Source organism: Rhamphochromis longiceps, linkage group LG16 (assembly GCF_057381845.1).
Source record: "Rhamphochromis longiceps isolate RC_006_pf linkage group LG16, R_longiceps_female_GT1.1, whole genome shotgun sequence".
Lineage (NCBI taxonomy): Eukaryota > Metazoa > Chordata > Actinopteri > Cichliformes > Cichlidae > Rhamphochromis > Rhamphochromis longiceps.
The window spans coordinates 18,512,993-18,652,462 of NC_140572.1; the positions used below are offsets into that span (position 1 = coordinate 18,512,993).

A 139,470-nucleotide genomic window follows, 5' to 3' on the forward strand; every position below is an offset into this window, starting at 1 on the left:
TGTCAAACAGACAAATAATTACCAGACCTGAAAAGTATATAAAAGAGATAAACAGCATCTGAAAGTCATACCCTTAAGAAATAGGAAAGACCTGACATGGGAACTCATTTGCAAATCTGGACCTCGAGTCTACTTTTTATTGAAGCCTCAACAGAAACAGTCCCAGTCAAAGGGTGGCTGTCTAGAAGCCACCTTAAAGGAAGGGAAATGGGCTGGGCAACAACTGGACTGAAAATCAGTGGCAACAGGTCTTATGAAGTGATAAATCAAACAATGCTGGTTCAAATCAACTGATAGGTCAGGAGAGAGGTGCAATAGTGAGTTTTTACACCCAGCTGTAAAATACAGATTGAAACTCTGTCATCGTTTGGGCTGGACTGATAACATGCCAGTGCTGTGGATCTTGACAAAAATGATAGAAATCAACCATCTGTTTGAGTTTGTCTCACTGTACAGAACCATCTGGAGAACATCTGGCTTAATTTTTCAGCATGACAATGATCTCAAACACGCCGCAAATGCAGTAAAAGCATACCTCAATAGAAAAACACTATCAGTCATGGATTGGCATCCTCAGAAATCGAACCTCAACATTACTGAAGCAGTGTGGGATCACCTTGACAGAGAACAGAATAAAAGACAGCCAAAGAAGAAGAAGCTTTAGATGTCCTTCGAGAAGCCTGGAGAACGATTGCTGACGACTGCTTAAAGAAATGAAAAGAAAGTTTGTCTAAGAGAGTTCAGGCTGTGGTGAAGAAAAACGTTGTTGACTTTGGAGATTATAAAAATTGTACATACTCTGTTTTGTCATTTATGTTTGCACATTTCATTAAATCACTGCTCCTGTTTCCCATTTTTCCTAGCAATATATAAAGACAAGTTATTCATTATGTAAATAAACCAACCCCAACTCCAACTCCAATCCTTTGACCGGTTTAAATGAGTCAAAGTTCAACAGGATGCGCCAAAAATCTGATGTCAGTATTACAAACAGCAGTTTCCCTTTAAAATGATCAGACATACCTGTTGTGTTTCTGAAGACTTCGCCATTTTGGGTTGGGAGTGTTTTTTTCAGTATTCTCCGATATTTTACAGAGCAAAGACTAAACTGACTAACCAAAAGAAAGAGGAGACTATAGCAAAGTTTTCTTTATTTAAAAAGTTATTAAGCAGTGCAATTGCAATCTGTAGTACAAATTCAAGGCGCAGTATTTCCAGGAACACAGGTAACAACAGGCAAAGGCAAAAATACAAAGTGAACCTGAGCTGCAGAGTAGTAGAGAAGTATGGAGGCTGAAGGCTGCTTGGTTGCTGTTCAAAAAGTTTTGAATAACAAAAAAATAAAATACAAAATCTGTCCTTGGCACCAGTGTGAGTCCAGTTACATCATTGAAATACAAAGTAAGACAAATTAAAAAACAAACAAACAAATAAAATATGATATGCATGTACAAAAACACAAATATTAAATCCACTTTTTCCTCAGGATTCATTACTGACGTTTTTCAGTGATGTTATTTCAGTGAGATGAGCCTGACTTGCTGTGGTTGGAGCTGTAACAGTTAGCATCTCCTGCGCAGCTGCAGGACAGTTTTAATGCACAGGCTGGCAGCGCTGTGCTGGGTCCAGGCTGGAGACCCTGTCACACTATGAGTGAGTCCCTGCTCAGTGCAGTGCTCTGTTAGGGAAACATACCAAGAGCAACATATTAGGAACTTCACTTTCATGCTCATGCAGGGTTAGCACAGCCTGGGGACAGAGCTTTGTAACCATGCACAGAAATCATGCAATACTGCAGTGGTTGCCACCTTGCTCATAGAGGAAGAAAGACTTTGGGATATTTAGAAAGCCAGAAAGCCTGTGTGTAATGGTTGCATGCTAGGCTGTGTTATAGAGGAATAATGCGCTTTCATTCATTATCAAAAATTAGGTTAGAAAAGCCACTGCTACATAAAGTCGTGTAGAAACAACACAAAATGATTTAGTGTTGACACCACAAATCTAAAATCCACAATACATATTATGTACATAACACTGAGAGACATTATTAAAGATATATAAAAGATATTAAAGGACAAGGCAGATGTTTTTTTCTCTATATTTCTTACTGTCAACAAATCTCATGTAAAGCTCAAACCAGCAGTGTTAGTTTACGCACACAGTGCTTCTGTAAACGTTGAAACCAGCTTTAGCAGATTTTGGGAAAGCATAGCTTATAACATTTATCGGCTATTTTGTTTTATAAACCAGCTCAAAAGCTTGTTAACACAAATATATAATCACAGGGAAGCAACTCACTGATTTAAATGACTTTAAACATTGCGTGATAGTGTTTCTTGCTTTAACCTAATAGGAAGGTAACAGTAACTCATATAATGTTTGGTTACAACCAAGGTATGCAGAAGAGCCTTTCTGAAAACACTACACGTTGAACCTTGAAGCAGATCAACTGCAACAGCCACTCTTGTCAGCTAAGAACAGGAAACTGAGGCTACAAGTCACACGTGCTCACTAAAATTGGACGGAGAAAACGTTGTCTTGAATGATGAATCTTCATTTCTGATGCGACATTCAGATGGCAGAGATGGAATTTGTTGTAAACATAAAAAGACAGATCTATCCTGGTTTATATCAACAGTTCAGGACATGGTGATGGTGCAGTGGTGTGGGGAAAGTTTTCTTGGCACACTTGAAGAGCATTATTTAAATGCTACAGTCTACCTGACTGTGTATTGTTGCTGACCATGTCCATCTTTTTATGGCCACTTTGCACATCTTTTGATGGGTGCTTCAGAAGTGTATAGTGGAATATTGTTTTTAAATTTATATAAGAGATAAACAGCTGAATGCTTATTTATACAGCAGTCAGCCTTGAAGTTACATAATAGGTCAACCGGACAGTTGTTTCCAACCATGTGATAAAAGCAAGTGAGTTGCTCCCTTTTAGCTCAGTTTTGGTCTCCACCAAGTCTTGTAGGGATATACTTGGTTGTCTGTTTCATAACTGCTCCACTTACTATGAAAGAAAGTGTGCTAACTCTACTGCTTTAGTACTGAACATATAACAGTATGTGTGTGGACTATAAAATAATAAGAGTGATCTGAAAAACAATAAAACATTGACCTGATTGCAGAGCTGTGGGCTACTACAAAGCTACTGCTAATTAATTGGGGGTTTGTCCATGAATCCGTTTCAGTACGGAATAACCTGGAAACAAACAATAGGTCCCAACTCGACTCCAATTATATCGATATATAAAGTTCACCTGGAAACATTTTTACTTACTATTTTTTTTCATAGCATCATGATGATGAATGTGGGATTAAGTCAGGATGAACGATAGTTTTTAAACTACATAAACCTTTTGAGGACATTAATTGACAGAAAGAAATAATTCATGACTTGATTACACAGACAGTTGTTTCTAGACTGACACATTGCTGGTTTTATGCTTTTTACAGTATTTGCTGACAGTAAGACGAAAATAGGATATCACCAGATTTGTCCTGCAACAGTTTACAGGATTTCAAGGCTCTTTTTCCTGAAGAACAGAAGAGGAAGTCCTTGTTCCTGCTATAAGTAACTCACCAGATTTCTGCTCCTTTCTCTCTCCTCTCTGCCCCCTTGCAGTGTGTGGGACATTCCCTGGTTGGGGCGGGTGTAAGAGAAGGGCTTCATGGCTGCCTCTGTGGTCCTGTACCTCTCTGATCTGGGAGGTTCTGCTGTGCGGTACCGCTCTGTAGTTTGGTCAGCCCTGCGGTATCTCTCAGCCTCGAGCTCAGAGTACGGAGGCAAAGAGTCCTCATCTTCTGGGCGGTTGCTAGGTGAACGGCTGTAATAACTATCGCTGCCCTTTCCTCTGGAGCTGCCTTTAGAGGGAGTGTCACTGTCCTCGTCCATCCTCCCAGCACCTCTGTCCCTTCCCCGGCCCCTCGTTTTACTCTCAAGCATGCTGTTGAGCAAGGTGTCATCATAGGCTCTGCTTTGGGGCAGTCGAGACGGGCGATCACTGTCCCACGTGTCCCTTCTCTTTTGCAGTACTGGTGACGGGCTGCGGCGCCCCCAGCCATCATGTTCATTTCTATAGGAGCGCCTGGGAGGGCTGTAATCCCGCTCATAAGGCCGGTCTGATGGCGCACCCCGACGTCCATGTGTGCTATAAGACCGAGCGAATTCCTCCAGCTCATCCAGAGAGCCCGTGCGCCCTCTTCTGCCCAACGTCTTTCTCTGCAGGTTCTCCGATCGGCAGTTCCACCTACAGCGAGAAGCAGCCCACGCTATACATGTTAATAACAGAACAAACAAAACTGGAGAAAACATTTATCTCACCAAGCAGCAACCTCCAGGGCTGACAAATGAAGCCAATTTAGAAAACCCTTGTAGACTCCCATGTTAGCTACTTTTAGCTGATCCCTTATTCTCAATGGGTCACTACAGCGGGATGCTCTGCACGTTTGACAGAGGAATTTGTGTCTCCTCCCAGGATCAAACCAGGGATCTTTCATTTGTTGGGCAAAAGTGTAAACCACTACACTAAGAGCCATTACTGCAGACAATGTTTACATCCTGGTTTAATTTTGCTTTTTAACAGCTCTTTCAACAATTTTTTAAAATGGTAATTACCTGTATTAACGTTCTATTCATGAACAGTTTTGGTGAGAGAAAATAGTCGTAGAGTAACACGTCACTTTCAGGAGGTTTACATTTGGACTGCTTTTACTTACAAAGGGGGAAAAAACGTGCAGCCACGTTTGCTGCAGGTGATGCAGTGAAGTACATTGAATAGTGGATCAATTATAATTTATTGTTTCTACTGGCAAAATTACATTCCTTAGCAATAATTTGTGGTTGACAAAAAAGTATTTCAGCCATTTTTTATGGTGTTATTGTGTTTTGCCTATGAATATCTTTGGATTCACTTTGCTTCAAGCAACATAAAGACGTCACCGTGACACATCTACTGTCAAATGTTTTCTGGCATTAAACAGTAAACACAACAACCTGATAGAAACTCTTCAGAGGGAAGCATCTCTCCACCTTACCTGCGGTCCAGTTCATCATCTGAGTGGTTAATTCTGTCTTGTCTGAGTCTTCGGCTTTGTGTAGGTGGAGCTGCTCTCCGCACCGACAGGTCATCGAGGTCTGCGATAGGTGGAAGTGCTTTCATCTGGACCGCCTGAAAGGTGTTTCTGAAGTCTGTAGTCCCTCCATCATGAAGCGAGCTGAGCTCTGATATGCTCCTGGCTGCTGGGACAGACACATCACTAACATGATATTTGCTGTTTATACTAATAAAGTCATTTTGAATGAACAGCGGGTGGTATAAAGGTATGAATGCATTCAAGGAAGAATAGGATCAGACGATGTTTTTTATTTTTCTAATTAAAAAAAGAATCATTAGGGAACAAATTAATTAACATTAATATGACAAATGCACGATCTGTCTTTGTTATTACTATTATTATTATTATGAACACAGGAACTGCAGTGTATCCCAGACATTCCACAGTGATGCCATTAATGCTCCATACATGTGCTCATATTTCCAGCCTCTATGTGGGATTCAGCTGATCTATTTTGTACAATTGTGAAAAATAATCTACACCTTTAGATTATTAAGGTTATAAATTTCAGGACAATGTAAAAAAAACTAATCTGGTCCTTCTCAGGTTCTAAAATTACCTCAGATGAACAACAACACGTGACATATTACACTGTATTGTTATTTATTTAGCAAAAAACTAACCCATAAAGCAGAGCAGTTTGTGAGAAAAATATGTACACCCTTACTGCCTCCGTAGTCATTAACAGTGCATCGTTCCACCGTGAGAAAGATTATTTACAAATTTAATCTTCCCAAGTGGCCTTTCCAGCAAATTCACCCTAATTTCACACTGCTCAGACCCTCTCGCTCTACAGGCCCCAGTCAGCATGTTAAACGTTGGAAGTCCAGACTGTAGAATTAGAAACAGACTGAACAAGTGTGACATGCTTGGAAGGGCTGCCAGGTACAAGCATCTTCTCTCTAAAAGCAATATTCTTGTGGAAAGGTTTGGAAAATTGCTTCTAAATAAACCTCTAGACTTTTAGAACAATGTTCTTTGTACACATGATGCCATGGTACTGGGACTTTACCCAGCCTTTTTTTATTCTTTCCTTTATAATGATGATTTAAGTTCAAGTTTATACAGATTTAGTCTTGAGTTTTATTCATTTATGTTTATGTTTACTTGTATTTCCAGGTTTTGGTTTCTTATCTTTGAAACTCATCTTGCGTGTTTGTCTCATCGCTGTGTCTTGCGTGTGAGTCTGTTTGTGTCATTTGTGTTTACGTCTCCCTCGCTCAATGTGTGTCTCGCTCCCTCTGTTCCCTGTACCTAGTCAGTCTGCATCATAGTGTGTGTTTCTCGTACTTCCTGTTTTACTTTGATAGTCTCCAGTATTGTCTGCAACATGTTTTGTCCCCTGTCTCGTCAATTAGATTAGGTCCAGCTGTGTTCCCCAGGTGTTTCCTCTTCGCCCTGATTCCCTCTTGTGTGTATATATTGTCTGTGTCTCCCTCTGTCCAGTGTTGTGATCTCCCTTAATGCTGTGTGTTCTGCCTGTCAGTTTAGTTTCTAGTTTCTCCCAGTTTGGTTTCATGTCCTTTGTATTTCCAGCAATAGAGCTGAGTTTTGAGCTCAGTCCTGCTTGAGAGTCTGCATTTTGGCTTTTCAATCCTGCCTGCCTCATACAGCCTTTATGACAGATGGAACCAAAGCGGAGTTGTCTGGCTTTAAAGCGTCACGTTTGGAGAAAAGCAAATCAACATATATCAGCACAAACACCTCATAGCAGCTGTGAAGCACTCTGGTGGAGAGGTGGTGATTTTTCACTTGGTTGCAGTGACAATGATGGGAATATTACAAAGGAAATTCTACACAGACAGGCTTTTTTTTTTTTTTTTGGCTTTAGCTGAGTCGACAAAACCTAAATCCCACGTTGGAGATAACAGGTATCATGATGGTGGATTTCTCTGTAATGCCTCTGTGTGCACTCCCATAAAAAGGGGCGTTTCACAGATCATAAAACTCACTCCTACACAAAACAATCCCTGTGAGTGTCACTTACTCCAGACAGAGACATTATCAGATAATAATGACTACTCAACTCATCTGTTAAGTACGGCTTAACAAATTACATATTTCCCCAGAAGAGTCTTTATTCCACTTGAACCATGCAGCAAAATAAAAGAATCCGTTAAAATGACAATTTTAAGCCAAAACTCTGAACATAACCTGGTTCTAACCAGACTATATGTTCAGTATACGTTACCATGGTGATTTAGCAAGGTAGAAAAAGAGACACAGACAACTCTGACTTGACAAAGCTGAGAAAAGAAGATGTGCTTCACATATTTTCACATGACTGTGTGTTTTCAAACTCATGAAAAAGCATGACTCCACAAGTTAACCTTGCAATTTGTGAATGAGAAAAAAGGGACAGATGTTGTTTTTTTCAAATATGAAAGGATTAGACGGCAACTAGTAAGATTTAATTCCCACAAACCATGCACATAAAGCACATACATACATATAAACGCACACACTGCCACACAGATTAAAGAAACTAGCCTAATCTGTGCAGGCTTACATTTGAATGCTGCCATCTTGCTGCGCGGAAACTGAGCCAGCTCCTTCTCTATGTAGTACAGAACTTTTATTGAGTCCTGGGCTGGACTGGCTTTGAGCTGGTAACCACTGCGCACTGTGAATGTCAACACACACACACACACACACACACACACACACACACACACACACACACACACACACACACACACACACACACACACACACACCTATAGATAGATTGAGAAAAACAAAACCATGCAAGGACGCACACAAACACTCTTGAGTGTGCAAAGTATACGAGACAAAACAACCTTACGTGTTAATAACGGATTAAATTCAAAAAAAGGAAAAAGAGAAGAACATTTCTTCAGACATTTCAGACATTCAGACTTTTCACTGTAGAGACAAGGATGATGGATGAAATGAAGGTTAGTCGTGTCAGTGTTTGATGAAGAGAAAAAGGCAGCTGTCACTGACGTTTCTATGTAAGACTATAAATAACGTTAATTACACCACTTGTTCAAATAGTTCTCAGAGAAGGTTTTAGAGCTCAAAAGCAGTGATAAAGAAGAGTGAATACTGAGCTCATCAATATTGTTTTTGCCTCTCCAAAAGCGTTAAAAACAGTTATTGAACTTTCAACACTAGAACCGCTGATCCCAGTCATTTTGACCCCATCCTCCAACAGTACCAGCAAAGAAGTCATTTCCAAAGAAATCAGTTAAGTTGTTCATTTTCATCTATTTTTTGAATAATAATAATAATAATAATAATAATAATAATAATAATAATAGCAGTAAGATTTGACAAAGTATTTAATCGGTTTTGGGGTTTTAATAATTTTGATTATTTTATTACAAATCACAAAGGTGAAATTAGAATTTCCATCAATAAACTATGAGCACAATAAACAACACGTAACTACCATATGCAAATATTAAATATATTTTGCATACAGGCGGCCTATAACTTATTTTGAAATTTTACCTGTAAAATTACAAAATAATTCTCATCTTTCAGGAACCATTTGAATTCTTCCTCTACTACTCACCTCCAGACAGGTTATTCTCCACTGAGGGGATCGAGTTGATCTTTGTGTCCGTGTAAGAGGAAGAGGCCACAGGGACCACAGTAGGTATACCAGGAATGTAATAGGGATACACAGGGACCTGAGCAGCAGGCTGTCTGCTCTTTGCCATCTTCCCCGCTTCATACACTGCATAAACAACACACTTTCATTGTTGATGTTAAAGAATGGGGATATTCAATTAAAAAAAGGACATTCATTTTTTTTAAAGAGGATGCAGGACAGTCATTGGGTTGTTTGTGTTACTCACGGTGTCGTGGGCAGCAGCAGGTGTCAGGGCAGCAGCAGCAGCGGACGTAGCAGCAGCAGGAGTGAGGACAGCACTGGCACCAGCAGATCCCCAACAACAGCAGGAGCAAGATGCTGCCCAGGACTACAGATCCCACAAACGCCCATTCTGATTTACATACATACAAAAAAAAAAAAGGTAACAGTCAATGATTAAACACTCTGAACAGTGATTTAACATCACTACACCAAAGTGAGAAGTTCAACCAGTGGAGGTCAGCAAAACCAAGATTTTCACATAACAGTCATATCTAGTGGTAACTAGATGCAACTGAAATATGGCCACAACCATTAAAATAAGTCAGACTGGGCCAAACTCAAAAGGATTTGTGCAGTTTGTGACAAAAGCTCAATATCACTAACGTTACGTTAGTGATATTGGGATTTGTGCAGTTTGTGACAAAAGCTCAATATCACTAACGTTACGTTAAAGAAAAAAAATGAAGCTGAGTGAAGAAATTCAGCCAAAGGGCTGAAAATTGTTCTCCGAAGTTCACAGTCTTTTTTGAAATGTCTTTGTTTATTTCAGATCTCAGCATTTGAATTGCTGAAATGTTATAACTGACAAAGATTTTGGACAAAAAAATAAACCCAGTCTCTGTTTTTTCTATTAAAAAAAGCTGATGTTTGGCGCTCTCCTCCACTGATGTACCCGGACAACAGACCCCTACAAACAGGAAACTTTAGGGGATATCAAAGGAAATCAGAGTTACTTTTATCCGTTCTCACATCTTTGAACCATCCAAACCATAACAACAGACTTCCTCAGGGTGTGCCAAGAGTCAAAATCCACTCACTAACAACACATTTCCCCTGTGAAATTTGAAATCATAACTGGAGGTAAACAATAACAACTACAACTCTGTGAATTTGGCTTCATGTAGCTTCACTAACTGTGTTCATATCGGGCGTAGAAGCTCCAGCTACAAGGCTGTCATGTTTATTCAGTCAAATTTCTAACAAGTGAATGTACATTTGTTAGTCAAAGAGAGTTTTATCTGGTCAGTTGGAATTAGAAACATCAGGAGGCAATAGAAAAGCTGGAAAATGCCAGGCAGAGAGACAGACATGCAGCGTAGGGACCGTACCTGGCATAATCTCCAAATCAAACTCAGGGAGTAGATCTTGCTGCTCACCTGTCCTGCCTGCAGAGAGAGGGAGAGGACAGGTGAAGGCCGGCAGAGGAAGCGGGAAGCGGGAGTCAAAAGGTCAGGCAAATTAGCAAATTTGGCAGAAGGCAGATGATTAATGGTCATGCACTATTTGGGGAATGAAAGTTTAAGTATGAAAAAATGGGTCTGCATCTAGAAAATATCAAACTTATCAATGAAGACGTTTGTTGTTGACCATGCTGTCTGTGACAAACTGAAATCTCTATTAGATGGACTCCCGTGACATGTGGTTCACATGTTCACATCCCAAAAGTTTGACCCTTTTTGATCTGGAGGTCCATTTACTTCCCATTTGTACCACCAGGATGTTTTATATAGATAATAACTAGGGGTGCAACAATACATGTATCTGTATTGAACCGTTCGATACAGTGCTTTCGGTACGCATATGTATTGAACGATACAAAATTTTAAATTTATTTGGTCAACTTTTCTTCTGACGATGCCGTCTGTGTTGAGGGCTCAGTGGATCTGCGTTCAAGCGCAGATCCACTGAGCGCCACCCATATGCATTCACTCAAGTTAGCATGGCAACTGCCTCAACTCTACTGTATGAATGTGAGAGTGAATGAATAGTGGTATTGTAAAGCGCTTTGGGTGCCTTGAAAAGCGCTATATAAATCCAATCCGTTATTATTATTATTACCCGAAATTGAACCTCCTCCACCGTCATTCAGATCTGGAGTTTGGAACTATTTTGGTTTTCATGTGAAGAATGACCCTACTTAAGCACATCGTGGACAAAAGTACAACAGTATGTCGGATGTGCCACGCAATGCTCAATTAAATTGGTGGGAACACAACGAATATGACTGCACATTTACGCCGACATCACGCTAGTGCAAAGACAAGTGGAAGCAGACAAAAACAACAACAAGCACGCATGCTGCAAACCTTACCCGACTCAATTAGACAGCTGTTAGAACATGAAAGAGATAGAGAGGGCAATCGCTACTTTTATTGCTGTCGACAAAATAGCTTTTATTTTGGAAAGAGCCATATATCTGTAATAAACTCTCGTTTCCACATATGAGCGAGTTCTCCATCAGATACATTTTTTTTTGTTATTTTGTTGTTTCAGCAACATTTAATTTAAAAACTGTACTTTTGAGTTAAAAGAAATATTTATAATTTTAATAACTTGACATGAAAAAATTTTTTGTATCGAAAAAATATCGAACCGTGACACCAAAGTATCGAAACGAACTGAACCGTGAATTTTGTGTATCGTTGCACCCCTAATAATAACATAAAATTCATTGTTCCCAGAGATCCCTCTCTGATCTCTTGAACTACAATATGACCCACGTGCCAGACAGCAAGAGGTAGACTAACAAAAAGCAAGCCTTTATTAGCTGCTGGCAAATTAATAGGTATAGTTGAACTGAGACTAAAGGAAACACAAAATAGAAAGGGCCACAAGGAGGCTAAGCTAAGAGAAACTCCCAAACACCAACACAGAGTCTAAAAGGTGATTATAGCAAATACAAAGGAAGACAGGACTATTTATACACTGGGGGCTGATTGGAACAAGACAGGGGTAAAGACAATCAGGATAATCACAAAGGAGCCAGTAAAACCTGACATGAAAGAAAACCAACCTTCAAAGAAATCAGGAAAAAACACAAGAGACAATTACACTGCAACACAAAAACTAACACTAACAAGATGTCAGATGAAAGGGAGCACAGGAGGGCAAAGGCACTAACCAGAAAGATGAGACAGAGGGAGCAACAGATAGGGATCCCAAAAGGTTGATTCTCTTCATCTGCACAATAACAGTAAATTTGCACAATAACTGAAACAAGGCCCAGTTATTGTGCAAATGTACTGTTTATAAGGTTGGGGAAACCTGAAGTCAGCTGAGACGGAAGAAGTCACTTGGATGAGTGAGGAAACGTTTCTCCCACTGAAAACGCTACGTCCAGATGAACAGAATCAACCTTTTGGGATTTACTTACCTGGATGATTGAGCATGCATCAAGACAACAGATAGGGAAACACAGAGGGAACTAAACACACAAAAAAGCTAAATAAAATAAAGTAAAACTTAAAAAAACTATTAAAGCCTTTTTCTTTGATGCCATGCACAGTCGACGTGTCTCAGCATTAACATTAAAACTGCACACTGTTAACTGAATGCTGTTAATCATTTTACATGCATGCAGACACCCAAACACATGCAAGCAACTGAGACGTGAGAGGCAACAGACAGGGAGGTTTGGAAACTGGGACACTGATGGCACCAGGACAACAATTTACCGCGCAAGCTCGTCAAAACAAGGTCATGCAAGTCGCGCTGCTGTGAAACAATGTGCCTGTTGTGCTCAATATGTATGACATAAAGGTCAAAATCAGAACAAAAATTCAAGGAAATTACTCGCTGAATACAGAAAGGGATCAGCAACAGGTGTGCAGGAGTCAGCTACGGATGTTTTTAATGTGCTTATTATGAGGTCTGAAAACCCTGATTACAGTAAAGACTGGTTACTGTCTGACATGGCAACACTGGTAGACTAAACAACCCCTGGTACTGAGGCTGCAGAGTGTGCTGAGTAAGCGCTTATTAAGGAGTGGGGAAAAAAACAGCCTTGCTACCTTGGCCCTGCCTCACTTGACTGCATACCATCCGTAACCTGAGAGAGCTGAGGAGCTGTGCAGCTCCGAGAGGGAGGGGAGGTCGACGAGTAAGAAATGGACAGTGTTGGGGAGTAACGGAATACATGTACCGCCGTTACGTATTTAAAATACAAAATATGAGTAACTGTATTCCGTTACAGTTACCGTTTAAAAGGGTGGTATTCAGAATACAGTTACTTTGTTGAAATAAATGGATTACACTGCAGTACTTTCCTGTTTCATATTGTCGCGGGTCAGGACTGTTTGGGTTTTGTTTGACAGCTACGTTCTTTTGTTCCAGGCGGCAGCGTTACGGTTGCCATGGTTACAGGGAGACGCGCTCTCTCTCTCTCTGCGACTGTGTGTTTCTTGGGTGAGAGAGCGCATTTTCGTTGTTGTTGTGCTAAGCTAACAGGCAGAATGCTACAAGAATGTAGCATCATGGGCAGTGTAGTCCGTGTTGCAGGGAGAATGCACTGCCATACACGTTATGGGTCTGTGAGCGCAAGGAGGGAGAAAAAGGGGAGTGGAAAGGTACGAGTTGTCATCGAGGAAAAACGGGAGCTGGAAGCATGTAAATATAATAATAACCACTGCAGCCAAGAAGAGTGCCTGACGAGCCCAGTTGTAAGTAAGCTATTAAGACTCGACTGTACACCGTGTTCGTGTTTTCCTCCGAAAACAATAAGTTCCGTTGGAGCAGTCTTTCAACGCCTCTCTCTGTCTCTCGCAAGAAAGTTGACCCACACAACAAAGTAAAGCTATTTTTCGGCTACGAGCCGACAGGGACCCCGCCGTATTAGTCAGAGGTCCCTTTACTACAGTTCGGAGTCGCGGACCTTCAGTAATAGTAATAAATCACATAGCAATAGTACATTCACGTTGTTGTAAAAAGCATGATAATATATTAAGCAATCCAAAGTATTCAGAATACGTTACTGTCATTGAGTAACGTAACGGAATACGTTACAGAATACATTTTGGGGCATGTATTCTGTATTCTGTAATGGAATACATTTTAAAAGTAACCTTCCCAACACTGGAAATGGAGGAGTGCATGAGAAGATTTTGCAAGGCAAAAGGGAGGGAAGGGGAGTGAGTGTGAAAGAGAACTGAGTAAATGTTATCAGCGTTCAAGGTGCTGGTGAGCAAAAGAACACGCAAAGAATGTTTTTTTGATCATGTGCTTTCATATTTGAACTGTAGCCTAAATATGGAGTTAGAGCCAAGCAGCAGTTTTGTAGTAACGCTGGTGAAGAAAGTTGAATATAAGTACCAGAAACTTTTAAAAACAACCAGTTTGGCACAGAAAAAGTTTTACACACTTTCTAATTCTAACTTCAAAATTACAACATGCACAAGCTAAGAAGTTCAGCACTAAAGCCAAATGAGTCTTGTTATTCTCACACGTTTAAGCCCCTTCTTCTCTCCTGGGAGAAGACTGTAATCAGATTAGTGCTAAACTAAAGAGGGCTACATGAATAAGCAGACTTCATAAGCATCAGGCTGGCCTAACATAAAGGGAGAAAAGTAACTAACAGATCACACCATCAGTTATTTTTTTAAGTGTTTTAGTCGTATTTATTTCATATCACAAGCAAAACAAACAACCAAGTAGACTTTTTGATCCTGGAAGTGCAGCGCAACAGCAACATCGAAGCAGTATGCTGTGTTCCTGTATAAGTCAGAAGTTGGAATTCCAAAGTTACCAGTCGGAATTTGAATCTGGAACACCTCCTCACCTCAGAAAGTCGGAGCAGTCCCATCAACCCTGAGCTAACAATCCTGTTTTCCCTGGCTTTTTCTGGAACTTGCTAACTCAGGAGTGACATCACTCCCGACTTCCTGTATTCCAGTTCCAAGGTATCTGGAATGTTGCTTCAGATATATTCATTCACACAGTCAGGGTTCATAGGCAACAGACCAAAGAAACCAATCCTATCAACCAGGAAGAGTTGGCTAATCTCTCTGCTGTCACAGTTGGGAAGTTTATCCAACAAAAGAAGGATGCTATTATTAGTTGTTCGATAATATCCTCATATCTACATGTGCATGTCTACATGTGCACGACTTCTACTGCCATCATCTGCTCTATGTTTCACTCTGTGTGTTTGCCTTTTAGCTCCTTGTGTGTGATGGTGAAACAGACACATGCAGAGCAAAGGAGCAGAGAGACAGGATGAGTGAAGTTAACATTACTGTTACTATAAGCAGTAAAAGTGAGCGCTAATTCATCTGAATGATTTGTGTTGGCAGTTAGCACTTAGCTGTTGTCCCATGAGCACAACCTACTGTGGATTTTTTAAAGGGCTTTGAACGCTCCACCAAAACAGCAGCCTCCAGATATTTTGGCATTGTGTGTGAGAACTACTAAGTAAAGCTTGAAAAAGTAAAGGGATAGGAAGGGGAGGGACAGCAGGAAAGGGGAGGGATTAATTTACATATCCCACACTGTACATGCTAATTGAGGCAAAAGGCTCAGCTTTTGCTGATATGAAGGGAATATTTTCATCTAACTGTATTGAATACATCAATGCTTGGAGGGGGACCGTTAACAAGCTCTTGTTTGGTCTGAAAATACATATTACCAAGTTCAACATCTTATAGTCTGGGTTAAACAAAAAGACAATCTTACGTAGTGAAAATGCTACTTCAAGATTTACAGTAAGTCATGACTCTCTGATCTTAGTGCTGAAGTGTTGGCAGTTTAGTGAAGATTTGGGAGGTATGTATAATGATTAACCAGTGATACTCCCCAATGAGCAAACGCCACACAGACAAACACGCTCGCTGTTGTTCAGCTGAAGCTCCCCTGCAGTCTTTGAGCCTCCTGACATACTGTGTAACTGACCTGAGATGTAACGGCTCCACAGCGGCTCTCTAAAGCGTGCGACCGGCTAAAGAATAGAGTCCGTTACAGAGGATCGAGGGCATGTAAAGAGGGAAACACCATTTAGCTGTTTCCATGGAAACCGTAGTAAGGGCACTCGGGAATGCAGCACAATTAAGAGACCACTTCTAAAACCTTTACCAACAACGCGCAGGAAAAAACTCCCAAACAAACAAATAGAAAAATATAGGTTAACTTTCTCGCATGCTTACCAAGCACCAGTAATTCCACCTGATCCTCGTTCTTCCCCTCCAGATCATCAGCGATCACAACTTTGCAGAAATACACCCCGCTGTCGCCCCACTGCAGCTCCCCAATACGCAGGTCTGCTTCTGCACAGATTACAAAACAAGGACAAAGATTATATTTCTACATATTTACAAATATTAATATGTCAAATGGCACAACGTGTTCACAAAGCAAACTTTTTAATGCTGCATTTTTAAAATTCAAGCGGAATCATTTAACACTGACGCCACCCAATAAGACTGTGGCCCAAAATTTGAGGACTATGAACTGGAACTCTTTTAAGATCGATGACATGCTATTGATTGTTCAGTGGGAAGTGAGAGTATTTTCCCGGTTATGCTTGTCTCTTTGTTAGAATTATAAATCAAAAAGTCTGAATTCATCTAAAGATCCAAAATCTGTAATTCACGTTTGGACTCAATACTGAAAAAGGGGAGGGAGAATGTCATGTCTTGACAAAAACATGTTCAGTTGAAATGCGAGGAAATGTAAGTCATGTTCTTAACAAAACACCACAAACTATCTGGATGTGAAGAAAATTTGTTAAGGGTCCCGAAGTCAGTTGTTTGTTTTTAATGTCAGTAATGAAAAAAATACTGCCAAACATAAAGAAAGTCATTATCGGCCTACATGTATTTCCTTTGGCCTTTATTGTTATTGGATTTTGTGACAACAGGAGGCCGTTGTTGACACATTTAAATGGCAGACGTGTTTTGTCCTGATAAGAAGCCCACATATGAATGGGCGCGAGGGCGGGGGCCTCTGTGTGGTACCGCCATTCTTGTAGGACTGGAGCAGAAGAGATTTATTTATAAAAAACCCCGTCAGCTCTGACTCATGTGTGACGATCAAACAGTCTTTCACCTTATTTCACTGAGGATAAAAGTGGCGACATTACTGTTTATGATGCTGATGTCTCTGCCTTTGTAGTGCTCAGCCAGCGTCATGGAGGCTCCCTGGGACGATGCCACTACCCGAACTGTGCGGGTGTTGTCAGAGCACTCCAGGTGGGACTTGGGTCCCAGCGCTGAGGTCTTGATGCCCAGGGTCTCCGAAAGGGAGAAGGACTCCTGCATGTGGTCTCGACAGTAGGACTTGTACCACCACTGCACCACCGGGAGCTGGACGGAGGACGTCTGGTACTGACACGAGAGGACCACGGACTGGAAGAGGATTGCATACTGCTTTTCCTTCTGCACTGAGACATGCACACTGTCACACACGCACACTGATGGACACATACAAGCAAAAAGAATAAAGCACAGGTGCTTTTGTTAATCTACTAAAAATGGACATATCAGTTCAGTTTGACTATTAAGTCATGCAAATGGTAAATATGCACGATGCTAACTTAAGCAAGTCAGTTCCACCTATTCTGCAGAATGAAATACAGAGTTTACAGACTCATTTTTTAGTCCAACCAATATAAGCGCCAGATCTGAAAACACACTACAAGCATTAAAATCCGTCCCATTTAAACAAAATTAAACCTTTAACATATTTGTTAATCAATAAATTATGTAACAACAATGAGAGGAGCCAATATGTTTAATGTCAGAACTGATTTGCATCAATTTTACTTGGTTAGTAAGTCAAAGATCTGATTAGGCTTTACACCACTACTTAGTTGCGATTTTATTATTAACTTTTTAACTACAGCTAAACTACAGTCTTTAACAAAACTTACCTTTAAATCTTAATGAGCTATATTAGACAGCTTTACTGTCCACTACTTGGTCATTTTGAAGGCTGCAGCTTTGTTGGTGTTAAATGATAATGTGACCTTTGTGTTATTGGGGGTGGGGTCACTCTGCCCCCCTCAACTGACTTCTTTCTAGTCAGTTATTGCAGCTCAAGCTCAAGTTAATTATTCTCTGAACAGTCTCTGCTTTGGCAGCAATCTCAGTAAGTAGTACAGCTAAGGGTGCTGATTTTGGAGTGCATGGGTCTATGCAAGTGAAACTTTGGGAAGTGTCTTTGGAACGATCAGCACGTGAAGCTAGTTTGCTTGTAATCATGGATACTAGATCATGAAGAAGATGTGAGTGGGAGTGCAAATGGTCTGTCTCTGTGCTAGTCCTGTGATAAACTGGCAATTGCACCCCTCGCCCCATTGGAGCTGGGATAGGGTCCCACCCTCTTGTAAGCCTTAATTGGCTGAAAAAGATGGATGGATGGATGAATCATGATGAATAATGAATTAGCTTATCTATCCTTAAACTGTGTAGCCTGTCTAGGTTTTCAGAGGATGAGTTTATTGCCTCCTGTAGCACTCTTTTAAATACACATATAATGCATCTTACTGTGAATTTCAGTTTATAACCTGTGTTTTGTGGACACTGCACGTCAGCTGCCTGTCCATTTCACATGCTCTGAAGCCGACTCTGTAATAATTTGCTCTCTGTCATCAAACTTCAGGTGAAGGAAAAGACTGCATAACTAGCGGAAGGTGATAAACTAGCAGGTGAGTCTAGATAAGAAAAGTTTGAAAACAGTAAAATGATGAAAGTGGCAACTTTATGAGCAGAGCAGCAGCTGCATCTCATCTTTATCTGTACAGATGACTGATGATGACTCTGTACTTCAGAGAAACTGTCATTATCATCATATCAAAACCAAAAGAAAGACAGGAGGAGAGATTAAGTGTGTGGGGGTCCGCTATTGTTCGGTGCTGGGGTCAGGAAGGTTAAATTCCAGTGTGCGTGGGGGGCTGGGGAGATCTAGGGAGAGGCAGGGGGTTGTCATCATAGAAGGAGGGGGGTGGAGCAGTCTGATGGGGATTTTCTGGTAGTCATATTAGCTCTAGGTGGGGCAGGAACTCAACTCTAAACATGTCCCAGAAGACAGGAAATCAAAACAAAACCAAGTCCTCCAGCCTGCATCTCCCAGGGTCAGTAAGAGGAGAATACACACTGTGTTTAGACATTTATCTCAAATGAGCACCTCTACAGCATTCTTCTGAAAAGACATCAAGTTTCCCTATTTCCAGGCAACAGTTAGGACTGCGAATAACTATTCTTCCCCCAGAAGGGAGACCCAAGGTAGAGGAATGTCATCACTGCTGGGCTTTTATTTGTCTGTCTGTATGTCAGCGGGATTACGCAAAAACTACCAGGCTTAATTCCAGAAAAATTGGTGAGGTGGAGGAAAGAAAGAGCTCATTGCATTTGGGTGTGGATCTACACCACATTCTTTGAAAAGGATGTGTTATCCGAGTAATTGATTTTGTCTGTGAATCCCAGGAAAAGGGTTATAAAGTCAAGCTGCTGTGTTTTCTTTTTTTCTGACATGTCCAACAATCCAAAACTCAAAGAAATTCAATTAAGAATAAGAAGTAGTTGCTTTCAGTTGCTGCCTTGTTAATAAGGAGTTGCCACATATTTGATCTGGCACATTTCTTTTACACCAGATGCCTTTCCTTACACAATCCCAGAGGGATTTGGGTCACGGGATCTTTCAATTGTTGAGTAAATGTGTAAACGACTACACCATGAAGTAGGGCTGCACGATTAATCGTTAGAAAATCGCGATCTCGATTCATACTTAAAAAAAAAAAGAAAAAAAAAGACGACGACCACGATTGTACCGCATTTTGATCCGGGATGTAATCTGCATGAAAACAAGCGCTCACTCTTCCTGCTCAACAAATGACAAGGGCGGAGCCTTATACCACGTGATACAGAAGCTGTGCTGTGTGATGCTAAAATTAGCAGGGAAAAAACAACGGAGAACACGTCAGGGATGACGAGAAAGTGACAGGAGAAAATCCGTCCCGGTCAACCACCCAAACATCAATAACGGGAACCTTATACAGCGCTTCCCTATACACGTCGAACTCCCGCAGGCACAAAGAAATTACGGAGGCTATCACTTATGACCTGACCAAAGATATGGCTCCCATCAACACTGTGCAAAACAAGGGATTTAGGAAAATGATCAACACCCTAGACAAACGCTACACAGTGCCGTCCCGCAACTATTTTTCTATTGTTGCACTACCTGCTCTATACACGCAGTGTCGAGCAACGGTGGAGACGGAATTTCAAGCAGTACAACATTTTGCGGCAACAACAAAACGTGAGACATTTGTTGTTTTTATGTTTATTTATTGTTTTTATGTTCAGTTTCAACTGTTACGAAGTTGATGTGCAGTTAATAAGTGCAATAAATATTTATACTGGAAAAGAGAATCGTGATCTCAATTCTAAGCCAAAAAATCGTGATTCTCATTTTATGCAAAATCGTGCAGTCCTACCATGAAGCCAGAAAAATATTGGTATATAAGCAGCAAATCTTTCCATTTAGAAGCTTAAACCAGAATGAATAAATCAACAGAAAAAAAAAATCAACAATAATTTTAATAACTAATTTATTAGTTAGTCATAAATTTTCCTGGTTTTCTCCAAATGCACTAACATGGAGCTAAAAATAAACTGAAACAAAGAGTTACGGATATGACACTGATTACATCTTAGTCAACTTCTCCATTAAATGACTAATCAGCATGCTGAAGCTTTGTCAGCTTTGTGTTTTTAACATTAAGTTGAGGCCAGCTGGTCGACGTCATCAGCTTACTTCTTCCTCTGATACACTTTAACTGCACAAACAGGAGGAAGGGTCACCAAGCTCCTAAATTCCTGCCACAGAAAGCTGTGGTCTTCCCTGTATTTCTTTTTTTCATGGACCAGTCCATTGTTAGGGCTTCCCCTCTCCTGTCCCACTTGAGCAACTGAGAGGGGGAGGAGGTCGCAGACTCCCAGCCAATGGGAGTGTCAGGCCTTCCTCCAGCTGGATGTGAACAAACCAATTAAGCACAAGAGATTTAAATCAAACCGTTAGCCCATGAACTGGAATTCATGAATATCATGAGTTTGAGGTGAGAGGAGTGAGGACTGCTGTAACTGCTGACATGCATCATGATTACACCTGTTAACCAATGTTTACTGTCTGCCGTGACTCACTGTAGGTTAATGACTGGGTTTCAGAGGCAGCAGACAGTCACACCCTCACCACCTGCATACAGTGGAAAGGCCTCAACACATAAAGGAACATAAAGGCCTCAATTAAAGATTAGATGCCAGTTTAAACCGGGGTGAGCACAGTATGTGGTCGCAAATGTTTCCCAGGTCAAAGCCCTGCTCTTGGAAGCAGCACGTTTCCTGAGCAGTCAGACTTTTCCTCTCCAAAGCTGTCACATTTCCTGCCTTTACTTTGCAATACATTCCTTCACATTGACTCATTAGCCCAACAAAAAGTGATAAGGATGAATATAGCCACTGCAGTTTCACAAAACACTCACAATGTTCACAACAAGTGACGTGAAGAGCGCATTCTTCACAGATGCACCATCATCAGTACATTTCCAGCCTTCCTGTTTTTTTGGTACCCTTAAATATACACACTTATATATATAAATTATATAGTGGCCTTATATTTACATTTTGTATAACTAATCGGTCTGACTAATAAAGTGATAGTGAAACAGATCACTTGTGTTATTCTATAACTCAGATGAGTTTCTTAATATAAATAACAAAGACATGCATCATTTTCTTGTATTTTAGATTCCGAAAACAAACAGAAGTGCCTTTTTTCAAGCACATCTACCTGAAAATAGCTAAAATACATGTAGTATTTATTATTGTACTCCAAAAAAGTACTTTTATAAAAAACACCACAGCACAAAGAAGTGCCTGTAATAGCAAAGCTATAACCCACAAATCAGTAAAACATCTTAGGACCACAACATACGATCGAAACAGCATTAAATACCAGAAAATAATTACTTGGGTTGCTCTATAAATGTTAATGGAGCAAACCATCGCTGTAACTGAGAATCTATTTCTCTTTATTCACTCAAATAAAACAAAAAGAAGCCTTTACTGAGTCCCGTGTAGCCCCTGGGTCTGGGATAAGCACCGAGTTTACATGGGATCAACCTGCTGCGCTTTAGCCGTAAAGAAAACACATTTTAACGTTTTACTTTATAAGGTAAGACCTACCTGAGGCTCCCAAAAAAATAGCCAGCCGGTAAACGTTCATTATATTGTCCGTTTTTATACTAACGAGTAGTTTAACCGTTTGTTGGTCATGTCGTTTTCCGCTAACTGCGTCTGCTGCAGACCGGACTCGGACTGCGTCTAACGGGACTGTACCACTTCTCAGGGAGGTGAGGCTCAGCACAAACACTGCACCGCTCTCAGACAACTTCAGCCTAAAATTTCGGCACAAAAACAGCGTATGTCATAAGTGTCTCGGTTGCAGGATAATTTTGGCTCCTGCATTAGGTTGATTAGAAGTGTCTGCAGGGGCGATTCTAGGCTCAAACTTTTATGGTGGCTCAGCCCCAATCATAATACATGCAGTGCCCTACAATTAAGATTAATGGAATATGCTGCTTGCAAACATATTCAACCCTTTTCACCTTAGAGAATCTCAGTTCGATTATATACACATTACAATGGTACTTGCAAAAGCAAGTTTGTATCACCTATTTAACGTCAGATTTGACATCAGATTGACAGTTTTTCAATGCTTAAGTTATCAAACCTAAAGCAAAGGCTTAATCATGTTGATCAGAATTTACCAAAGCAAGTTGAAGAACTACTTTTAGTGCATAGTATTGGATGTTAATCACATTACTGTAATCGCGTTATATTTTTCAGTAATGCAATAATGTAACTGTTATTGTACTAAATTAAGTAATTACATTACAGTTACCATTATGTCTTTTTTCCATTTCAAAAGTTCTTTAGTTATCTGAACACTATGTGGATAGAAAGAAAAAAACATCAAACCTTTATGTTTCTTCTTCCTGCAAACTTCCACAACAGTCACCTGATTTCAGTTTGTGTGCCGCTGAAGGAAAACGGTGTGGTTTGGTGTGATCTGGTGTGGTCTGCAACATTTCTGGAGGGGAGATATGGATATTGTTTATTAATTTATTTGTTTATTTATTGATCAAAATACTGATCATGGCAGATGACGGCAAAATGCAAATGCATCCAGGACAGAAATAATCACAAAAAGTCCAAAGAATGAGAATTATGTCACTGGCAACACCGTTAGACCCACCATACAAATCACTTGGTTTCTTAAGCCCAACAAAGGCAGATGAAGCAATAAAATGACTCAACTTTGAATGTGTGAATACAATAGGGTCTAGAGAGTCACATTGATCTCCAGCATCACAGGATGCTGTAGCTGAAAGACCTGGTCAGTATTTTTGCTTTGGTTTAAAATAGCTTTTATAGCTATGAGCTATTATGTGTACACACAAAACCTTTTTTTTAACCAACTACTCGGCAGGGCCGGACATATGCGATAAGGAAGTACGGTACACAATATCAATGTTTTCTGTGTATACTTGATTTTATTTAGTGTTGCATAAACACATGTAATATTAAGATGCACAAGCTCAATTTGTGAACAAAAAAAGCCATCCCACAGTATATAGTTTGCTAATGATTTTATTTTCTGACACAATACAAGAGTTGAACAAAACAGTCGAATCACAATTTTTTGGTTTCGTATAACACCATAAAACAGCCTTTTTAGTTTAAAATAATGAACAAGAAGAAATAACAAATTAGTAATTTTTGTTAGAAAAATAGCTAACAGCATACACTTTCATCTCAAGCATAAAAAGGAGCTGAACTCAAAAATACAAAAAGAACACATTTTGCATTGTGAAAAGAAAGTAAAAAAATGCACGAACTGACCAATAATGGCAGTAAATGTATCAATAACAACAAACTAACATTTATGATAAATTTGAACATGGGATTCAAGGATTAATCAAACTTTTTGTGAAAATTAACACTAATACATTTGTTATATAGGCCATGTTCACAGCAAACCAATGTCCTTCAAGAAAATCTGATCATGTGATGGTGTATTACAGCAAAGTTGTGTAAAACAAACTTACTGAAATTTGTTCGGTCACGGAGTTAGCAGTAAGGTCTAAAGTTACAGTTAATACAGAAAACTAATGGAATCAAATTATGTTTTCTTTTTCTTTTCTTTCTTTTTTTTTTTTTACAGCCTGGTAGTAACAAAGTGCCCAAAGATGCAATTTCAAATTGGCTCTTTGCTAAGTTGCCTGCAGCCAACACACTGGGGCGGCTGTGGCTCAGATGATGGAATTAGTCATCTACTGATTAGAGGGACAATGGATCAATACCTGACTCTTCCCGACTCTTTCAGTTGCCTCTGATGTATCCATTGGAATTTGAGTAAATATGGGTAAATGTTAGAAATCGCTGTTTCTAACATTCATGAATGTGTGTTAATGAAACTTGTAGTAAAAAAGCACTTGCTCCGATGAGTAGAAAGGTGTTAAACAATCCATTTATAATTTTCCCTTTGGATTAATCTGTGAGTTAGGTGCTTTTTGTTGGCCTAGTATATTGTTGCGAAGTTTGAAGATGATCCATAAAAAAAAGATTATATCTTTACAACTTTGGCAATAGACTGCTAACAAGGAGACAAACAGACAAGCGAACTCGATTACATACTCTCTCCCTTCAGGTGGAGAACAAGGGGTCATTCAAGACTTTTGGGCAGTTTTGTAGCAATCAAAATTCAACTTAATGAGTTCCATCAGTGTAATGTATGTTGAGTTGGCTCAAATACCTATGGTGGTAGCACGCTCAAACTCCAAAGCACGTACAAACTTCAAAACACGTAAAAAACTCCAAAGCACGTACAAACTCCAAAACACGTACAAACTCCAAAACACGTGCAAACTCCAAAGCACGTACAAACTCCAAAACGCGTACAAACTCCAAAGCACGTATAAACTCCAAAGCACGTATAAACTCCAAAACACGTACAAACTCCAAAGCACGTACAAACTCCAAAAAGCACGTACAAACTCCAAAAAGCACGTAAAAACTCCCAAAGAAATGCAAACTCCCAAAGAAATGCAAACTCCTAAACACAACGGAAGTGCTCCAGGACGCTAGGGGCAGTGTTGAGCTTGATTTGCAAAATAAACGGCAAGTTTGTTGCAAACACATGGAGTTGGATAGGATAAACACACCTGCAAGAATAGAACAACCACGCTTTATAGGAAAGGTAATGTGCAAACTGTTGTTTGTTTGATTTCTTTTTAATTATGAATGCTTGGTTTATGGTGGAGTCAAATCTGACGTTAGCTAACAGTCAGTGTGCTTTGCTCATAGAGAAGCTTAACACTGCCCCTAGCGTCCTGGAGCACTTCCGTTGTGTTTTGGAGTTTGCATTTGTTTTGGAGTTTGTGCATGCTTTGGAGTTTCCACATTCTTCGGAATTTGTACGTGCTTTAGAATTTGTACGTGCTTCGGAGTTTGTACGTGTTTCGGAGTTTGTACATGTTTTGTGAGCTTTCCAGGTTGCTATTTCTATTTTCTCATGATGCATTCAATTCAGTTTTATTTTATTGAAATTTCGCCAAATCACAACAACAGTCTTCTCAAGGCGCTTAACATTGTAGGGTAAAGACCTTACAATAATACAGAGAAAATCCAACAATCAGATTACCCCCTATGAAAAAGGACTTTAGCGACAGTGGGAAGGAAAAACTCCCTTCTAATAGGAAGAAACCAGCTGGGGCTGAGGGGAGGGGGACAAGGCAAAAGACATTAATTCATTTTGCAGGTTTCACTTAAGCAGTAAAAGATTTTTACTGGTTTCTGTCACTGTAATCAAGTCGATCTCGGCTACCACCATAGCGATCACCGCGGTCATGTCGACTGTAATCGTCAAGGCGATCTCGGCTACCACGATAATTGTCACGGCGATCATCAAGGCGATCGCGACTTCCACCATAGCGTTCACGTTGATCATCAAGCCGATCACGACTTCCACCATAGCGTTCACGTTGATCATCAAGGCGATCCCGGCTACCACCGTAACGTTCGCGGTGATCATCAAGGCGATCCCGGCTACCACCGTAACGATCGCGCTGTTCATCGAGGCGATCTCGACTACCACCGTAACGATTACGTTGATCCTCGAGGCGATCTCTACTACCACCGTAACGTTCGCGTTGATCATCAAGACGATCCCGGTTACCACCATAATGGTCATGCTGGTCGTCCTGGTACCGGTGAGAGTCTATATCACTGCCCTTGCCTTCATACCTTTCTTTGCTGCTATTGTAACTGTACTGATCATCTGCAAACTTCTGCACAACTTCTTCGACTCTGGAAATATTTTGAGGTGCCACATCATTATCCTCATTCTGGCTGGCCTGTTTCTTCTCGCTGTTTGACTTGTTGTCTGAGTATGGTTCTTCACCTTCGGCAGCATCTTGGTCGTAATACCTCATTTCTTCAGGGGAACTAGGAGACAAACACATGAAGGAGCTGGATGGTTGATTGACTGAGATACTTTCAATAATTGTTTTAATCAAAAATTGTTTAAAACAATTTACAATGACAGAAAAATCCAGAACACACAGTACATACCCCTCAGGATATTTATTCTTCTTGCTCCTTCTCCGACAAAGACAGAAGATGAGAATCCCCACCACCAGGAGCCCTGCGAGGACTCCTCCTATTATAGCTGCTGTGGACCCAATTTTCATGCTGGCTGGAGAAAAAGTAAGTTAATATAGTTAAGTCAGGGTTAAACCTTTCATCCAGGGTTTAAAGCTTAACTTTGAGCTGTTGCTGGTTGTCAAGTTATGTTTTGGAGAAGGTGAATTTCAATTGCAATTATTTAAATTATTATGTCAGGCAATTTAAATCACATGGTCATGGTAAAATAATAAAATGCTGACCAATATGTCAATATGGCAGCAGTCCTCAGACAAGCTGCCTCTTTTTATAATGAAATGAGAACTCTGCACTCACTGTGATGGCTTGTCAACCACAACCTGTTAGCCAATGAACGTACCCCCAAAAAACTAAGACTCTTTGAAACTAAGACTGGACAAAGTTTACAAAATGGCTCAATGTTTTCTTTAATATGATCCAAAATGAGTGACCGAGACCATGAACACATCAGGAAAGTGTTTACAAAGGTCAAGCGAAAAGCTGCTTTCTCATAGACCTCAATAGGACCTGAAGATTTTTATTAACCACAGCTATTGCCCCCTGGTGGCCATTAAAAAGAATGCAGGCTTAAAGCGCTTCCATTTTGGTTTTGTTTATTTTGTCATATATCAGCATTTCGGGGTTAGTATCTCGCAATTTCAGCTAACTAGGTATCGTGAAATTCTGACTTATTTATTTCTGTTCGAATTATATGTGTCTGAATTTTGAGGTAATAACCAAAAATGTCAACTCAGCTCTACATAACAATCCCCAGCCCCCACACTCCCATATTTAGAAGGTAAATACTACATTTGCAACTAAGATGTCATCTTGGTATCTACAATGAGTTTGTAAGAAACATTGTTCCAAAACAGTCAACTGTTGCAGCTGGTGTAAATGAAGATAAGTGTAAACTGCAAAACTGAATTAAAAGAAGTTGGAATGCTCACCAGGCATCACAGCCAAAGTAAAGTTGCAGCTGGCAGAACCAATTCGATTTTGTGATGTGCAAATATAGTACCCAGATGTCTCCCTTGTTATATTGAAGAGAGATAGGACTCCATCCTCTGAAAAATAATGACAAAGATTAGCTGAAACAGTGCCGAGTAATGCCTTTTTTTCCAATCTGCTGTATTTACACAGAGCACTTGAAAGTGACATATTGCTAGTAGAAGAGCATACTTTGAGTTGCTTTAGGTGGAAATTGTCTGGGACTGTTGTCGACGCTAAAGCTCTTCCAGTCGTAGGTGGGTGCTGGGGATGCCTCCTCAGACAAACAGGTGAGTGTAACATTTTGAAAATATTCTGCACTTCCCTGAAGCTTGCAGATTGGTGGAGAGGGAGGGACTACAAGATAAAAACAGTTAGTATAAACAACAGTTTTGATTTTACGTCATTTCTGAGATTGTATTTTGGAGTGTAAGAGGCTAATCTATCAGTTTGCTAATTCTCACCCAGGACCACAAGGGAGGTGGTGGTACCAGTTGTTCCATCATCGTCACCATATATAAGGACACTGCACTGGAAATGGCGGTTTTCCTGCATGGTGAGCTGTGTTAAATGCAGTGTGCTCACTCGAGTGTTAGGGTCAACGTCCAAGGATGCTCTGCCTTCATAAGCTGGGGAAATTTCAACCGGTTTGCCATACCATGCAGTAGCCACACGTTTCTTGAGAAAAATAAAAACAAGCATAAGATATCTGCTTAGTTTAATTATGGAAGTAATATTTGTAAATATTACAAAACACAGTGGGTTGCATGCAGAACAGCCCGTAAAGCCCTTTACGGCATGCAAATGAGGCATATGTATGATTTTATTCTATACAGGTCAAACGCACTGTTTTAGGAACAACCTGGAACTAGAAACTACCAGCTTGGGCAAATAAAAGCTGTATGTAGACTTAATCCTGTTTCTGGGTTATCTGATAGGTGAAGGAGTAGTTTATACACATGAAACCATACATGAGTCATTCACCTGTTCGTTATCCACTGGGACAAAATCATTACAATATTAGTAGGAAGGAACCATGTTACATTCAAGTAAAGTGTAGAACACACTTTTCTTTTCATAGAAATTCTATTTTATTAAAACTGTAACTGTTTTAGGACTATAGCATATTTAAGACTATACTATATGCTATATTATATTATATTAATACTATAATCCCAAAACAGCCCGGAAGCTTGAGTAAAATCAGTAAGGGTCTACATAAACATATATTTAGTATTTAGTGCAGTAATTTCCCTTCTTACCATTGGGTCTCCAGTAATTTCTGGGAAGACTTCCCATGTGAGTACATAGTCGGTCAATGAGGGATTTGCAGGGACCCAGGAGCAGGTCAAGTCAATGCTGCCTCCTTTTTCAGCCTCATATTCATTTTTTGGAATGGACACCTGAAGACTCTTGCAGCAGGACAGCACTGGAATAAAAAGGAATGACCAGTGTCTTTTAGTTTCTTGTGCTTCTTTAATGATCACTTTAAAAACTAGTTTCATGAATATGACCAACTCAAACTTTTACATTTATTTCAAGGCAGCTGTCGAAAAGAAAAATCTGAATGTCTCCTTTGAGTAAAACGATATCCTGTTCCAGGTGAGTAGCAAGAAGTTGGGTTAATGATTAACACAGGCGATAATACCATAAAGGTGTGGCAATGGTTTTGACAGAAGTGAAAAAACATAAAGCATAAAGCGTACCTGTGAGTATCAGAAACAGCTTTCCCCATACAAGCTGCCTGTCCATCGTCGATTATAAAAGAGAATTTTTAAAAATCCAGAAAAACTTTTAAAAAAAAGAAGAAAGTTTATGCTTTCAGTCCAAGAGCAAGAACCCGCCTAACCTTCACGGTGAACTCCCAGGTGTAAAGAAGTTGACTCTTCCAGGTAATAAATTAGCAGCTACAAGTCACATGTCACCTCTGCTCCAATCACTGATCTGTTTCGCTTTTGATTAAACCTAGAAACTAGAGCTGAAAGTGATAAGCAGGGAATACACATGAAAAAGAGCTTATATTCAATTTAACATACAGACAGATGTAAACAAAACAACAGAAAACAACAAAAAACTTCATGTGTCTCTCTCAAGTGTTTCAGTATTATTAACTTACAAAACTGGATGGATTTTGAAATTTTGACCTTCCTGGAAAGCGAGATTGTCTGTCCGCAGCTGCTGTTGTGCTCAGTTTGACCTGCAGGATGCAGTGTTGTATTGAAAATTTTATAACAAGCATTATCTAGCAGCTACTCTAGCACACCCAACATAAAAAGCAAATGAATGTAATTGAACAAATAATTAACCTCTTTTTGTGTTGGCTGAAGCTGAAGGAAGCTGCTTGAAAAAGAAATTACTGTATGAGGCACTTGTGCAGGGAGGAAGAAGTGACCTTCGCTATAATACAGTGTGCTCGGTCAGAGGCTTTGTGGCATTCAGACGCAGCCCTTGATGATGCAGTCCTACAGACTGATGAAGTCTTAAAGTATTCAGCCTTTCATACGTGTGAGGTTGAAAGCTTTAACCACTGAGGTTTAGCTTTAGTCATTTCATGTGTGAGAGAATCTAATAGTTCCTACAAAAAGTTGATTCTGTTCACCTGGATGTAGCGTTTTCAGTGGGAGAAGTATTTCATCAAACATCCAAGTGACTTTTTCACTCTCAGCTGACTTCAGGTTTCCCCAACCTTATAAACAGTACGTTTCATAACAACTCACAGTAGGACCACTGAAGGAACAACAGGCTGTGAGGTCAGTTTTATGCTTATAATTCTGCAAATTTTCATGACCACTGATTAGTGGTCATTGATCAACGGCCATTGATTAGTGACCACTGATCAATGGCCACCGATCAATGACCACTGATCAATGGTATTGAGTACCATTCACAGAGAGTCAGGGGATTCCTGCAATCACAGCATTGTAAGATGGTGAAAGATGAACTCTTAGGCCCCTCCTCAATTCAGAGAAGGTCTTTCAGTTTTTACATAAATGGCCTCCTTGACTCCCTGCTGAAACCAGTGTTCCTCCCTGCCTGGCCTAATGAGTTAGCTCTTCTGTGTTGTGGTATCTGCTTAGCCAGAGGTTGTTTGGTTTCAGTTTGCTTAGGTACAGTGGTCGGACCATGAGCCCTGCAGGTTGCCACGTTTATTTTCTCATGATACATTCAATTCAGTTCAGTTCAGTTCAATTCAATTTTATGGCCATAGCACAAAATCACATCAACAGTCACCTCAAGGTGCTTAATATTGTAAGGGGAAGACCCAACAATAATACAGAGAAAATCCCAACAATCATATAAGACCCTATGAAAAAAACACTCGGCAGCAGTGGGAAAGAAAAAAGTTTTAACAGGAAGAATCCTGTGGCACAAGCAGGCTCGGGTAGGACGGGACAAATAATAAACTAATTTCCATGATTTAATAATTTATTCTGAATTGTTCTATAAAATTAATAATGCTAAATTAATTTTGTCCAAATTCTCCATGTAATGCCGGCCGCTGCTACACAACATTCTCATGTTCATAATTAGTGTTTTGAATGTACCATCACTTTCATATTTACATAAGTGTTAAAATGTCCCTGACTTTATTCTGCAAATTTATTTTAACAAGCTGCTTGCAAACAAGTCTTATATGAAAAGGGGCACGGCTGAATTTGAAGTTGTCATGCTGCCCACGGAAAAATGTTCTTGTTCTATCATCTGATTATTTTTACTACTACTTACTTTTCCAACTTTCTGTTGTTCCCATCCTGGCTTTTTGAGATCTGTTGCTGCCATTTTATTTAAAATGAGCTGATATATTTAATGTTTTCTATGTTGTATTAAAATAGATCAAATATGGGTTTGCATTCTCTGCATTCTGGTTTTTTTTTTTTAATTTCATCTACATGTTACCATTTTAGGCATTTAATGTACAATTGAAAGGTATGAGACATGTTTTCCGCTTGCAACATCTGGCTTTTGCGACATTTTAAACAGAATTATTTGGACACCTGTATTATTGAATGTGGCTCTATAGTGTAGTGAATTACACAATGACTTTGCAAGCACAAAGGTATCTGGTTCAGTTCTAGTCAGAGACACAAATCCTCCTTGGGATTACGCCAGGAAGGGTGTCCAGTGGTAAACTCATGCTGTGACAAGGGAATAAGTGAAAGTAGCTTTATTTGGACACCTTTTGACTATATTAATAAAACTGAACTGAATTGAACCAGCTGAAATGGGAATTGTAACAGCCCAGCCATCATGCCGGAATGTTTTATTTTCATTTACACTTTTACGCTGTCCAAAAATTTTAGGATTTAGATACCAAACTATGAATACTATTTGAATGTACTGAACATTGTTGTACTGAATGTACTGATATTACAACATACATGTTGTAATATCAGTAAATTAAAAATGCACACAAAAATGTGCAGAGCATGTCAATTGACCACTATGATTATTATCCACTCTAGCATCCACTCTGTTACCGTTGTCAGCAACACAGAAGATGTTTTTTTTGTTTGTTTTTTTAAGTGTATCTACCATGACATTAATCAGCTGAAGCAAAATGTTTTTTCAGAGCTGCCTATATACTATATGCTAGCGGTGTCAAACATGCGGCTCGTGGGCCAGAATCGGCCCAGCAAAGGCTGCACTCCAGTCCACTGGACAGGTTTGGAAAATGTGAAGGAGTGCATAGATTTTTATTTTACAGGTCCTCACATTGATTAAGTCTCCTGCCATTAAAATGAATACTACACCAAAGTAATTAAGTACCAGATAAACAGTAACAATAATTTGTTTTTTTTTACAGTGAGTTCACAGAAAAAAGGACAATCAGCATGTAGCATGAGCATATGACAAGCATATGCTCCGTCATTAAGAAAGCCCAGCAGAGGATGTACTTCCTGAGGCAGCTGAAGAAATTCAACCTGCCAACACGGACGATGATGCAGTTCTACACTGCAATCATCGAGTCCATCCTCACCTCCTCCATCACCGTGTGGTACGCTGGAGCCACTATCAGGGACAAACAGAGACTGCAGCGTGTTGTGCGCTCTGCTGAGAAGGTGATTGGCTGCAGACTCCCATCTTTGCAGGACCTGTACACCTCCAGGACATTGCGGCGTGCAGCTCGGATCTCAGCTGACCCTTCTCACCCTGGACACAGTCTGTTTGACCTGCTCCCCTCAGGCAGGAGGCTCCGGTCCATTCGCACCAGAACCTCTCGCCATAAGAACAGTTTCTTCCCCTCTGCTGTTGGACACATGAACAATAACCATATGACTGTTCCCGCTACTAACACATGACCCTACGCTGTGTTCACTGCATCATTCCATGATTGGCACTGATCACCACCTGCACTCATGTATATATCTTTCAACGTAGCACTCTTAATTCTTATTCTCATGTATATATCTCATGTATAGCTCATGCACATATCTTTCTACGTAGCACTTTTAATTCTTATCCCTACTTTTATTTTTTCATGTCTATTTAAGTGCTATTTATGACACTATGTTTGCACTGAAGCACCGCAGCAATTTCCTAATATTGTAAACCTGCTCAACATTTGGCAATAAACCCCTTTCTGATTCTGATTCTGATTCTAACACTAACCCACTTTAACCCATTTTAAAAAACTGAAAGTACAAGTTTTTTAGATTTGTCACTGCTTTGCCGAGGTCTGGAGGAAGAGCCAAACTGTCACTCCCAGAGCAGAGGGAATTGGTTATGATGTTGAGAAACCACCCAAGAAGCACCGAGGCTCAAACCTGCCATAAACTGGAAAATTCCAGAACACCAGATTCACTGTCCATTGTGAAGCAAGTTGTACAAAATTGCGAACTGAGACCAAGAAAGAAGCCCCTGCTCCAAAATCAGCACCTTCAAGCTCAGCTGAAGTTTGCAGCTGCCCACATGGAAAGGCCTTCTTGAGAAATGTTTTATGGTCAGATGAGGCAAAGATTGAGCTACTTGGCTACAATAACAAGAGGTATGTTTGAAGGAAAATGAATAAGGCTTTCCAACTTTGTTTCAAACTGTAGCATCATGATGTGGGGCTGTTTTGCTCTCAGTCATACTGGTACGGTGCACAAAGTGGATGGAATAATTAAGTATATGAAGTCAGCAGCTAGACAATTTAAACTTGGGACATGGTTGGGTAAAAAAAACCCAACAGGTCAGTGACCTCAAACGCACTGGATCTGGAAGGGATCTGGATCTTGGAACGGCCTTCAAACTGCCCTGTAGAATTTTCAGGTATCTGTAGTTTACTTGAGTAATTTTGTTTCCGGGTAACTTTTTACTTTTACTGTCTGCATTTTTAAATAAATATCTGTACTCTCTATTCCTTACATTTTCAAAACAGGCAAAGTTAGCACAACACCGTCCATAAGATGCAGTTGTAGGCCTTCAACATCGAGCTAGCCCCACAAAAGAGTAGCTAGAAGAACATAAATGGAGTGATGCTTTTTAAGTGGCAGGTCATTTTAAATGCAGCGTTTCTATCAGCTCAACAAACATAATTAAACACAGTTTGTCACACAGTGTGTTGCTAGCTTAAAGGTCCAGCTGCTGTAATTCACAGGAAGAGAAAAAAAATGAGACCTAACTTCACTCCATGATGGAGAAAGAAAGAGGAAGAAGGGAGGTCATATTGAAGGCAAGGACTGCTCAGTGGTAAATGTAAAGCTTACATGTAAGTCCTCATGTTTTAAAATTAGATATTGGGTCTCTACGTGTGGCGTGTTTTTTTCATGTACTGAAACGTGCTGCACAACAACCTGTTGCATACTAACTGTGCTATTTAAAGACTGCGTGAGAAGACTCTGCAGGTTAGTCCAGGATAAACAGGTTAGTTTGCAGTACTGTGGTTATTCACAGTAAAAGTGTGTTACCAGAGGACAGTGGCTGTGGTTTCATGGTCAGAGTTAGATCACATCAAGTGTAGCAGAGATGTTGCTTAGATTCATTTACTGAATCCCACCTTCATACCAACCTTATAGTGTCTTATGGAGGACTTATGAAACATCTGCTTACATTTTGTTGAATTCAGGTGAGGGCGTCTTGATGCATGCTCAATCATCCAGGTAAGTAAATCTCCAAACGTTGATTCTGTTCATCTGGACGTAGCGTTTTCAGTGGGAGAAACATTTTCTCACTCATCCAAGTGACTTCTTCAGTCTCAGCTGACTGCAGGTTTCCCCAACCTTATAAACAGTGCATTTGCATAATGACTGAAACTTAGCACCACTGAAGAAACAATGGGCTAGGAGGTCAGTTCCTTCATCTTGATTAGAGAATTTGCATAATTCAGGTGAGCACAGTAAACCTCAGAGCAGCACAGGTCAGCTGATCTCAGCCTGTACACAAAGAAAATCTGCTGCAGCTCTCAATAGAAATTATTCTGAGCTGTGAGTCACTAAAGCCACTAAAACTGATTTTAGAGTTTCCCACCTGATGAATGCCACTTTAACATCGTCCCCCTCCCCATTTTCCTGGTCAGAGGCAAAATCACCCTCCACAATGTAGGCAACAGAAAATAGAGCTATTTTTTTTTATTTTTTTCTCTTCTCATGTTTTACTTAACTGATTCATGTGTAGTGCCTTTGTTATAATTGAATTTAGACTGAAATAAAGTTTGTTTCCTATATACTATCATTTAATTATTACAGGTTCAGTGAGCTTTGCACAAAAACAGCTGGTGGAAATTAACTTTTACTTTCTTACTTTGAGTACACTTCAGAGCCTGCACTTGAGTAAAGAAGTTGCTTCATTACTTTTACTGGGGTATTTTTTTAACACTAGTATCTGTACTACTTAAGAAGACCTTAAAATTATTAAATATATGTGGACTATGCTTAAAAGCCAGGTCTGTGCCAGGAAACCAATAATTTTAAATGAACTCTATAAATTCTGACGAGCGATCAAATATCCAACCACAAGCTTGCTTATGGCTATCAAAAGCATCTGGTCAAGGTGCAAGATGCTAAGGGACATTTCACCAAACATTAGTGGGGGTGTATGTATTTGAGGATGAAGACTTTTGACACTGTGTGGATTCAAGAAAATCCAAAAACAAATTCAAACTGGTGTAGCCATTTTTTATTTTTTCAAAGCCAATAAAGATGTGTGCTTTACCCTGGAAAATGAAAAGTTCAAAGAAGCCAGTAAAAGCTCATTCATCCCCGTGTTCGATGTATGTAAATGTCTGACCACAATTGTAGATATGAGAGTATGTTGTCTGTTTCTTTATATTAGCCCTGTGATGGACTGTCAGCCAGTCCAAGAACACCAACACCTGGGGTATACACAAGCCCACCATGACTCTGGATGAAGGGATAAAATGATAACATTAAAAACGGAAATATTGAATTTCAGAAGCATGACACTTAAAAAAAACCAATCAATATATATATATATATATATATACACACACACAGACACACACATATATAGGTCTAATTTAAGAATTAAAAAAGGCACACTCTTTTCCCTATAAAGTACGGTTATTCAAAGTGGGATGAAGTGTATATTTTGATATATATCCTGGTATAGATCAATGGACAACATGCAGGAAGGGGTGGGGATATAAGGAAATGTGTTCTTGATTTACATGTTTACTTTTTCCATAAATAAACAGAAACAGCAATGATATCAGAGATAGTAAGCAAATATATGAAAAAGAAAAAGTCTTTGCATTGTTCTTCTGTTGCTTCATGCTTTGTATATGTTTTTGAAGTAAGACGGTCTAATCAATGTTTTGCTGCACCACATGGAGACAAAGCATCAATACAAGTTCATAAATCCCCAGTAAATAGCAATACAATATTTCTCCTGATATTTCTGTGAAATAGTCTGTGCCTGAGTCATCGATTAAGATGACTGTGGTTGTCACACATTACGCATTTTTTTTTAAATTCCTCTGGGTATATTTTGTTTTATTTGACTTTTAAGTGGCGAGTCAAACCAGCATAAATGGCTCTGGGCAATTTTCAGGGCTAGTGTTGATGTTTTCCGCGATTATACTGCGCAGGTCCGCTGGGTGATCCGCCCATGGCCTGTTCAATTCAAAAATTATTGTGTAAAGAAAACAAGATGCCTGTTTAAGTATGTAAATAAGCCACAGCTCACAACACGCTCCACTATCCCCAGACCAGGTCCCTGAGCGCATGCGGGTATCCGTGAAAACGTGCACGTGCATTTGTGTATGTGTATATGTGCGAGTGTGTGTGTCAGGGCTGGGATTTCGGGTTAAATATTCAAAATGGCGGACGGAGGAGCAGCGAGTCAAGATGAGAGTTCAGGAGCAGGTAATGATTACAGCATTTTACATATTCATACTCATATTCAAACTGTGTTACTCACAATTTATGTTAACGGCATACTGATGAAATGCAGATTGATTAGCAGATATGGGCGATATTAGGCGCTGTTTTAGTTTACACACAGCTAGCCAACTGTAATTTGACAGAGGAGGAAACGAGCCTTTGCAGTGCGACGGCAAATTACATGGAAACATGCCTCCCCCCCTTTGTGTGATTAGACGGCTGTACGCCGCTACATATTCATACCTCTGTCGACAAATACAATTTAGCATATTTTATTAGTAATCGCCATCGTGGCTCTGGTTCATGTATGACATATTTAGACCTTTCACGAACGCGGTTTGATTGAAATGATTATGCTAGGTGGCTAGCGTTAGCTGCCGTGCTAGCGCTTGGCTTTGTGTTGATGCACACACCGAAGCTTTTGAAACGGGTTTGCATATTCATTTTAGCCGAGTCGGGCAGCGGCTGCGCTCGTATGTTTTCAAAGGGTCGTTTATAAGGGAGGAGGGTGTTATTTAATCCAACTGTAGCAGACCTTCCCTTTGTTAAAGACACACGGAGTCAGCTCGGAGTGCTTGTGCTCGACGTGATTTTTATAGCGGAGCGTTTTGCCCCAGCCTTTTGTGTGCTCGGCGCAGCGGAGCCACGGCACAGCCTGTTGTGTTATTCATGCGGGGCCTGCCTGCCTGAGCCAGAGTGTGCGGAGTTCAGCGCGTTACAGCAGTCGACGAGGAGCACACAATAAATGCATGTCAACACAATAACGTGTCACGACGCCGGATGACTTTTCAAATGTGGCCTCCCGTGTTTCATTTGAATACGGCTGTCCTCCAAGCGGCTAACTGGCTACAACTTGTCAGCCCTTTATCGGCTAACTTTACGTACACGGCGATTTTATTTCAAAATTTTTTTTAAAGTTTAGTACAGATACATATATAGTAAGATGTTGAGATGAATGTGTTTGACATCTTTATTTCGGAAGTTAAACAGTTAGAAATTTGGGTGGAGCACTTTTTTAAAAATATTATTATTTTAAACTTGAGGTGGGAGTAGTCTGGCATCGGCTTGGTCCTGGTCTGCCAGGCGAACTAATCCATCTCATTACAATGTGTGTAATTTATTTGTGCAGCTTTTAATTGCGCCTGACGTAACGGTTTTGAGAACCGGGTTTATACGCGTCATGCGTGTTTGTTGCTGGAGTTCTTGGGCTGAATTCAAAGATTATACCTGTGTATCCCCCACCCGCCACCCCCAGGCACAGGGAGGGGTGGTGAGGCCCACTTCCGGAAGGCCACAGTAATAACAGGCAGGGCATTCTTATTATTCACTCTGCTGCTTTCATGGCCGGGCAAGACACAGCTTGATGGCACTTTTTCTTCTCCTTTAGTCCATGTAGCTGAGCTTGCTGTTTAGTTTGTTTTATAGAAGCGTGTCTGAGGTCTGTAGTAACAGTAAAGAGCAGGTAATTATCTTTGCTGTTCAACTTTTTATATTTGAGAAAATGCGCCAGAAAAGCTTTTGTGTGACACATCAGGTGTGTGTGTGTGGGGGGGGTTCTTGTCTTTTTTTTTTTTTTTTTTTTTTTTTCTAAGTGGTTTAACTGGCTCATTATCTTATAATTACAGAGGAACGTATTGTCCCTTAGCAAGTTAAAACAAGGTTTAGGTTTGGTTTTTTTGTTAAGGATTCTTGAATAAGATTGAATTCTTTCCGATGTAGATACACTCATTTCAAACTTTGCCCACATTGTTAGCAACTTTATGCGCAGACAGGCATTACAGGCAGTTTCCTTCTATATTGCAAGACAGTTATGAATCTAAAAGATATAGATTGTTTGAGAAGAAAGGCCATAAATGGTTTAATATTCAAAATAATGCTCGAAGTGTTACATTCTAATGTGTCTGTTAGCATTTTGACTGTCTGGAATTAAAAAAAAAAATCTTGCATATTAAATTTGGGCACTTAAGAACATACGAGAAGTAATTCTGTCTTCCTCACACTCAGTCTACTTTTCTCATTTAACCAGTTTTACAGTTCCACCCTCATTCCAGCCTTGTAGTTCCATCATGAATATTCATTGATGTAAACACAGTTGTTATGAATAATGCATCATTCGCCGTAATAAATTCAGGACATGCCATCTCAAAGTACTGAGAAGGCCTCCATGAAAGCTCCAGTCAGACGACTTCTTCTTTCTTTCTTTTTTTCTTAAATGGAGGAAAATTATAACCAAAAAAAGAGCTCTTTTGTGCCCTCGGGTTGTAACTACTTGTTTTGTTTTTGGTGATCTCTGGTAAAGAGAGCAATTCCTTATTAAACAGTGCAGCAAGGTAGAGCTGGGCGATATATCGAGTTTTAAAAAAATATCGATATATTTTTATACGAGATATAAGATGTGACCATATCCTTTATATCGATATAGTCTATGTTACGTTATAATTATTTCATTTCATTTCATTTCATTTTTATTTATTTCACACTTGGTACTACAAATCAAACAAAACAACCACATCTTCTATCAACAAAACACAACAACCATGTGTGAAAAGGAGCAGGAAGAAGAAAATATTCTTATTAAACCCTGCCCCCTATCTACCATCGAACTTATATCACCGATGGGCACCAAAAATCAGGAACAAACTAATATTGACATTTCTCTCCGGTCGAATCCCAAACCAACATCACATTCATTCGCATTCTTCATACTGAGTTATCGTTTTAAACATATAACACTTTTTAAAACATTGTAGATTTATACAATTCTTTAAATTATAATGAAGTGAATTCCACAGTCTTATACCCCTAACCGTTGTGCTCATTAATCTTTGTGTAGTCCTGGCTAACTGATGTTTAAAATAAAATTTCCTTCTATTCTCTTCTCCCCTTGAACACATCAAAAATACTCTTTGTAACTTAAAAGGCAAAATATTATTTTTAGCCTTAAACATAATTAATAATGTCCGTAATTTCACTAAATCTCCTAATTTTAATAATTTTGATTCTATAAATAATTTGTTTGTATGTTCTCTATATTTAACATTATGAATTATTATACTTGCGGAGCCACAAGTTTGCCTCTCTTTCGTCCGCTTTCGTCTTTACGCAACGTTACTCGGCCTCGCCTCTCCTTCACTGAACACAACTCCCCCTCCTCCCCCATCGCTTCACCTGCAGGAAGCGACAAGATGGACACGGCAAATCTCCGTTAACGAGTTACTGCGCATCGCCCTGTGCGTGGGGCTGGACGGCGTCAACGTGTTAGCTAGCTAACCACGCTAACGAGCTAACCACGCTAACGCCATGCAGCCCAGAGGTGCTGCACGGACTAAAACCCTTTCATTTTCTCAAAAGTTGACAGCGCGCCTTATGTATAAATTCTGGTTGTGCTTGATGGCCGCGAACCGATTTTATGTGGTACACGGCGCTCAGCAATCTGTCAAAAAATGTTTTAGTACGACTTTGGTAAGCTACGGAGCTGCACCGCTTGATGGATTGTCGGAGCATTACGGCTGAGCCTCGCGGAGTGATACGTACTGTGCTTCAACGTAATATTACCCTACTGTGTATAAGGACCATAAATGTCATCTGTTAAGAGACGTGGTTGCGAAGCGGATTTCAAACTCCAGGCTGTCAGTCACGCAGTACAAGTTGGGAACAGAGCAGCTGTGAAATCTGTCTTTGTTATTGTGCTCAGCGTCTTTTAGTTTACATTTTGACTGCACAATTGTGAGCTTTTTGTTATGCACAAAAACAACATTGTTTTCTTTTATTTATGGAGCATTATTATTTAATAAATGCTCATAATTTATTTTTGAGTAAATTTTATGTACATCTGCTCTATGTTAATAAAAGTGCCTGTGTGACATCTGGGACACAGCTTTGACTAAGAACTCTCTTTTTGTTCTTACTTTATTGCTTTAAAAAAATATATCGAGATATATATCTTATATCGCCATCCAGCTAAAAAATATCGAGATATGAATTTTGGGTCATATCGCCCAGCCCTACAGCAAGGTAAAGCAGATGTTTCCAGCTGGTCTTTATCTGTAAAAACGGAGGCTTTTTAAGACAAATGACACACTAATTTGGAAGATTAAATCAGACTCTATATACTAAAGATTGGAAGTAGTCACATTGTTCCTGATGATGACTGTCATGTGCTTAACATAATTAAGATCACTAGTATTAGTAAACATTTGTATTTCATTAAAACGTTTTTTTAATGCTGCAAACACGATATAATGCAAAGCACGTTAAGAAAACAGAGGCCTTTTGTCTGAAAATATCCAGACTGAAATATCATTGCAATAATGCCCGTCCTTTAAATAGATGAGATTAAAATGTTGGCTTGTATCAACAGTCAGGAAGCTGGATACTTTTTTTTTTTCCAAAGGAAAAAGGCTGCACACATTAGGGCTGCACGATTTTGCATAAAATGAGAATCACGATTTTTTGGCTTAGAATTGAGATCACGATTCTCTTTTCCAGTATAAATATTTATTGCACTTATTAACTGCACATCAACTTCGTAACAGTTGAGACTGAACATAAAAACAATAAATAAACATAAAAACAACAAATGTCTCACGTTTTGTTGTTGCTGCAAAATGTTGTACTGCTTGAAATTCCGTCTCCACCGTTGCTCGACACTGCGTGTATAGAGCAGGTAGTGAAACAATAGAAAAATAGTTGCGGGACGGCACTGTGTAGCGTTTGTCTAGGGTGTTGATCATTTTCCTAAATCCCTCGTTTTGCACAGTGTTGATGGGAGCCATATCTTTGGTCAGGTCATAAGTAATAGCCTCCGTAATTTCTTTGTGCCTGCGGGAGTTCGACGTGTATAGGGAAGCGCTGTATAAGGCAGAGGTGTGGACTCGAGTCACATGACTTGGACTCGAGTCAGACTCGAGTCATTAATTTTATGACTTTAGACTTGACTTGAAAAAATGTTGTAAGACTTGTGACTTGACTTGGACTTTTACACCAATGACTTGGGACTTGAATTGGACTTGAACCGGTTTACTTGAAAAGACTTGATATTTTACCCCAAATATAAAATTTAACATGCATATTATATAGAGATTGAAAATGTGACGTCATTCACGGGTAGAACCGCAAAGGATTCTGGGAACTCGTGGCAAGCGGTACTAGCGCACGCAGGCTTTCAATTGAAATCAGTTACACAGCGATAAAAAGAAACACAAAAATGTCAAGAAGCTGTTGTATTATTAACTGCAATAGCCGGTCGCATGACAGCCACGGGAAGCCGATGGGTAAAGAGATCGGTTGTTATCGGATTACGTCGTTGAAGAGAAATTGTTCTAGCCATGTTTCTGAAGTAACAAAGACGCGACGGATGGCCTGGATTGCAGCCATTCAAAGATCAAATATCACGTCCCAGAACACTCCAGCTCACAGGTTAGTCTGCTCCAAGCATTTACACGAAGGTCAGTCTGCTGTTGTAGTTAATACGTCATTTTCATAACATAATTGGTGATATAGGTTACAAGCAAGTCTGGCACTGAACAGAAATTGTCGCACTATGCTCCTTTGTTTATTGTGCATAAATAGTGAATTGTCCTGACACAATATTGCGTTTCGCCTCTGTTATTATGGTACATTGACAAAAACATATACTTTTATTCACAGGATAAAACAGGTTTTTTGTATCACTAATTGCCCAGTGCGATTACAGCATACAGTATTATTGTCACTGCTACATTTCTGTGATGCTACCAGAAATTATTTCCACTGCTAATTAATTACCGTTGAGCTCAAAGGTCCTATTAATAAACGGTTAACGAATGTGTATTTATGACGACGATTTGTGAGAGTGGTAAACTTATGATAGGTACGATGGTCTTTCGTTCTACACGGTGCATTTCAAGGTCCTGCACCCATCCGTCGGTAAACTGTACCTGGGCTTGTTGCAGTGACCTGAAGTTACTAAACTTCACGAGTGTGTGCACTCACTCCAAGAACCGTATGATTATAAATATGCATATAAATATGCTACGATGAGATAGCTGACTTCATCTAACTAGCAAATGTTGTCCAGGCTACGTTGGTGATACAGTTTTTTTTAATGTGTATGATATTTTTGTCATGCGATTTTAAAGCCGGTCCTACAACCGCATCCAAGAATAACATGCAGCTTATCTCAGAACTGTCGGTGAAAATTATTCTTGGAGCTAGGTTTAATTGAGCTGCATTTTAAAGAGGTGCAATTTCACAATTTGTGTATATTTTCTAAGTTCACTATTTTGTCATGTGTTGAGAAAAACACAGATTTTAAAATTACATGGTCTAATATTTACATTTAGCATAACTGCAACATTATTTTTTCGTTTTTTTTTTTTTTTTTTAAAGACTCGAAAGGACTTGAAATTCAAAGTTTCAGACTTGTGACTTGACTCGGACTTTTACACCAGTGACTTGAGACTCGACTCTGACTTGCCTGACATTACTTGAGACTTGACTTGAGACTTGAGGATAAAGACTTGAGACTTACTTGAGACTTGCAAAACAATGACTTGGTCCCACCTCTGGTATAAGGTTCCCGTTATTGATGTTTGGGTGGTTGACCGGGACGGATTTTCTCCTGTCACTTTCTCGTCATCCCTGACGTGTTCTCCGTTGTTTAATCCCTGCTAATTTTAGCATCACACGGCACAGCTTCTGTATCACGTGGTATAAGGCTCCGCCCTTGTCATTTGTTGAACAGGAAGAGTGAGCGCTTGTTTTCATGCAGATTACGTCCCGGATCAAAATGCGGTACAATCGTGGTCGTCGTCAGATCGCACATAAGTATGAATCGAGATCGCGATTTTCTAACGATTAATCGTGCAGCCCTACAACACATTAATACCGTATTTTCACGACCATAAGGCGCACTGTGTTAAAAGGCGCAGTCTCAGTTATGTGTGCCCTTACTGTATTTAACACACACATAAGGCGCACTGGACCATAGGGCGCATACAAGTACCGTATGCGTATTTAAAAATAAAGCGGGAGCAAACGTGAATTCGGTACCTTACTCACATTTCTATTGCCGGTAATCGTCATCATCAACAACACACAAGCATACAAGTGTGCATATTTAAAAATAAAGCAGGAGCAAAACTGAGTTTGGTACTCACATTTTTATTACCAATAATCGTCATCATCAACAACACACAAGCATACAAGTGTGCGTATTTAAAAATAAAGCAGGAGCAAAACAAAGTTTAGTACTCACATTTTTATCATCAATTAAACCCATCGAAGTCCTCATCCTCTGTGTCTGAATTGAACAGCTGCGCTAAATCTCCATCACACATGCCAGGTTCACTGTCTTCACCGTCAGAGTCACTTTCCGTGCCGTGCGGCTCCTCGGAAACGATGCCGGCTTTTGCGAAAGCTCGAACAACAGTGCCAGCAGACATGTTAGCCCAAGCATCTACAATCCATTGGCAAATTGTGGCGTAACTCGCCCGGCGCTGCCTTCCACTCTTAGTGAAACTGTGGTCTCCACCGGTCATCCATCGCTCCCAGGCCGCTCGCAGACTTACTTTGAACGGGCGGTTCACACCGATGTCCAGCGGTTGGAGTTCCTTTGTCAGGCCTCCCGGAATGACAGCAAGCTCACAGTTCATTTGCTTCACAAGTTTTTTCACATCGGCTGTGAGATGGGCACGCATAGAGTCACAGATCAACAGCGATGGTGATGCGTGGAAAAAACCACCTGGTCTCCTTACATACACCTCCCTCAGCCACTCTTTCATCATTTCCTCATCCATCCAGCCCTTTTCATTTGCCTTAATGATGATTTCTGCTGGAAACTTCTCTTTAGGCAAAGTCTTTCGCTTAAAAATCACCATAGGCGGCAGTTTCTGTCCATTAGCATGGCAGCCAAGCACAACAGTAAAAGAAGACTTTTCATACCCCGTTGTGCGTATCGCTACTGTGCTGGTCCCCTTCTTCTCCACAGTGTGACTCACCGGGATGTCAAAAGTGAGCGGGACCTCGTCCATGTTTGTGATGTGGCTGGGCTGGATGTTTTTGTCGCCGATGTGTTTGCTGCAGTAGGAGCGGAAGATGGCCAGCTTTTCCTTATAATCCGCTGGAAGTTGCTGCGCTATCGTAGTCCTGGTCCGGATGGAAAAATGGCACCGTTTCATAAAACGAAAGCACCAAGACGGACCTCCTTGGAAATGCTCAATGTTCATCTCTTCAGCAAGTGAAACCGCTTTTAGCCGAATGGTGACCGTCGAAACGCTTCTCCCGCTCGCTCTTTGCTCGATGATCCACCGCTCGAGTCTTTCCTCCAACTCGGGCCACCTCGCCTTATGTCCGCGGAAACTCAGCTGCGTTTTCTTGACCTGCCGGAGCTTGTTTTCCAGCTTCCTCCATTTGCGAACCATCGATTCGTTTATCTTAAATTCTCTCGCCGCTGCTCGATTTCCATGTTCCTCCGCGTAGCTGATGGCCTTCAGTTTAAACTGTGCTTCGTAAGCGTGTCTCTTTGCCATTTTCAGGGTTGTTAAAACAACGATGTCCTGCATAATGCACATACCTGTTCTTTTATACAGGTATGTGCGATTGTCCCGGTATATACGATCAACGCCCACACTTCACCCTTTAACGTTCTCATGGTGTTCTCTACTACGTCCTCCTTACAACACATAGGGCGCACTGCGCTATAGGGCGCGCCGCACTTTTTGAAGAAAATCTAAGCCTTTTAAGTGCGCCTTATGGTCGTGAAAATACGGTAATCAAATGTTCATGCATGTGCTGTTTTCTTAAGTAGTGAATGTGTGTCTGAATTCAGACTGTAGTACTGGTTCATGTGGCTAACCTCTGTACGTGCCTATTTGAAGTAGCTGAGTTGTTGTCCCTGAGAAACTTCACTTTAATTTGGTTAGATTGAATTTCCCACCTAGCCTATAGACAGTTGGCTAATGACCACCCTAGAGAGATACCACAGTAGCTTGCAGTGATGTTAGCCCCATTACTGTTCATCAAATTACACTGCTTCCAGTGTTTGGCTCATTTGTGAGCTCAGTCCACTGTTGCTGCTTCGACCCTCTGTTGTCAGACTGTTTGGGTTTAATACACTGACTGGTATTAAAAGCGATTTTGAATTGTTTGGGTATTCATTTTGATGCTGCATTAAACCACAAAGCTTTTTGCCTAGTTTTAATTGCCTCAAACTGAATGATTATCTGTCGTAACCGTACACCAGACTGTTCCAAACCAGTCTAAGTATTTAAGACTGATCCAGATGTGGAAAAGTGGTCTGGATGTATTTTATATTTAAGATGAAGGATATAGGTAGCAGGACAGAATGTGGATGTGCTAATTAAGTTTCATTCTGTCTCAAGTTGAATCTCTCCGCTCACATTAACGGCTCTGCAGTATTCAGCCAGCCATCCCATATTACTGCACTAATGAGATAGCTATTTAGAATTCTCTTTGCAGGGTATTTGTATAAAGCATTGTTCCACAGCAAGGTTTTGCAAACCCATTCAACCAAGTAGCTGTACATGTGTTGGAGTGCACTGCTGATAACTGTGTCTACTTCTCCTTTGTTTTCTCATTTGGTTGCATTAAGTCAAGAACAGAAGACTTATTTCTTAACCTCTCCTGTGCACTTTGTTGAGATGGCCTCTTTGAGACTTTGCAGGCTAGTGTGACATTTCCCATAACTGCCTTAGTAAACAATAGTCTTGAGTCAGGCTAAAATCTATTGTATGGAGGCTCAACACTGGACATCAGTACACAGAAGTGTAGGTATACTTTCTAGAAGCATATAAATGAAGACTATTGGTGTGGTCTGAGGCTTTGTGAGCATAATAACAATAGTGGGGGACTGAGGGGTCCAAACCCCAGTTCCTGGGGTTGTCAAAACAGAGCAGAGGTTTCTGACAAAAATTCCCCCCATTCCAGGGTGCATAGCGAAGAATATAAGGTCAAGCAGTGTTTCTGGAGCTTGACCCTTTTTAAAAACAGTTGTCCCTAGAGTTGTTAACTAAACAAATATGTTTGTGTTTGTAATTATTATAAAAATGTGCCTTGAAAGCACTCACACAAATTATAGAATTACAATTACACCAAAGGATATACTACACAGCTCTTACTTGCCTTCTTAATTGTACCACTAGAAATTCTGCCCATAATGGAACATAACAGCTATGTCTCCTAATGCTTATATGTTGGGAAGTCTATTCATAAAGTTATCACAACTTAAAAAATTCTTGACAAAGTTTCAAGCAGTTTGGTTTGTTACAAGTCACAATGACATCTGTCATTGTGTATATTAAGATAAAGTTAAATAAAAAAAACACCAGATTTCATAAAACTGTAACATGCTCTATAAAATATAGTTAAGATGCCTATGCATGTGTTTATTTGGCAGACGGGCAATGACACACAAAAGAGAGATCTGATCATTTTTTTAAAGCACAAAAAGGCCAAGAATGTAGAAAGACCCTCAGAAATATCAAATCAAGTCTTAATTAGAAAGGAATGAAGTGCTTATAGAAATGTTTCATAATAGTGTCATCAGTCAGAGGCAACAGAGAGGTTAGAGCTGGACAGAGAGTTGAGGACAGTCAGAAAGAAGAGTAGAGTCTGGTAAGTTTGCTGAGCATTTATTTCTTTTCTTAAATAAAGGGTACGCTCTTATTTAGATAACCTATTTGCTACCAGCTACAAGATGGCACAAGCAGATTAGCAGCAGTAAGCGGTGTTCTCTGAATTTCTTTAAAAGTCCTGAGATGCACAAAAAGAGAGCTGGGTTATCTCTTTTAGTGTTCGGGTTGTCCGTGTGGTTTAGGCAAGGCGCAGTAGACGCACTATGACTGCTCGCAAGCTGTGACCTGGACTTTTCTCACCTCGATGTCTAATCTGTGTCTGGCATTTGCAAACTAACATCTAGAAGAGTTCAGGGCTCCAGTGCGTGTGTGTGAAAGTATATAAAATGGTAACATTTTTGGTTGTGGTGGGAATTTGTAACAAAAGCTGCTGAATATTCATCGGTTGAAGATTCTCATTTGTTTGGATTTCAGTTACAGTAAACCTCTTACTTTTGGGTGTTCAATCATTGGTCAAAATCAGATGTTTTGAAGATATCATCTTGAGCTTTGGGAATAAAAATAATTGGCAGATTAAATGATAATGAAACTAAATCTTAGTGGTGACTCTAATGAACAACATCCATTTGCCACTCAGTTAAAATATACATTATACTTCGCAATGGTTGTGTTTGCAGCTATTTGGGGTATGTCAGCCAAAAAAATCTCAAGGGTCTCTGGCTATCTGCAGTTTAGAGATGGCTGCCATTATACCTTGGTGAGTGAAGGCTTGCTTGTGCTGACAAAGGTGTGTTTGTTTTCCAGTATGTACTTTGTTAAAGCCACTGGGGCCTTCTTGGCATTGTTTCCCTTGGTCAGCTAGTATGTAAATGCCTTTCGTCAGGCAGAAGGATAAGTGAAGAAGTTGATTAGAGCTTTAGCCAGGAGCAGTTGTTGTAGATTTAGTTGGTAAGCCCCTTCCCTTCTAGACCACAATACAACCATGCATTCCAGTCCAGTCGCTATGACTCACTGGACACCAGTGCAGCACCGTAACCGAGCCGCTTCCCTGCTGTATTAGCACTCGGCGCTTGTTGGAAATGAATTTAAAAGGGCTTCAAAGGAAATACTATTGGAATGTAAAGCTAATTTAAATATGCTAATCCCCAAGCACAACATAAACGTACACAGCAACAGCCCGCCACCCACTTTCTGTAGCCACTCGCTGTGGAATGCCTTGGCCACAGGGGGTCTAGCAGTAATGACAGGCTTGTGGTGGATTAATGTGAAGTTATTTATTTCCGATTGAGCAAGCTCCCCCCTCTTGCCCCCCCCCCCCCCCTTAGAAATTGGGCCAAGTCTCCATGACTCCTGGAGATGTTCTGAGCGAGCAGTCGTAGACGTTCTATTAATGCAGTCCACCTTGCTAACATACCCAGACCACCTCATGGTGCATTCTGGGATATCTTCAGCCCTTTACCTGCTCTTAGCTAATTACTTTTTAGGCCCGCACTCGCACAGTAATTGGTGTTGTGCTTCTGCCTCCCCTCTCTCTGCTGCGCCAAGTGCTAGTTTGAGCACTTTTTTTCTCCTTCTCCTCTCTATCGTCCTTATTCCCCTGTTTTTTATCGTCCTCCAAAAGCCATCCAATTAATATGCTAATGAGCTGATAAATATTTATAGGGGTTTAAATTATGCAGAAAGCTTTCAGAGCCCGGTGTGAAATGCGTTGCTCGCAGGACTTCAAAGCCTTGCATTGCTAACGAGGCAGGGGCAGATTTGCATACGGCTTTAATCAGCTGAATACTGATTATGCTTCATTATAGAGTTGGAGGAGGAAGGGTGGGGGGGCGGCAGCAGAGTTGGAGGAGGCCGCCAGCTGCACTTGTCGTTTGTTTCATTCCAGCAAGAGAGGGAGAGGGCGAACTTTTTCAGAAGTACAGACAATCTTGGCACACGGGAGAGGGGGAGCGGTAGAGAGAGAGTGCACAGTAGGCACAGTAAAAGAGAAAAAGGGGCAGAGCCATATGAAAAGAAAAGCGCGAGCAGGGAAAGGCACGGAGAGCTGTTTGCCTAAACCCCGTTGGCTCTCTCAGTGCGCGTATCCCAGTGTTGCTCAGTGAACCGTGCGGTGGACACTGCCACTGTGTCTGTGTGTAACTCTGGTTGTATTGAACTCTGCTCACTGCTGACCAGTGGAGAGTGAAGAGAGGAGGTGGGAGAGCGCCGGACACCCTGTCGGTGGGCTTGCCCAGCCCAGGCAGTTTTACTTGATAGGTTCAGCAGCCATGCTGGAAAACGCAGGTGGAGCAAGAGCGGGTGAGTTTTTTGATGAGGTTGTAACAGAGCTCACCTGGACTGCACTGGTGGTCGATGTCATTGTGCGATTATGTTGCATTAAGACCTCATGAGTCTGCTGCTGGGATTTTGTTTTTTTTGTTGTTTTTTTTCTGTTAGTTTTTTGGAGATTAGTATTGTTCAGTGCTTGCTGCTTTAAATGATGAATGCAACTGAAATGCTATTGTTCATTAAGAATATCCTGACGTGCAGTGATGGTTGTACTCAGATGACAAAAGTGAAAGTACGCCTGAAATCAGAGAATAGGTTCTTCTGTTTGGCGGCAGTGCCTGTGAGCATGTCTCTGTCTGGCTCTTTCAGATGCTAAAGTGAATAATCAGTCAGAAACTACTAAATGTGCAATGGAGAGTGGTGACGGGAACACCGGTGAGTGATCTCCAGCTTTTTCTCCCGTTATCTTCATTTTTAAATCAGAATGTGTTTAGTTTTACCACCTCATTCAACAGGTTTCAGAGTCATAGCCAGCAATTATTTGGACATTTTAGCAGCTCAAGTCACAGAAACCCCCCCCCCCCCCCCCCCCCCCCCCTGCTGTTTCTCTTTGTATGATCTCATTTTGAAAACATTGATGGCAGCTTTCCAAAAATGCTTGCTAGCAGCTCTCTTTGTCATATGAGGCATTTACCTCACAGTGCATTATGTCTGAATATTACACGCTTAGAGTGAAGATCCAGATTCATTGCACAGCTTTGTACTCCTGCTGGGTAATGACACATTAATTGATGTTGTTGACAGTATTGTTTGTTTATGCTCTTAAAATATATAATTTTGTTAGCTAGTACAGATGCTGCCACTTTATAAAAATATGTTTTTAGAGTTTTTCCTCGTATTTGAAAATGGATTCTTCTTCTCTTGTCAGTGATTTCTTCTTTTTTCTTTTTTAATTTGTTATTTTTTGTTGTTGTTGTGTTTTGTTTTTGCGTTGTTGTTTTTTTTTTTTTTAACGGCATACGTTGTGTCAAACAGCACATGGCATAAATTCAAATTTTCTTTTCTCAGGTATCCAAACCAATGGGTTGGATTTTCAGAGGCAGACGGTGCCCACCACAAGTGCAATCACTAATGCACATGCACAAGCCCTCCTCCAACAGGTACCACACTGTGTACAACATTGCATACTTGACCTTTTTAAGTAACTTTTTGTTTTCCTGTTTTTGTGGTGGGAGCACGTTTGGTTTTGGTGTAATGTCACACATTTGTTGTAGCCTCGAAAATGAGGTGTGAAGTTTGAACAGAGGTATGCTCATCTTCACTCAAACATGCACAAGCAGAAAGAGTTCATTTAAATGAGCCAGGCTCTCCCAGTGTCGCCTGGCAACAAGGCAGATTAATCAACCCTGTATGCTAATTAGCTGCTCTGTGGTTGCTCGGAAACAGATGGCCGAGAATATGCAAATCTATGCAGAATTTACATGCACTGCATAACAGTTATTTTAATTAGCATCTCAACTCTCCCCTCCCCTCCCTTCACTTCACTTTTCTTGTCTCTGAAGGCTGCAGCACATTTTAAATACCCACTTTATCGCTGCCTTTCTAATTCAAATTCCTCTCTGCGTTCAAAGACCAAAGACTCATTTAAAGAAAGCCACTCAGGTAGCATGGAAATAGAACGTTTCATTGTTTTCACTAGTATGCTTTTTTTTTTTCTTTTAATTTAGCGGTGCTTAATGTTTGAATTGAATATTCATTGAAATTGCTTTTAATTAATTTCATGTTGGCTACAATGACATGAAGTTAAAACTCAGAAGATCTCGTCTAAGCCTCCCCCCCTCTGCTTCACCCCCACTAGTCAAAGTCGGAAGACTCGGGTGCTCTTCCGACCTCCGTCCAGCAGAGCGTATTGCCTCAAACCCAGCTAATGTTGGCCGGGGGACAGATTGCTGGAGTAAGTTAAAACCCTGGTTGTGTATCTTGGGGTGACACCCCCACACGGTCAATCACAGCTGGGTGACGAAACGATAACTTGGCTGAAGCTGGCGTCTTCTCTGCCTGTCTGCCTGTTCATCCCTGTGGTTAGACATAGTCTTTGTGTCTCTGCACTCGCCATTAAACCAGCCACATGACACATATCCAGCCATGGCCCAGGGATGGTTGAATGCAGCTGCAGTGCGATGTAGGATTGAATGTTTACTCAGCATGTGGATTTGAGTTTGAACATGACATCAACATGCTCATTTGCACTTGTGCCTGGCTCAGCTGCATGAGTCTCCATCTGCCTGTGGAGGACCATATGTGTGTTGCCACATTATTCAGTATAACTTTGATACCTCTGTTAAAAGCTAAGTGCAATACTGTTCATTAGTTTTCATAAACAGTCACTAGTTTGACATGGTAAATTTAAAATAATAATTAAAAAAACTGTTTCAGTATCATTTGTAAAGGTGTATGAACACAAGTCGGTATAATTAGAATAGACAGAGCTGTGGTCTAGTTCAGTGAACTGGAGCAGCCACCGAAACAATAAAACAATTGTTGGCAAATGCATCAAACAATCCGATCAACCTGCTGCTGTTCATAAAGCCAGACCAAGGCACGGGTAATTAAAGTGCCTCTCTTATCATACATAATGATGAAAAACCAATATATCAAGACTCTAGTGAGTAATATTATGCACACATGAATTGGATTTCTCTAATATTTCACTGCAGTATTGTACTAGCTTTGGAAGGCTATCGAAGTAAAGTATAGTGACAACACTGACATACTTACTAACTTATCTGATGATCATAAGTTACTTGTATTAACACTTACGTGTCTCTGTTTTCCTCCTGTCTGCCTCAGTTGAGCCCAATGCAGCAGCAGCTGTTTCTCCAGCAGGCCCAAGTGCAGCTCCTGGCTGCTGCCGTGCAGCATTCTGCCAACCAGCAGAACAGCACCACCGGGGACAACATCTCAGCCTCTGCAGCCACACCAATTACCCAGCTGCCCCTGTCACAGCCCATCCAGATTGCCCCTGTAAGGCTCAATCCCCTATGCGCCAGAGTTCCTGCAAGCTCTGAAAAATGTTGTACCGTAAAGTGTTTGCAAGCTTGTAGCCCTACACAACACACAAAAAAGTAAAGCTGAACATCTTTCCACATACAAACAATAGACATGAAAAGTCTGTGGTGAAATTAAATATCAATATTGTTTTTTCAAACGGTATGAAGGCCATATTGGATTATTTGAAACTGCCTTTCTGGGAGCAAACAAGGCAGCTAAAGAATGAGGAAAACATGCAAATGACCTAAATGACTCGAGCTTTCTCTCTTAGACAAAATGAACTGTTACAAACAAAATAGTCCTCAACATCTGTGGTAATGGCTTTGGCAAGAACGTTTATTCATCAAAGTAGTTGAGGACTGCACTTTAATAATGGAACTTCTACACTTATAAATATGTGGAGACACATTACACATAGCTTAATACATATTTGTTTGCTACCCTGTCAGAGCAATAGAAAAGTAGAGGTTGTACCAAATTACACATGATTAGAATAAATGTAGACATTGTGGGACAATTTTACATGAAACAAAGTTGTGTCAAAGTCTTTAGGATTGTGAGCTTTATAAACAGTTAGATGGTTGTTTTCATATTTTTTGCAGTCTTTACAACAGCAGAATCTAAGTCTGCCCCAGTTTGTCCTGGTTCAGCCTGGCCACCCTATCGCCACGTCACTGCAGCCTCAGTTCATTATCTCACAGGCTCCGCAGGCCCAGCAGGGTAGGTTGATCTGTTGCGCTGCAGAATTACAAGGAGAGATGTACTCAAGTATGGCTATCGAAGCTTTTGTTTAATCTTTCCTTTCCATCCATCATCCCCACTTCAGGCATATTGCAAGCCCAGAGTCTTCTAACTCAACTACCTCAAAGCCAACCTAACCTCCTGTCGACTCAACCAAGCATCACCCTTGCAACTCAGGTTGGTAATGATGCAAGTACATCTTTTAAACTAGCTTTAAAATTGTCTTCAGTTACTCTGGTAGTGCTTACATTTGACAGCTTGACAAGTTTTTTTTTTTTAATGATTTATTCTCAATAATTTATTCTTTAACTCTTTTTAAACCTACAAAACAGTCACATTTGCTGTATTTCTCGTCTTTCCAGCCTGCAACCCCAACCCGCACAACAGCAACCACACCTATTCAGTCCCTGCCTCACAGTCAGACGCCACCCAAACGGTTGGATACTCCCACTCTGGAGGAACCTAGTGACCTTGAGGAGCTGGAGCAGTTTGCCAAGACTTTTAAACAGAGACGTATCAAACTGGGCTTTACGCAGGTGTGTGCTGAGAGTCAGTCAATCACCATAAGTTCAGTTATATTTTGACTTGCGGATGTGGGCATTTCTTTAAACTGCAAACACATGGCTGTTTTCATATTCAGATCATATTCAGATCTTTGTTCATGTAATATACCACTATAAATAACTCACAGGTAAATCTCTCCTTCTCACAGGGGGATGTTGGCCTGGCCATGGGGAAGCTGTATGGAAACGACTTTAGCCAAACTACTATTTCTCGCTTTGAGGCCTTGAATCTGAGCTTTAAAAACATGTGCAAACTCAAGCCATTGCTGGAGAAGTGGCTCAATGATGCAGGTTTGTCTCTTACCCCACCTGACTGTGCAGCTGATCACTCTTGCTTTCTCACATTGGTGCTTGTGGGTGGGTTGTGTATGCATACCTTGTCTTTACCTCCCTTCCTTTTCTTTGTGTCAATGCTGTTTGTGCAGAGAACCTGACATCTGACCAGTCCCTGTCGAGCCCCAGTGCCCTGGGTTCCCAGGGCATGGGCATAGAGGGAATCAACCGCAGACGGAAGAAAAGAACCAGTATCGAGACCAACATTCGAGTGGCCTTAGAAAAGAGCTTTCTGGAGGTGAGAAACACACACTTCGGAACTCCATATTGATTATATAAGGAAAAGTTTGGTTATTCAGTATCTGAGATGATCACATTATACACTTTTAGTCCTCCGTTAATGGTAGAAAAAACACAGTACAGCAGTTTCCTCAGTGCTGACAGGGAATCTCTGGCTTCTTTGCCCTCTTCAAGCAGAACCAAAAACCTACCTCTGAAGAGATCACCATGATCGCTGACCAGCTCAACATGGAGAAGGAGGTGATTCGGGTCTGGTTCTGCAATCGACGACAGAAAGAGAAGAGGATTAATCCTCCCAGTAGTGGCAACAGTGGAGGAGGCAACACCCCTATCAAATCTATCTTCACCCCCAGCAGCCCTTTGGTAAGACTGCCACTCACCAAAGGGATTCTCAGCACTGTTTAATACTGTGTTTAAAGTTTATGTGTCTATATGTGGATCACGTTAGGAGACTTAACGTAAAATATGGATGATGCATCTGGGTCTGAAATGTGAAGTCATTGTAGAAGTACCATAAGATTTCATCCTGTCTCTTGTCCTCTGTAGAACTCTACACGAAAAGAACTTCAGTAAATATTTGTCTAATAAGTTTATTCTTATAACTTATTTATTCCCTAGATTTACGTCATGCATAACACAAAATAGTGTCCATATTGCAAATTTTAGACCCATTTGTAGTTAGAAAAAGCAGTGTGATTTTTAGAATTGTCCTGTTTCTCTGATCCACCTTTTGTTAAATCTAATTTTGGGATCATTCATCTTTTTATATGTACTGTCTCTGATTACATGGCAGGTCCTTATATGTTCTGTGGGCTCAGCTAGAATATCAGAATGTCGACCAATTTGTCTTTCGACTTGTATTTAAATCCTCCAATTCTCCTTCTTTTGCCCAGGTGGCCAGCACAGCAAGCCTTGATAGCAGCCCAACTATTACCACACCCACCACTCTGACTGTAAACCCAGTGATGCCTCTCACCAACACCAGCATCCCCAGTTTGTCTTTCACAGGTGTGTGCGTGCACTATTCACTTTGTGCGTGTGTGTATACCCGATGGTAAATGTTGATTAAAAATTCACTTTAATTTCTTTTTATCTGCCTTCAACAAGGCACGACAGTTGGAGCCACAAACACTGCATCTGTCATCTCAACTGCGCCTGTGGTTACCACAGCAACAAGCTCTCTGTCTTTAAGCACGTCCCAGACGAGTAATCAGTCCACGAGCACGGAGAGCAAAGCTGGCACGCAGGCGCCAACCATTGTCACCCAGGCGCCTTCATCCATCGCTACCAGTTTAGGGACGGGTCAGGTGATGGTGGCAGCTCCGGGGCTTTCTGCCGCGTTGCAGGGGGCCGCCTCGCTACCCAGCGCCAGTTTTGCAGCTATGGCTGCTGCTGCAGGGCTCAACCCAGCACTGATGGCATCTTCGCAGTTTACTCAAGGGTTAGCATGAGCTGTGTTCATATAAGATCTTTGTGAAAGCCAGACAGTTGTTGAGGTGTTGTTTTTGTTATACTACATGATCTTCTTTGTGTGTCCAGGGGTGCCCTCCTCAGTCTGGCTCCTGGCGGCCTGGGCAGTGCACTGAGCCCTGCTCTCATGAGCAACAGCACTCTGGCTACCATTCAAGGTGAGCACCTGTTACATGACAAGTCATTGAATTATGTCTGTGCACATAGTTTCTAATCAGAATTGCAAGTAGTTATGTGATTATGAGGTTCCAAGACCTGCAGATAAGGACTGATTTTTGTAATGTACAACCCCAGATCCAAAAATATTGGGGAGCTTTGTAAAATGTAAATTAAAACGGAATACAATGATTTACAAATCTCATCAACCCACTTTAAAAAAAAAAAAAAAAAAAAAAAAAAAAAATTAATGACAGCCACTGTACAGCCAAGATTTCACAGCACTGATCGACATATTCCTTTTCCTCTGATTTCCACTCCCTCAACGCTGTGAGGAGTACTGACGGCTGGTTCAGTCACACTCCCAGGACTACTACTTTTCATTTTCTGACTATTGTTCATCTTTTAACAATAGTCAGTAAACATCTGGGAATTGAGAACAGTTGCTAGCTGCTTAGAAGTCCCTGGGTCATCGTGGTCATATTTTTGTTTTTGTTGTGATTTCAAGATGTTTGCGATTGGGGTTTGTGGATGATTGCGGTGCCAGCTTAATTTAAATAACTTTATTGTGTTAAGTCATTTGTTTATTTAAATATCAGTTTGAGGTCATTGAGGGTGTGACAGGAAGTTATGACAAAGCAATGTTCACAAACTGTCAGAAGGTTATCTCTTTTGTTTCTTTTTAAATTGCAATAGTTTAAAATTTATATTATTTTGTTTTCTTTAACAGATATTTTTGGCCTGGGGGAACGTCTTAACGCCAAACGACCAAATTAGACTAAATTTAGCAGAAGGAATGACTCAATGAATACAATAGCTAAATAAGTTGGAGTATATAAATGATTGAAAGGATGATTAGAAAAAATAAGGGCAATAAGACTGCCCATTATTTCTATAATTAGTGTAATGAAAGCAAACACTTAATGAGGACATGACTCATTTGCATAATAAGAACAGATTCATTTAAGCCACACCCACAAGGTTTTATCCTGCTTAGAGAAAATTACTTCTGCGAATTAAACAATTTATCGTGCGGTCTCAAAAAAATGATGATGGAAATGCTCTCCTCATTTGGTGAACCTGTGCACCTTTCTTACCTTTACACCGTTTCTTTCACATCTCCATAGCACTGGCATCGAGCGGCACAATCCCCATCACCTCTCTGGACGGCAGTAACCTGCTGTTCGCCAACACTTCTGCTGGTAACACCCCCAACCTGGTGACCACGCCGCTCTTCCTGAACCCCCAGAACCTGTCGCTGCTCACCAGCAACCCCGTCAGCCTGGTGTCGCCCGGCATGGGAGGGCTTCAGGTCACTGCCGACGGTCATCATCAAGTCAGCACGGCTGCTGTGCCTGTGCAAGCCTCGACCATTACCACTGCCCCCAAGGCTCAGTGAAGCCAGTCAGGCTGCATCTCGAATTAACGCCCAATTAATTACGTCAAGCACTACTCCTTTCACAACGTGTAGGATGAGGGTGGTACTCTGATATAGGCTCTGCACTTCACTAACCACCCCGCATCCTCTCCATTGTATCTACCATAAATTAATCCTTTTGCTGCCGCCAAAAAGAAAAGGACTTAACATAAGGGTGGGTTTAACTGTTGGTTTCTTTTATTATTTTTTTTCTTTATGATTCTTGGATGTTTTTTAATTTTCCACACAAACAGTAACCAGATGGACACTGTTGTCGGCCTGCCGCTTCTCCTGAACCTTGACAAGTGTCCAGGGAGAAAATATCGTCGGCGTCATCGAGCTGTATATACATATACATATATATATATATATCCTCCTCTTTGCAGGTCAGAATTTTCTCTGAAATTCTTCTAACCAAAAACAAACTTTCTCTTCTAACATTCAAACTTAATTGATTTACTACTAATTTCACAATGTTCATATGGTAATCACTAATGGGGGTTTGTGTGTCGCTCTTTTTAATTATCTCTCGTTTTTGTTTTTTGGGGGTTTTTTTTGTTCGTTTGGTTTTTTGTTTCTTGACAGGCCTTGTTGTAAATCATATCAAATTATATTTTAGAGACTTTTTTTCCCTTTTTATCTTTTACTGTCTATATTTTTCGACATTTTCCGATCTTTGTAAGTCTAATGTTAAGTTAAGATTTAACTATCACTTTTTAATCGTGGTTATAAGGCTTTAAAAATAAGTAATAAGTGGCCGATATAAAGGTTATCATTGCTTTAAGGGTCGGAGGGACGTGGCGTGTCTCTCCGAGTCTCTCTTCTGGAAACACTGAGTTTTACATGGGTGGTGGTGCAGTAGCCACCGAGCCTCTGTAAAACGACGGTCTCGGTGTGGATTATCGACACTGATAGAAAAATGACTGAAAACATTACATTGAGAGCTTTAAAGTGAGCTGCAGACCTGAGTCTGATTAAGGGTGACTTGTTTTGGTTTGTGATCCGTTGGAACACTGTACATTAAGTTTTGGATGTGGACGTTTGCGTGTCGTCGACAGCTCAGGCAGACGCTGAGAGTTCAGCAGCCGCACGATCTACGAGGCTCTGCAGTCTTTTTTTTGTGGAGGGAACTAGTCATGTTCACCAAACCTGAACTGTGGTGTGGTGGCTTTGCCTAGATGGGGATAGTGTATTGGGGGGGGTGTTTGGTTTCTTTTTTCTTTTTTTTATTAGAAGTACCGTCGTATCTACTTGTGCACAGTATCTGTACCAAATAACTGGATTGATGAGCTGCAGTCTGCCTGTTTTGGGAGGATTGAAATTCTGTCTCTTTATTTTGTTTGCAGTCGTTCGACTGGCTTACCTACTTTAAGATATACCAAAAATATTTGTTAAAATAATTGCTGTGTGTAGTCGGTGTAGCTTAGTCTAGTCAATATATTTATGAGTACAAAAATCTCTTCATAGTCAGAATATAGAAATGCAATATTTTGATGATCATTTTCCAAAGACTACATTTTCTTTTTTCTTTTCTTTTGTTATTTTGTTTGATTTGACCAAGTGTCTCATATTTAAATTTTTAATTGGCAGCACAACTGACCAAAAAGAGAGGGATTGGTGGGTTGGAGTATGAGGAAGTAGTTTCTTTTTACTTCTATTATTATCATTTTACTTTTTAAATTTAGTTTTTATTAAATCACCGTGGCCTCGGCCCAATGCTTAATCTGGTTTAATGCGAGCCGTTTAGTGGCGCCTTTTCCTTTCTAATCAGTTGTGGTAGCAGTTTTGGACTTTTCTGAAGCATAATGGAAAAGATCTGATTTTGGTTTTGTGCTAATATTCAGCCATAAAACAACAGCTTGAACCAAAGTGGTTTTCCTCAGTAGTTGCTGTGCCTGTCTTGAGCACACAAGTTGCTTTTCACTCTCTTAAATCTCCACAATTTATTTCTTTATTTTTCTCCCTCCTCAGTCGATACCTGATTTTCGTGATTTGGTGCTGCTGGATAAGGATCACAGAAACTTTAGCTTTAACAACTTGCTGCTGAGACTCCTGTCAGAGTTGAGCTGTCAAGACGCCTGCATGCTTTCTAATAGCTTTAAGACTACATCCTGTGAGAATCAGGGTATTGTAGTTCGCACTATCCCTGCTGGAGGGATCACTTATGTAAATCCATAAATACTTCACCTCCTCTCAGCTCCGCCGTTTCAAACCAGCATGCTAGGAACGAATATGCTGCACCCGAAATCTGTCTGGGGACTAGTTTAAAAACTCCCCGAACTTATCTTAGCCAACACAGCGGTGGGATAAGTACCGTTCTGTGCTGCACGTTCAGCTAAACCCCACACAAAAGTAGCATTGTTCTGCTTCAAAATGACAAACACAGCAATTAGTAACTCACTCAGACTGCAAGCAGTGAAATTTGTCCCTGTTCCCCTCTCGTGTGCTTCTTTTCTGTTGAATTATTTTTGACTAAATATACCTCAGCAGCGCTTCAAACATAGGTTCACCTTTTAGACATTTCTCTGTATACAGCATTGTAGAATGTATAATTACTGACTGGCTTGCCATTCAGCGTTTATACTGATGAACCATACATAGGAACCATTGCAAGGACAACCTACTACTGCTATTTTCTAGTACTACTATTTATGGGGTATTTCCAGGTTTAAATATTATTTTGAGATCCTTCTTGCCAAAGTAAAAGCCTTTCTCTTTGCAGCTTGGTGGGTGTGTTTTGTTTTTCTTTCTTTCCTTAACTTTGAGGCCACAAGAGCCCTGAAGAACTCAGTCGTGTTTCAGTGCTTGTTTGGAGTTTTGGAGGTTTGCAAGCAACATGAACCAGTTGCCACTGGCACCATAGGATGTTACTGAAATATTTATCTGAGGAAAGACTTAAGAATTAGAGAAACGATCTTTTCTTAATTCTATACATATAAATATATATATAAACACTTGTAAGATATTCATATTTTATATTTGAACCAGTATGTTACCAAGACTGAATGTAGTGTTTATCATACTTCCCCCCCAGAAAAAAAAAATCTCCCCTAAGTTTTCTTTTCATTTTTTTTTTTATTAAACTGTCAAGACCAAAAAATTTGAGATGGAGCTCGAGATGACGCCTCGCTGAACCAGCGACGTCTGTTCGACAGGAGGGGCTCGCTCAGGCGCTCCTGGCAGACAGGTCCTGTGGTTAATAGGAGACTCTGAAGCATTTGATCTTAATCTTTTAATAGATGTATAAATATATATATTTGGTTGAGTTGTTGTGGATTTGATTTGCTGTGCTGTCTTTAACAATCATTTGGTTTTTTTAATGTATTACTTTATGCCTTTAATTGTTTTGTATAGTGTGAGAGGGCAAGATCACTGGCTTTCTTAGTTTGACAAAGAAGATTAACATTATCATTTATGCCTTATTGTTACGTAGAAGACATGAGCATTGTAGCATTGTTGTTCTGTATGTGTGTGAGAGTGAGAGAGAGCATGGGCACCCAGCTCACCTGGTGCATTGTTTTCACTGAAACAGTACAGTGTACTCTGGGCATTTTAGAGCGTGGGACGATTATGTTGCTACCTATGGTTTTTAGGTGCGACTTAGACAGGTAGGAGGATATACCTGTGAGAAAAAGCTTTACTAATAATTCCAGCAGGCAGGTGTGTTTGTGTGAGTGTGTCATTTAAAGAGAGGCCAGGGAGGACAGTCTGCAAACCATTTTGGTGCATCTTTCCCATCTTCCAGCAGGTGTTTAGACTGATTTTTGAAAAAAAAAAAAAAGGGTGAGACAAGAGGACTTTGTTTTGTTTTGGGATTTTGTTTGAAGTTTCCTGACTGAGAGTCTTTACAAATTAACTTCAAGCTTTAAGCAAGCCACTGCCGAGAGCCAAGCCAGCTTTCAGTTTGTTTGGGGTCCGCTTGGACTCTCACGAACTGTCTGCATGCCACTGGCTTTGCTTGTGAAGCTTCGGTTTCAGGTGATCCTGAGATTCTTGCGGATCAGCTGTGCATCTAACAGACGGTATGTTGACCCACCACACTGGTTTGCTGAGAGTTTTGGTTTTTTGTTTGTTTGTTTTCTCCTTTTACTAAATGTCAAAGGTTGCGTGGCGCACCAGTAAGGCTAAAGGAGCTGTTGTATACCTCATTTTTAACTCAAGATTGAGTGAAACCTGCTTTAATCTACTTATGAAACAAATGTTTTTAAAAATCATAAAAAAAAAGACTAAAATACACCAACTTGTCAGTGGAGAAGCGTGTTCATACCTGTACTTAGTGAAGGGTTGTGGAGCCGCCACAAGAGGGAGACGAACTACATACCAGTACTCACAAAGAGGTGTAAACAAGAGAAGGCATAAAAGGTGAATCTGTGTGTAACAAGGGGCAAACATCTGCTGCTCTTCTTCCACAATTTCTTGTGCACTGAAGGATTTCATTCATGAAAACGTGAATTTTGATGAATTCTATGGACACCCCCCACCCCACCCTTTTTTTTTTTTTTTTTTTTTTAAAGTTTGACAATCTTGCTTTATTTATTTTCTCACTCTTGGCTTGGTACAGGTATGTGCACTTCTTCCCACGTGATGGCTCGCCGTCGCAGCCTGCTCTCGCTCCCCTGTGGTACCAACGATAACCAAAGAATTCTTACTAACTTGATTGTATGTGATCGACGCCGCCTCTCGCCCATCCCCGCCTCACTGCTCAACATCAAATCCCAGCTGCACGCCCCTCGATTCGTTTGTAAAGAGGTTGTTGTTTTGTTTTTTTAAAATTGCATTCGAATGTGCGTCCGGCGCCCCCTTCGACGCCTCTGCAGTGGTTTCAGTGCCTGTGGGCGGGGATCGGAAGGGAGGGGTAGCAGGGGCCGGGCGGGCTTCGCCGGCAGACACGAACCGATGCGGTGGTAGCTGGGTGATGTTTGTTAATACACACTGAGGGTTGATCCTGTGCACACTGTATCTGCTCAGGACTCTGTATGATTGTCTGTCTTGAGCGCTGTTGTCGTTTGGTTGGTTGGATTGATGTCCCACCCTCCGTCGTTCCTTTCTCAAGGACTGCGGCGAAAAATGCTATTCCTGCCTCTCAGTGCGTCTCTCTTCCTCATCTGTACACTGTAGTCCCAGGACATGACCCTGTTGTTGTCTCCAGGAATACACATCCTGCATTCGCTAAAACTCTCTGCTGTGTCCCCTTCCCTGTCCTCCTCCTCCTTCCTCTCCCTTTCATCTGCTCTCTTCTTTGACTCCTCACTACAGACTCTGATCAGCTGTGACACTATGCATCATGGTCCTTCACTTTGCATGGACTGTGTCCCTCTGACTCAGACCTCCTGGTCGGCAGGGCTTCAGTGACACTTTGTTCAATGCTTTACTCCAAGTGAGGTTGTAGGACCTCACAAGCGCTATCCCAAAGCAAAAATCCAAATATTTAACTTTTGACAAATGCAGATACCAAAGATATCTCTCTGTCCTGTGTGTGTCTCTGTTGGTTTCTCTCTCTCCCTTTCACCCTGCAGCATGTGTATTAAGAGACAAACCCAGCACTGGCTTTAAAGTCCCAGCCTCAGTAATTCCAAAGCTTAGATGTATATTTTGGTATATTTCTGAGAAAAAACTTGCGTGAAAAAGCGTCTGTTCCTCGTTTGTTTGTTGTAATCTCTTTTCTGTCACAGCATGGAACTAATTGCAGAACTGTCTTACTCTTGGTAGGTTAAAGATATAGTATTTTTGTATGTTTTTGGGTGTGTTATATATATGTGTGTGTGTGTGTGTGTGTGTGTGTGTGTGTGTGTGTGTGTGTGTGTGAGATTATCAGTTCACAGCCCAAGTGACCATGGCTTTCAACAAGAGAGAAATAACTTAAAAAAAAAAAAAAAAAAAAAAAATCGCCAACCATGTACATATTGTGTCTGTGTATCTCAAGAAATGTATTCTGTAAAACATTTCACTTTGGAAGCTTGGGCTCATCTAAAGGAATGTGTCCCTGTTTTATTTCCCTTTTCTTACTCTGCAGTCTGATATTAATTGACTTCCAGGACTCGAATGTAATGAGTTTTGGTTTCCATTGTGGAATACAACACTGAGGGACACTGCTCCGATCTAAATACGACAAAAACGACAAAAAAAAAGGCCTCCAGAGATGGCGGCATAGAGCTGAAAGATTGTGTAGGAGTTTTAAGTATGTGAATCAGGATACATAGTAGATTTTGATGCATTTGTCTGCTGTATTTTTGTTTTTATACACATATAAAGATAATCTTTTACTGTAAATGTACAGTTCTCTTTTGTTGTAAACATCATTAAACCATTTTCCAAGTGTTTTGACATGTGCTTTGTCTTTTATTGGGATTAAATGTGCAAATTTTAATCATTATACATCAGTGCCAGACAGATTTTGCTTCCATCTATACAACATTTAGGACAAAGATTTCAAAAATTGATTTGTTGGTACACTTTGGTTATAACGGGATGGACATGGTCAGTAACAATACTCAGTCTCTGCTGTTTAAATGATGAATGCCAAGTTGATGCAAATATGCTATGAAGTCGTCCCATGCAACATATTTAACCTACCATCTGAAGTTGTAACAGAAATTGAGACTCCTAAGACCACTTCCTGGTCTTAGGAGCAGCAGAAGACAGTGTGGTCTTCTGCTGCTCCTAAGACCACTTCCTGGTCTTAGGAGCAGCAGAAGACGGTGTGGTCTTCTGCTGCTGTAGCCCATTTGTTTCAAGAGTCTTTGTTCAGAGATGCTCTTCTGCATACTTTAGTTGTGTAAAAAGTGTTTATTTGAGTTACCGCTTGCTTCCTATCCCCTCACTGGATATTTTCTTTTTCATCTCTGTAAACCCTTGAGATGTATCTGTGAGAGAATCCCAATACATGAGCATTTTCTAAAAACATAATTCAAGCAGCCAAGTATTATAAGTAATATAATTCGCACTGATCTGCTGCGATATAAATCCACCGGCTTTGGCAGGTCGTGGTAAGGGGATGTCCAGTCATCTCTGGCTTCAGTATGTTGCAGATTCTTTTGGCGCTGTGGGTTGCAAGGTGGAGCCTCCATGGCTCAAACTTGTTTTGCAGGAATAGTTGAACTGATTCAGGTTTGATTTGGATTCAGACTGCAGTTGGACTGACATGGGGGTGGGCGGCACTTAGACAACAACAATATAAAGTCTGGTCAGAGCCCAGCAGAAAGTTGCATTTTAAGAAGACTGTTGATGATATTCCCTTTATCTGTCTGCTGGATTTACTGTTGCTGATAACTGTTTAGCATTATCAGCTGCTGTGCAAGTACAACTTTAAAGATGTAAAAATGGTTACATCAAATATCTGAACTCATAAAGAGTTTGTTTTTAGCCTTAATGTAGGGTTCTTTGTTAGTTTTTATTGTATAACATGAGAGAAAAGCTTATCACAACATAACACAAATACAAAGTGACTACAAACTATTTTCTCTGACTAGACATTTAATTTAGAAGCAAATCCTCATATCTGAGAAGCTGAAGCCACAATTTTATTTTATTTCTTGTTAGTTTAATAAATGACTCGAATTGTGTTTAGTAACACTATTGCTGATACTGTAGGATGTCAGTGGGGAGACAGAGGAGGAACAGGACGAGGAGATGAGGTACTGGGAATCAAAGACTCAAGGGGGTCCCTCGCCGTCTGCAGTAAAGAGGTGAGAAAAGGTTAAAGCGCCACGCTGATGGGACCTTCAGTTCTCCTAACCGAGAAGAGTCTGCACAATTTAATCCATCCGCTGTGCAGATCAGTGATTCAACATGTAAACTCAGGCAGTTTATCATCACAAGGTCAGTAGGATGCTTTGATTACATGGTGTCTCCATATCAGGGGCGCCACCAAGAGGGGGCCACACCCCAAAATTTGTTGGCTCTCTCTCTTTTTGTGATTGTTAGTGTTCCTCTTATTAACAACACAAATATTTTAGAAATCTGTCAGAAATCCATCAAGCATTTTGTTCAACCTCTAAAACCAACAGTTCTGTCCAGTAATGCAGGTAAATAACTATTTTAATTTTTAAAAAGTGGTTTACAATTTTTCCCTTTTTTGTACAATAGTAAATTTGAAAATTCATTTACAACAATCATAATTATACTTTAGCATTAAAAATATAATTTTGATTAAAGTGCTTGTGCAAATTAATTGATTAACCATTACAGAAACATGAAATATGATTTTTGGTAATTATCCATACTTTTAATTTACAGCAGCTGTGGCATAAACCTTACACTGGGTGGTGGTCTAATACATTTGTTTTCACTTCAGATCCTTCCAACTTTTCTGTTTCAAATTACCCTTTCTCTCTTTTTTTTCTATTTTTTAAAGTTTCAGCATCCTGGTCTTGCAGCAAACTTGTCAGGACTTGAGCAATACAGGTTATTGATACTGATGTTTTTAGCAACACCTGTTTGTTTTTCCTGCTCTGGCAAGTTCAAACATCTGCTGTTTAAATGCCTACAGGGCCCTCAGCATTGTTTCTCTTCTGCATAGAAACTGAAATTTTTGCAAGACTCTTGGAACCATGGGGATATGAAATAAAGCAGAGCGACAACAGCACTACTCTGAGGACAGATGCTTTACTGGTTAAATATTTCTGTCAAACCCTGTAAGTAAACAAACTTTCTTACCTCAGGTTTCTTTTTCTTGCCTGCTTTTTTCTACAATATGCAAAAACAAAACGAGAATAAAGGCACCAGAAAATGTGAGAATGTGACCATTAAGAAGTTTACCAACAAATGAAGTGTCCCAAACCTTTCTTTTTGATGGGTCAAGCACCTCGTAAGGATCAGCATCTTTTGGTCTCTCAAGTTCCTGGACATAAATGAAAACAAATAACAATAATAATACAAAATTATACAATCCAATCTGTGGAGTCAAACATGATCAGGTCACAGAGCGGTTGGAGCTGTAGGTGAAGCTGTCCTTACCTGATAAATGCCATTTTCTTCCTGTTATTCAGCAAGAAGAGCACAAACATGAAGTGAAGCTTGAATGCACACACATCCTCACACACATTTATTTAATATCATTTAAACAACAGTTGAGAAATATTCACCACCAGCAGCAACTGTAAAGCATAAAGACACCGAAGAAAATGAAGACTTACAGTGACTCCCACAGATGGGCCTTTGGAAAACTATAGAGAGAGGCAAAAAGGACAAAAAAGTACAAATAAAATGTAGCACAGATCAATCTGATATAATAAGTCAGTTTGGCCTATCAGTGGCGATTAAAAAGACAAAAAATTCAGGCTGTTTATCTGTAATTTCTTCAAATTGTGACTGAGGCAATTTGTTACAGAAAGACAAAAACCCTCACATTTAGTGAGATAAATGCTGTTAAAACTTCTAAAACATCTTTTCCGGGGTGAAGATTAGTTATTTTATATCGCTGTTAAAAATCTAAAACTGATATATTTGAAAAATTGTATTCACTAAGTTACTTATCAGAAGAATTTGTCAGATTAGAGAAGTAGAAAATGTTGCACGGTTGGCCCTGCAACACAAATGATTTGCACTTTGAAGTCATTTAGTTAATTAATTGACTATTAGGCTGCTACAAAGTCACTTTAAACTAAACTATCAAGGTATTAAATATTGTTACGCTTAGTTCTTCTTTTTATTTATGCACAAAAACACTTATTTCACAGGAGAGAAGATATTAAATATTGACTAAAAATAGTGTTTATTTTTAGTCTAAATTTTAAGTTTAGACCAACCAGACCAATAATGTGCATGTTAGGGTTGTTTTGCATGACGGGTCAAGACGGGAAAATTTCTACCTCGTCAAACTTCAGGGAGCTCTTGAGATGTCCTTTGTATTTTATGAAAAGGATGATTCGGGGGAAACGACAGCGCTCTTTATCCTGTTTTAAGAACTCTACACACACCACAAGCAGCTGACCTTTACGCCCTGCTAATCTGCTCTGAGTAAAGCCATACAAATATTTTAATGGTGAAGATGCAGTACTGTAAACTATTTTAAAGACAAAACCAACATATGAGTTAAAAAAAAAAAAAAGGTTCTTAATTCTGAATATTTGTATTATCTAAAGACGTCACAGAATTGAAACTGTTTGTTAAACAGGTTTTTTAAAAAAGTGATGTGACCGGTTTTAAAGTTTTTCTTGCTTTAGAGACCAACAGGTGATTTTAGGTGAGAAATTATCATTACATTCAGGATATGAGTGAGCTAATTAGTATTTCTGCATACCACACATCCTCGTTATATGCTTTCTGAAGCTAATAATAGGATGCAAGATAACACTGAGATGTGTCCCTTTCCTCTGGACTGTTTTTAATGAAATATTACAGATGAATAGCTAATTGCTCATCTTTTTGTGTGTGAAAATAAGTGACACATACAAATAAATCAAGACATTGATGTACAAGCTAAATAACAGTGGCCCCCGTGTTGATCCTTGCGGGACTCCAGTGTTGCAAGCTCTTGATTACAGCAGCACATTACTGATCCAAACACACTGGTTACAATCTGACAGATTTTTACACACTTTACAAAGTAAAGAGTGGATCATGTTCTGGATTGGTATTCAGTCCCATGATGTTTTTCTGCATGCGCTGTAACCACCAACTTTTACATGGGCTGCTATAACTCACCTTTTCTCTAAAGAACAACCCTGTGACAATGATGCAGTAAATGATCAGAAATCCATCCAGGAAATAGCAGATGACTGGTTCAGTGAAAAAATTATCTGCAGAGCAAACAGAGAGAGAGAAAAAAGAAAATTTTCAGCTGATGTTCGGAGTAAATAACAAGTTACTTATAGCGAAACGTGACTGAGTTCTGGGAAGAGAAGAACATATTTCAGTGAAAAGGGAAATTTTCATCATTTAATTCTGCTCAGCAGAAAACCTCACGTTACAGGAGCACAAAGGCCAAATAATATGACAATGGAGTAGAAAAAGAAGATTTTACGTGAAATAAAAACAGAATCTGATTGCATCTAAAGCCATGTAGTGCTGTGTGCGGAAATATCTCCTATTTGATAAAAGATTATATGTGTTCCAGATAGCGGTGCATAAGAGATGAGAGTTACACACAGCACTGAGGAAACTACCGATACTGATCAGATTTTCATTTGCAGTAAATCTGCATTCTTACATCATGCGTCATGGCTCTGTTGTTTACAGAAGCTCATCTTTCTGCCACTTCTCAAGTCCAGCTGAAGTCACCCTGGATTTTGTCGGCATAAAGTTTTAATCCCTCGAAGCAACTGTTTCTGTTTTCTTGAGTAATTTTTGTTCAGTGTACGTATTACATCACTGTTCACTAAAACTGTAGGTTAATTGTTTATTATTCCTTGAAATTATGCCTTGTTTTTTCATGTAAAAGATGCCCAGGTACTGTTTTCTTATTGTAAAAAAATCCCTTTCAAATGTTTCACTATTTGAAAAAGTAATGAGGTGAGTCTGAAGTATGCCAATTCTCATCTGCACACTAATAAAGGAGATATCTAAGAAAAATACTATGGTGAAATCATATTATTGCTGGAAAAAACAAATATCCAGTAATGCAAGTGTAGCTATAAATTGTATTTTATTCTTAATAAAAAAAATATACTCAATAAAACATATATTTTTTATTTTTTAAATATTTTATTATGTTTAAATATTACTATATTGCTTACTTTTTTAAATGTGTGTTTATATATTTTATGTAACAATATTATTAGGATACATAAAAATGTAATATTTATAAGTATTAGTTCATTGTTAGGTTTGGTCAGTTTCAAAATTTTCTTTATAAAATTCACCTTTGGCTCTATTCAGGGAGAAACCAAAGGACGTCTGTACATATGAATCCGTTACATGGTGCACAAATGTTGTGGAAAAACAACAACATTATCTACAACATTTGTCGTGAGACAAATGAGAAAATTGAGTAAGACCCCTGAAACAGGAAATAAGAAACTACGTATATGCAGCTTAGCACACTGAGTGTCTTCCTGTCTGCACGATGGGCTGCTTTGAGGTTTTTGTGAGGCTCATTTATCACAGAGTGCGGTTGGAACAGAAGAAATGTTGTGAGAACGTAGCCAGTGGTGGCGATTCACTGAGGCTGCAACGTCCTCATCAAACCTCCATCACTGAGAGCTGCTTCAGGATGTAGCTGCTCTTCTCATCTCAGGCTATTTTTATACTTCTAAACAGGAGATCTGTAAAAGTGACTTAAGAAAAGGAAGTATACCGTTTTCACTTACCATTTAAATTTGCTTTATTTAAAAAAAAAAAAGTAAGTGGGTTGAACCTTGTTAGGAAAAAGATAACATTTAGTTTATATATGATAAATTTAGAAGCTTTAGAAGCATCTATAGCTTACGATAACCCTTAAGAAACCAAAATATAAAAAAAAAACATATTATGAATAAAACAGGTTATTTATGATTTCTTTCTATTTTTATATACAGAAATGCTTTTTGCTCTGTTTGTATTTATCATACCTATACTGTTTCTGCAATCCATTTCAAATATTCTAAGAAGCTCTAATGTTATTAGTAATTGTGGATTTTTAGCGATTTTTATACATTTAACCAAACTTAGCCTTGTCGGTTGATTTGTTTTCACTGTCATTTTGGTCATTAAGTGTCTGTCTCAATGCGCTGCTTTACTTCTTGGTGGCATAGATTCAACAAGGTGCCAGAACCATTCCAGAGATTTTGGTCCATATCACTCTCAGCTGCACATCCGTGATATCAAGCTCCCATTCCTCTACGCCCTAAATGTGCCATACTGGATTGAGATCTGTGGAGGCTGTTTGAGTACATTGTCATGTCAAAGAAACATATTTGAAATTATTTGAGCTTTGCGACGTTTTTCTGCTGGAAGCAGCCATCAGTAGACTGGTATGCTGTGTTCATAGAAGGATAGACGTAGGTCAGCAACAACACTGTTTAAACAATGCTTACTCTGTACCGAGGGGCCAAAAGTGTGACAAGAAAATATCCCTCAAATCATTGTACGACAAGCAGCTTGAACTGTGGATACACAGCAAGGCGGATTAGCAGGATTCAAGTTGTATGTGCCAAATTCTGACCCCACCATTCCAATGTTGCAGCAGAAATCGAGACTGATCAGACCAGGCAGTGTTTTTCCAATCGTTTCGAAATATTGTGCACATGACCCCATGTGAAATGTAGCATCCGTTTCCTGTCATTAGATGATGGGAGTGGCACTCAGTCTGGTCTTCTGCTGAAAATTCAATGTGTTTTGCATTCAGAGATGCTCTTCTGCAAACCTTGGTTGTGATGGGTTGTTGTTTGAGTTACTGTTGACTTCCTCTAAGCAGTCTGGACATTCTCCTGAAATTCTGACATTTTCACCTAGAGAACTGCTGCTCTTCTCTTCCTGACCATTCTCTGTAAACCCGAGACACCGAGTTTCTGTGATGTCATTGGCTGATAATAAGTAGTTGAACAGGTGTCGCTGACAAAGTGGCTGGGGTTCATAAATGACCTCACTCCATCACTTGTAATGTAAATGTGTTCAGACAATGAGCATATTTACTGTTGTGAGAGAAGTTTAGAAGAACATTTTCTTTTATCTGAATTTTCCTTTACACTACAATCTCCTTTTTTAACCTTCATGGTTCCTCTTTAACACTCACAGTGCCTCAATGGCATCGACGGCACCTCGTGTGATAGGCCTCATGATTCAACAAGCACTAAGTCACTTAAAAATGAAAAATATCACAGTATAGTTCCTTACTTTCTAATAAGACTGTAAACACGTTTCCTGTCACCTATAGCGGCACAAACACATTGGCTCAAAGCTTTTTCTTTTTTTACTCTTATGACGCTAAGTGTCATTTCTTAACCACATTTCAAAGGGTGGAAACTAAATGCTGGATGCCCTCTGATGTCTTCTTTTTTTTTATAGCCTTTACAACTCTGAAGGCATCAATTAGTTCAATTTTAGATCCTGCTGTTTAGAGGAGCCCAAGGTTGTTAAGTGTTATTAGGAACTTATCAGCTCTGAAACTGGCAGCAGCTAGCAGAGTCTTAATGACTCAATTAAGACCTAACGACTTAATGAAGTTCTCAGTGTTTTGTTCGGAGTGAGGGTCATTTTTATGGTCCGTTTGGGGCGAGGGTTCTATTTGCTTGTTTTTATTTTGAAAATATATATTTTTTAAGCCAAATTTTTTTACGCAGCTGAATGAGAGAGGAATCAGTCTTCATGTCTGACTCTGAAATGTAAAGACAAGGATGTTTACTTCACAAAAGCTGTGCCCACTGAATCCTCTTAATGAGGAATGTGCCAGTAATTTTAAATTCATGCGCCGCAGCTGTTGTTCCGACTCTCAAAAGTCTTTCAAAGTCATTCAAATTATGTGGGCGATGTTACATTTCCAAAGATACCACAAAAGTCAGGTTTAATTAAAAAAAGAAAGAAAAAAAAAAAGCAGTGTTAAAATAATGCACAAAGGTACGAAATATAATGAGTGAACTATTTGAATATTTCAGCGTAATAAAGCTTTAATGAAGAGCTGGAACAAGCTGATGCAAAATTAATGTGCTGCTCTATGAGACGGATCATTTTTCTACGCTTTAGGGTGCTTAAAGGGGAAACAACAGGAGGAAAAAAGCATGTTAATGGGTTAAAGTGTGATTTGCTGTTATTATCGCACTATATTTTAAGGGAAATAAAGAAACGATGCCCTTCAAAGGGTTGCATGGATGTGAACGCAAAAAAACTAACAAGTATGCATAAGAATGTGTTGACACAGAGGCCATTCTTTACATTTCTTTACTGCTGTAGGAGTCTTTACTGCATTCAAGCGTACGGCAAAAAAATTCTCCCGTAACGGTTTCGCATGCATCAGCTGGAGGATGGGGGGATTATTTATTCATGCATGCTTTTGTTTCTCTAATGCCTTCATCACGATGAATCTGACTGAAGCACAAGACAGCACTTGAAAGCGTTTGTAAAACTGTGGCATAAAAGAGAAAGTCTGGGAAGCGTCAAATTCACGCAAACATAATCTGCCTATAAAAAGTCCATAGAAGAGCTGCCCTGTATTTATTGATGCACGGAGCAACAGGTAAGTCATTCGAGAGAGCAGGGTAAAATGCAAAAGGCCAATGTGCTTCTGCAGCACGTACTGTCCAAGAGAGTTAAAAATGTTTATTTAGTGTATTTAAATTTAACTTGAGTCACTAGGGGACAGCGGTCGTGTTAGTCATTCTCAACTACTTTGATTCAAATGTTCAGAATATGGACAGATATTTTTAGAATATTGAATGGAAAATACAAAAGTTCCCTCGTGTTTAATTTCCTTAATGTGTAAGAGAAGCTTAGCTACTTTTTCCATCCAACATAAAGCTACACAGTGAATATAAATCTCCTCTAATCATGACTCACTTGCTGCTTTGAACTGAAACACTGAAAAAGTGATGACATATTTTGTCCCAGTGTAGATGCATTTCTCCAAAAGCTACCAGATCCTCAACTATGAATGTAAATGTACATGTGAAAAATTGTTGTAGGTTTACAGCTTTGTTGTAGCAATGGTAAGAATTTGAAAAATGAAATAACGCTTTAAGATAAATGTTAATGTTTTAAATAAATGGTATAACTCAAGTAAAACCACTACAGCGCATGAATAAATGTACTTACTGAGATTTTAAAAAAACAAAGAACTGTGTTTAAAGAATTTCGTTTGGAGGTTTTTAATGCCAGAGAGCTTATGTTTGTCTTTTCAGTCAGATAGACAGTTTAAGCTTCTTTTTTTCACATGCAGGAAAATCATTACATTATTGTTTTTTAAAGCAGCTGTTTTGCATTTGTCTGACTTACCAGAACAGGAAACAGGCACCGCTAGTACGGAAAGCGCAAACACACCTTTCCCCAGTGTGTCCATGGCTCTCTGTCTGTAAAAACAAGCCTATCTGTGCTTCTATCTTATGACAGCTATGCTTCTGGTTTCCTCACACTAATCTCTGATCACTGTGATCAGAGGAAGTGGCTGAACTGACAACCTACCAATGGACTGAGACTGGGGCTGTCTGCACTTCAAAGCATTTTATAACCTTCAACGCCCACTGTAGGTCTCACTGACGAAGCTGGGTTTTGTTCAAATGTTTTCCTAAAAGCATGATTTTAGCATGAATGATGGGCTCATATTGTGCCTTTAAACCTTTTAAAACAACTTTTTCTTCTTTAACCAGCAGCTCTGCTTTTTGGGTCAGAGGAAGTCTATCTTAGGCAGTAATGAGGAGATACACTGTATCAGATACACTGATACATGCTGGATGATTTGGACAAGTGGAAACATGTTAAAAGGAAATTAAAACAAAAAAACTCTCAAACTTGTGGCATGGATAGCAGCTAGATTGAGAATGAGTAACTACCAAGAAGCATATGTGGGTTAAGTTTTAGAAGGTAATACATGCAGGCTTTAAGTTATTTAACTTCATGTTCAGAAAAGTGTATGAGTGTTTTATTACACATCATAACACTTTTATCATTCGGTCATCATCCATAAAATTGTTATTTTATTGTTGGGAATATTGTTTGTATCTATGGCAACATTCTCCTCATGTGACATAATTATAGCTAAATTGTATGTAGTTCACACGATTTTAATAAACATTAATCTTGTAATATCGGCTGTATTACAGCTTATCTAAAATATATGAAGTGTTTATGTGCTAAGTTTGATGTAATGATCTATTTTGTGGTGTTCTGCTGTAAATATGTAGATTATGAAAATCATGTAGAACAAATCTACGTAATGTAAAGTTAGACAAATATTCTTCTTACGTAACACTGCACGAACCATTCTATACTCAGACTGTGATGTCCCAGATGTGTCTGCTGTTTAACAGGGGATATGTTTAAGTAGCTCAAAGGTCAAAAGACAGGTTGTGAGTGTGTGGGTAAAGGAAAAGGTTTCAGACATGAGCCCTCTGCATCGCGTCTGTCTCACGTTGCATTATAACACTGATCTGTGACACTGAAGGAAACTACTGTACTAACATGTAGATAGATGAGGCCAGGTTAAGGCACAAGTACGAGACTTGAGTTTCACATTGGTGTGCAGATTGTGCAGGGATGTCTGACTGAGGTTTTGCCTCGGGAACACTGACACTGAGGGACATAAAGAGGGATTTACATTCAGCAAAATACATTTTTCCAGTTCAACTTGATTCTATTTCAGAATTTATGTAGGATTTTTTTTCATAAGACTAATAAAGGGGAAACAACTTCTTTTTTTGGGAAACATGTTTTCTTTATGAATTCAGAACAATTTAGATTTGTTGCGTCATTTTTTTGAAGTTCAAATACTCTGCCTTCCCTTTTTCATTTGTATTTACATTATTTTATTACTCTGTTCATGAAATCCAAACGAGTGTAAAATATATGCTGCTAATACTGCTATTCAGAGTTAAACAGGTTGGTCTTGTAACTGGACGGGTTTTTTTATTTAGTAAAGGAATAGTTGCTGTGTTGCAGGGGATGTTTACAGCTTCCTGGAGTCTTGTCATCAAAGTGAGGCTGTTAAGGTTGCCAGGCAACACTATTACAGCTGGAGTGCTAAACTGTTTTAGAACGAATCACGTCTACATGTGTCTGCACATTATATACATTTTCAAAATAGATAATGATATAGCCTAAAGTGAAGAATCTTAGCTTTTATTTGAAAATATTTGTATCCAAATTGGAGGAAGGGTTTTTGGAATAAAGGCTTTTTAATATATAGCCATCTCTTGTTTAAGGCCTTAATACAAATGCAGGTGTTAAAAAAAATGAAAAATCTGCTTCATGGAAAGGTATCTTTCTTTGTTATGGCTTCATTAATTAAGCAGCAGACTTCATTCCAGTGTGGTATTTGAAAGGTAATGCTGTGAGCCTGCAAGACAAGCTGCACTCAAAGGAGCTCTTAATCTATGACGCAGGGTGAAAAACAAAACAAATCTGTCAAAGAGAGGAGGAACATTGAGTGGCCAAATCAAGAAGAATAAAAGAACATACTGGGTCAGCTTGGGGAGATTAAAAAAAGGCCTGGATAGCCATAGAAGAAAGGTGTCTTTGTATGGAGCAGAAAAGCTCCTTCATAACATCCATCCAAAGTGAAGAAGACTCTCCAGGTGGGAGGCCTATACTATACAAGTCTACAATACAGAGAAGCCTTGCAAAAGAACGTGCACAGGGTTCAACGCAAAGTTCAAATGAATAATCAGTCCCAGGCATCTAGTCAAACTAGCTCTGGAACAGTGTTCATTGTTCAATGCATTTTTCTTTTAAGTCATTGTGAGCTCATGAAATCAGGGTTCATAACAATGGCTCTAATCCCTCCAAATGCATTCTTTGTGTGCAGAACATTAAATTGAAGCTCAAAGTTTTCCACTTTAATTTTCTCTTGTGGTGCCATGTGCAGGGGTGTCTCCAGAATTTTTTCATAGAGGCGGCCATATGGGGACCACTAAAAATATTGGGGTGGCACCCCAACAACAGAATGTCCCGTTTTATTGTGCTGTTATCAAATATAGGTCACTCGAAAATTATGATTAAAAAAAGAGAGAAAGTAAAGAATTATATGCCCAATTAATGACCTGGGGATTAACTGGGCAAATTTGGGGGGGGGGGGGGTGGCCAGTGATCCGCCAGGCCAACCCTAGGTGGCGCCCCTGGTCATGGAGCCAGAATTATGAAAACGGTCATACTCTCTGTCTCCACCTCAAACTGCAGATGGTCACTGACTCTACAGAGGTAAGTTATTTCCTCTTGTTTCAAGTCTTTGTGCTGAGATGTGACTTCCTTTCAGTTCACAGCCTGAATACGCAGACATGAAAAAAACATCCTTTTATCTCATTCCTGGAAAACCGACACATTTCTTACACTGATACATGATTGTTTTAACACAGTCCTTCACAACAGCACTTTTTAGACACACACAACTCTGTGTATCCCCTCCTGCTGTAACAACGCTGTATGAAAAGCAGGTGCAAAAACTGTTGCACAACTACATTCATATGTGAAGTATGATTCCAAAAGTGTACCTGAATGCTGCACTATTTGAATATACACACATATCTACAGTCCACCCCTTCTGGTCGGTCCAGTTTAAAATAAATACCTTTCAGTGGTGAGGGCTAGGAAAAAGGGAGACGCGTGCTTGTGTGTGTTTCCTTACAGCAGGGGTCGGCAACCTTTCTGATGATGTGTGCCATCTAAAATTTCCTCAGAAGTCAGTGTGCCATATGATTACATTAGCAATAAATTTAATAACGCTCTATATGAACAGTTACACACTATATAGAACCACTTTATAGAATTATATTTGTTTGCAGATGTTGGCTGCTATCAGCAAATATTTATCAGCTATTTTGAAACAAAAAAAGACACTTTTTATCCATAACAAGAACTCCATAACAGCAAATGAACTGTACAACAGAAAATGCAAATGCTATTCATGGTCTCCTCACAACAATGATAAGAAAATGTTCTGCAATGTTCTGAAGACAGTTAAACTTGTCAGGTAGTGATGTCCAACAGGTGAAAATGCAAGCTCCATGAACACGCACAGCTGTGGATTCCAGCTGGGTTCGTAGTTCTGCAAACTTTGACCCCCACAGAGTCAAGCTTTCCAGTTCAATCAGCTGCATTTCGATGTCGCATTAACTGGCATCAACTCAGCCAGTTAATGCGAGACAAATCCAGCTGCTCATTTAAGCTTTCTGGTTTGAAAAGAAAACATTGGTCCATATGACAAGGCTCAATGGCCCGAGAATAGGGATTGGGCTCAGGCGCAGAACCAAAACCGGAAGCTGAACGACTTTTAACAGAGTTTTATTTTACAGGAGTCTTGAACAGAGAGGACTGAACAAAAGCTAAATGTAACAGTGAGCAATGACAAGGCTTTGTGAGAAGGGCCTGAGCACAAGCTGAATCTGGTCACAGGAATAGCAGGGGCAGGAACAGGGCAGTTAAAGCTATGCAAACAGGAACACTGAAATAAAAGAGATAATAATCAGAGTTGTCCGTGGAGTAGTGAAGGCATCCAAGATTTCAAAGTTGAGAGGTCTTACATGGTTGCAGGTGGAGATTAGCTGGAGGAGGTGAACTGGATTGGGTGAGTACAGAGTGCGATGTGGGTGCCCAGGGAGGCAGGCAGGTATGGATGGTGGTGGCCAATTACAAGTTGAATCTGGTAGTTGGTGTTGTTAGCTGAGATACCGTCATTAAGAAGCGGCACAACTAATGTGTCTATGCAAGCTAATTTACGATGTGCACCGCTGGCCCGGCCATTTATTTTTTAATGCACCTTCTCAGATTTATTTCACTGCGGGTCGTGCACAGGGCTGAACTGGGACAAAAAAATCGGCCCGGGCATTTTGACTAGAGACCGGCCCACCAGGTATTAAAGCCATAAAGCCTTTGAATGAAAACAAACGCTGTTGTGACAGTGATGTACACTGTCTTGTTGGTATATGTATGATTTCTATACATTTTACCTCAGATAAAAACTTTGGTTGTAAGATTCAGATAATTATTTAATAAAAGCCAGACATTTTAAATGAGAATAAGAAAGTATTTCTTTGTGCCCCTCTTTCCCTGTTAATGCCCTACCTGGCCCCCTGGCAAAACATTGCTAGACCCGCCCCTGCACAGTTACCAGCTGTCAGCTGCATAAAAAAAGGATCCTGGTGTTATTCGTCTCTCAGAAACAGTTCATAACTTCCCTTCAACTCATTCATGTCACCTAAAAGGTAAACCTGTTTCTCCATCACCTGTTCAGCTCTGATGATTCAGTAAGGACATCTCCTGGTTTCATCTTCATGTTTCCCTCTCACCAGGATATCCAAACCGACATCATGACCAGCAGCTTTTACTGCTGTGGCTCCAACAAACATCAGCTGATACTAGAAAGTAATATCAAATAAATTCTAACAACAGCTGATCAAGCTTAAACGTGCTGCTGTTGTTTAGGGCGGCATCTGCTGGTTTCCTCTTTCTGGCGCCAAGTGGTTGATAAACAAACAAGAGAGAAAAGCCGATCAGCTGATCATTGATCAGTTTCATGATTGAAGTAGCAGCAGGAGAGAGAGGGTGAGAATGAGAGAAGAAGAGGCAGCTGACAGCGTAAAGACACAGAATAGCAGCTTTGTGTCTTTTTCCATTGTAGCTGAAGTACAGAACAAACTGTGTTTCTTTTCAGCTCAATACGAAACGCGTAATATTTTCTCTGAATACGAGACGATTCCATTTTTTATGGGACGGTTGGCAACTCTACTAACTAACCTTGTAAATAAAATAAAGCTCACTATCAGTAACATCATAGCACCCACCCAACTGTATAGAAACTCCGTCATGCTAGCTAGTTATTGTAACTGACTGTAAAAAGTCAGCACAACAAAAATAAACTCCACCTAAACTTGGTTTATATCTGACCCAGACAGACTGCAGGTCATAACTTCTTACGTGAAGTTCAATTCACCTGACACTCGGACCGGCAGCCGCCTCGGGTCTCTCCTCCTCCTGCCTCCCCTTTCACTCATCCACCTGCTGGCCTCTGTGGGAGCTCCGCCACAGCAACCACCAAACAACTGAGTTATTTTTACACATCGGCCAGCATCTGGACAATCCACCACCATTCATTGTTTATCCTGTTACAAAAAAAAAAAAATTAAAATCGGCCCATAAAAACGAAAAATCACCATCGACCCACCGAGCAAATGCCCGGTATGCCCGATGGCCAGTCCAGCTATGGCCATCGGGCCGTGCCATCAGTTAAGCCTTCATGTGCCAGCTGTGGCACACATCCATTAACTGGGTTATCCATCAAGGATCCAGTTTAGGTCTTTTTTAAAAAATTTTATTGCATATTTTACCCCTCTCTTTGAGAAATACAAAATTTAGTATTACTGTTATGCAGATGATACCAATTTATATATTATTGCTACACTTAAAAGTGAACAGCTTTATATATTGTACTGTTCTATCACATTATAAAGAACCTATGACTGTTTTAATGATCTGAACTCGTGGAAAAATAAAATAACAAAACTGTTTCAGTTGTTTTATGAAGTCTGCCCAAGCCCCACAAACATCCTCACAGAGTTCTTTATCTGGAAATATCCAAACTATTAAAAATCTTGGTGTTTTTATGGATAGTTAATTTACTTTTAACTATCAAATCAGAAATGTTGTCAAGGCTTTTACCAACTGAAAACCATTGTTAAATTAAAAACACCTTTATCGCCTGACTACTGCAGTTCCCTGTATACAGGATTACATTGCATCTTGTTTGTAGATTGTTCAAAATGCACCTCGTTCCTTTCTTAACTGGTACAAAGAAAAGACAGCACATCACTGCTGTTTTACCTCAGCTACACTTGCTGCCTAAAAATGTTTTAAGAAGTTGAGCTATTCAGAGATGGACTTGCTGGTATTCTGGATCATAGGCCTGTTGTATAACCCAAGTGCAACTCCTGGGCACAAGCTAATTGCTGGACATTGTCATTCAGGATTTTCTGGTAGAGGGCAGAATTCATGGCTCCATCAATTACAGCAAGTCATCCTGAACGAGCAAAGCAGCCCCTGACTATCATACTGCCACCACCATGTTTGACTGTTGGGGGGGATCTTGTCAGTTTCCAAAATGTTTTCCCAAAAGTCTTTGATCATCAAGATGATTTTTGGCAACTGTGAGAGGAGCCTTTATGCTCTTTTTGGTCAGCGGTGGTTTTAACCATAGATCACTCCCAATGCCATTTTACCCAGGCTTTTTCTTATTGTTGAATCATGAACTCTGACAGTAATTGAGACATGTGAGGCCTGCGGTTCTTAAATTGTTATTCTGAGCTTTTTGTGACCTCCTAGACAAGTCACCAATGTGGTCTTGTAGTAATTTTGGTAGACCAGTCACTCCTGAGAGGGTTCACCACTGTTCCAAGTTTTCTCCATTTGTTGATAACAGGTCTCACACCATGATTCACTGCAGTCCAAAAACTTAAATAGCTTTGTGACCCTTTCCAGACAGATAGGTGTCAGGGACTTGTTTCTGAGCTGTTTCTTTATGTTCTTATGTGCATTGCTTTTTGACATCTTTTAACCTACTTCACTTTGTCAAACAGGTTCTGTTTAAGGGATGATTGATTCAGCAGGTCTGGCAGCAATGAGGCTTGCATGAGATCAGTGAAATGGAAGACTGCTGTCCAAAAAAAAGTCATCAATCACACTTAAATCATGTTTTAACAAAGGTTGGGTGAATTGCTTTCTCATATATGCTGGGTAGGTTTGAATAGCTTCTTTCCCTTAATAAATTAAATTATCATTTAAAACTGCTTTTGTATTTATCTTTCTTTGTCTAATATCAAAATTAGTTTGATGATCTGAAACATGTGTGACAAATAACTACGTAAATAACGAATTAACTTTAAAAAAAAACCTAGGAATCAGGAAAGGGGCAAATAGTTTTTCACAGCACTGTGTATAAATAAACGAACTTGACTATTTTTTTTAAATGCTTCAGGGTGATGATGTTCTCCTTCTGCACCAAAGTAGAATTTTAAACACGGAATGGTTGCTTTAAATGTATATTTTATTATAGTTACGTTACCTTAAACCAAGAGCTATCTGTTACACAGATGTGAAAAACATGTATCGACCCTTAAGTTAAGTCTTCTGTTCGAGAAATAAACAGGTTGTGTGGGGCTGCATTAGAAAACACGTGACTTTCTGGGTGTTTCTGAACACTCGTGTCACATGATCGTGCCAGTGTTTTTGTTAAGTGCTGAAGGCGAGTGCAGTTAAACGCAGAGCTAGCAGGTAAAGAAGCAAGTTGGAATTACGTAGCCAGAAGCCGTTGAGGGTTTTGTTTTCAAGAGAAGCGCTTTGTCATTGCTCCAGATAAGCTCGCGAGACTTTCGTCTGTTTTCTTGCCGTTGTTGTGACGCTAACATTAGCCGAGCTAGCCCAGCGACTGCTAACATTAGCTAACTCCCTGCGCCCTGTTTGTTGTTGTGCTTCTGTGATTTCGCGCAGACAAGTGCTGAGCCATCCCGAGGGAAACAACAGAAACATGGTGCAAATCTGTCGTGTCCAGTCATGGTTTGTGGGAGTAACGCCACTCCTCATTTTCGGTGAGTATTTTGTTTCGGTTTAGTTCACATTAGCAACAAGATTACAAAATCCGAAGATCTGAAATTAGCAGGACTCCAACGTTTACACCAACGCTGCTAACGCTACACGCTAATGGTTTAAAACTTATTGGTTTAACTAAATAATTAAAGTGTTGCTGTGGTAAAATCAGCGTTTTAAACACTTAAACGAACTTGAGTGCCGCCTTATGCTGCGAAAATAGATGACAACGAATGTGCTGAAGCGTCGTTTGGGTGTTTTCTTCCTTATTACCTGTTCTTTGTCTAGTACCAAGGAAATCTAGGGCACATACATACAGCATTTGTGCCTAAAAAGAAGCTTACACCAAATTAGGTGTAAAGATGAATGATTATGGTTATGGGTGATCAGTTATTGTATGTAAGGGGGTGTTTAGATTTACTATGAGGCTTCACGTTCTGGTTTTACAATGTTGTCAGTTTTTGAGGTTTTCTTTAGTGGCGATTTTTAAGTTTATATATGTATGTGTGTGTGTGTGTGTGTGTGTGTGTGTGTGTGTGTGTGTGCTAGTAATTACATACACATAAAATTTAAAATGGGTTAGGACACATAAAACGGTCCAGTGCTTAAGTTCTTTTTGAGTTGAATATTTGCTGAATTTGCTGTAGTCCCCCCCTTGAGGGAGCAGATGAAAGTACCTTCGTCAAGTACTCCATGCCGGCCAAACCAGGAGGTTGGAATTTCCAACTTCGTACTTGTATACAGCGCATTTGAACCCAAACCAGTTGTTTAAGGATGTTCTTGATAGTCATGGTTTACAGTAAATGCAAATAACCTTTCCAAGCTTGGCAGATGAATGAGGAAAAAGCACTGAAAAGGCAAATGATGCACACTGAAGTTAAAATAAAGCCATACACCATAAACAGAAGACACTCTTAAAGTCTCAAAACTTTAATTTATGATAGTTCTTTTTTAAAATCACACGTACTATACTTTAAAAGCCGAATCAACCACTGCATTCATGTTGTTTCAGAGTTTTGCCTGTTGGTTGGATAGAACAAGAAAATTAATATTCAACATAATCCACACATTAATTTGAGAAGAAAATAACTGAGCTCAAGCCCTTTTTACTTCCCACTCAACTCCTTTTTAATTTTCTGTCTCAGATTTGAAGTTGCTAGAATAATCTTTTGATGTGGGAGGCTACTCTTTTCCTTTTATTATCAGCTCATTGATGGGTCAAATTTCTACCTTTTCATTTGTAAACCATCTGATTCGGTGAGTAATTGGGGAAAACAAAGTAGTCCTAAACATGTAGCCATGTGTTCACACATAGAGGCTTTTTGGAACACTTAGGCTATATGGAACACTTAAAAACAAAAAAGTTGTATTCGATGGCACCAAAATTGATTCAAGTAATGGCACAAGGTGAAAATTGACTGTGGGCCCTTTTTATTTACTGCATACTATTAATATCAATGTTTATCTCATATTTATTTTTATTTTTGGACATTTTGAAGCTTTGTAGTCTTTGACTTGTAAACGATTGTGTTTTGCAGTGACTGTCCTGCACCAGGGCTTTGCTACTGTTGCCCCGCCCACTCCCGCACCACACAAAGAACCCGGAAGACCTGAAAGAGGACACTACAACGTCACGAATAACGGCACCATCTGTTTAATGGCATACATGGGCCTCCAGCTCAACATTTCATACAACTCCACCTCCCAGAAAAAGGTACCGCAATAAAACCCGCACGTAACTGATAGGCGAATGCCGCAGGTTAAAAGTATTTGGACAAATAACATTTCATGATTTTCTTTACAGGTTGTCCAGGATGTGATGAACTTACAACCCAATTTGACAAAGCACTCTGGATCATGTGATTCTGAGATCGCGTCCCTGCAGCTCACAGTGGATGCTGTTAAAACCAACCTCATTTTTGTCTTCACAATGGTGAGTTTCTGTTTTCATCATGTACTTCCTAAAGAAGCCACTAGATGGCAGCTGGAGCTTGAAGTTAACCTGCTCTAATGCAGTGGCGCTCACTTGGCTGTGCTTTTGTTTTTTTCCACTAGAACTCCACATCCAACAAGTACCACTTAAGTGAAGTGAACGTGTCAGCGGCCTGGCCGGACATGAAAGGTGAGGCTCCTCGACTTCTTAGGTTGTATCCAGGTAGTCTGTATCTGATTAATGAAGATGTGTGCAACCTATTTTGTGACCTACTCTTCAGTGTAGTCCACACACACACACACACACACACACACACACACACACACACACACACACACACACGTATATGTATAAACTAGGTGTGAGTGGTCATGTGTTGCTCAGGTCCTTGTCTAATCAGTAATATTGTGATGGGATCTGAAGCCGACTAAAACACATTGAAAATGCATTTGCATTGATGTCAGACCAAGCCGCATCATGGTGTAAAGGTGCTTCCAAAATGGACACAGCGTTCATTGCACTTGCTCATTGGTTCGAGGGAAGTGCAGTGGACATAGCAATATAGGCGGGGTTTAAATGGTTCAAATGTCAGTGTGTATTCTGTACCTCTTTTCATCAATACATCAAGGATTTTCTTAGATCTGAGTTATTTGCAGCAAAGCACAACAAAGCATTGCTGTTTTCTTGTATTGCTCACCTACACCAAGCTGCTCAAGTTTTAAAATACACACTGAGTGTGTGTGCTTGGATGGGAATCCATTTCTATGAAAGAGGTTTCTTTCTGTAGCATCACCTTGGATGCATGTGAACTAATTCAGTGAATTCAGACACAGATAACAACTTTTTCCTTGTCTCCCAGATACCGGCTGGACACCTTGTTTCTTTTGGTGACGTAGGCAGTTGTCACAGCGGTCAGAGTTCACGTTTGTTTGGTGTTTGTTCAGATTAAACAAATTAGCCGGATTTCTTTGCTCCTGAGCTGCACACCGCACATTTCCCAGTGCAACAACGGAGCACAATTGTGTTTCAATAGCCATTTATAAATATTGTTTTTCACAAGCGCACTGCGTGCTGACAGATGTTATGATATTGGTCATGCAGTTGACAGTAGAATTGTTTTTGATCATCAATCGGTACCACTTGAAGTCTGTCACACTTCAAGTGGATTCAATTGGATTCATTTGTAGTTTAGTTCAGTTTTATTGTAATAGCACCAAATTACAACAGTGGTCACCTCAGTCACCTGCACTGTCAAGGTGCTTTATACTGCAAGATGAAGACCCTACAGTATTCAGGAAGAAACCCCAACAATCAGATGAATCCTTATGAGCAAGCACTTGGCGACAGTGGGAATTAAAAAATGCCTTGTTTCAGACAGATGATGAATTGAAGGGAAGCGCCAAGACATAGTATAAAATAACTAAGAATGATTTTGAAATGTGAGTCACAGAAAGCTACTTTAGCAGAGTCCACAAAAAAAAAAATGGAGCTGTAAACTGGCTCTCTTCAGTGAATTTAAAGCAGCTTTCATCGCTCAGATTAGCGAGAATGTTGTTCTGCTGTGGTGTCTCTTAATTCATTGTTTACTGAGGTCACATACATTACAACAGACTACAGGTTGTAGTTTTGTAGTAATTATGGTGAAGTTGGAAAAAAGCAGTATGCAAAATTAAGTCCTTATCTTTGTGTTAAAGTCACAGTGAAACTGAAACTGTAGTGTTTCCGTGCACTGACACATTTGCAGGTCATGCAGAAAATGCGGGCAGGTTTAAGCATTGTGGGCTTACCTCAAACTGTAAGACACACTTTATTGATTTAAATTTCATTTACCAGAAGATAACCGATCAACAAACACACCGAATCTGAACTTTATTAACATGTAGTTCATTTAAATTTCTCTCTCATAATCATTTTTTTCCCTTCTTATATGAATCTGTTTTCGCACTTGATACACTTCTCATGTCCATTCTGTTTTCTGCTTTAGAGCATATTTCAGGCCATAACAGCAGTCTGGACTACCTGCGGGGAACCGTGGGGTACTCGTACTACTGCCGTGACGAGCAAACTCTAAACGTGGTCCAGAATTTGTCCATCAACACCTTCCAGTTGCAGGTGCAGCCTTTCGCCGTTAAAGGAGATCAGTTTGGAGCAGGTAAACACTTCCGCCTAGTAGAGTGTGATCAAAACACATCATCTCCTCCTTGTCCTTTCTCACGTGTCCTTTTCTGTCTATCAGCTGAGGAATGCCAGCTGGATGAAGATGACATGTTGATCCCCATTGTAGTCGGAGCAGCTTTAGCGGGGCTCGTTGCCATCGTGCTCTTGGCCTACCTCATTGGGAGGAAGAGGAGCCATGCTGGCTACCAGAGCATCTGAGGTCACTCCTTACTCACATGTTGTCAGAGGCCTGAACGCGGCCCTACCCTACCTGAAAATTAACCACTGTCTTTCGAGACTTGAAGCTCGCCCCTCTTCCCCTCCATGTTTCTCTCCCTGCCTCTGTGTGTCTGTGCTGTTCTTTGCCCTCATAAGTAACACTAATTATTATCACCTTGTTGAGGTTCATATGTGCTTTCTGAACTGACCCGCTCTTTCTTAAAAAAGGGAATTATTTAGAAGATTGTAATGAAATGAGGCCAACTTCTCACTGGTACTATGTAAAGGAGGGGATGCATGTTTGCAGAGGATCAATTATAGTCCTCGAGTTGCTATTTATGATTTCTATGAAAGGAATTTTGAGGGATTTGGGGATTTAGAAACTGGGGTTTGTCTGTTATGGAATGACCATTTTTATTGGTCCAGCATAAAATGAGGTTTGCTGTTACAAAGGGAATATTTCTGCCAGTTATACTTAAACTACGTCCGACAGTTGAGAACTGAACTGATTATTTACCTGCAAGCTGTATGCACGTTTGAAAGAACATATTTAGAAACACAATAACCTAATCCTAAAAAGGATGTGTGAGGAGTCCTCTTGTAGCTCTAAGATGCATTTTAGAATTAACTTTCTTTTTTTAAGCAGGGTTAGTGTTTCAAAGCTTTTCACTCCCTCTTTCGGACACACAGCATGTTTTCTGTTGTGAGTCAGTTTTAGTTTCATTCAGCTTGTGGAAATGGACAGACTGGCCAGACTCGTACTCCCACTGTAAACTACCTGTGTATTATTTTTACATTGGATGAGTTGGTCACTTCATGTGTTACGGCCGTTAAGGCACAGGTAGCCTTTGCAGTATTTTCCTGAATGGCAACTGTCACCACTCACAATACCGCGACATAAGCGCTGATATTGAAAGAGAAAACGTCAAAACCGAAAGCAAGGATTTTCCTGAAAGTTTTTCGCACGAGGTCACCACTTTTAAATCTCGTCGCAATGTGCAACGACAACAAAATGGCGGCAGGGGCCAATGGTTGTGATATCGTTTCCGGCACGCACCGCTGTTCAAAAGGGGGAGCATTAAAACACTGACCTTTGTTACCTTCAGTACCTTCTCCTCTTGCTTCTGTTCTTAATCAACATGCAGTCTTTGGCTATAGCTTTGCACTGACCAGCCACAGCATCAAAACCACTGGCAGCTGAAGTGAACCGTGATGTTTATTTAATTTCAGTGCAGTATTCTGCTGGGAAGGGTTGGGCACTACAAGTCACGTGGAAGTCTCTGTAGCTTGAGTTAAAGGCAACTGGATTTCTTTTGCAGTGACTTTGAAGCTTCTTCATTTCTAAAAGCTGGTGGAGAGTCATAGTTGACTTCTGATCAAGTACTAAAAAAGGAACCCTTAGAGCTAAAAAAGAAAATCCAGCTGCCTTCAACTGAAGTCAAGACAGTTTGTGTCGATGTTACTTTAATCTGCAGCATAAACCTTACTGGAAATTCAGCACAAACCAGGATAGCATCTGCATCTCCCTGCAGAACAATTCACCAGACTACACTCTAGAAACATTTCACGAATGGCTTGAGGAACATGACAAAGTGCCAAAGGTGTTGACCTGGCCCTCAAGCTCCCCAAAGCCCAAACAGATGTGCCAGAAATGCACATCTGTTACCATGTCAGTGTCCCAGCAGTCAATAGTAAATGATCTGATACTTATATAGTTCTTTGCTACTGAATTTGAGCTCTCAAAGTGCTTCCTACTACAAACCTCATTCAGCCATTCACACACATTCATAGGAGTGCTTTTTTTTTCTATGACAAAGCACTTTTTAATCTAACCTAACACACACTCCCAGTCTGAGAAACTCAGGGTTCAGCATCTGGCCTGAGGATTGCCCAGAGATTGAATCAGCGATCTCCCGCTTAACAGATGACCTACTCAGCGTCAGTGCCACTGACTCTATTTTGGTGGCGCAAGGGGGACGTGCCATGTTAGATATCTGGTTTTAAAGTTGTGGCTGACTAGTGTATATTTACTGTGTAGATAAAGAAACAGTTGACACAAAAGCAACAAAAAAAGTTTATTTCCCACAAGGCTGATAGTCACTCCTATGAATTCTGTCGTTACAACACAACCAAAACAGGATCTAACAGCATTGTTGGTTTAAATGAAGCCCAAAGCCTAAACATCTCTGTAGGAACTTAACAAAATTCCTACAGAGATGGTTTTGTTTTGCTTGGGATGTTGGTTCCTGAAAGAAAAGCAGTTTAACTGCAGTCCTGAGAAACAGCCCCGTGTCATTATTAAAAAGGCCAAAGTGCTCTGGTCAGTGTTCATCAGTGCCTTCCCAGCTGTAACATGGATGGGATTCAAGTAATGCTAATATCACACAGGAACTCGCTCACTCACCTACACTGTGCTGCCATAACTGAGACATGTTTGTGTCTCCCGTAGCCTTCGTGTACTGTTACTACCATAAATATGCATTGTTCGATATAGTAGGAAAAAGCACAGATAATTTGTGTTTTTGTGTTTGTTTTTTTTCTCCCTCCCTCATGTTAATACTCATGTAGTTATTTAATAAAGTTTTATTAGATTCGTCTGAACATTTTTTTTTTAAGGAGAGGTCAATAAAAGTGATGAATGAGGCCATCTGACTCTTTGTTTTGCCTTCATGCTGTTTGTTAGCAGACAAACCTGTTCCCTGTTGGGTTTTTATTTGTTTGGGCTCCTTAGAAGCGGATGTTCATTATTTGACAAGGAAGGTATTGAATACCATCAAAGACTAAATTCCAATATCATTTTTTTAGAGAATACAAACATATTCACTGTGTTTTAACCACAGTTTTGACATTTGAATAAAGTTAAAAGAACAAAGCAAATAGCCAAGTTCATACCTGCGAGTAAAGAGTGGGAGGTTAAGGGAAGTTAAATGAACATGGTGTTTGACTGTCAAAGCAGTCCCCGAGCAACAGGGAGCCTGTTACAACGCACGTGTTGACTAAATAATGTAAATGTCACTTGGAAACAGCAAATTTGCATCAGTCCATGCAGAGACTGGATCTGCAGGGTGTGGTCATGGAGGATACAACACATCCTATAAGGCACAAAATGACTGAAAAAGGGATACAAAACCAGGTTATGTGATGCAATGGGAACATGAGGAAATGTAAAACAGTTACAAAGAGGTACTTTTACAACCCTGTGTCCAGTAAAGGTGGGTGTGCCATAATGGTGTAAAATCCACCAGTGTCACGTTTGATGTCTTTCTAATATTTTTGATAAATTATGGTGTTCAGATCATTTGCACATCATTTGCGTTTGGTTTTTATTTACATAGCGCCCCAACTTGTTTGGAAACTTTTTTTTTTTTTATAGCAGAGCCACCTTCTCACAGTCTTATCCATAGCTGTTGGGGATTTGGGTTTACTAACATCAGCTATTCTATAGTTTGCATTTTAATTTCAAAAGTTGTTTATCTGTATTATCTACATTCATTTTGCATTTGAATATTTACTTATTGTACTTTATGATAGTTTACAGACTATTATGGCTAGGGCTGTTCATATAATGATATATATCGGATGACGATATAAAAACGTCTATCATTTCATTTTACGTTATCGTTTGTTTCGTGGTGTCGCAAAATAAACTGTTTACGGCAATATTTTTTCATCGTTTTGATGGTCACTGTAGTGTCTATATTAATTTCTTAAAGTTCTCTCTTTCCCTTATATTTAATAGAACCACACTACAGATGGACAAGCGCCTGTTTGTTTGCGTTGTGGTTAGCAACAACGACAGTAACAGTATCGCGTGTCCGCTTGTTTATGTTCCACATAAACCTTTCACAATAAAGCTCAAGATCCTGTTGAGACCTTTCAAAATAAACTGAATCACGTGAAAGAGCAGATTATTTACGGATGAGAATTTAAAAAAGAGCCGCCAGGTGCTAAAAAATAAACCTTAGACTCAAACGTTAGAACAGGCTTTTCCCCGCAGCACGCCGTGTAATAAATACTCACAAAGAAAACGGCGGCCTTTACAACTTATGTCTAAAAATGTATAGTTTCATGCATCGGTTAAAACACTGGACTCCAGCTACATGACGCGCAGCTGGAAACACTTCCCGAAAGACGAGCTGTCCGACATTCACAGAATTTACAGAAAATGTTACATTTCTGTGATTTATATCGTTAGTGACGATAGAATTCTTATATCGGGATATGAGATTTTGGTCATATCGCACAGCCCTAATTATGGCCTAGAAAAAGGGTCAGTGTATGCCTCTGCAGATTTCAGATCTTCTATCGCATTTAGTAAAAGATTGCAGATCACAGTTTCCAGTTATAGTAACTGATTATCTATTTATAACAGAAACAAAGCACTGTGAGCTAAAATGAACAACATTATCTGTATCACTGAGGTAATTTGTCCAACACAGCATTTGTAGACTTGCACTCACTGACCACTTAATTAGATAAACTCATTCAACTGCTCGTTAATGGAAATATCTAATCAGCGAATTGTGTGGCAGCAACTGTCATTCAGGCATGCAGACATGGTCGAGATGACCTGCCAAAGTTCAAACTGAGCATCAGAATGGGGAAGGACGGTGATAAGAACAACTCTGAATGTGTTATAGTGCCTTGGTAGAATGCCCAGGCTGCTTCAAGCTGGCAGGAAGGCAGCAGTAATGCAAATAACAGAAGAGAAGTATCCCTTAACACGCACCAAGATCACACCAAGTGCCACTCCTGCCAGCTAAAAAAAAGGCAACAGGTTATAATTACATGTGGTCACTGGAGCTGAACATTAGAAGACTGGAAAAATGTTTCCTGTTTCTGCTGTGACATTCAGATGGTAGGATCAGAGTTCACACTAAACAACAAGAAAACATTTATCCATCCTTACTTCTCTCAGTGGTTGAATGGCTGTGGTGGAACACGAGATTCACAAATCCGACAGTCGCTGCTGAAAAATCTGCAGCAACTGTTTTGTGCTATCATTCAATATGGACCAAAATCTTTCCATGACTTTTATGAATCTGTACCATGAAATCCCACTCATTGCAACGTGTACTTACTAAAGTGGCTGGTGAGCATATAACTTTAATAGCTTTGTAGACTATGCCTGAATTCATGACTGACACACACAAATAATACTGATGCTACCATTTAGCAGAAGCATTCAGCAAAGTGAGGAAGCAGATGGGGTAAGTTAATGGGTTTTATTTTACAACAAAAAGTGAAAAATGAGACTGAGCTCCATAAATTTAAACAGAAACCACCACATTAAAAGCGTGACCCTTCAGCTTTACGTTCTCTTGTAAACAGTCCTAAAGGCAAGAGACAGAACAAAGTATTCACAGTAAAAATAAGTGATCCGTCCATAATCACCAAAGCAAAAGTGTTTTTAGAAAATACACATGTAAATGCTGTTTGGTGCGGTGTTATGATCTTAATGTACTTCTGTATATATAGCAGCAAATATAGTAGGTGAAAGATTGGAGTCAAAATCAAAAGAAAAGCCTCAGAAGCATAAGCCTTCATATTTAGATACCCAGTCTGCCAGATTAGAGTGTAACAAAGTATAAATCACAGAAGTAACCAGAAGAGTCACCAACATGTATGTTTCATACAGTTCCTGACTGTACAGTGTTACTTACGCTGCCTGAGCTTTTGTTTTATTAAATCCAGTATAAGGGGAAAGTGTCCTGAACCTCATGGCTGTCCTGATTCCTCCTTGAGAATTTGTTGTCTGTATTTCTCTCTCAGTTTATCAACAGTCGACATCGACAGACTCTTAGGTTCCGTAAAGATCTTCTGCAAAGGAACATTTAAGGAGTGCTTAGGCTTTTTTCTACTCAAAATAAAAATAAAAACTACAATTAAAACTGTGTAAATACTTTTAACAGATTATCTTCTGCACAGTCTCATGGACTGGTGAAGTTAGAATAGCTGAAATGTAGCACTTCCCCATGAATTGTTTTTCTTTTTCGGGAAGTATTCTTTAAAAAAAGATGTTTTATGACCATAAGTAGTGTCATTTTTCTCTGGCCCCTTCCTAACCGTCATTGTATTTGGCAATCTCACCTGCATAAAGGTGTGGCAGTCTAGAGTGAAAGCCCCAGAAGTGATCTGTTTGAAGCATTCGCACACGTCAGGCAAAGAGCGCGCTCTCAGGATCTCTGCCTGGTGGTGAAGTATGAGAGTAAGAGCCACGCGGAAAAGTACTTTGGATCCCTCGTAGAAAAGACAATCCCAGACCCGCAGAACAGTCTGCAAGAATAAGACAGAAGGTGGATGTCAGTTAAATGATCGCCACATGCTTCTAGTTTGACCCCTCCACTAAAGCGCAGCTTTTGCCTCACCTCGATAGGGAGTACATCGATGTAGAGGCAGATAAACCAGCGAGACACCACCAGCGTCCATATGCCAGGGTACTGGGCCATGAGCTGTCCTACTGCAGGAGCTTTGACCTTAACCAGCTCACCAAGGACCTCCTGGTCAGTCTTCAGACCCAACATGGCCGGGGTGTAGTAGTCTGCAACACATTCAGATGAATTCCTCCTTTTCTTTTGCACAATTGAAAGCCATTGTAGTGCATTTATTTATTATAGATAATATTTATTATTATGTAAACTTTGAATTACATTTATTTATTTATTTAACAGCCCTCCTTAAGGAAAAGATCAGGCTAACTGATTATTATTTTATCCCCAGTACCTCAGAAAAACAGACTCACATGCTCACAGTTAATTTGCTGCTTAATAAACTGAACAGAAATAAATAATGATGGTCTGGAGCATTGTTTTATAAAAGATCTCAAATTTTTATAGACCGAGTGTCAGTTTAGGAAGGCGCTATGAGAACTTAAAAAAAAAGAAAAAGAAGTAAAACGGAAGAGAAGCGCATCTTTGGTCTCGTTCTCTGCCGCCTTGACATTTTGCTGTACGTTTCCTTTGTTGTGGTTGCAAAATGTTAGCTGAGGCTGCCGCTGGCCCTCGACACGAACACTGAAAACCCTGCATCTCTAAAGTGGAACTGGTTTAACCTATGGAGCAACAGTGCAGGGTAGGGGATGTTTGCTGTGGGGTAAACAAAAACAAAAAAAAGAGCTCTGAAAGGAAGCCGACGTTAACTGTCACCTTACCTGGGAGTATCCTGCCCACCAGTGCATCCATAAGCCAGAAGGATTTCTCTTCGTCTTTCGTGATGATCATGAGGTAGCCTGCAATGAAGTTCATGCCCTAAAAACGAAAGAGCATGCTGTGGATCGCTTAGAATAAGAACTCCTGCTGTGTGTGCATACAGTATGCCAGGTTTTACATTGAATAAGTGCACTGACCGATATAAGAGCTAACAGATGAAGGTTAAGACGGAAAATCCTACACATGTATTGGTTAAATAAGGAAGTAGCCAGCCCTGATCTTTAGGTAAACAGACATGATCTTAGGAGAGTCAGAGCTTGTCGCTGACTGCATTTTCTTCACCTGACAGTAGCCCACTGTAGGATTATGGTGTCCGTAGGCCAGCAGCACATTGAACAGAGCCTTCTGCATGCCTGGCTCTGCTTTGCTCTTGAACAGGATGTTGTCAGGGAAGGTCCTGTGCATATCTTTTAAAAAGCAGAAAGAGTGAGTGAATTATTAGGGCATAATTTAAGCATTGAAAGAGCATGCTGTATGCTGCGACAGTTTTGGTGCACCTGTGTGAATGGTTTCTTTCAGCTTGGTGTCATGCTCCATGTCCAGCAGAGACTGGTAATAACCCGGCTTACTCTCCAGCTGTTCCTGGGCACCACTAGCCGCCATCCAGATCCTGGCACGGTGCTCATTAGGCACACCTTTACGAACAAACCTCTTCACTGCCAAAACATGTTTTATTATTACCCATCACACGACCAGAGAGCTGGAACGAACAAGCAAACAAAACCCATGGAGGTGTCTTTTGTTTTTGTACCTGTGAAGTTCTTCTCCACATGAGGCTTCTCCTGAAGGAGCTTTGACCATCTCATGGACCTCCTGTTGAGGACATCTACATACTGATTCATCATCTCCTTGTAGGAGTCGAAATCGCCACGTCTCTCAAAACCGTAGGCGTCAATCCTGCTGGGACAAATTCACACAGTTCTCCACCAGTGAAGGTCTACACATAACACTCATAGACGCTGTGAAATCAGGATTGCCGGTGGACCTGCTTGCTCCCCTCCCTTCTTTCATTCTCCTATTCAGTGATGGCAGACTCTAAAACTGCCTCCACTGGGTAGGGTTTCTGTAGCTGAGTGATCAAATGCTCCAGCTGGATGAATAGTTAAGTGTTAAATTACTTCTTAGGGGAGCAAGGAGAAAAATGTAAAAACTCTGACAAGCTCCTGTCCCTTAAAAGCCAACAGGTGACAAACTTTAATGGTAGATTTACACGTTATAAGATGAAATGTGAAGTGGAAATACAAAAAGCTGAAGAGGAAGAAAGATGTTGTAAAAAAAAGAAAAGGTTGCCAGTGAGGAAGCTGCAGGCAGATATGCTGACTAAATAACACAGGCCGACAACAAAACAGATAAAAAAAGAAACAAGAAAAGAGAAAATGAACTTTTTAAAACGCAATGAAACAAACAAAGCTTACCTGTCACTGTCATCATAATCGGCCAGAGCCTGCATAGCATTTCCTTTCATTTCCCCATCCATTGTGTCTCATGTGCTAAAGGTAAAGTAGTCCAAGAAAGCAGAAAAAAAGAAAAGAAAAAGAAAAAAACAACTGGGAGCAGGAAGCTTATTCCATTTTTATTCCCTGGAAAAGAACCAGCTGCTGTCAAGGTAAATAACAAAGCGGTCTGAGTTTCCTATGGCTCACCTTACAGCAGCCACTGCTGAGAGGAGGAGCTAGTATGAAGAAACCCACAGGTAACAGCCACAGGCGTGTACTTCTGTTCGCACACAAAACAGTTGGAGGAAGAGACACTGTGGTGTTTGCTCTTATGTCCTCTGCTGGCTGTAATTCCAACATTTTATTAATTTCCTGCAGCAGGTAAATTTGTTATTTCTTTAAAGTGATTTGGAGCCAGACCCAAATTTCCAGTGTTTCAAAGCTGATCTGTTTGGCAGACATATTATTAACACAGAGATGATAGGTGGACTTAGCCAATATTTTATATTTGGAATACATCGTGTTCTGAAACGTGTAGCCCGAAGTAATGAATTATTAGACAGCATTACTGTGGATCAGTCTCACCTTACTTCAACATTATTTTTGACAAACACACAGACAGCTGGCATCTAAAAAGCCTGATATAAAAGACTGTATATATAAGATGGACACATGCCTTTCCATTCTGTTAATTTTAACTTGGCATATTTTTCGTGTTGTATGGCCATGTCCTGTGTTATAAAGTTTAATAAAGTTTAAACAAAAGACTAAAAAAGATGGGGATGGATGTAGCCTCCAGGTCTGAAAAATGACCTGAAATGCTGAAGTGCCTTAAACCTGCATTCTTCTTTTATGACCTCAGTAAGCCCACTGGTAGGTTCATGTTCTCATATGACACTTTTAAGTCTCAGTTTTAACACAAACTGACTCGTTTGTACACTCTAGTCCCAAATAGACTCAAAACTGGTAAATAAAACAGTGAACACTTTAGCGCGTGGCTGCATTAGTTACTACAGTATGAGCGTGCAGTGTCACTCACCGCCTGTGATTTTAAAACACCAAGAATGCTCATCCTCAAGGCCCCAAAACAGGACTTTATAAACCAGTGGGTGATTTTATGGGGGGTTACAGCCATCTTTTATACACAGTTTTGGTCTACACTCCACACTCTGTTTTTAGCTTAATTGTCTCACCCTTTGGTGGGTAGTACAGTGCATAGAGTGATGGAGAAAGGCTCAAAGTGGACTCAAACCCAGGTCACTAGCCCTCAGCGCAACCAGTTGAGCTATAGTGGCACTCCACATGGAGTACTCTTAACAATATATGCGCCATACAATTAGTTTAACTGCAAACAGATTTTTAAAAAAAATAACAGTCATGTGTCCTGTTTTGTGGAATCATATTATGAAAGTAATCTGGATTGATCTCCTCTGAAACAACATTGTTGTACCTTCCTATTTCACTTATTTTTAGTCAGAAACTTATAGGAGTACTGCAGTTATTAACAGAGCTTTTACTTTCTAATTATTTACAAAGATGATCCCTGGAAATAAATAGATGAACCCTTAAGCCATATTAGCCCTAAAAGAAACTTTGCTGGAGTTGAATTACTTCTGGTGAAAAAGTATTTTAATGATACTTGAATACATTTGATTGACCTATGAGGGTAGCTTAAATAATTCAACCTACAAACATAAATGTGACTTGCCTCTAGAAGTCAGCGTTGTGCATGAGTTGCATATGATCCCAAAGCAGATGATGCCACACAAGAGAACGCCACTTCAACTGCTTGTTAACAGAAATATCTAATCAGCCAATCACGTGGCAGGAACTCCGTGCATTTAGTTATGTAGATAAGGTCAAGGTGACCTGATAAAGCTTAATCAAAGCATCAGAATGGGGATGAACGGTGATTTAAGTGACTTTGAATGTGGCAGACAGGCTAGTCTGAAAAACTGCTGACCTACACAATCATGTCTTGAGTTTATAGAGAATTACCAGAAAAACAGAAAATATTAAATGAGAAGCAGTTTTCTGGTATTTCCAAACATTTCCCCCCCCCCCTCAGTGTCGACTTGCCTTCGCTGTAACTGTGCTTTTTTGTACTCTTTAGCAGTTGTTTTTTGTATCTGTGATATTAAGCGTCATATTTCTCATCAGCAGCAAAAGAGCTAAATACACACATCATTATGGAAAAACTCATGCTTTATTCATCTTTCGTAAATGAACAATATTAGGCTACTTACACGATGTATCAACAATATTTTCTATTTTTCACTACCTTCAGGAACACTGAACAGATGGGGTTAAACAGAAATACAAATATCAAACAGACAGATTTTTAATCTTAAGGCTTACTTTGTCGTCCTGTTGTCGCCCTCTTTAGTGTCCTGATTTCTGTATTAAGGGCTTTGCACTGCCTAAACACACAGATATGTGCCATGCAATCCTAAAGGTCAGTCGTTTCCTAATTTCAGAATTTCTCTCAAGTGCTGCTAAACAGTTGTTTAAGCATAAAAAACGCATCAAAGTGATGAATTGATAAAAAACAAAATTGCTTCTGAAAGAAAGTCGACTATGTGACATTTAGGATTCAAGACCCACTCCCCACTGAGATTATTCAGACAACACAACCCAATATCCATGATCTAAATTAAAGTACTGCCTTTACTTTAGTGAAAATGTATTGGTGTAACCAGCCAGGGGTGACGTAAAATGTGTTTCAACATGCTTTTGATGAGAAGCTCACAATTCCATGACTTAACAGAGCCACCTAACAATTTAACCAACAGCATATCATCCACAATATTGAGGCATCCCGTTAGAGAACTTAGCATTTACTGTACATAAAACAATCATCTTTTGTATTTATAAATTGAACATATTTATATTATTCTTCATATAGCTCTCTTTGTAAACTGTCCCAATAGATACAGTATGTACAGTAAAAACTGCAACAGTTCTGTTGGTGCTGGTGTAGTGAGCACTCTGTCCCAAGGTTAGAATAAGACAATAAGACATGGGAACTTTGCACAGTCACTCAGAGCTTTGAGACACGGTTGACTAGGAAGAATCTTAAAACACACAGCTTCTCCAGTCCATTCAGAGTACACGCAGCCAGTGAACCTCCTCTCAGTGCTGTGTCTATGCCCACCTATGGGGGCTGTAGTGCTCCTCCTGGAGCAGAGCACAGGGGCATCCAGGATACTGAGAATCTGGCAATGTCCATATGACGCCTCAGACTCAAGAGGGCAGAAAACGTGGCCAGTTGTTCTCGTAGTTTATACTCAGCTCCCTGAAAGGTGGTTTCCTGACAGTTTCAAGTGCTTCGGTTTTCACTCTGAAGTCTACAATTTTCTTTTTTTTTTTCTCTTTTGTACAAGTCTTAAAAAAAAACTATCAAGTCACTGTAAAAGAAACAATGTTCTGGTTTTCCAGAGTCGGGATTAGATTTAGAGAGTTTTGCGTTTTGATCCTGTTACAATTGGTCGAGCGAATTCCACAAAATCATCTATAAGGACTGGCCAAGCTCCTGGGTGAGAAACACCGAAATATCGTTAGTGTCACAGTGATGGACGAGAGCTAAATATGAAGCATGTATTATCGATTGTGCCGGCTCACCTTCCTCATCATAGTTTGACATGTCGTCTGCTATCATGTTGCCAAAGTCCAACAACAAGTTCCATGTGTCCTTTGGGATAGATCGTTTATGGTGTTCCTGAAACGAACGAGTCCTGGTAAATTCACAGGTACAGAAACAGCTTCACATGTTTTCATTTCCTTCCATCTTTAATAATAGATTTTTTTGTCACTGTAAATAACTGATGGACTGAATTCTAGAGTTCTGTTTCAACCAAAACACCAGGGACAGGTTGCACCAACTGTACTTTGCTAAGCCTGGTCCAAACACCTAAGTCAGTATTTCTGAAAAGCAGTCTTGAGACTGGACTTTACGCTCAATAAAAGAAAAAAATCTGTAACATTCTCCTGATGTCCGCCTAATTTGTCAGTTCTGCTTTGGAGTAGATTTGGAGGATCAAAGTAAACAAAATTGCCATTACTGACACAGAAATAAGAAAATTAAGAGCTGTGCAGGCAGCGCAAGAACACACAGACGGCCAAGTCCAACTTTATAACAAGCAATAAGAGAGCTAGGAAAGAAATAACGAGCACAATAAATCATACACTAACTCAGACAGCCTCTGTTAATGAAACGATGCAAAGAAAAGTGGAAAAACCAAACAAAGATGTTTCTTTGAAAAGAAATCCCTTCAAACCAGCACAGCTAGGCAGATTTTTATTAGCAGTATATAACTGTTTAAGTTGCCAGAGTGGGTGTAGTTTTGTCGGACAGCTGCAGGCTTGTGGTCCAAAAAACCAAACAAAAAACTGCAAGTCATGGTACAGCTCTTCAGTATGTTCAAAAAGATAACTCCTACAAGTTGAAACCACTCAATCACCCCCCTGGCAGCAGCCTGCTTATGTTATCTGAATAACTCTGACATCTAAATGTCTGTTTGCCTCAAACATTACGCCACTGGTACTTTAATGTAATGTGCTGTGTTGACTAAGCTGTCGGCAGAAATGGTCTGAATTTGGACTTTTACACCTGCTTCGGACTAAGATTCTTGAAAAGTGCAGGGTTGGTGGAAACATCATGGTGGAAACAATCTGGTTTTGCCCACTAGTTTTTGTGATCACGTAGGTATCTAACGGAATAATGGCCCAGGCCTCTAGAATGGATTCCTCCTTAATTAGAGGATTAAAATGGCTTAAAGTTTGGCTAACTGATTTAAAAAAAAAACAAAAAAAACACACACACATTTTATTCTGGAGCAAATAAAATGCCACTTAAAAAGGTTTAAAAAGAATTACAATCTTGGTGACTTTTTGGGGAAAAGTGAACACCTTTTTAGGTGTAATGAGGACATCACCTGACCTTTTTCTCTTAAAAATACCAGTAGTAGTATCTCAGCTCTTAGAACACAGCTCCTTCCTCACATTTAAAATCTGTATACATACATCAGTGTAAAAACAAACAAAAATAAAAAATAATTTGCACTTTTTTTTTTTTTAAATAATGCCCCAAATATCCAAACACTGCGCCTGCCAATAAAAATCAACATTACGGATTTCTTAATAAGCAAAAATTCAGGGTCCATCGTGCCCAGTTTTACTCCTTTGACTCACCAAAAGGAATCTATTCCAAAGATCGAGGAATTTAAATCGTCCCGAAAGGACCAGGTTCCAGTAGGCTACGGCCATCTCCAAATCTACACAAATGAGACAACTTTGTTCAGATGTTTGTGAATCTATAATATTAGTCAAAAATCTATTGTTAGGTCACAATCCGTGAACTTACCGAGACCCTTCTGGCCAGGATTTTTGGCAAAGTTAAAGGTGAATTGATAGAAGTCCTTGAACTTTCCACTATCTTTTAGCTCTTGTTCTAATCTTGGCAAAAGTGCCTTCAGTTTTTCTGGACTGTCACACCTAGAAAAAAAAGAAAAGAAAAGAAAATATAAGCAGCACATACACAAATCACAACACATGGACAAACAAAACTGTTCTAACATTCAGTGCCCTGAAAGCCTATTTCAAAATACTCGGACACCTGAGCCTCAAAAGTCAAAACACTGCAACTGTTTCATTGAGTCGTTCCACGAAGACACAGTATACCCAGGCTGTGGGCGGATGTATAAATAGACAGCCTTCCCTCCCTGGAGCAACACTAAGAGAACCGCCATGCGTAGATACTTCAGTAAGAGTGTTTTTGTCCCACTTTAGAGCGTGTCACGTGCCGTTCATGTCAACACTCACCCCAGCTCGGTCATTCCATCCATAAACTCCTTCTTGGTGAACTCACACTGAGTGGCGGCACGAAACTTCCACGCAATAACCAGCACAGAGATGCTGGCTGGATCCAGTGAGAGGTCGTCACAAAACTGCTGGATCCCATCAATACCAATCTTATTCTCATCCTGGGGATCTATCAAGACAAAAACACAGTTTCACTCGAAATACTCAAGCAAGCAGTGTCTGTAACTCTTCTGGAATAAGGATCTTTACACTGTTCTTGTAAACAAAATTACAGCCTTAAACACTGTATTTTAAGATCCTACTTGCCTTTGTAGCGATTGTAGAGCTGTTCCAGCTTCTTACGGTCTACTGAGGTTTTCATGGATTCCTTACAGTAAAGCTCTGGATTCTGAAAATAGTTGTCTGTAGCAACTTCTAGTTTCCAGTCATTCTGTGTGAGACAGTACACGGCCGTTTTCTCCCCAGCCTGTGTGAAGGACATGAACTGCCGTACCTTGTCCCTCTGCGAAGACTTCAGCTTATGCTGTACAAGTACAGGACAGGGGCTGTCAGGCACCGGTGCAATCAAACCAGTCAGTACAGACAGAACCACACAAATGCAGAGCGACACACAGACAAAAACACACAGCGAAACATAAAACTCCACAGGCATTCAGGCAACAGGAAGAAAGACTGGGACACGCTCAGGAATACTCCGGCACATATTTCAAAAGGTTAGTCAGTCACGCCGACAAACGCGCTACAAATTTTGAGCCAAGACGCGCTGGTAGTAATGACGTCCTTTCCAAAAACAAGGTGGGTTTTTCTGAAAGGGGTTGTTATGGATTCTCAAAGCACATGCTGTACCTTGGAGGGCCCCTCAGATAACTACATTCATACTTGTAACATGAGTAGGGACATAGGATGCCATCACAAGGACCCAGAGGTGCAACAAGTCTGGAGTGAAACACAAGCCGCCCCCCACCAGAAATACTCAACAAATACCCCTTACATAAAAATATAGAGTGCACTTTCATTACATAAATACTTATAAGGTGATTTTAATTCATTATGGACAGAGGAACAAAAGAAATTACTCAGTGTGCACTTCTCTTGGCTAAAATCAGTAATGTTCATTTAGAATAATACACCACTGAATTATAGACAGCCATATAACAAGTTTTTATCATATCTTAGACCAAACCTTTCCAGAGATACTTGTGCTAGTGTGCAACTACCATCTCCTCTCCAGCAGAAATTAACCAGCAATCAATCATTAAAGCCATAAATCTAAAAGAAAAAATTGCCAAAAGTTATTTTAGCAGCTCCAAAGTCTAATTTCTACTATGAAAATAAAACGAATAAGTTTGGGATTGTGGACCGTTTGAGGACAAGTCTACCTAATATTTGTGATGCTGTATTCTGATCCAAAAGGTTAGAAAAGCTTTTAAACAGTTCTGTCTATTTTTGCAAAAAATAAATAAATAAAAAATCACCATCCTATGCCATGTCCTCCAACTAGCTGCAGCGTCTGAACACCTCACTGAAGATCAGCATGTCCTCAACCTGAGTTCACCGAGCTGCTAATAACTCCATTACTGATGTAGTCAATAACGATGTATGAAGTCATGTGTCTGTCCCGGTTTGCTGCTCTGGCAGCACGGATTATTGTTCTGTTACAGGAGGGTAACGTTGGGTTAGCATTGTCTTCACAAACACCAGCTAGTAACTTGCACTGGCTAACGTTAGCTGAGTTAGCCTCTCTCTCTGACATTAACGATGGGGTTAATATCACGGGAACAGACTGTCATTGTGGTTACGCGTTAGCCGGGACTTAACTCAAACGGCCCTGTGTGTGTGTGTGTCTTTGAGGTCCAGCGGCTGACCTGCTCACAGCCGAAGTTACCAGACTGCCAAAAAGGGACGTGTAGCTAATGCTAGCTGCTCTTAAAATATCCAACTGACCTTCCCTGTAATAGCAACGAACACGAGTAAATGGCCACTGTACGCTTGCCAAAACGCGACACATCATGTACTTTAATACCACGACAATAGTCTTGTAAGCAAACCTTACTGGCATTAAATCCAATGCCTGGGTTTGTGTTTATTTTGGTTACCTACCATTTTTACACCCGCTGTTTGACCAGTTTGGTAGTCCGACTGTCGTTCATTATACGCATGCGCGGAAGTCGCCGGATTGCATAAAAAAGATGAGGTCTGCGGTAAAGGCTCCGTTTGATATTTGCATTATTTGCGCTTATTTGATTAGAAAATATGGGCTTGTGCAAGTATTTGTCGCGCAAAGAGAGTTAAAACGACACTTTCAAATACGATGTTATACCAAGTGTAATACACAAACAGGAAAACTCCCTCAAAACTGCATTCAGCACTGTTAAAAATAAAACTCAACCCCACCCTTCACCCGCTACACACACAGACACACACTTGTTGACTGCCAACATCCTCACACACCATCCGCAACACAATACACACTGTAAAACACAGCATCAGTAATCCTCCTTCACGGCACATCACACCTGCCTTGCTCTGTTAGTGGCAGACATATGAACAGCTGACCGAAGAAATTTATTTAAACTGCATTAAAACAACGACTGTTGTAGACATCCAAGATTGTTAGGTGACCCAAAGCCTCAAAAAAAAAAAAAAAAGTCAGAGCAGCCTTTCTGAAATGCCATTGCAGGGTAAGCACAGGTGTAATAACATTCATCATGGCACTGCTCCATTTAGAAGGGTCAGGGTTTATTGTGCTTGCCAGCTCACTAGAACGACTGATAGACTGAATATAACAGGGTTATAATTGAGTTTAACACTTACATGCTTATTGTGGTATGAGATGTCAAAGTGGTTATTGTGAAAAAGACCTATTTTGATAGCAACCATTAATGAATATGGCTATATTAGCAAGAAAAAAATCTAGAGTATTGTTTGTAGTGCTTTGGAAATGTATTGGGTTATGCTTACAGTGTTTACTGAATAAGATAACTAGCTTTGGAATAGTAAAGTTTAAATATTTTTAATACAAGTCGCATCCCAGACCTATTGAATCAAGAAATCACGTAAATAAAACCTGTGTGACAAAGTAAAGTAGGGTAAAAGACCTCAAACATCAAAACATCATGCAACCATTTAAAGAAACTCCAGAACAGATAAGAAACAAATTCAGTGACATCCATCAGTCTGGAAGGGGTTACAAGGTAATTTCTAGAGCTTTAGGACTCCAATGAACCATGGTGAAAGCCATTATGCATAAAAGAAGAAAACCTGGAACAGTGGCAAGCCTTCCCAGAAGTAGCCGGCCTACCAAATTTACTCCAAGACTGCATTAACGACTCATCTAGGAGGTTACAAAATAACCCAGGACAACCTCTAAAGAACTGCTGGCCTCACTTGTCTCAGTTAAGGTTTATGATTCAACAGTAAGATTTGCATAACTTCAACATTCAACATCAATCACCTCAAGGTGCTTTACATTGTAAAGACCCTACAATAATAAAGAGAAACCTCAAAAATCAAAGCAAGTGCACACTTTGAGCAAGTGCTTGGTGAGAGTGGGAAGGAAAAACACACAGTCTTGTAGGAATGAAGCCTCAAGAAGAACTAATTACTAAAGTTAATTCAGAAAAATTCCAAGGAGAAAAAAACTGCTGACCTAAAAGATCACAAAGGCTAGTCTCACATTTGCCAAAAAAAACCCCATCTTGATGATCCCTAAGACTTTTTGGAAAATATTCTGTGGACTGACGAGACAAAAGTTCCACTTATTGGAATGTTTGAGTCCCATTACATCTGACATAAAACTAATACAGGATTTCAAAAAAAAAAAAAAAATGATATCAGAGGATTGGTTTATGCATCAGGACAACGATCCACCCCCCAAACAAACAAAAAAGACAACATCCAAAAACGTTTTTGGAGTGACCTAGTCAAAGTCCGGGCTTAAAGCCGATTGAGATTCTTTGTGATGACCTTAAACATGCCATTAATGCTCTGAAACCCTCCAACGTCGCTGAATTAAAACAATTCTGCAAAGAACACCAAGGCCTTGGTGTTCCCCCAGAAAAGGTGGAAAAGGTAACTAGGGAAAGGGAGTTTTGCTTAGGCTGTTGCCCCCACAACCTGGTGCCAGATACACATAAGAAAATGAATGGATGGATGGATGGATGGATGGATGGATGGATGGATGGATGGATGAATCTATGGATGGAGAAAGTTTACCTTGCCCAGCTTTTCAAGAGTTACAAATACACAACTCATATGATAATTCAAGCAAAGAAAGGCAAACGATTAAACCCTTATGAGCGAAGAAAAACATTTGTGGCTACTTTATTAAAAAAAATTGTATGGTAACAGGGTTAAATGAGAGTAACAGGCCTGCACAAGATAACGGGGTTGAACGGATGTATTACTTTTATTTGTAGATTATGTCATACATCTGACAAATAAATACTCAGGACTACACAGAAATGTTGTTTATCTTTATATAATATCTTATATATTTTTTAACATGTTTGAAATGTTTGTTTTATATGTACAGTAACAGGATTGCAAATCAGTGCTGATATTAGAGTTTTCTCAGAAAAGGATGTAAGCTGATAGTTGACTGTGAAAGTCAAGAATAAATATAGAGATATAAACAAAGGAATTAAACTTTTAAATTAATTTCTATTTTGGTAATATAAATATCAAGGTTTGCATTGGTTGGAATGACACAATCTAGTCAGAAAAGACTGGAAAAATACAAAATATATCACAGAGAACTGACCTTTCATCTAACCACGGTGTTAACACGCAGCTCAATCGTGTCACTGATTTTTTGTCAAGTCACTCACTGTTTAGGCTGCACATAGGGTTGCAGTGCGTAATGACTCTTCTTTAATATATAATATAAGTTGATGATGAACAAAATCAAAACAAGAAAAAAAGTGGATTTATAACTATTTTTAACTGTTATAAATTAGTTATTGAGAATTTGGCAAGAGAAAAAAAAAATGCTATTTTGATAGTTCTCAAGAGCTATTTTGCATTTAAATGATATTTTGGAATTGAACCACCTTCACACTACAAATGTATGTTGTAGTCCTTTGTGAGTGGATTGTATTCAAATTCATATGTGTGTGTGTGTGTGTGTGTGTGTGTGTGTGTGTGGAGTGGGGGCAAAGAAAATCTCCTGCATTTGTACGATGGCTCACTAACAGTGACAAAAGTGAGTGTTAAGACCTCTCCAGTGCACTTGCTATCACTGTTATTTGCACCAAATCAGGTGAAATTGTTTCACAATGACTCATGGCTTCCTAACTGAACAGATTTGCATCCCTGGAGATTAACTAACTTTGTGTTAAACCTTCGATACTCTGACCCCTTACTTATTTCACGTCTTGTCATATTAACACATTTTTTATGGCGCACTCCTGTGCAGCAGACGGCGCTACATGTATCACGAGGGCTCTGGTATCCACCAATCCAAAGAGCTCCAGGTTGTGGGCATGAACTATTTTGACCGCTTTGCTTTCGTCTCATTCGTGCTGTCCAATCAAGCTCCACTAAAGCGAGGCACCGCCAAGATCAGATTGTGAGAGACGCTGCTGTAGCAAGGCTAACGGAAAGTCGATAGGAAAGGCTAGCGAGCGATCTGTTAACCTGTAAGGTGCACCGGTAAGCAGCATCTACTCAACTGCAGCTTGTCACTCAGCTGACGCATATGATAGCACTGACGTTAAATATCTGTATGACCGTCTATTGTTTGTTAAGTATATAGGAAAAAAAATGTTACCGCCAATAAATACAAAGCTAACCGTCGAGGTAAACTTGTAGCTAATTCTGGGGTTGTCGATGACAGCTGGGGTTTAGCTTCTGTGCTAACCCACTAGCTAGTCAGTGGGCTAACAAAGCGCTGAAGCACCTACTTCTTGAAGTGCAATCGCGAGCTAGCTCAGTGTTAAAATAAACATTTTAATAATAAAGTAAAGTACCTTTTGCATTGCATTTAATATATCCTCTTTCAAGTCGCTAACTTACGGCATGTAGCTGACGGTAACGAAGTGAAGAGCAAAGCTAGTTTTTGCGGTTCATGATGATTGTAATCGACCTGATTACAGTAACGTACTTGTATTGGATCCATATGCAACAGTTCGTTTGGAAGCGAACCTTATAAAAACTAATATTTAAGTTTTAGACACCTCAAAATGGCCACCTTTCTGTGAATTTAGCGTCAGGAAAGTATTCGTAAGGCTCTTCGTGTTTTATTAAGAACAAATAAGAAAGGTTACGCGATTAAATGCGTGGAATAATAATAATAATGGTAATACTAATAAGTCGAGGGTTTAAATGTAACTTCCAGACAACAAAGCGTGTTATTCATTAGTTAGCTATGTGTTTTGATACTGGTTACTACACTGGCAAAAGGAGGTCAGCGGTTGACAATAAAACGCAATCAACTCACGGAGTATATACGGCTACCTGCAACTGGTATTTTAGAAGTTGTGGTTAACTGTGGCAAAAAAATTTATCGTCTGGATAAAATCCACCTTGCTGGCATCGATGGCAAACTTTGTTTACTTTTTCAGTCTCTTTGACTTGGAAACGATCACTCTTTGTACAGCTAGCACACAGCAAGTTATGCAAATCCTGTCATGGCTTGTTGTATTAAAAAATAAGCTTAAAAGTGAAATACTCAATGTGAATACATTATTTCGTACTTCAAATTAACTATATAATTGTTAAAAAGTATCTCGACATTTCTTAGTTTGTTTCCTGTTTAGTGGGGATTTAGACCTCCTCTTCCTCCATTCTCAAATGCCAACAACAACAGCCGTCGAGGAGACAGAGTGCACTCGTAAGCGCATACAGTCACCACAGTGAAGCTCATTCATCGTGCGAAAGGCACGTTCACTATTTTAAGTGTTAACCCATGCTGAAGTGTAGCTGGGATCTGCAGCACGGAACCAATAATCGCAACATTTCTACATGAATCGTCTCAGAGCGTGCAGGAGCTAACTAGTAAGCTAAGACCAGCAAGCTGGGTCTACCGCTAGCTGTTAGCAGCTAGCTGCGTCCAACAAAAGATTGTTCGTGCTAATCGACATATAATATGACCGCTGTTACAGTATCATGCAGCCACAGTGCCTGGAGCCATATAGTGCCTTCTCTGTTGCGACATTATCAGTTTAGCGCTGTTGTGATAAAGTTCGCTTGTTTGCGTGACCTGTAGCAGAAGTTGGACGGTGCCTCTCCTCCGGACGTGCTCGGTACCTGAAGTAGGCCTTGTGCACACTTAGCGTAGTAAAAGTTGTGAGCATCAAGGGATGGCTTAATATGGTTTCCTGCATAAAAAGAACACTTAAAAGTACTGCTCGGTGGCTCGTTCACGTGAGATTGGTGTGAGAAGCGTACATGTCTGCGCATTTTGGATAATAAAACAAACAGTGACGCTAACATTGGTGATGTAGTTAGCTTTCTACAATGTGCTCTTAGCAAGCAGACCAGATGGGCCTTACTTCAGAAATAAGTTTAAATTTCCTCTCCAAAACAAAGTGAAACACAGCTTAGCTTGGGAAACAGTATTGGGAAATATAATGTTTGGGTCAAACTGCAATTTTGTCATTATTTAAGTAATAGTTTGTTCTCTTTCTGTTTGCAGGGGTCTGAATAGTGACTGGCAGAAGAAAAGTCTTTTTAACCTAAAGCATACCTCTTTTCGGTCCTTTGGGATCATGGCTAAAGATGTAAGTAAATATATACATGGTTTCATGAGAAACATCAGGCTATTTCTGCGGTGTCACTTAAGTACTGTAGCTAATTTGGGTCCTTCAGTTTACTGGCTGCACTTAGTCTTGTAGTGTTTTCTTTTCTTTTTCTCTTTAAATAGACTGTGGGATTTGTTTAGTGACTTCATAGTGGAGTGGTTTATACATTTGCCTTACAAAAGATCCCCTGTTAGGTCCTGGAAGGTGACATAGTTCCATTGAATCAGGAAGGGCATCCAGCGTTAAAACTGTGACAAATCAAACTTGTGCAACTCGCTGCGGTGACCATTCGTAAATAAGGCATCAGCCAAAAGTAGCTTCTACTGTATGGAGTTTGTTTAACTTGACTCGTCTTCAATTCTTTGGTTTCTGTAGTATATTAAGTTGTTCTCTTTTACAGGCTGGTCTAATTGAAACCAATGGAGAGCTAAAGGTTTTCATCGATCAGAATCTGAGCCCTAGTAAAGGTATATTTTATGTATATTTTACAGAAATTGTGCATATGTGATATGCAGGGCTTTCTAAGCAACATGTACAGTCTAGTTTAAGAGGCAGCAGAGCTGTTTGTTGGTAGGTGGACAATAGGGGGCAATGGTGTTTCATTCAAAAGCTTCCCTCATTAATGATCTTCTCATGTCTCCTATAAGGTGTCCTGTCCTTGGTTACTGTCCAGCCCACAGCTGCCCCTGTGGCCAAACAGCTACTACCCAAAACCCTTGGGCCATCCAATGTGAACGTCGCTACACACATGCAAAATGTGCCACACATGGTGAGTGAGGTCCTGTTAAGTCAGCATTATGTGGTTTCTTTTCTCTTAAGGCGTAGAAACCCTCAGCAAATTTAAAGAATGCTTTGGCTCTGCTAAATATTAGCTAGATGAATTTTTGTAGGGTTTTACTCTGCTTTATATGAATGTTGTATAAGCCCCCTCCATTATCATTGTGAGGTGACCGGGGAGAGGGTAGCTGGAGGCAGTTGATCCTAAGCTCATCAACTCTACAGTCAGCAGGATTACACCCATCATCCCATTATGTACAAGGAATGTATACATAACGGAAATCAGCTTAGATATCACCTTACTAAAGGAATAGATCACCCGTCTTCAAGATGCCTCACATTGCTGTTAGGGATGCAGTTTTTTAAAGCTGTGTCTTTAACTGTCATCAGCCCAATTCAGCATCAGGTTTTTATTAGTCATCATAAATGACTGAAATTCTAAAAATGTCTTATTTCTCCCTTAAAGCTGTATTCAAACAATCGCCAATGATGATTTTCATGACAAACCAAATATTTTGCTTACAAAGTCAAATTCTGTCAAATTAAATAACTGTCATTTAACTTTACTGCTTCACCTGTCAGCTATCTAATGCAAGGCCAAATGTATTTAAATCATTCCTTATTGCACTGAGGGTAGTTATAGCTTTCTGCAAGGTATCCTCAAAATGACAGAAATCAGCAGAAGATGCACGTCCTAAAGAGAGTGAACAGAGTCCCACCTTGAGTTTATGTTCAGTGTGAATTGGTTCTTGTAGTTAAACATAAAATATTTAAGTGTGAGGCTTTAGAAGAAATATTACATGTCAAGATTTGAGTACATGAGGTTTTAGAGGAGAAACTCATTGTTGATGACAACAAAAGCATGACTATCAGTGTGTGTTCTTTCTCTTCTCTGTGGTCTTCCTGTAGGTGATTGGAACACCCCAGAGGCCTACCGTATCGAACACCATTTTGGTAAACAGTCCACACACACCCAGTTCCCAGTTCCTCACACAGAGTCAACCAGCCGATGCCTCTCCTTGGTCATCAGGGTAAGGCTTCAAATTGCCCTTAAGATTTTAAGCTTGGGACATTATTGGTGAGCTCTGTCCAGATTAAGCTAAGCATTTTAGAATGGGTCAAGTCTGATAGCTATTCATAGCAATAATAATAAAAAAAAAAAGTGAATGCCAGATTGCCACACATCAGTGTGTTTGTGTTCATAGTGACGTGGGCTCGTTTTTTTTTTTTTTTTTTTTTTTATGTTTGCAGAAAACGTGGGAAGAAAGGGGAAAAGAATGGGAAGGGCTTGAGGCATTTTTCCATGAAGGTGTGCGAGAAGGTGCAGAAGAAAGGAGTGACCACGTACAATGAAGTGGCAGATGAACTGGTGGCAGAATTCAGCTCATCAGACAACCACATGTCACCGAATGACTCAGTGAGCACTGCCGCTGTGTGATACTGTCTCAGTGATGCAGACTGATTACTCCTGATGAAGATATTTTAATTCTAAGATATATTTTTTAATGTTTTGAATTGCGTCTTTTTTTTTCTCTCTCATTTCAGCATGTGTATGACCAGAAGAACATTCGGCGACGCGTTTATGATGCACTTAACGTGCTTATGGCCATGAACATTATTTCTAAAGAGAAAAAAGAAATCAAGTGGATTGGTCTACCCACCAACTCAGCGCAAGAGTGCCAAAACCTAGAGGTAGAAACGCACAGCGAAGACAGTCACTCCTGCTTTTGTTACCAGTGTTAAAACGCTTTTATTTCAACTGTAGGTGGAGAGACAAAGGCGGCTGGAGAGGATTAAGCAGAAACAATCACAGCTTCAGGAGCTCATACTGCAGGTTGGATTTGAGTGCTGGTACTTGTGTGATCAAAGGGGGGCTACAATTATAGTCTTTATAGTGGTAATTGTGCATCAGGGCTGCAGAAGACGCTTCATAAATACCCCACGAACTGATTGGCCTCTTTAGATTGCTTTTGTCTGCGTTTTGTCTCTTTTTGTGATGCTGGATCATAATGAATCAGTAATAAACAGAAGTTCTTCTCATTGAATCTCTATATATGCAAGTAGCACATGCAAAATGGCAACTTAAAATTGTTACAATGTAAAAGAAAAAATTAGTATTTAAAAAAAAAAAAAGCATAAATATATCCAAGAATGCTGTAGTGCTACACTTAGTTCTTTGCAGCTGTTTGAGTTTTAACTTGTCTTTGATCTTGTCTTACAGCAAATAGCTTTTAAGAACCTGGTTCAGAGGAATAGGCAGACAGAGCAGCAGGCAAACCGACCTCCACCTCCCAACTCCATCATCCACCTTCCTTTCATTATTGTCAACACCAGCAAGAAAACTGTCATTGACTGCAGCATCTCCAATGACAAGTGTGTGATCATCAGCTCTGTTATTTAAAATGCTGGCACTTGGAATAATTTGTAACTGGGGGGGGGAAAGAAATTATCCAAAAAGTGGGGGAGGTGTTCACATTTTCATCGAGGCGCTGGTAGTGCTTCACCGGGCTGTATTTATTAGGGCTTTAATAAATAGTTACGGAACAACATGTACTTGACAACAGCCCGTCAGCCACATAAGCTGCTTTATTTTTTCTAGCCATGTGACATGATTGTATGTAATACCTTGGAGCTGCATAGGTGGGAAACTCAACTATAATTGCAGGTTAATTGTGTTCTGGTTCTTGGCAAATAAGCTAAAAGAGGCTTGGAAGCCTTCTGTCAGTGCAAAGCCATTATAGTGTGGTATCAAGATGTGCATTATAACAATAACTAGAATCTCCTCATTTTTAACTCAACATTTCAGTGTGTATAGGATTAGTGGCTGACTTGAAGAAGTAAATATGAGGCCTTCCCACATGCAACTAAACCAGGGGTGTCCAACTCCAGGTCTCAAGGGCCGATGTCCTGCAGGTTTTAGATATCACCCTGGATCAGGACACCTAAATCAACTGATTAGTTCATTACCAGCCTCTGGAGAACTTCAAGACATGCTGAGGAGGTAATTTCGTCATTTAAATCAGCTGTGTTGGATCAAGGACTCATCTAAAACCTGCAGGGCACCGACCCTTGAGGCCTGGAGTTCGACACCCCTGATCTAAGCTAATCCCCGCTTTGTAGATTAACTTTATTTTGAAAGGAATACTAGTAGCTGTCCTCAACGGGCTAACTAAAATACTGAAGAACCTTTGGCTAATTTCTTCTTAGCCAAAGGTGTTGAAAATGGGACCCATGTTCTATTCTATTCAGTATGCTGTCCTTGATTTGGTACCCATGATCTTCTTTAAAATTAGAACGAACACTTGTTTGGATAATTGACCCTTTCCCATTTTTCCACTCTTCAGGTTCGAGTATTTGTTTAACTTCGACAGCATGTTTGAGATCCACGATGACATCGAGGTGCTAAAACGTATGGGCATGGCCTGCGGCTTGGAGGTGGGAAAGTGTTCTCCAGAGGATCTGAAAATCGCACGTAGCCTGGTGCCCAAAGCTCTAGAGCCTTATGTTATAGGTAAGTGACCAATATCCCTATGAGTTCGGCCCCCCTACCCCCCCTGGAAATTACGCCCCTGGTACTTGGTGCAGTTGTGAACACAGTAATCACACTTGGATGGGGACCAAACAATTGGACCAAGACCCTTTGGAGCAGCGGTCTCCAACCCCTGGGCCACGGACCGCTACCGGTCCGTGAGTCATTTGGTACCGGGCCGCAAGAGTTGAGGCTCAGGTGGGAAACTTATGGTTTTCAGAGTTTTTATTAGTTTCTATCGTTTTTGTTTTTTTAATCATTTTTATCGTTAACTCTGTTTCCCTGGGTCTTTTCCCCTGTGGTGCAAAAAAGGTTGGGGATCGCAGCTTTGGAGGGCAGGGTCTTGGGACACTTTATAAAGAAAAAAAAAAAAAAAAAACCTCCAGTGCGGCTTATGGTATGATGATCTGACCTAACTACCAGGTCTGCATTTTCTGAAAATGAGTGAAAAACAGCTACACGTTTACAAACTCGTCAACTCGGTCTAGAGTGAGAGGTGAGAAAAACAAGCTTAGACAGAAACTGCTTCAAAGGGTTAGTCTTCATCTGCAGTTAAAGTAGGCAAGAATCTGATTGTGCTTTCTGAATCCCTTTGTTCTATATCTCTTATCCCCACTCAGGTCTGCAAATAGTCGAAGGTCTTCATTCTAATTCATTTTCTCTTTATCCAGAAATGGCCAAAGGTCCCATCAGTAACGTCTACATCACTGGAGGTTCCTCTGCTAATGGAGCCCGTTACCCTGCAAACAGGTAAGAGTTGCTAAATGTGATGTAGCTCTAATGTGCACACTGCTTTTTCTAACATTTCCCCATCCTCTTATGCAGTGATGGCTGCACTGATGGCACCATGGCGTCCAGTTCAAACGATTCTCACTACAGCGGGTCTCGTGTGGAGACTCCAGTGTCTTACATGGGGGATGACGACGATGAGGATGAGTACGATGAGAATGACGATGAAGACTAACCTCCCTACACCTCGCCACTCCAACAAGCACAGTCTTCAAAACCACCCTCACCGTGGGAATTTAGTCCACTGTCGTGTGTGCTTTTTTTTTCTTTTCTCCCCTCCGCCCTGTTTACCTGTATTTCTGTCTGGCTTTCTCAGGGGTGTCGATGAAAATTAAAAGAACAGAGGTGTTTGCACCCACCTTTTTCTGCTCCTGAGTCACCTGCACCACAGCTCAGTGGGAGGTGTCGTCCAAGGGAACTGTAGTCTTTGTCCCTGCCACCTGAAGTCTTTGTCTAATCCACTTCTTAATAAGCCATCCCACTAAAAAGCAACTCTAAGGCCTACTGCTGTTGGAGAATGTATAATGTACCCGTTTGACTTATAATTTTTTTTTCTGCAGTTGCATATGGCAGACATGATCAAAATGTTCCAAGGTGGCCAAAGTGTCTGCTGTGAGATGTGTTGTTAGTGCAACACCATGGATTCGGAATGGCTTAACACAGATGCCACTGCATCACAGTATGGGGCTCCATCACATCTCGTCATGCTTTGTTTGTTTTGTTTTGGTTTTGTGTTCTGAGCAATTTGAAATGGTTTCCCGATTGTTTTTGGGCTGGCTTCCTTCTGTTCCGTAGGCAGCTGCTTTCCTGATCTTCTTTGCTAGTTTTATTTGTATTCCAGAGTTGAGGAATTCTCCATCACCGCCCTGTTAATGCCTTGGTAGTGTTTACAAAATAATGGCAGCAGCGAGGTAAAGACTTTCATAACCCAGGCTCCTAGGTAAATAAGCTTTCTTTGTTAATTACATATATGAATCCTACAACAATTGTAGCTTATAGTTTCCTTTAGAGGCCAGTGGTAAAGATAGACCTACAAAAATTATTGATGTAACAATGTGTGGTTGTATAGGTCTTTATGTACACCCTTCAAAGATCTCCCTTTTAAAACTGAGCAACACGTGTACTGACTCTTCTAAATACCTTTTTCTGTAATCTAATATAAGTTTGCAAATTAAATATAGATTGTTTTAATAAGTTTGTATCCACAATTCATGATTTTTCTGGGGTTGGGGTAAGGTCGACTGTCTGTTGGGTTGGAAACAAAGTTTGCTTAAATAGTAATATGAGAGGTGAGCAGAAGGCGCTAGAAACGTCTAGCTGGGTCGTTGTCTCAACCCTGTCTATTAAAAGAACTGGGGAAGGAAACTAGCTCGGTTTTTAAAGAAGTTGACTGCTTGTCAAAAGAAAACCACAAGGGATACACTGCTTGGATGCCTAACACTTGGGAAAAGGATGCCTGACAATGATTATGCTGCTGCAGTGTGATTGGTTCTTACATTATGCTAGTTTGCTTTCTGTCAGCAGTTTTTAATTAGATTTGGCCAAAAACTGTGGATACACTGCAGATACTGGAATATTGGGGGGGGGGGAGCATTTATTTTAGCATCTGTTAATTCTCTGATAAACCGGATCCTGTGACTTGTTTAGAGCTGTTGAGTTCTTTTAATTCAGAAATCCTGGAAGACTAACAGTTTATCTAATTTTGGCTCTGGAATCCACCATAAAAAATACAAAATAACACACAGATGTGGTTGGAGGGAGTTTGCTTAAATTTAATTAAACTGTAAAATTACACCAATTTTATACATGGGCCCCAATGAAATAAAGAAAAATTACAAATGACTGAAATCTATAAAACTATGGATATTACAAAGAATGAGTTTTGCCATTTTTGATATCTTGCCCAACCTCCTCCGATTGTTTGTTCGTGGGTTTTTCTACCTAATTTGGTTGGTTTGGAATTGTCATTGCATAACTTTCCACTTTACCTTTGTCCAAACACATTTGGGTTGCTCTTGTATTAACGTTTAATTCACTGTTTTAAGCTTTGCTGCGTTTGGCTGAAGACAGTAAAGCTCTGTACGATTCAGAATTCATCTTGCTGCTTCTGTGTTTTGTCACATCATCAATAAACAGTCGTGAAACCAGTTCCAGTGGAAGCATGCATGTCCATACATTACACTGCCTCCGTTGTGTTTGGATTATGTAGTATGCTTCGATTCATATTCTGTCCCACGCCTCGTCCATCCTGTTTTGTTTTGTTTCTCCCTCCCATCATTCTGTTACAGGCTGCTGTTGTAACTGTCCAACAGTGCTGTTCCTCAGTATGATTTGGGTCAGTTGTCCATCCACAGTTCACAAGAATCACTACTTCTCCTACAGTGCTAGTTAGTTTTTACTTGTGCACAGCTGTCACCCAGTGGGTCTTTAACCTGTTCTCATGATCATATTCATAATGGATTGTGAGCCAGATTAGGCGCTACTTTGATGTTCTTGTTGTAGATGGTTTTGGTCAAGTCTGTATGTTCTTTCATGGGCTCTTTATGGTAGACAGGGACCATTCCTTTGACAGGATAGGTGGTGTTTGTCTTTACCATGGAAAGGATCCTGTGATCATCCCGCTCTATTTTTATTCTGTTTACTAAGCATTTTCACTAGTGCGTTTTGTGTTGTTGTTGTTTTTGTTTTTTTGCTGTCAAAGAGTGGCCTGTTTAATTTGCATTGAGGGCTCATTTGAACATATAGAATTTGAAAGCTGCCGTTTCCAGCAGCAGCTTCCAGAAGTGCTATACTTGAACGTGTTGCCTTTACCTGCTTGATTTATGACAAAATGACAGGATTAGACAGGTACATTCTGGGTAGGATCTCATAAATTGCCGACAACAAGAAAAAGCAAATTCCTTCCATCCATAATGGAACCTGGGGGACTGAACACACTGTTCTTGCAACCTGAACTAGATATATCGCCATTCAAAGTTAAATAAGACACTTCTGAGGATCATCCTTATGTAGGGCCTGCTTTAAACAGTGTTTCTTTGCTGACTCGTGGCTAATGGAGTGATCTCAAAGACTTCTCTTGGCCTTACATTTAGTATTTAGCCATATTTTCCATTTTAAATGCAATATTTTGAAACTTTTAATATTTTTCCCTATGCTGCCAAACCCTATTTGCTGTTAAAAACATCCCAGTGCATTTCAGCATTTGGTAGGCCTTTTGGGTTATCTCAAATATTATTCCTCATTCAAACTGAAGCTTTAATGTGAAGCAGAGTGGTGCTTATAGGCTGTATGAACTGCTAACTGGTTTGCCAGTTGACTGGTAATATCCTGCATATATGCTGCTTGTGTTGTTCTGTTCCAGCATGTGCTCGCACACTTTGTCTGGGGCATTGGGGTGTTAATGGATTACTGAAAGGTGTTGACTCAGGTGTGTGTGTGTGTGTGTGTGTGTGTGTGTGTGTGTGTGTGTGTGAGAGAGAGAGAGGGTGGTACAGTGCTCAAAGTGTGCTGGGATCTAGTTCAGTCTCCAGTTCCCGTTTGTCTCTCATGCTCCCTCTGCCACTCTGCTGTGATCTGTCTCCTGTTCTCTCAGTCTTGCTTCAGCCTGTCCTCTTTTTCTTCCTCACCCCTGCGCGTTAGTTGGCAGCATTTACCGTTCACCGCCTTTCTCTCTTTGCGATGTCTTCTTTTTGCATTGCTTAACAGTCACTTACCCTCAACATGGATATCGGAGGACTCACAACCGTGGTAGCAAATTCTGCTTACATCAATGCTCGTGGAAGCATCGATGGCTCTAATCCAGCAGCAGCTCGGGATAAAAAGTACCACTCTCGCCTCAAATTGCCCCACATCACTGTGTGCGAGGGTCTGAAGGACACCCTAGATTTATCCTTTGACTCAGTCTGTGTTGAACAGCCAATTGGCAAACGTCTCTTTAGGGAATTCTTGGACGCAAACAAAGAGTATCACGGGGCATGTCGCTTGTGGAAAGACATCGAGGACTATGACCTGGCAGAGGACTCTGAAAGGGCAAAAAAAGCTTCGAAGTTAGTTCAGCGTTACATGGACCCCTCTGCCAAACACTTCTGCCCGTTCCTCAGTGAGGACATCATAACGAAGGTGAAAGAATCCCTCGAGGCTGTAGGTGATGATTTGTTCTCTGCAGCGCTGGCCAAGACTTTGGACTATCTGCGCGAGGCCCCCTACACTTTCTTCCTGGAGAGCATGTACCTGAAGAGGTTCCTGCAGTGGAAATGGCTGGAGATGCAGCCCATGGATGAAGAGTGGTTCCTCGATTTCCGTGTGCTGGGGAAAGGTGGGTTTGGAGAGGTGTCTGCCTGTCAGATGAAAGCCACGGGAAAACTGTACGCCTGTAAGAAACTCAACAAGAAGAGGCTGAAGAAGAGGAAAGGCTACGAGGTGAGAGAATTAATGTCATTTGCTCGATGCTCATTTACTGAACATGCCTTTGGCTTTTTGCCTCCCCCAGTGGTGGAAGAAAACCATTTTAAATGGGGGCAAAATCACAGCATCGAAATACTTTGTGAGAAAACATTTATCAACAACGTAGAAGATCTCATCAGGCAGAGTATTTCCTCTAACAGGATTATAATTATTCATACATTTATATAATAACATGGCTTTCATAATGCAGCTCCTATCTGGGGATATTTGAACTACTACCCGAGTAACTGCCACGACTAACACAACACACTGACATAATCATGCATAATTCATCTGTTCATTCTTTTTTGTATTATCTGAAGTAAAAGTTACTGCAAACTACTAGTAAACAAGGTAAAACGAACAAAACATACTTCAGACCCTAATGAGCTTTTGCAGATTTATAATATCTGTTTCAGCTGGATGGTAATAAATATATTTAAAAATGAAATGGCTTTCTCTCCATGTAATGAGATGTGGAAATTGAAAGCTCTAAGGGAGAAATTTTATAACAACCTAAAAGTAGAATTAGTTTTGACCGTATCAGTTATTTATTTTATCACTGTGTAATGAGTGGCATCCTTTGGATTTATACTTTGGAGTAAGTGCCTTCCACTGAGCAGGGCTGCAATGGTGCTAATCATCTTTGTCCCTGCCTCTGTCTCATTTGGCTTTAGCCTGCAGTATTAAACACTGAGACAGGGATAGAGTGATTACTGGGAGCTTTATGGAAAAGCTCTTCTGAAGGGAACTCCTTGGCGCTGTTGCATTTTGCCCTTGACTTGTCCGAGGTCATTCTCTGAAGTGTATACCTGAACCTCTCCTCCAAATGGCACACACAATGAGACAAACATTACAGTTTGGTTCAACCTGAGCAACGAAACATCCATTTAGTTTCACATTGTTATTCTTAATTTAAAAGATGGCATGTGAGCATTTTTCAAAGTTGTCTTTCCTATTTGTTTCCTGTAGGGGGCGTTGGTGGAGAAATGTATTCTTGAGAAGGTTCACAGTCGCTTCATTGTGTCGCTGGCATACGCCTTTCAGACAAAGGAGGAGCTTTGTCTGGTCATGACCATCATGAATGGAGGAGATCTCAAGTAACTTTGTTTTGAAGCATGAACATCTGGCTGTAGCACACACCCCTTAACCCTTATTAGCATGTTGTTGCTTTAGTTGCAGCCTAAACTTCTATAATCTTTAAGTATCTCCTTTGCCAGCGAAGCAAAGGTTATTACAGAGATGTTGAAGTCCGCTGTAATGTGCTGGAAATGACATTCACCCAGATGTGTCAGTGTTCATCTGCAGACTTAGTGTAACAAGTGCAGAGTCAGATTATGCACAATTTCAGCTAAAATATAAAGTATTTGCCTTTTTAGCTCAGATTACTTAGAAAGCAAGACAATAGATTTTTTTTTTTCTTATTTAAAGCAAACATCCTTTAATCCTAGAAAATCAAATTTTAATGCTTACAGTCTGCACACGTAGAACCAGCAGCGTATGGGCATGCTTAAGATGTAAAACACTGCAAATGTGTGCATATTGAAGGCCTTTAATAATTAGCCTTGGCTTATCTGTTCCCTGTAGGTACCATGTTTACCTGGTGGATGAAAACAACCCAGGGTTTGATGAGCCTCGAGCCTGTTTTTACATTGCCCAGATCATCCAGGGCTTGGAGCACCTCCACCAGAAAAGAATCATCTACCGAGATCTCAAACCAGAAAATGTGCTGCTTGATAATGACGGTAATACATTATAATCACATTTTTGGAGAATAATATGATTATGAGCTAATAATATATGTTTTTTTAAATCACAACAGGGAATGTACGTATATCTGACTTGGGTCTTGCTGTGGAACTAAAAGAAGGCAAAACCATGACAAAAGGCTATGCTGGGACTCCAGGTGGGTCTCATCTGCACCCACTGAGAAATCTGTATGCAGGTTCACGTTTAAGGGTAATCTTGCAGGTTTAATTTTTAATTGTAGCTCATCTTGTCGTTGTTTTTATTTTTATTTTTTGCAGGTTACATGGCACCAGAGATGCTAAAGGGAGAAAAGTACGACTCCTCCGTTGACTACTTCACTCTTGGAGTGACTTTATATGAGTTCATGGCTGCTAAGAATCCATTCAGAAACAGAGGAGAGAAGGTGAGAGTCTAAACTGCAGGTGGTACTTTCTGTGCAAAGAAAGCAGACAGAGGAAAGAAGAGGTTTAGAAGCTGTTGATCTTCTTCTCAGGTGGAACGTGAGGAGATGAAAGAGCGTATGCTAACTCAGGTGGTGACCTACACTGACAGCTTTAGTGAGCATGCAAAGTCGTTGTGTGATGGGCTGCTGGCCAAGGAGGTGGATCAGAGGATGGGTTTTAAGAATGGATGCTGTGACGAAATCAGAGCACATCCATTTTTCAGCGGCATTAACTGGAGGAAACTGAACGCAGGTAACCTTTCGATATTTGCTCAAGATCTTTTTGATTTAGGAAAAAGTTTGAAGCCACTAACCATTTAATGTGGTGCTTAATTCAAATTTGTCACTTTATTTCAGGAATTCTACCTCCTCCTTTTGTCCCTGACCCCAAAGTGGTGTATGCTAAAAGTCTGGATGACGTCGGGGCATTCTCCTCTGTGAAGGGGGTGGCATTGGAAGATCCTGATAAGAACTTTTTTGACGAGTTCTCCACGGGCAACATCTCCATTCCTTGGCAAGAGGAGATGATCGAGATGGGAATTTACGGAGAGCTCAACGTTTGGGGCCCTGAAGGCACCATCCCCAACGATCTCCGCAGGGAGTCCATACTAGAGCAGCCAAAGTCATCGACGTGTTGCTTATCTTAGAGTCACTAACACGCGTGAACTGCACAGACTTTCGTTTCTTTAGAGCATGCGGCATGAAGACACCATGAGAGACACCAGTCGGTTCTGAACTTTGTGATCGCACACTGAAAAAGTTTATGTCGACATGGGAACAGCAAGAATAGACTGGAGGCAGACTTCCAGCCTGAAATGAACTTGATCATAGATTTAGGTGTTGAAAAATTCCAAATTGCTGACATCTGTCATCTATTGTCCCTTCAGTCTTCTGCCCCTCATCTCCTTTCACCATCAACCTGCTCACTTACTTCTCTTTATATGTATATGTGATGAATTATTGTAAAGCTTTTAGATTTAAAATGCATTAAAAAAAAAAAAAATCCCATTTTGGAGCCAGGGTTTAGTGATGTGTTATCTTTGGTGCTAAGTGACAGTTACATGTTGACCATGTAAGAGCTGCATATCTGCTCCTGTAGGGTTCATGCCACTTAATAGAAGGTGTCTTTTTTTCTTAGTGTTTAATACATACTAAATGCTAACACATCAGAGATGCAAAGTCTCGTGCCTGTGGAACTCTTTTTCTTAAGGGGTTTATTTCATGGGTTTTGATGACTTTCGATGGCTTTATGACTATTCCAGCGCAGAGTCACTTTGATAAGTTTATGTAGTCTAGATAGTGTGAGACAAATATGAGTATAGGATGAATGTTTACGGTAAAATTATTTATTTTCAAGAACTGTCGGACTGAAGTTGAAATATCAAATATTTGGGACAAAACACCCCAAATCTGGCAAATAAAATAGCTTATTGAAACTTGAGTCAGGAACTTCATTTCTGCTTAATGATGGTTATAGCACTGTCCAGGAATGTAAGCACAGATCAGAACCAGGCGTGGAATATCTTTCATAACCTTTGACATCACTGGAAGCTCCCACTCCTAAAGCCTCCTTGTCACTCCTTTGCCATGGCTTTATAAATCCTGATCTCCTGCTGCGGCAGCTCGGTCAGCAACGTGGTGTTAAAATGGCTCTTAAAGCACTCTGTGAACCTCAGGTCTGACTGGAACCGGATCTTGTTGGCCCACAGCAGCGTTGTTTGACTTCCTGGTGGGCAAAAGTGACGCATAGTTTTCAACAGTTCTTCAAGGCAGTCGTGGTGATAGACCACATCAGCTGCGAGCACGAAGTCGTAGTGGTATGATGCATAGGGGAAGTCTCGATCCAGGTCCTGACCCCAGGAGAGAGCAACCACTTGAGGGGTGTAGCGGCAGCGGCCCCTGGTGTTTCGCAGCAGGTTGAAGGTCAGGTTAGATAATATGTCTGGCAGATCTGTTGCCGTCACCCAAGCACCTGGCAAAAAGTGGGTTGAAACGCAAAACAACAGAGACATCAAAACATAATGATTATTTTTTTTAATTTTGTAATTATTGTGCATTTTGTTATGGAAGCTTGTTTCCCCCTCTAAAAAAAAGAAAACTATTCCTAACTGGCAGTCAAAACTTCAAGTTATTTTCTCAATTTGGTAAATATATTTTTTTTAAATAAAAGCAACAATTCTTAACTTGTGGATAACAAAAAACTAAACTAAATATAAACTTACAGGCTGCTTTGAGTTTTTCACTAATTATAGTTTCTGCTGAACCAGTAGCAAAATGATTTACTCTAATTGTAAGGAATTTTGGTGAGCAAGCTGAAGTTGCATCGTTTTTGTTTTATTTATTTATTTTTTCCAAGTTTTTTTTACTTTAAATTCAATCATTTTATTTTATTGGGAATAAATGAAACCTTTGTTTCCACTCTGGGCTTAATGGAGGGGCTTATGGATAACAGCATCAATCCAGTGATCGCTGTATCCATAATATATCTAAGTTACAACCCCTCTGTTGTATGCAGTACAGGAGAACTATGTGGGAGGATGGTCGTTGTGCTTTAACAATGAATTCCAGTGTTTTTAGTTGCGTCATGACTTTTCCCGCGAGTTCCATCACCAAGCTGAAATGTAACTTTTGCATAAAAGCAGAAATATGAAATATTCAGTGCACACATTATGCGCGAGTGGGAATTAACCCTTTATGGATTTTTCTTTGTCTTAAAGCCAAGAATATCACCACTTAACTAAGTCCTAAGCAGAGATGGGCAGTAACGCGTAACTTGTAAATAATTACTTTTGAAAATAAGTAATCAGTAAAGTAACGGGATTACTTTTTGGGGGGAAGTAATCAGTAATTAGTTACCGATTACTTTTTTTTAAGTAACTTGACCAACACTGGTCCTAAGTAACAAATATAAACTAGTGTATTGCCAGTTTATTAGGATGCATCATTTATTCTTAAATGAATGTGTTCCCAACATCAAATCTAAAAGATTAAAGGTAAAGTTTCATACATGCAGCACATGCACAACTGCATTATCAAAATGCACTTACCAAGCAGACTTGCTACAATAGAAGCTAAGCCAGTCCCAGCTCCAATCTCAAGTACTGCTTTGTCCATCAGGTTCACTTGTTGCTGGTTGTTCTCCAAGAACTGGCACAAAGCTATTGCCTACAAAAATAAAATTCTTGTCACATTTGCAACACATTTTCAAAATGAGCCAATGCCCACGGCAGCCCCTTACCCCAGGCCAGATCAGAGCACCGTACGTATCCATGGACTCTCGGATGCTGATGTCATGACCGGCAAAATGAAAAGACTCGTTTCCCCGAGCGTAATAAACACTCGGCTCCCAGAGGTTCCTCCTGCTCAGAGCCTCTTTTGCCATCACCCTCTGGTCTGTCAGTACTGCATGAGCAGAGCGTGACATGAAGAGACAGGTTATACTAACAAATTAGCAAAGTTCAGTTAAAAAAAAAAACGAATTATACTTGCCTGACATGCAAAAACTAGACTTGTACATAAGAGATACAGTTTGAATATACCTTTAATAGCAGTTCCCTCCTCCTCCACCTCCTTATCATCTTCCCTTTTCTTTCCAGGAGGCTTTTGTCTTACTGGCTGGCTGAGTGCAGATGATCTCTCCATAAGCATCTTAAATTAAAGTTCCCATCATGGGTCAAGAAAAAGAAGAAAAAGAAAAAAACCCAAAACAAAATTATTATTATTATTATTATTATTATTTAAAAAAGGCCCCTTTATGTAACGATTGTTCATTTGAATCTCAGTAAAAGTTGGAATGGATTCAGAGTGGACTGGATTTAGTCCGCTAGTCTCTTTGGCTGCCACTGGACTGTGAACTGGAGCCCAGAAACACAGCTGGTTAAATCCTGAGGTCAACAAGCCACAGTCATGGATACAGAGCACACTGTGTTTACCTCAGATGAAAAGCACACTCAGATAAATTCCAGTGCAAAGACTAAAGTTACATTTATACAATTTTATAAAATAATTAGCGTCATTTTAAGAATTTTCAAACGAAATATATTCTTAATAAAATAGAAATAGTTTGCAAGAAGATGTGAAACCTACCAGTAGGAAGTATGCCCCGTGTGTTTTCTTGTTGTGTGTCTGCACTTGCCTCTGTGTGCTCTGAGTTTATACACAGAGCATCGTCTGTGACACACCCCTGAGTAAAGCTGGGGTCTGCTAACATAGTTTCCCCCTCCCAGTAGACTTTATTATATACGCTTTTATAGAATTGCATCCTGTTATCCTGTTTCAGCACTAAGATTTACTGCAGTGAGCTACTTGTTTATTCTCTCCTGTCATCATTAATGCATCACACATTTGTCTTTAGGTAGGTTACAGGTAAAGCTATGGGGACATGTAAATATTTGAAAACAAAATGTTTTCACAGTGAGCCCAATTTGCATATTCATATCAATCATGACAGGGCTCTCAGCCAAACTGTATGAGGCTTTGCAGAGTGGGTGCAACCTGGCATGTCCAAAGATTAGGTTAATTTCTAATGTGCTCAAAGTATAGATCCAGTCTCAGTGTCCAGTCTTAACATTACTTATATGGTTAGCAGTAGTGAGTGAGTTCGTGAGCTCAAAATAGTCGAGCACTTAGTGACAAACGCTACATGTCAGTTTGTGAAATTTCTTCCTAACACTCCTCTGGCATTAACGTCACCACAAACTTGGTGAGCCGGAAACTTCAGGTGCATTCAAGCCTTAAATCACCACCAATGTATAGCATGCAGCCTGTGGACTCTGGAGCAGTGGAAACATGCTCTGTGGACTGTCAGATCCTCTGTCTAGAAGTTCAGTGGATCAGTCTTGGTTTAATGAATCCCAGATGAACTAAACTGTGGTTTTGTGGAGGAGGGATAAGGCTATGGGGCTGTTTTTCTAATTAATCACTAATCTTACAGGACTATCCAGAATATATATACTGTATATTGCAAAATAAAGAACCAAAAGTTGTCAGTGGGGGGGATGATGTTAATGTTTCAGCTTATCAGAGCATTTCGGACAATTCTCAGTTTGGGAAATCCCCTTCAAAAAGATGAGCAGAGAGAGCCAGGTCCTGTCGTCCAGCACAGGTATCTAACCTCACCAATAATTTTCTGGATGAATGGCAAAAATTGTCACAGAAACACTGGTAACACTGGTAACTGGACTTCTTTAGGACATTTCACCTCTCATGGATTGTCTTCTGTTTTCAAGCTCTTAAGACCACCATGATCTAGATGACTGAAAACCTGCTGAAAAGGGGGGGACCAACCAACTGCATTTGGCAGATTAAGTTTTTGTCAATCGCATCATTTTGCTCTCTTTTACAGTAACTTTATTGTTGAGAAGCCCGGTTTCTTCTTTCCGTTGCTTCTCCATCAGTCAGTCAGTGTGTAAACACTCACTAGTCATCTTTTGGTTCCTACTACACACCTGTGAAGTTTTGTAAATGCACAGTCGGGACTCAGATGGATTCTGTACACAAATGACAGACAGTTAATCACTTGCTCAAGAACTTAGAGCCTCCTTTACTCTGTGGGTCAGAGCAGAGACTCACAGAATGGAGACAGAAACAGCTAGCCCGATGCGTTGATGATAATATGCAGAATAAGCTGCAAGATTCGTTGCTTGAGAAAAAGTAAGAATACAATGTGATTTGGTCTAGGCCATACTTACAAAGCAGTAGAAGTGTCTTGCTTTGCAGATTAGATTAAAAACTTAAAGTATGGATGATTTCTCATTTCAAATATTCACAAGTTTGATTGTCTTTTGTCTTCCACTTGCCTATTGATCAATTAACCACCGCTTCCTGTACCAAAGCCAAGGTGAAAGGTAACCCCCCCCCTCCCAAAAACGAACAAGTTAAATTTCACAAAAACTAATTTAAGTGGTGGAGCAAATAAGAACCCGTTCATTTTGGTGCTGCTCCGATTTGTTTGCTTAACACTGCAAGGATGGAGGGCTGTGCTTTCTGAGTGGCCTTTTACTTTATGTATGTTTTCTCCATCCATCCTGTTTGGATGTCTTTCACAGCTACTATAGGGCGAGAGGCAGGGCGCACCTTGGACAGGTCACCAAGCTGATGCAGGGCTAACACAGAGAGACAGACAGCCATTCACACTCACACCTATGGGCAATCTAGATTCACCACTTAACCTAATCCTACTAACTGCATGTCTTTGGACTGTAGGAGGAAGCCGGAGTACCCGGACAAAACATACAAACTCCATGCAGAAGCCCACAGCCAGTGGGCACAACAGTGCTAACAACGTTGCCACCGTGCTACCTCCTTTACATTTTCTCAGCATTTTAAAATAACGGAATTCTGATAAAAAATATAAAGTGGATCCATTACATCAAGGTCCATTACTATTCGGAGGTAAATCAGATTTGAGTACAAAAATGTAACATGCTGACTTACTTTCATTTATTCTAATGGTATACACTTTATTAACTTTATCAAACCACTGGTTTACTCACAAAAGGTTCTCAAAATTGAAAGCCTTCAAAAATGAAAATACATTGTAAAATACTGCTTTAGTTTTGTGGATATATATTCATATATTTTGCTAAAATCTAGTGATGTTATCTGGCAGTTTAGAAATGTCATTCAGAGCAAAACAAACAGGATGCTTAATTCTGTAATTTGTTTATGTGGAACTGACATGATGAACACCGATGAATTTAGTACACAGATTAGTGCTGGTATGCATCATCTCTATAAAAGGGAGTGCTGTAAACACTGCTCAGAGTCTGTTTTTGTCGTAGCGGTGGAGTCCAGGCTGACCATGGATACAGGGGTATTCACTGTACCAAGTAGCTGTAAGCCGGGCTGTAGAGCTTTAGGTGGGAGGATTCACAGCCTTGCATGAGTGTACACTCAGAGCGGCCAGGAAACAGCTGGTTGTGCCGCATGAGGTTAGAAAATGACTTGAACTGACAGACGGTAACAACCAACACTCAGTCACTGTCATCTAAACAGCAACACAGGTAATGAGTCAAAGTATTTGGAGCTTTCCATCACAGCAGGGCGGCATTATGTCACCCAACCCACTGGATTTAATTTATTAATCACTACTGATGAAATTCAGTGTGTATAGCTGCCTCCTAATGATGATAAACCATAGCCGATAATGTACTCAGTCTGTTATGAAGCCACACAATGCTTGGCAAATCTTTAGGAGATAGCTCTCTATTAATAGATCAAAGATACACATTCAACTGGGATCTCTTAATTCCAGGGAAAGCCATTTTTCCTGGTGGGGAACAAAAGAGAATTACCAAGGCTCAGCCTTCAAAAGATAGCTCATGCAATGCTGAGCTGAATCTTTTTGAATATTGATAATAGTGTGTGAGTATGGTGGCGGACCGGTCAGCAAATATAAGAGAAGGATAAAGAGCTGCCAGTCATCACCTTAGGGTTGGTAATCCTCACCTCCGCGTCTAAAGGTCAGGAAAAGGTTGTGTAGGCCAGCGGAAAATGAGTCACCATCACACACAGCAGCACGTGAGCTGCAGCGGGCTTACAGTAGCCACGTGTGCAGCGTGATTGTGTGAATACATCACTTAATGGGCGCTAAGCTCCCTGTTATTTTAAAGGGTGTAGTTAAGAATGATACTCACTGTGTCTGGATGCCTCTGTGACAGAAAAACGTAATCAAACGTTTAAGCAGACAGAAATGATGCAGGTATTGAATTTGGAATTTGGAATCTGAATGTGAACAGCTTTTATCCCCCTGAAAGATTCTGGGCACAAGAACAAATCGCTCTCTTAGGGTCTTCATGGGGTGCTGAGGTTGCCATATATGGGGCCTTGGATGTGCTGGAGGTTCATTTAAACCTCATTCTCACTTTGCAATGCTGCCTTGACTGACGGCAGTCAAATAGAGCATCTCGTAACAGTCGATGTTGTGTGACTGTCCTGCATTCAGTTGTGCGTTTGAAAGGTCTGAGTTCTTCAGCTTTGTTGAAAAATTCTTATTCAGTTTTATGGTCATTATCAAGGATGTATTTTTGGATTCTGGATAGGGTTATGCATGTCTCTACATTGCAAGCAGTGGCTTTGGCTTACAGTTGGTCTTCTGCTAATTGGGAGGTTGGTGGTTTAATCCCTCGCTGCTCCAATCTGCATGCCAAAGCATCCGCAGGCAAGATACTGAAACCCCAGTTGCTCCTGATGCATTCACTGTGTGTGAGTGTGTGAATGTTAGATTGTGTGTTTGAATGAGTGTGTGTCAATAGGGGAATGACTCATATTTGAGCACTCAAGTACTGAAGAAAAGCCCCATTTACAGCTTTAACATTTGTGAGATTCATTGCAAGACTGTGGCATTAGTATTAATTCATTTGGCACATAAACTCACAGCTGTCTTGAGTCACATTTTCAGGGATTTTATTAAAGTGTCCAGAGTATACAAAAAGTATTTATTGGTTTCTGCATTTGACAGACAAAAAAGTGTGCGAAATCCCCAAACCTCCACATAAAAACTGCTTTTACTTATCAGGGCTTCTAGTCAAATTTTCAGGTTTTTCTACTTCAAAAACACTTTTTTTCATAGTAATATTGTATTCATTATTAATAATGTAGCAACAAACAGCACAATGTAGATATTTTTATTACGTTTTTTGTGTAAACTTCTTATATAAGTATATGAAATGTGTCTTAGAGAGTTGACTGTGGATTCAGCATTGTGATGGAAAGATTTTGGTCCATACTGAGATGACAGCATCACACAGTTGCTGCAGATTTGTCAGCTGCACATCCATGATGTGAATCTCCCGTTCCGCTGCACGTGAAAACTCCTCTGTTGGACTGACGTGTGGTGACTGTTGAGGCCATTTGAGTACAGTGAACTCATTCTCATATTTAAGAAACCAGTCCGAAATCATTTTACACGTGACGTTGTGTGTTATCCTGTTGGAATCAGCCTGTTATTAGAAGATTTAAGATGGCGGCGCGCACAGACGCAGCGGCCCGGAGCTCCTACACTTTTGCACAATAAATACTAAAAAAAAAAAAAAAAAATGAGAAGAGGCATCAAGACTGCCAAGCAGCAGCACAGGAGGCGTATCGAGGCCAGGTTTGAGAACAACACAAACCCAAGGCAGGTCTGGGAGGGCATCAGGGCTATCACGGACTACAAAAGAAGAACACCATCACCCTCAGCCGACAGTTCTACTCTGGCTGAGGATCTAAATCTCTTTTATGCCCGTTTTGACAGGGAGAACACCGACCCTGTCCTGTCCCCTCTCCCCTCAACCGACCCTGCTCCGGTCCTGAGCACTCATGAGCTGAGGCGTGTGTTCCGGAGCATTAACACCAGGAAGGCGGCCGGGCCGGATGGAGTGCTGGGCCGGGTGCTAAAAGACTGTGCTGCGGACCTGGCGGACGTCTTCACCTCTATATATAACACCTCGTTGTCCTGTTCACTGGTACCATCCTGTTTCATAGCAGCAACCATCGTTCCCATCCCAAAACAGTCAAATGTCACATGTCTGAACGATTTCAGACCTGTGGCACTCACCCCCATTCCCGCCAAATGCCTGGAGAGACTGGTCATTAAACACATCAGAGCTGCTTTTCCACCATCCCTGGACTCGCGCCAGTTTGCATACAGGGAGAACCGGTCAACCGAGGATGCGATCGCCACAGTGCTGCACACATTACTGAAGCACTTGGAACACAGGAACACCTATGCACGGCTCCTCTTTGTAGACTACAGCTCGGCTTTTAATACCATCCGGCCATACAAACTCCGTCCCAAACTCCACCAACTGGGACTTAACTCCTCTCTGTGCAACTGGATTGTGGACTTCCTCACTAACCGTAGACAGAGTGTCAGAGTGGGTAAGAACACCTCTTCCACCCTTGTGGTCAACACCGGTGCCCCTCAGGGGTGTGTTCTGAGCCCTCTGCTATACACTCTCTTCACCCATGACTGTATTTCCTCCTGCGCGTCCAATCTCATTGTTAAGTTTGCAGATGACACTACAGTGCTCGGACTTATATCCAACAATGATGAGACAAACTATAGGACAGAGGTGCAACAACTAGAGTCATGGTGCCACGACAATAACTTGGTCTTAAACACCAAAAAGACCAAGGAGATCATTGTAGATTTCCGGAAGAGGGGCCATAACAACCATCTGCCTCTCTTCATTGGCAGTGAGGCGGTGGAGAGGGTGAGCAGTTTTAAATTCTTGGGGGTAACTGTGACTGAGGACCTGTCCTGGGGCAACCATATCACCTCAGTTGTACGGAAGGCCCAACAGCGCCTCTACCTGAGGAGACTGCGGAGCGCACACATTCCCAGATCTCTGATGTTGAACTTCTACAACTGTGCCATCAGCAGCGTTCTGACGTATGGATTTCTAGTGTGGTTCCCCAGCTGCACCAAGGCCGATCAGCAAGCACTCCAGCGGGTGGTGAAAGAAGCTGGCAGAATTATTGGAACAAGTCTGCCAGAGATCAGTAATATCTTCCCCACTCGCTGTCTGAGGAGGGTGCACAGTATCCTGCGGGACCAACATCACCCTGCGCGCCACCTTTTCCATCTGCTGCCCTCAGGGAGAAGGTACAGGTCTATACAGGCCAGAACATCCAGACTGGCCAACAGCCTGTATCCACAGGCTGTGAGGCTCCTGAACTCTCTGCCCCCCTCTCACGGACAATAACCATATCCAACTTCTTAATAGCAATGAACTGGTCTGCATTGGTGCATCATATCTTTATTCTCTTCCCCCTCCTGCCCCCCCCCCCCCCTTTCTTAAATAGATAACTATCATATCTGATATCATATCTCACAGTACAATAATATTGAATGGGTTGCATTGTTGTATTTTGTCATGTTTCTCAGGTCTTTGTCTGAATTTCTACGAACATTATTGCTAAGGATTGTCTTATTGCATTGGAGTCACACTGGGTTAAATATGTACACTTGGGTTTTAAGGGGTATTTATTATTTTCTTCTTTTTTTTGGGTTGTATGGAAGCCCCAAACGCAATTTCATTGTTCTTGACAATGACAATAAATAAATAAATACTAAATCAGAAGATGGATACCCTGTGGTCATAAAGGGGTGGACATGGTCAGAAACAAATGTTTAAAAGCCACAGATAAGCTGTGGCCTTTAAATATCCCACACACATTTACACCACCCTCAGCAGCATGAACCATTGATATAAGACAGATGGATCTATGCTTTCATGTTGTTTACATCTGAATGTTGCAGCAAAAAATGGAGACTCATCGGACGAGGCATCACTGTATGAATTGTAGCCTCATTTCCTGTTCTTGGCTGACAGGTGTGACTGTCTGTTGCTTTAGCCCGTCCACTTCAAGGTTCTATCTGTTGTGCTTTAAGAGATGCTCTTCTGCATACACTGGTTCATACACAGGCTTCCAATCAGCTCAAAGCAGTCGGGACATTTTCTTCTCACTTTAGGCATCAACACTGCATTTTACATCAGAGGACTGCAGCTCACTGGATATTTTCTCTTCTTTGGACCATTCTCTGTAAACCTTAGAGATGGGTGCTGAAATCACCTCTCCTCCCTGTTATGATGCTCGGTGTGAACTACAGCAGGCTGTGTTGACCTGGTCTACTTGCTCCCATATGACTGGGTGATATTTTAATTTAACAAACATTTGAACAGATGCACCTAATAAACTGGCAGGTGAGTGCTTATACAATTATGTATACAAATGATAAAGCATAGTAAGAAACAAGAAAAAAAAGCTGTTAAACACATTTAATAATAACACACTGACTATACCACAACACTATACTTTAACTATACTTAAAGTGTGATGGTAATAATGAAAAACTCAAGAATAAAATATCAAATTTCCTTTATTTACACAACAAGCCGTATTATCAAAAACAACATTGTCCATACATTTTGTCTAACTTTATTAAATGTGACTTCTTTATTTATTTATTATATTTCTAAATACCAAATAGGCAATATTGCATTTAAACAAAACGATGGATGGGACTCATTTACAAAAAATTTACTTTCAAATGTGAAATAACCAGAGCGTCCTAACTGAGGTTAATGCAGGTAAATGAAGAGTCCCGTGACTAACAGATGCTGACAGTTCATGGTTTCTAATCATTTACGTTCCAATTTAAGATAAACTGCAAGTAAAGGGGAAAAAAAAGTTCAAACTCAGCACCCAGCATCTGACAAGGATAAGAAAAACACCTCACTGTACATTAACTAATTGTAATAGGAGCAGATGAAAGCCTGGGGTTCCCAGCACGTAAAGTCGTTAAACTTCCCGTTTCCTGAAAAAGACGGACAAACACAGGGTAAGAAATAAAGTAAGTGTGTCTAATAATTTAATGTGAGATCAGTTCAGCTTTATTGAATACATTAATCATATTTATTCAGCAACGTAACTTCTTACTGACTGGTTGAATAATTAATTCAGAGCCATCTTATGAGTTTGGGAAAAGTTCGATTTAACTAACATAACTACACATTTTTGCATAATTTGCAACAACACAGACAGATTATCCTTTTAAATAAAGAAAGAAAGAAAGAAAGAAAGAAAGAAAGAAAGAAAGAAAGAAAGAAAGAAAGAAAGAAAGAAAGAAAGAAAGAAAGAAAGAAAGAAAGAATGTCCATGTAAGTATAATCAGATAAACACTGTTTTAGGAGCTAGATTGCACCTAGATTGCAGAATTGTTCCGCATAAATTTTCACAAGCACCACCACCACTATTTATGTATTTTGGGCTTCTTTCAGCTTTGTAACACTGGTATCTGTGCGTTAGTGATGCTAAAAAAAATGCTAAAAACAAAAATGAATAAACACAAATGGAGGAAAATGAACTAAAATAAACATCTTGGATTAAACCGACTCATACCCCAAGGCAGAACTTCCAGGCAGTTCTCCTTATTTGCTGTGTTATTGGGCTCCCCTGACAGCCAATCAGCGTAGTCCCATTTGGACCCGTCCAACCAGATGAAGCGACCAGTCTGACATGTAACAAGAGATTAATGAGAGTTAATCAAGAGCAGTAGTTTAACATAATGAGTCTCTAGATACAACACATCAGGGACACGAACAAGGTCTCATAGTGCAGTTAATACAAAGGTAAATCATTATTTTGTGCGCTCAACAAGTTCAAGACCTCCACAGATCCCCAGCTCAAAATACATACGTCTAGAAATCGAAGCCCTCCAATCCATGTGCGCGTATACTTTCCATTTTCCTTCAGTATCATCTTCATCAGCTCAGCGTGGTTGTGATTGCTTGTGATGGAGGCCAGATGGCCACCGGGGAACGTTTGGCAAAAAAGCTAAAAAGGAAACAGTGAAAGATCCACATTAATGTCAGAGTTTATATGGAGTCATTGGTGCTTAAATGGAATTACAGAGGATGCATGAATACCTCAGCATTTGCAGGCGTCTTTGGCCCTTTAAAGAACTGGTAACACTTCTCTCCTAGTACTACACCAGGGCAAGAGCGCCGCCCTGTGGTGAAAATTGAGATTACAACATTTAGTAATTTAGCTGGCCTCAGAATATGCACACATGACTACATTTCTGTCACTCTAATTACTTTCTTTGTGCATATTCAGTATGGGTGTTTTACCTTGCATGGCTTGTTTGAACCTGCTACGATTTTCTTCTTCTGACACCAGACCAGTCGGCTCACCATCATCAGGCTCAATCTGGTCTTCTGTTTCTGGCTCTCCATAGAGCTGCACTTGTGATTTTTCTTCCCCTGCGAGTGGGGATTCCTGTTCTTCAGACCTCGCTGCCATCTTAGCTTCTTCATTTGGAAAATAGTTTTCCATAAGTGACACTGGCTGCTCCATTATGTCCAGCGCTGGCCCTTCTTCCAAGATACTAGGATTTTGAAAAGGCTCTTCCATCATCTCAGGCTCCAGTTCCATCACTGGTTCTTGATCTAAAGCATAGTCCCGCTTCCTCATGAACAACTCCTCTTCTGGCAAAGGTTCAGCTGGGCTATTATCATCTAGAGGCTCTAACTCCATGATTGGCTCATCCACCATTTCATTTTTCGCCTCCTCCTCCTCCTCCTCCTCTGGCTTAGGTTCAATGAGTGACTCTTGACTCTGAAATTCTGCATTTGCAGCCTTTTCTTCTTCTGTCAGTTCTGATTCAAACAGGTTGTCATCATCTAGAGGCTCTAACTCATCCACCATGTCATTGTGACTTTCTTCTTCTGCTTCTTCTACCTTTTCTTCGTACTCTTCTTCTTCTTCTTCCAGACCAGAGTGAGCTTGAAGCTGCATAGGCTCCTGATAATTTTCTTCATCTAACATGTGCTTCTCCTCAGGTTCTAGCTCCATTAGAAGTTGATCTGGCTCAACTTTTACCTCTGACTCCACCTGGAACTCGGGGTCATCTTTGAGCTCTTGGTCACCCTCACCTTCTGGATTAACTCCAGCCATTTGAGCCTCAGCTTCCACAGGAACCTCTGCTTTAGCTTCTTGCTGTGCTTCAGACTTTTCCTCCACCTTAACTTCTGGCTTCACTTTGACTTCTAGTTCCACTACACCTGCTTTCTCCACCTCAGCCTCAGCCTCAGGCTCTGCTTTCACCTCTTGCTCTTCATCTGGCTTTACTTTAACCTCTAGTTCTGCCACATTCTGCTTCAGGTCTTCTTCAGCCACTTTTTCCTGCTGCTCTTTGGAGGGTAGTACGGCCTGTGGTGCAGGATTCTCCACCTGTACATGACCCTGCAGTGGAACAGAGTCTCCCAGCAGAGGGAGCTGGTTTTCTTTAGTTAAAACTGGACTTTTTTCCACACCACGGGGTAGTACTGGCAATGCCAGAGCCACTGCAAAGAGAAAATATTTGAATAATTACTGAAGAAATCACACAGACATCAAACTTTAATAACAAATGCTATGTCTTTTTTTGGTGGTGATCTACCTTCTAATTGTGGGGGAGCCTGGTAGGCCTGTTCAGTTCAATAGCTAACAATCCTCAACCCAGCTTTGGTTTTGAAACACTATATAAGTGAAGTTGTAAATGTTCTAACCCATTAAAAATAGCAACATAATCATTACTAGCTGTTATATCAATATAACACCTAGAAAGCAGCTCATAATGAGTGAATGAAATGTTTTCATTTGATTGATTACATCTTACAAATGACTTCAAATCTAAATTGATTTCAGCTATTTAGGAGAAAAAGACCGTAAAGAGCACAGATCGGTCACGCTCGAGCAGCCTCTTACCTGCAAGGCTCAGTGAGAGCAGCGCTGGCGTCTTCATCTTCATCTAGATGTCAAAATCTGTAAAACTGTTTCATTGACTGTAGACTGATTGACCATTAATGTTTAGCATCTGGGCTTCAACTGTTGGATTGTGCACTTTGAATCTTTATAAATAGTGTTAGTCCCTCCCATTTCATTTAAATTTCCCATAAACTCATAAAGGTGGGTCGTCTCCCTCCCTTATCTTGTCTAAAGTGCTGTTTTTTTTCTTTGTTTCCTTCTGGCGAAGTATAAAGTTCATGTTGTTCAGGGCTGCAGACTTGATTCAGAGGTCTGACCTCCAAACAGATCAGAGTAATAAATGATGTCAGTAAGAGACATGAAATCTGATCACTGTTTTCACGTGCGCTTGTTTTCGACGCCTGACACGTGAGCAAATAAAAACTGAAAACGTAAACTGCTTGTTTATCTGTTGGTTGAACTTTGATAGTTTTAGGAAGTAGAACAAAAAGCGTGCTTGACAACAGATATAAAGAAAAATTGGCGGATGCCGGTGTTATCTCTAAGCCTCCTAGTAAACGCGTCTATGGTATAAATGTGAAAATCCTAGAACGTTGAGCATGACGTTGAGTTCAGCATCGCTGAGCTTCAAACTCTTACAAGATTTTTAGTAGCTAAACCAATGTTATCACTTTGAAAATAGATGACTTCCTTCTGGAGTTATCGTATTTACAAATTCAGGCGTCCATGATGCCCACCCACACATCAGGGTGACGACAGTACTTCATCGGCCTTTTACAACTGAGTAGTAAAAGCTGAAGACTGTCTTAAAGAAATACAGTATGAAAGTATATAGTTTCCTAGTAAGGCATGTTGATATTTACCTAACAAACTAACCTTACAAGCTATAACATCAAAAGTTTGTACAGGAATAATTGTCATGTGTCTCCACAATAACCCACCACACAGTCAGATACTGATTATTAATTTATTATTACTATTATCATTTTCTCTCTTGGACAAAATTAGGACCAGTGCTTTTAATTTGCAGTAAAAGCAAATAAAATCAATATTCAGTGCAACGAAATGTAAATATTCTCCATCTAGTTCACATGCAAATATAATATCTTCATCCCTTCACAGTAAAAACTAAAGGTGTTTATCAGATATAGAGCTTGTTTTGATGTTTTTAGGCTTCTCATTCTCTGCACTTCTACCATTAAAGCATACAACAATACAGCAAAAAGCAGTGAACCCCATAATGCACATCTACGGAAAAGGTTCTCACACCCTTACAGTGACTTTCTTTAAGTAGTCAGTCGGGAAAAAAAATGCAAATGAAGGAAAATCTCTGATGGATTTAATGGAAGCAATTACAGTTTATCCAACCGAAACATGTCAGGCACCTATGGATGTGACATCCTGGAGGAGCTGCACTATCTGTGGATCCTGAATGTGCTGCAGGGACCGTCTCATATTACAGCAGTGACAGACAATAACAGAAAGCAAAAGTAGATTAAAATCAGTCAGGAAAGAGCCAGTCTGTGGCCACCAGCTTCAAAGCCTTTCCCTTTTTTGGGAGGGTTGTCGTGTTGTTGCCTCTCCAGTGCACCTGTTGTCACTTGGATTTTCACTCCATTCAGTTTCCACCAAACCAAAGCCTAACATTAAATGGCAGCTGTGTCGCTCAATATTCATGGACTGTGGTCAAATCCTGATCCTCTGTGATATGTTCAGGTTTTACAAGTTGCTGAATGTCGCTGTTTGATTTATTAAGAAAGAGATCGTCGGCCAGTAGACTGCTGCTTTCTAAGAGTATGTTGGATACTCTTACGCTGAACACCATGGGGATTATTGCAGTCTCTCTTTGTTTTTTGTATGAATGACTGTATTAAATATTTTAGAAACTCTGTGATGAGAGCAAGGGTGAGCACAGCGACAGTCCTGATCTCATAGTGTGGCTCAAGGTTGTTGGTTTGAGTGATATCAACAAAACAGAGCTGGGATCTCTGATAACTTTGGCAGCTCCCAGTTTGGGTTCAGGAGACAGACAACCACTCTACTTTTAAGAATATGTTTAAAACTTTGCTTTTTAATAAAACTTACAGTTATAGCTGGATCAGGTTTCATGCATCTCTTGGTTATGCTCTTACAAAGAACAAATCAGGTTTTTGTTGTAGTAAAGTGTGAGGTGGACAGCTGCTCCGCTGGCTGTTATCAAAGGTCACCGTGCATTTGAAAGTCACCCGTCCTCTGAGATTCACTATCTGACTGACTTTGTTTCTGTATGTTTGTGTAAAGTGAGCAGTGGTTGCTGAGATGTGCTGCTATGCATGTGCATGTGTGTGTTACATGACATCAGTGTGTCCCGCTCCGAGCAGAGCAGCTGGGACTGTCGATTGTGAACAGGTGTTGCAGCTGAGATTTAGGGAGTTAGTGTTTCACTGTTTCTCTTTGTGTGTACTTACGCACACGTGTCTGGATGTATGTCCCCCGTGTGTGTCTTTGTGTGTGCGTATGGCCACAAATGTAAGCATGTGTGCACATTAACCAGAATGAGTGACAATGTGCCGTTGTGTGGGCGCTGGTGGTGAGAAACCTAATAGCCAGAGACACAGTAGCTCAGCAGCAGCTGCCACTTCTCTCCGACTTAGGCTCATCACTGCAGACATATGGAAAACTCCAACCTCTGTGATTTCCATTCTTTATATGCAGGCAAAGGGTTACATGTTCCCAAGAAATACTTAAAATAAGTAGAAACACAAAGGCATCAAATACATTTATTTGTACTATATAAAAGCCTTTCATGAACAGAGCCCTTTACAGTACAGTTACCTCTACAACTGCAATTCTGGAGTTGCTGCATGGTTTGGGACTCCGGTGGACCACAGTGAGAGCCATTATTCATGACTGGAGAAAACTTGGAACAGTGGTGAACCTTCCCAGGAGTGGCCAACCTACCAAAATTACTCCAAGAGCGCACTTTCAACTCATCTAGGAGGCCACAAAAGAACCCAGAACAACATCTAAAAGAACTGCAGGCCTCACTTGTCTCATCCATGGGAGATTTCTGCTGAGTAAAAAACTCCACAAAGTCTCGACTCACATTTGCCAGAAAACATCCTGATGATTTGACTTTTGGGAAAATATTCTGTGGACTGATGAGACAAAATTAAACTTTTAGCAAGGTTTGAGTCCCGTCACATCTGGTGTAAAACTAACACAGAATATCATAAAAGAACATCATACCAGCAGTCAAAGATGGTGGTGGTAGTTTGATGGTCTGGGGCTGCTTTGCTGCTTCAGGATGAAACCATGAATTCTGCTCTCTTCCAGAAAATACTGAAGGAGAATGTCCAACCATTAGTTTGGGTCCCTTGGCTTATAAATGGTCCATGTTTTCACTCCTGCTCTTACTCATATTTGTGTAAAGGATAAATAACATATAAAAATAATTTACACGATGAATGTACATCCAGTAATTTTTAGCTTTCGTTCAGTCGTTTGTCTCTACCAAGCAACAACCTTAAGTGCTAGAAACTGAAGCCAAAGTTGACGTGTCAGGCCCACTTGAAGCTGGCTCCTAAAGTTTTAGTATCTATAGCTACTTTCTCCTTTTCATAACAACTTTATTTTGGGAAAATGTTTTTTCTATAATTCGTCCACTTTGATACTAGAGTTTTGGTGTGGCTGCTTTGACTGTCCAGACCAGGCAGCTGTCAGCAGGTTTCACCTCTGCAGTCACTAAACTGTTGCTATTGGAACCTTTCAACCCCCTGAGGTCTAAGTCATCATTAGTGACTAACCCTATATTAGTCAGCGAAAGGCAAAACAAACATGTAAATATTATTTTGATGTTTCTTTGTTGCCTGACTGGGAAAAAACGATTCAGCTTGCTAGCCAGCATTAGTGGATAAATTAGCAGTCAACCCTCTCAATCAAATTCACCCACTCACATATGGTGTCAAAATACTGTGATGGCAGCAGGTAAAACTAAAGGCCATTATACACTGAACACGTTGTGAAAAATCAACATGAAATTCTCAATTTTACAGATCGGAACTTGCCGTGTGAGTTATATACACACCCAACACAAGAAACTCAACACGTTCTTAAACAAGAAAAGGAGGAAATGGGGATTCTGATTTCATCCCATTTTCACGAGACAGCAGCAACTGGGAGATCTCCATAGTTTGATCCAGCAGTTGAAGCTGGATCACGGCCGCTTTCGTATATGTTTCAGTGTGCCAGTTTGAACTCTTGGGAGCACATCTGTGGAGGCAGGTAAATCCTTTCAGAGAGCCTATGAGCGC

At 40.3% G+C, this 139,470-nt stretch overlaps 11 protein-coding genes across 25 annotated transcripts; 4 read left to right on the forward strand and 7 right to left on the reverse strand.

The window, feature by feature from the left end:
- Positions 1 to 1,133: 1,133 nt before the first annotated feature.
- On the reverse strand, positions 1,134 to 22,076 carry ildr2b (immunoglobulin like domain containing receptor 2b). Of its 4 annotated transcripts, XM_085384176.1 has the most exons (10): positions 21,922 to 22,076; positions 16,818 to 17,147; positions 15,883 to 16,002; positions 10,078 to 10,134; positions 8,952 to 9,098; positions 8,666 to 8,830; positions 7,634 to 7,747; positions 5,044 to 5,245; positions 3,590 to 4,256; positions 1,134 to 1,678 (listed from the first exon to the last, which is right to left on the reverse strand). In XM_085384176.1, exons 1-10 carry the CDS (start codon positions 21,959 to 21,961, stop codon positions 1,643 to 1,645), a joined length of 1,878 nt encoding a protein of 625 aa, XP_085240302.1. In that variant the 5' UTR covers positions 21,962 to 22,076; the 3' UTR covers positions 1,134 to 1,642. The 4 variants fall into 4 exon arrangements, with proteins under 4 accessions (XP_085240302.1, XP_085240300.1, XP_085240299.1 ...); XM_085384174.1 differs by lacking the exon at positions 7,634 to 7,747; XM_085384173.1 differs by lacking the exon at positions 7,634 to 7,747 and having other exon boundaries at positions 5,044 to 5,248.
- A 1,308-nt stretch (positions 22,077 to 23,384) lies between these two features.
- Positions 23,385 to 29,499, reverse strand: LOC146650917 (V-set and immunoglobulin domain-containing protein 2-like). The gene is made up of 7 exons (XM_085384557.1): positions 29,136 to 29,499; positions 28,692 to 28,858; positions 27,894 to 28,107; positions 27,622 to 27,786; positions 27,390 to 27,506; positions 26,371 to 26,494; positions 23,385 to 26,244 (listed from the first exon to the last, which is right to left on the reverse strand). The coding sequence occupies exons 1-7, from the start codon at positions 29,179 to 29,181 to the stop codon at positions 25,584 to 25,586; spliced, it is 1,494 nt and encodes a 497-aa protein (XP_085240683.1). The 5' UTR covers positions 29,182 to 29,499; the 3' UTR covers positions 23,385 to 25,583.
- Positions 29,500 to 36,612: 7,113 nt separating this feature from the next.
- On the forward strand, positions 36,613 to 63,883 carry pou2f1b (POU class 2 homeobox 1b). Of its 6 annotated transcripts, none has more exons than XM_085383461.1 (14): positions 36,613 to 36,734; positions 49,964 to 50,029; positions 50,663 to 50,754; positions 52,445 to 52,618; positions 53,248 to 53,365; positions 53,472 to 53,563; positions 53,749 to 53,922; positions 54,099 to 54,240; positions 54,375 to 54,520; positions 54,700 to 54,885; positions 55,416 to 55,530; positions 55,630 to 55,963; positions 56,062 to 56,150; positions 57,276 to 63,883. In XM_085383461.1, the coding sequence occupies exons 1-14, from the start codon at positions 36,689 to 36,691 to the stop codon at positions 57,545 to 57,547; spliced, it is 2,046 nt and encodes a 681-aa protein (XP_085239587.1). In that variant the 5' UTR covers positions 36,613 to 36,688; the 3' UTR covers positions 57,548 to 63,883. The 6 variants fall into 6 exon arrangements, with proteins under 6 accessions (XP_085239587.1, XP_085239585.1, XP_085239586.1 ...); XM_085383459.1 differs by having other exon boundaries at positions 36,614 to 36,734; positions 54,099 to 54,239; positions 54,365 to 54,520; XM_085383460.1 differs by having other exon boundaries at positions 36,615 to 36,734; positions 54,697 to 54,885.
- On the reverse strand, positions 63,882 to 73,578 carry LOC146650919 (T-cell surface glycoprotein CD3 zeta chain-like). The gene is made up of 7 exons (XM_085383464.1): positions 73,409 to 73,578; positions 68,210 to 68,304; positions 66,700 to 66,729; positions 66,521 to 66,541; positions 66,345 to 66,404; positions 66,221 to 66,250; positions 63,882 to 65,237 (listed from the first exon to the last, which is right to left on the reverse strand). The coding sequence occupies exons 1-7, from the start codon at positions 73,470 to 73,472 to the stop codon at positions 65,160 to 65,162; spliced, it is 378 nt and encodes a 125-aa protein (XP_085239590.1). The 5' UTR covers positions 73,473 to 73,578; the 3' UTR covers positions 63,882 to 65,159.
- Positions 73,579 to 81,299: 7,721 nt separating this feature from the next.
- On the forward strand, positions 81,300 to 88,650 carry lamp1b (lysosomal associated membrane protein 1b). Its single transcript, XM_085384289.1, has 7 exons — positions 81,300 to 81,385; positions 81,602 to 81,699; positions 83,236 to 83,411; positions 83,502 to 83,630; positions 83,753 to 83,819; positions 85,615 to 85,782; positions 85,867 to 88,650. Exons 2-7 carry the CDS (start codon positions 81,639 to 81,641, stop codon positions 86,004 to 86,006), a joined length of 741 nt encoding a protein of 246 aa, XP_085240415.1. The 5' UTR covers positions 81,300 to 81,385; positions 81,602 to 81,638; the 3' UTR covers positions 86,007 to 88,650.
- Positions 88,651 to 89,050: 400 nt separating this feature from the next.
- Positions 89,051 to 94,866, reverse strand: LOC146650921 (growth hormone-regulated TBC protein 1-A-like). 2 transcript variants are annotated; one of them, XM_085384287.1, is made up of 8 exons: positions 94,630 to 94,866; positions 93,966 to 94,114; positions 93,712 to 93,870; positions 93,497 to 93,621; positions 93,157 to 93,253; positions 92,375 to 92,547; positions 92,097 to 92,282; positions 89,051 to 91,826 (listed from the first exon to the last, which is right to left on the reverse strand). In XM_085384287.1, exons 1-8 carry the CDS (start codon positions 94,689 to 94,691, stop codon positions 91,725 to 91,727), a joined length of 1,053 nt encoding a protein of 350 aa, XP_085240413.1. In that variant the 5' UTR covers positions 94,692 to 94,866; the 3' UTR covers positions 89,051 to 91,724. The 2 variants fall into 2 exon arrangements, with proteins under 2 accessions (XP_085240413.1, XP_085240414.1); XM_085384288.1 differs by having other exon boundaries at positions 93,966 to 94,111; positions 94,630 to 94,864.
- A 2,107-nt stretch (positions 94,867 to 96,973) lies between these two features.
- Positions 96,974 to 102,721, reverse strand: dcun1d2a (DCN1, defective in cullin neddylation 1, domain containing 2a). Of its 3 annotated transcripts, none has more exons than XM_085384987.1 (7): positions 102,571 to 102,721; positions 100,777 to 100,993; positions 100,471 to 100,639; positions 100,013 to 100,143; positions 99,841 to 99,923; positions 98,272 to 98,368; positions 96,974 to 98,182 (listed from the first exon to the last, which is right to left on the reverse strand). In XM_085384987.1, the coding sequence occupies exons 1-7, from the start codon at positions 102,571 to 102,573 to the stop codon at positions 98,103 to 98,105; spliced, it is 780 nt and encodes a 259-aa protein (XP_085241113.1). In that variant the 5' UTR covers positions 102,574 to 102,721; the 3' UTR covers positions 96,974 to 98,102. The 3 variants fall into 3 exon arrangements, with proteins under 3 accessions (XP_085241113.1, XP_085241114.1, XP_085241112.1); XM_085384988.1 differs by lacking the exon at positions 102,571 to 102,721 and adding an exon at positions 101,946 to 102,550; XM_085384986.1 differs by lacking the exon at positions 102,571 to 102,721 and having other exon boundaries at positions 100,777 to 101,923.
- A 3,249-nt stretch (positions 102,722 to 105,970) lies between these two features.
- On the forward strand, positions 105,971 to 114,501 carry tfdp1a (transcription factor Dp-1, a). Of its 4 annotated transcripts, none has more exons than XM_085383628.1 (12): positions 105,971 to 106,122; positions 108,107 to 108,191; positions 108,613 to 108,679; positions 108,860 to 108,981; positions 109,899 to 110,020; positions 110,241 to 110,406; positions 110,535 to 110,681; positions 110,755 to 110,823; positions 111,211 to 111,362; positions 112,334 to 112,500; positions 113,190 to 113,268; positions 113,344 to 114,501. In XM_085383628.1, the coding sequence occupies exons 2-12, from the start codon at positions 108,180 to 108,182 to the stop codon at positions 113,480 to 113,482; spliced, it is 1,242 nt and encodes a 413-aa protein (XP_085239754.1). In that variant the 5' UTR covers positions 105,971 to 106,122; positions 108,107 to 108,179; the 3' UTR covers positions 113,483 to 114,501. The 4 variants fall into 4 exon arrangements, with proteins under 4 accessions (XP_085239754.1, XP_085239756.1, XP_085239757.1 ...); XM_085383630.1 differs by lacking the exon at positions 105,971 to 106,122 and adding an exon at positions 107,240 to 107,302; XM_085383631.1 differs by lacking the exon at positions 105,971 to 106,122 and adding an exon at positions 107,262 to 107,349.
- A 1,102-nt stretch (positions 114,502 to 115,603) lies between these two features.
- LOC146650924 (rhodopsin kinase GRK1-like) lies at positions 115,604 to 120,706 on the forward strand. Its single transcript, XM_085383627.1, has 7 exons — positions 115,604 to 117,726; positions 118,723 to 118,850; positions 119,338 to 119,495; positions 119,573 to 119,656; positions 119,778 to 119,902; positions 119,993 to 120,194; positions 120,299 to 120,706. The coding sequence occupies exons 1-7, from the start codon at positions 117,028 to 117,030 to the stop codon at positions 120,586 to 120,588; spliced, it is 1,686 nt and encodes a 561-aa protein (XP_085239753.1). The 5' UTR covers positions 115,604 to 117,027; the 3' UTR covers positions 120,589 to 120,706.
- Positions 120,707 to 120,848: 142 nt separating this feature from the next.
- On the reverse strand, positions 120,849 to 123,583 carry mettl21cb (methyltransferase 21C, AARS1 lysine b). Its single transcript, XM_085383632.1, has 4 exons — positions 123,481 to 123,583; positions 123,180 to 123,343; positions 122,989 to 123,106; positions 120,849 to 121,913 (listed from the first exon to the last, which is right to left on the reverse strand). Exons 1-4 carry the CDS (start codon positions 123,581 to 123,583, stop codon positions 121,516 to 121,518), a joined length of 783 nt encoding a protein of 260 aa, XP_085239758.1. The 3' UTR covers positions 120,849 to 121,515.
- Positions 123,584 to 131,810: 8,227 nt separating this feature from the next.
- Positions 131,811 to 135,373, reverse strand: LOC146650926 (uncharacterized). Its single transcript, XM_085384950.1, has 6 exons — positions 135,179 to 135,373; positions 133,561 to 134,775; positions 133,357 to 133,439; positions 133,127 to 133,264; positions 132,830 to 132,941; positions 131,811 to 132,245 (listed from the first exon to the last, which is right to left on the reverse strand). The coding sequence occupies exons 1-6, from the start codon at positions 135,219 to 135,221 to the stop codon at positions 132,178 to 132,180; spliced, it is 1,659 nt and encodes a 552-aa protein (XP_085241076.1). The 5' UTR covers positions 135,222 to 135,373; the 3' UTR covers positions 131,811 to 132,177.
- Between the last annotated feature and the right edge of the window lie 4,097 nt (positions 135,374 to 139,470).

What these genes read in the sequence shown, in the direction of transcription:
- LOC146650921 (XM_085384287.1), bottom strand. Translation starts at nt 94,691, where the DNA reads ATGGATGGGGAAATGAAAGGAAATGCTATGCAGGCTCTGGCCGATTAT. An exon ending in TCGATGTACTCCCTATCGAG is followed by an intron (nt 92,283 to 92,374) that starts GTGAGGCAAAAG and finishes TTATTCTTGCAG; the next exon opens with ACTGTTCTGCGGGTCTGGGA. An exon ending in ACTGCCACACCTTTATGCAG is followed by an intron (nt 91,827 to 92,096) that starts GTGAGATTGCCA and finishes GTTCCTTTGCAG; the next exon opens with AAGATCTTTACGGAACCTAA.
- LOC146650924 (XM_085383627.1), top strand. Translation starts at nt 117,028, where the DNA reads ATGGATATCGGAGGACTCACAACCGTGGTAGCAAATTCTGCTTACATC. An exon ending in TGTGCTGCTTGATAATGACG is followed by an intron (nt 119,496 to 119,572) that starts GTAATACATTAT and finishes AAATCACAACAG; the next exon opens with GGAATGTACGTATATCTGAC. An exon ending in TCAGAAACAGAGGAGAGAAG is followed by an intron (nt 119,903 to 119,992) that starts GTGAGAGTCTAA and finishes TCTTCTTCTCAG; the next exon opens with GTGGAACGTGAGGAGATGAA.
- lamp1b (XM_085384289.1), top strand. Translation starts at nt 81,639, where the DNA reads ATGGTGCAAATCTGTCGTGTCCAGTCATGGTTTGTGGGAGTAACGCCA. An exon ending in AACGCCACTCCTCATTTTCG is followed by an intron (nt 81,700 to 83,235) that starts GTGAGTATTTTG and finishes TGTGTTTTGCAG; the next exon opens with TGACTGTCCTGCACCAGGGC. An exon ending in TCATTTTTGTCTTCACAATG is followed by an intron (nt 83,631 to 83,752) that starts GTGAGTTTCTGT and finishes TTTTTCCACTAG; the next exon opens with AACTCCACATCCAACAAGTA.
- ildr2b (XM_085384176.1), bottom strand. Translation starts at nt 21,961, where the DNA reads ATGAACGTTTACCGGCTGGCTATTTTTTTGGGAGCCTCAG. An exon ending in TATTTTTTTGGGAGCCTCAG is followed by an intron (nt 17,148 to 21,921) that starts GTAGGTCTTACC and finishes TGTGTCCATCAG; the next exon opens with TGTGCGTGTGTGACAGTGTG. An exon ending in CAAGATGGCAGCATTCAAAT is followed by an intron (nt 5,246 to 7,633) that starts GTAAGCCTGCAC and finishes CTGTCCCAGCAG; the next exon opens with CCAGGAGCATATCAGAGCTC.
- LOC146650917 (XM_085384557.1), bottom strand. Translation starts at nt 29,181, where the DNA reads ATGGACAGGCAGCTTGTATGGGGAAAGCTGTTTCTGATACTCACAG. An exon ending in AAATTACTGGAGACCCAATG is followed by an intron (nt 28,108 to 28,691) that starts GTAAGAAGGGAA and finishes ATTTTTCTCAAG; the next exon opens with AAACGTGTGGCTACTGCATG. An exon ending in CACCTCCCTTGTGGTCCTGG is followed by an intron (nt 27,787 to 27,893) that starts GTGAGAATTAGC and finishes TTTATCTTGTAG; the next exon opens with TCCCTCCCTCTCCACCAATC.
- mettl21cb (XM_085383632.1), bottom strand. Translation starts at nt 123,583, where the DNA reads ATGGAGAGATCATCTGCACTCAGCCAGCCAGTAAGACAAAAGCCTCCT. An exon ending in GTGCTCTGATCTGGCCTGGG is followed by an intron (nt 123,107 to 123,179) that starts GTAAGGGGCTGC and finishes TTATTTTTGTAG; the next exon opens with GCAATAGCTTTGTGCCAGTT. An exon ending in TATTGTAGCAAGTCTGCTTG is followed by an intron (nt 121,914 to 122,988) that starts GTAAGTGCATTT and finishes ACTTTTTGCCAG; the next exon opens with GTGCTTGGGTGACGGCAACA.
- tfdp1a (XM_085383628.1), top strand. An exon ending in GAATCTGAGCCCTAGTAAAG is followed by an intron (nt 108,680 to 108,859) that starts GTATATTTTATG and finishes GTCTCCTATAAG; the next exon opens with GTGTCCTGTCCTTGGTTACT. An exon ending in TGCAGCATCTCCAATGACAA is followed by an intron (nt 111,363 to 112,333) that starts GTGTGTGATCAT and finishes TCCACTCTTCAG; the next exon opens with GTTCGAGTATTTGTTTAACT.
- dcun1d2a (XM_085384986.1), bottom strand. Translation starts at nt 101,122, where the DNA reads ATGCCTGTGGAGTTTTATGTTTCGCTGTGTGTTTTTGTCTGTGTGTCG. An exon ending in TCCTGGCCAGAAGGGTCTCG is followed by an intron (nt 99,924 to 100,012) that starts GTAAGTTCACGG and finishes TCATTTGTGTAG; the next exon opens with ATTTGGAGATGGCCGTAGCC. An exon ending in TTTGGAATAGATTCCTTTTG is followed by an intron (nt 98,369 to 99,840) that starts GTGAGTCAAAGG and finishes CGTTCGTTTCAG; the next exon opens with GAACACCATAAACGATCTAT.
- LOC146650926 (XM_085384950.1), bottom strand. Translation starts at nt 135,221, where the DNA reads ATGAAGATGAAGACGCCAGCGCTGCTCTCACTGAGCCTTGCAG. An exon ending in GAGGGCTTCGATTTCTAGAC is followed by an intron (nt 132,942 to 133,126) that starts GTATGTATTTTG and finishes GTTACATGTCAG; the next exon opens with ACTGGTCGCTTCATCTGGTT. An exon ending in CCTGGAAGTTCTGCCTTGGG is followed by an intron (nt 132,246 to 132,829) that starts GTATGAGTCGGT and finishes CGTCTTTTTCAG; the next exon opens with GAAACGGGAAGTTTAACGAC.
- LOC146650919 (XM_085383464.1), bottom strand. Translation starts at nt 73,472, where the DNA reads ATGGACACACTGGGGAAAGGTGTGTTTGCGCTTTCCGTACTAGCGGTG. An exon ending in AAGAAAATGGCATTTATCAG is followed by an intron (nt 66,405 to 66,520) that starts GTAAGGACAGCT and finishes ATTTATGTCCAG; the next exon opens with GAACTTGAGAGACCAAAAGA. An exon ending in TTGACCCATCAAAAAGAAAG is followed by an intron (nt 66,251 to 66,344) that starts GTTTGGGACACT and finishes TGCATATTGTAG; the next exon opens with AAAAAAGCAGGCAAGAAAAA.
- pou2f1b (XM_085383458.1), top strand. Translation starts at nt 36,689, where the DNA reads ATGGCGGACGGAGGAGCAGCGAGTCAAGATGAGAGTTCAGGAGCAG. An exon ending in TCAAACTGGGCTTTACGCAG is followed by an intron (nt 53,923 to 54,098) that starts GTGTGTGCTGAG and finishes TCCTTCTCACAG; the next exon opens with GGGGATGTTGGCCTGGCCAT. An exon ending in CACTCTGGCTACCATTCAAG is followed by an intron (nt 56,151 to 57,275) that starts GTGAGCACCTGT and finishes ACATCTCCATAG; the next exon opens with CACTGGCATCGAGCGGCACA.